This window comes from Mirounga leonina, unplaced genomic scaffold, assembly GCF_011800145.1.
Source record: "Mirounga leonina isolate KUSES-001 unplaced genomic scaffold, KU_Mleo_1.0 Mir_93, whole genome shotgun sequence".
Lineage (NCBI taxonomy): Eukaryota > Metazoa > Chordata > Mammalia > Carnivora > Phocidae > Mirounga > Mirounga leonina.
The window spans coordinates 40,037,005-40,177,623 of record NW_023270854.1 but is presented as its reverse complement, the minus strand read 5'-3'; the positions used below and the strand labels follow the sequence as shown (position 1 = coordinate 40,177,623).

At 37.2% G+C, this 140,619-nt stretch overlaps 3 protein-coding genes across 3 annotated transcripts in view; all 3 read left to right on the top strand.

Annotated features, from left to right (window-relative positions):
• Positions 1 to 35,775: 35,775 nt before the first annotated feature.
• Positions 35,776 to 58,557, top strand: DSG1 (desmoglein 1; the record flags this gene model as incomplete). Its single annotated transcript, XM_034995861.1, is given in 14 exon segments — positions 35,776 to 35,832; positions 36,098 to 36,229; positions 37,627 to 37,782; positions 39,345 to 39,489; positions 41,871 to 42,037; positions 43,765 to 43,899; positions 44,208 to 44,393; positions 46,650 to 46,909; positions 47,949 to 48,088; positions 49,708 to 50,001; positions 51,641 to 51,774; positions 52,107 to 52,179; positions 54,400 to 54,608; positions 57,022 to 58,557. Coding segments are annotated over 14 exon segments (3,120 nt in total), but the record flags the coding sequence as incomplete, so codon positions are not given.
• Positions 58,558 to 58,998: 441 nt separating this feature from the next.
• On the top strand, positions 58,999 to 118,517 carry DSG4 (desmoglein 4). The gene is made up of 16 exons (XM_034996281.1): positions 58,999 to 59,076; positions 90,457 to 90,492; positions 92,071 to 92,202; positions 93,873 to 94,028; positions 94,343 to 94,487; positions 96,405 to 96,571; positions 96,840 to 96,974; positions 98,011 to 98,196; positions 103,461 to 103,732; positions 105,022 to 105,161; positions 107,261 to 107,488; positions 109,568 to 109,873; positions 112,996 to 113,135; positions 113,288 to 113,351; positions 114,660 to 114,868; positions 117,750 to 118,517. The coding sequence occupies exons 1-16, from the start codon at positions 58,999 to 59,001 to the stop codon at positions 118,515 to 118,517; spliced, it is 3,162 nt and encodes a 1,053-aa protein (XP_034852172.1).
• Positions 118,518 to 137,770: 19,253 nt separating this feature from the next.
• Positions 137,771 to 140,619, top strand: part of DSG3 (desmoglein 3) — a 25,785-nt gene continuing 22,936 nt past the window's right edge. Inside the window, exon 1 of the mRNA XM_034995809.1 lies at positions 137,771 to 137,818. Coding sequence (XP_034851700.1) covers positions 137,771 to 137,818 — 48 coding nt within the window. The remainder of the gene's footprint in view (positions 137,819 to 140,619) is intronic.

Here is a 140,619-nt window from a genome sequence, read left to right as displayed (position 1 = left end):
ATAAATAAATAAATAAATAAATAAATAAATAAATAAATAAATAAATAAAAGTAACTATAATCCAATGGTGTTAAAGAACTGAATGTGACCAAAGTTTAGAGCTAATATGAGCTAACCAAGTGCAGCCTTGAGTCTAGCATGACTTTTACCCTGATACCACATTAGCATCATTATCTATCAAAGTTTCTTAAAATGTGGTTTTTTATCTGGTGGACAGATGGGTAGAGTTGATGGCAAGGTTTGTTTCTTGTTTTGTTTTGATGTTTGATGTATTATAGAGCTTGATGCCTTGGCAGCAAAAATGTGATGATACCTGGCTTAAAGTACGTATTAGTCTTCCCTGTTAAGATTTTACAAAAGATCTTTTCAGAGACAGGAGCTAGAGTACAACTTCTTTTACTTCATAGTTAGTTCTGTTCACACCAGAGCCTAGGAGTCAATAGGTCATCCTGGAATCAACCTGGGCTTTATAGTCACTAGGAATTTTATTTGAATACCATCTGCCTCGCTTCATTCAGCAAATATCTCTTAAGTGTCCATTTTATGCCAATTCTCATTTGGATTCTGGGTATAAATAGTTCAAAAAGAACACAAGTTTCCTGTTCTCATAGAGTTTAAACCCTGCAATTTTAACCTCTTTGGTTAAACCTAACAATATTATTGGGAGTTTAACTAAGATATGCTATGTAAAATACTGAAACAACTTATGTCAAGTGTTTAGACAGTACTTCAGTTTCGAGGGAGAATGGTATCCTCCTACCTAACCATGGTTACGCAAAGCATTTCCAATCTGGTATTCCACTCCTTGAGAGTGTCATCAAAGGCTATGTTGATAAAGTATTGATCTTTATGACATCAGCTTCAAAGATTAGGGGCTTACACACAGAGTTGGTTTGCCTGAAAGACCCCTTATTATTAATTTGCTATTAATGAATTTCTTTAAGTGTTTTTTTTCAACAAGCTAAGTGTCTAGCCACACATCAGCTCTTGGAGGTAATTTCTTTTTGAAGTGTTCTATTGTATAATGGGTCAAACACTTGAAAGAGAATAAGCCTGGCACTATCTCAAATTTGGGGGGAGAAAATGGGCCAGTCTTGTCAATTGCCTGGGTCTGCTTCATAGAGAAGATGAGAGAGTATGACTCTGATCTAATGACATCAAAGTTCCCTTATGCTTGCAAGATCTTGTGGTTCTACTTCCTTTAATCTTCTCACACATGCTTTTTAAGTTGCAAAGGATATTCCTCATTTGGAATGCTATGTTCATTCATATATTTTATAAATTTATAATATATTTTTTATTTTTTTAAAGATTTTATTTATTTATTTGACAGAACTAGAGAGCAGGAGAGCACAAGCAGTGGAAGCGGCCTAGGGAGAGGGAGAAGCAGGCCCCCCATGGAACAGGGAGCCTGATGCGGGGCTTGATCCCAGGACCCTGGAATCATGACCTGAGCCGAAGGCAGTCACTTAACCTACTGAGCCACCCAGGTGTCCCTATAATATATTTTTTAAATTGCTTCTCGATAAATGAACAAAAATTTAGAGGCTTCTTTACTTTGGTTTCCTCTTGTCATAATTTCTTCCATTTCTTGTATCTGTGCACATACAGTGTGTATATATGTGTATGGCAGCAAGTATCGGGCCAGTTGAAGCATTTTAGGGGAAATTCGTGTGGGAAAGACACGAGTGGTAAGAGCAAACTATCACTGTTCTTTTTTCTTGTTCCAACTGTGGCCTTGAGGAAAATTTCCATCTCCTGCTATGATGGGTGTCAGTCTACAGACTATAAGATTTCTGACTTTAACCTCCACCTTGAGCTCCTAAACCTAATAGGAAAATTTTGGTTATGATACAAGTCAAACGACCTCAAATAAAACTCAAATTACTGAAGCCAAATTTATTGGCTCATGTAATACTGAAAAATATAGGGGTTGATTTGTCTTGGATCCAGGGACTCCGGTGACATCATCAGTAACTATTCTGTCAACCTCTCTCTTCTCTTTTCTTTCCCTTTTCCTTTTTTCCCCTTCTTATCTCCACCCCCCCCCACATACACCCCACCTCCCCCCACCACCCATTTTCTGTGCTGTCCTTGCTCTTAGCATCATTGTCTGAGCAGGCCCTTCCTATGTTGCCCTGCACTGAACCAGGAGGAAGGGCAGCCCCATCTGAACAGCACGTACAACAACTGGAGAACCAGCAGATGTCTGGAAGAAAAAAAGAAAAACATTCATGATTCTAATTTCCTAAGCCATTTCCCCATATCCTTTTTGAGATGCATTTGATAAGACAAAGCAAAATGTTAACTGAAAAGAGTCATGCCCTACTCCGTAAAGTGATAAATACATCATTTCAGAAAAAAAAAAAATGTATTTCAGCATTTAGCCAAGAATCTATTTTATTCTTTTCTTTTTTTTAGATTTTATTTATTTATCTAACAGAGAGAGAGAGAGCACAAGCAGGGGGAGTGGCAGGCAGAGGGAGAGGGAGAAGCAGGCTCCCCACTGAGCAGGGAACCTGATTCGGGACTTGATCCCAGGACCCTGGGATCATGACCGGAGCTGAAGGCAAACGCTTAACCGACTGAACCACCCAGGCACCCAAAGAATCTATTTTCAATAGGTTTTTCCTCAAAGATTCAGAATTATAAAGCAGAGAAGAAATCTCCCTTTTCTTAAAAAAAAAATCACCATTTCAAATGAAAATGCTTAATCAGATTTTCCTGTCAAATCATCTCAGTCCCAAAATGAAATGTTATAAAAACAAAACAACAACAACAATAACAAAAACAGGCAGGATTTAAAGAATACAGACCTTCAAATTATTATATTTCTTATTTCAGTTGATCAATCAGTCATTGAATATTCATGAGTCCTATTAGCCTGTCTCTCCACTAGGCATTTAGGAAACCTATGTGAATAGAATACAGACCTTGCTTTTATGAGTTAACAGTTTAGCATGGAAACAGGTGGACAGGTAATTACATAACAGAATATGTTAGATATTATAATAGAAATAGGTATTGGAACACTAGTTCTTCCTAGGAAGTCAGGAAAGCCTGCAAAGAGAAGCCATTTGAGATGCATTTTATTTTTAATTTATTTATTTAAATTCAATTTCATTAGCATATAGTGTATTATTAACTTCAGAGGTAAAATTTAGTGATTCATCAGTTGCATGTAACACCCAGTGCTCATTCCATCAAGTGCCCTTCTTAATGACCATCATCCAGTTACCCCCATCCCCCCCAACTCCCCTCCAGCAACCCTCAGTTTGTTTCCTATGGTTAAAGAGTCTCTTGTGGTTTGTCTCCCTCTCTGTTTTCATCTTATTTTTCCTTCCTTCCCCTATGTTCATATTTTGTCTCTTACATTCCACATATGAGTGAAATCATATAATAATTGTCTTTCTCTGGCTGACTTATTTTGCTTAGCATAATACCCTCTAGTTGCATCCACATTGTTGCATCTCTACGGTTTATCAATTTGAGTGCATAACTATAACCTCTGGCTCATTTCTTGGGTGGTTCACTACCTCCTTAGAAAAGCCCCCAAGTAGATCACACTGAAAACCACACCCATTACCCTTTGCGCTTGTTCAGTTCATCATGAACTCAACAATTAGACCAAAGCTCCTCATCAGCTACAGAGACCAAACTTTGGACTTCACTAATGCAGCAACAGCTCTTTATTCTCACACACTGCATCCAGTACAAACTTCCATTTCTCACTGTTGGATTTAGCTCTTAACTGGCCTAAGAGCACTAAGCCATCACCTTGAGTCATAAGGAGTGGAGCATGTTGAGATTCTCATTCAACTGATTCAATCCTTTCCTTACCTCTCCCCCGCAACTTCTTTCACCCCCTTAATGCCCCCCTGCCCTGTCTATCCCTCTATCTTTTCCCTGCCAAGTTTTCAACCGTGCTGTTCTCAGAACCGCATCTCATGCCATGCAAGTGCGAGCATACTTAAACATTTTCTCTCCCTTCTCCCAACCTGCATCCTGTCCTTTCCAGGACCAACATGTCTCATCTCAGCGGAGCTCTCCACCCCTCACAGCCCAACCCAGAGTCTGAGCACAGGTTGCTGCATGCTCTGGGGCTTCTCTACCTCCACCCTGTTATAGCTCTCCACCCACCGCCCCTGTCCTCTGCCCAGTCTACACCTGGAGGCAATTGCCTGCTCTCCCAAGCTACTTAGACCTTTATCTTCACTCCCCAACTGGAGAGCCAGTTTTACTGCTCATTGTTCACCAGAGGGGGAAGAAGCAGAAGAAAACAAAACTGAGGCAGCACTCCGACAGCTTTCAGGAGGCAGCTGCAGGGGAATTCAGATGCTCCAGAATAGTGATTTTCAAAGGGGAACCCCCCTTTTTTGACCGTAACCCATCATGAGAAATGCATTTTACACTCTGACCCAGTGCATACACATACTAACTGAAGAAAAAATAAATTAATACAACACACTAGAACAAAGAACGAGATGTACCAACTACTTAACGCACAGAATTAACTCACGTGAACAAGCACACATTTGCAAAAACTGTAAACTTATATGGCATACATGAACTCTTTATTCTCTTATGTACATTTCTATGTTATAATGATAATAGGTAACACAAATGCAGCACTTGCTCTGTGCGTGGCACATATTTTAAATCACTTAATTCCCCTAACGCTCCAGGTTGGCCCTGTATCAGCCCTATTTTACCAATAGGGAAACTGAGGCACAGAGCGGGGAACTAACTTTCCCAAGGTCATGTGGATAGGAAATGACTGGACCAGAATTTGCATCCAGGCTGCCACACTCTGGCCCAACTACTCTCCTCTGCTACATTTAGACATGTAACTTAAATCACTACATAGGGTTCACAAAACAAAGCATATTGCTATTTATGGGTGATTTAAGGGTCTTTATAGGTTATCATCATCAGTGTGATTCTGCTTCCATTCACTTTCTTTATAATCTTACTCCCTGCAAGATGAAATTAACAGTAAATACATGTGACAGACACATTTTTTTCAAGTTTTGAAGATGGCTATCTTAATGCAATAAATTAATGTTAAGAATTAATATATTTCTACTTAAATATAAAACACTTCTAATAAGTTACATTTCTAGATCTCAGGACAGTTTGATATCATGAACAGAATACAAAAGACTTTCAGTAGTAATTTACTAGTGCATCTTTCTATTTTTCTTTTAAACAAAAAAGGGGAAAATATGTCCATTAATGCTATCACTATAAATTGAATAAAAGCTAGAAAAATGTACTCCTACAAAACCATAACCATGTGCTAGTGACCAAGCAATTTTAAAATCACAGACATTGGAAAACTAAACAAAAACCAAGTCTTTCACTTAAAAGAAAAAATAATACCAAAACTTGGGACCTATATTTCAATTATTGATCTTATTTTTCAATTATTGGCTTAAGTTTCCATTCTTTTTATAACTGTGAAGATAATACAATGCTTTTTGGTTCCTTTAATTCTAGGAATGCCCAGGTAGTGTATATATCTATCATCCTGATTGTCATGTTAGGGTAATTTCAATCTTACATCTGAGTGTTATTTTTTCTGTCAATAAAAATGGCTAAATTTATGAAATCTCACATTGAGAAGCTAAACCAATGTGGAAGAAAGCTCTACAGGATGCAGAAGACCTGAGCTGACTTTAGACAAGCCCTTTTTGCCAGATTTGATTATTCTAAAACACACTGAGTACATACTATATGGTAAATTCTGGGGTATAAAAAGTAGTAATCTGCAATATATTGGATAGAAAAGTTTGCACTACATCAAAAACTAACGATGTACTGTATGGTGACTAACAAAACGTAATAAAATAAAATTTTAAAAAAGAGAAAAGTTTGCTATGCAAAAATCATCGGGGAATTAATTATACATTATGATAAGAACTAATTCTGCAGCTTTATTTAATGCAATTCCAAAGTTTTCTTTCTCTTAAGTTTATAACAAAATGTATTTATTACAAAATAGTTATTTCCCAGAATCACAAACTCTTAGAAGTAGGAGTCTTATTCCACCTACCAGAACATTTCCACTTTGTGGGAAAAAAGCTTTGAGACCCAGAGAGATGGCAACTTAACTCAAGGTAGAATTTACTTAAAAGGATATGGTAAAAAGGCTTTAAAAACATTAACCACAACTTCCCTTGCATATTGCCAAGAAAAAACCATTTTTCATGTTGGAGATTTTAAAACGGTGCTTAAAAAAAATCAGTTGATCTTCTTAATATTTCCATGACTTCGAAGTATTTAAAGTGCTTTGTCTTCAAACTAAGGTCTATGTGAGTCGGTACAGAGAAATAACAGGGCCACTGTGAAGTTACACTAATGGGTCACGCCTACTCAAACACACACACACACACAAACAAGTTTAACAAGTTCTTGCTGAGAACATACATTTACTAGACCTATTAATTTAGTAAAATAATAGTAATATTGTTATAAAGCAACTGTAGTAGGTGGTAAGATAATGAGATAGCAGTGGACATGGGACAATGGTCAAATTTCTCCCGCAATTCACTAGTTAGAGACAACCTATGCATGAATGTGAGGTGACATTTATGGTTTTGTTTCTATCTGGGAAGTATCTCTAAAGGAACAGATATGCCATTAAGCAGTAAAAGTCCATTCAGTTTCTAGGAGTGGCTCTAATTTCAGAATCATTTTGAAATCAAGGGTTTACCCATTAAATCAAATATTCACCTCAACTTAGAGAATCTGGCAACCATAAGTCACCACTTGTCCCCCTCTTGCTTTCAGGGGGTGGATCTGGGGATCTAGGGGATCTGGGAAGGTGGGGATCTGGGAAACTGCAGTATGTACCAACCTCACAATTTATCCACTGTCAAAGTTCAGGAAAGTCATTACCTGGCTAGACTCTGCAAATTCCATCTTGATGTATCAATAGCCCCTAGTAAGCAACCATCCCTTAATTAGGGTATACGCACAGGTAGTTTGAGAAGATGGATAAACTGTCACCGTCTACTCGTCTGTTCCTTGCTGGCAAATATTGGCTGGTTTTAGACATAACCAGGCCCCAGAAGCAGCCATTTATCTTTTAGCAAGTTCTGATAATCTTTAGTTTTAAGGGCCACAACTTCCTGAAATTCAAGGACAATAAACTATATATATAAGATTCTTAAATATAAAGATGTTTCAGAAGATGGTGACTGCTGCATTTCATAGTGTCTGCAAAAGAAATGAATGTTTCATTTAACTTACACTTTAAATTTAGGAGTGAAGGAGGTTTTCAAGGGCTTTCGTTAACTTGGACACTCTTTGGTCTTCTAGCTCTGTTGCAGTAAAATGCATCAGGCTAATAACCACACTACTGGAATTTCTGATTTTATGTTTGCTTTTATTTTTCAGTACTTATTCTGTTAATAAGCCTGAATACAAAACAATACTATAAGGAACTAGTTCTATACATTTATTAATTTTTGAACTTTGGAAAGTTTAAAATTAACAGTTTCACATCAAACAGGTGATATAAGAGGGTTATTCAAGCATCAAGTCAGAGAGCCAATTAGAGGAAAAATCTTTCCAATTTTTGTAGTAAAAAACATTTTTGCTGCATCCATTTTTTCCCTGCATTCATACTTGAAGACCATATTATTTATTGGGATCAATAACATTTTATTTGAAGCATTAAGAACTTTATGTAAAAACTAATGAGAAAAGTAGATTCACTGCACAGAAATAAATTTATCCATATATTTTATTAAATGGTTAATCTCACAAATATTTATCGGGTTTTTATGCAATATTCTGTGGTATATGCAGTATCTAGTTGTAGGTACTCAATAAATCCTAGCGGAATAAATGGAAGAATAATTTTAAATCTCAAAAACTCTTTGGAAAATTCCTTATGGGTGAAAAAAAACAATATTAGCGAATTACTCATTATTTGTTTCAAGATAAATATGTCTTAGGCTAATTCATGTTAATAGTTTAAATGGCTAGTGGTTCTTAGGTGATTTCTATTTTTAAAGTATTGAATTTCCCTTTTAAGTATTTAGGTAGTTTGTATTTATATAAAAACTTTTTACTAGATTATACTACTAGCTTCTACTACTACTAATATCTGTCAAGAAAATACTTAACTAAAGTAACGAATAATTTAATTTATATTTTATTACATTTATTTTATTTTACAAATAGAATCATTTTTATAAACATTTGATAATTTGAATAAATATTTAGAAATATTACTAATTATTTAGTAAACAGAGAATATATAAATTTGGATCTATCAATTAGATGGATAAATGTAAGATATCAGAGGCTCTTTGCAATAATTTCAACCTGCCAAGTTCCTGGCTTGCAGACTAGGCTGCACTGACCAGAGGAAAATAAATAGTACAAATATAAATACAAAATAATACTGTCATTTTCTCCACAAGGGCATCATGCTTTCTAAACTGTGACTTCCTTATGGATATCTTGGATCTCCAACTCCTAACATAGCATTTGACACATACTAAGAACTCAATCCACAATAACTGCATGAACAAAGAAGTTACTGAATTTCACTAATTGTCAGGTTTCTATAAATTCATTCTCCATCACTTTCTCCATCACTTTCTCAGTATTCCACTGACAGGATCTTTTTGTTTTAATAATTGATGGGTATTCTTAAACCAAATGAGTGTTTGCTGGGATCTGAGTGTGGGTGAAGGAGGGGGCATTGTGAGGAGCAAGGGGAATGAATCCCTGCTGCAAGGTGGACCACACCATGGACCGGACCATTCTATGGCCCACACTATGTGGTAGTGCAGCCCTATTTGTACCTCCTGTCTCAAAACAGTGAAGGTCTCTGGGAAATGTTTTCTTTAAAGAGTAATTAACTGCTGAATGTGAAACTGCTTTTCACAAAGAATTCTGGCTGGGAGGAACCCTGGCCCAAGCAGGGCTTTGCATATAATGTGCCAAAGTCAATGCCAAAAAGCCCTCATTTCTAGAATTAGGGAGAAAGGCTCATGGAGATTTTACAGTGGTATATCTAGCCCCAATTCCAAAAGTCTTGATAACAAACAAAAGGCAATGAGAGGACAATCTTTAGTATGCTGTGAGAAGTTTACAGAGAAGACACACACCCGATTCATACACGGGGAACGAACACACACACACATACACACACACACACAGAGGGACTGAGGTCATCCTCCGGAGAGAAGATAAGCAACAGTAATAAATTGCTAGACAAATGTTTGGAAAGGAATACCTAGCATTTAGGAGAGTTGTTTTGGATTCTATTACATACATAAAATGAACACGAAACTTTCCCATCAGGAACCTCATTTTCAGCTATTGAACAAACACCGGGAAAGTAGTACTTGGCCTACAGAAAAGTAATTCTGATGTGAGCTGATGTAAGCAAGCTAGTGATGGTTGCAAAGGCATCTGCTGGGGTGTGTCTTGAAGAAACAATGGAGGAAAGAGAGAATGATAACCCTCTGGCACGACATGCCTGTAAGGCCCTTTGCAACCTACTCAACAGCAGGAAAAGGAAGTTCACTTGTATCTCCTCTTGGATTAAAATACAACATGGCCAATTACAGAAGAGCTAACTCCAAGAACAATCCTGCCAGATCCCACCTCTTTCAACTCTACAGGTTTGGGCTTATTGTGATATTGGTACAATTTCCCTCTAGAACAATGCACTCCCCTTGCCCACATCCTTCTCCATCTCCAGACATTCTCCATATTCCATAAGGTCCATCTCTATGAAGACTCCTCTCACTCTTTTTTTTTTTTTAAGATTTATTTATTTATTTTAGAGAGAGAGAAAAAGAGCATGGAGGGGGTAGAGCAGGGGGAGAGGGAAAGAGTCTCAAGCAGATTCCACGCTGAGCATGGAGGCTGATGCAGGGCTCGATCCCAAGACCCTGAGATCCCGACCTGAGCTGAAACCAAGAGTCGGAAGCTCAACCGATTGTACCACCCAGGTGCCCCAAGACTCCTCTCACTCTTCAAAGCAGATTAGTGTTTTCTCTATAGAATTATTTCTATTTTTTTTAATTTAAATTCAATTTAGTGTATTACCAGTTTCAGAGGTAGAGTTCAGTGATTCATCAGTCTCATATAATACCCAGTGCTCATTATACAAATTTCTATCACAGAAGTTGCAGTGTAACATTTTAATTTTGTTTTTTACCTGCATATAAAAGAAAAACACTGTGTGTTAGTTAACAGCACATATACCTCAGTTATATTCATGTCTTCAAATCCTAGCCCAATGTGTGCTCAATAATTCTTGTTGATGCTTCAGCGCCAGTGAGTGTAACTCTCCCTGACTCCCTGGCAGATTCCACTGAGTTGCCAAGTTGTCACTGATAACCCTTCTTGCAGGAGATTAGCACTACCACTTTGCCCTCCATGTTCTCAAGGAATCTTAAAGCAACATCCCTATCATCTTCTTCAGGATTCTTTTTTTTTTTTTTTTTTTTAATTTATTTATTTGACAGAGAGATAGCGAGAGAGGGAACACAAGCCGGGGGAGTGGGAGAGGGAGAAGCAGGCTTCCCGCGGAGCAGGGAGCCCAATGCGGGCCTCGATCCCAGGACCCCGGGATCATGACCTGAGCCACAGGCAGACGCTTAACAACTGAGCCACCCAGGCGCCCTCTTCTTCAGGATTCTTAGACAGTGAGTCTTGGGTTGAATGGGGCAGAGATGGTTCAGGGAGAGGGAAGAAGAGTTACTTAGGTATCTCTAATAAAATAAAGCCCATGAGACTACATGCTAGGGTTTGAAAAACTATTACACCAGGCTCAAATGACTCCTTACGGCTATGAGACCATTCATAACCTGGCTCCCGCTGATCCCTCTGGTTTTGTCTCTCATACTTCCCTCCTCATACTTCATTGCTATTGAACTACTTGAAGACCCATCAACTCATCATGATTTCTCATGCCCCTCATTTAATTCCCACAAACTGATGCTATTAAACAGATTTCATTATCTCCATTTCTCAAATGAGAAAACTGAAACATGGGCATTGATTGATCCGGCCAAGGTTGGATAGTAGAAGGTCAGGATTTGATCTCAGTTTGTCTGTCCTTGAAGTCAAGCAATTTCTCCTATTTAACAGAAGCATTCAGGTTGTTCTTTTTTGTGGGTAATGTCAGAAACTGGCACTAACAGTTTAAATAACAGAATATAGATCTAGGGACTAACAGATCTAAGGATCACTGGGTCTCTGTAATTTGTGATACACACCAAGATAACTTAGGAATAAAATCAAGGTTTCAAACTTAAGATACATCCAATCCACTTTGGGCACTAACTAAATATATAGTTTTCTGGGCCTTGTACTCTAAAAAATATGTATTTGGTAAATGTAAGATAAGACCTAAGAATTAACAGTAAGACCTTTTTGAAAAATAATTTTCCATATATTTTTATTGTGCAAGGCATTTATTACTATGAAATTTAATACCTCTAAATGGAAGTAAATATGTTTGATGCTAAATACTTATATTAAGATTCTGTAGTTACTCGGTATTAGTCTGAGATGAGTTGATGATATAATATTGACACAAGATTCCTGATAGAATTGGGTGTTTCTCTTATACTTACTTCTCAATCAATATCTCTGAATATACACAGATTTTCCTGGGTGTTCTTCTCACTGACTCTAAATCCACAATTCTGTGACTCACAATATACAAGTCTGACTGCTTGGATGTGCAGTTACAGAAGTTAGTCATCAGCATTTCATAGTAGCTAGTAGATTATATCATGGAATTCTGATGATGTTTGCAGATGCTTGAGCTGAAAAACCCTCCCCAAAACCAGAAACATGTTTTAAAAACCTGTTCCCAGGTTTCTAGTTGTAACTCTGTCATAATTGCCAAAAAATATGCACTGTTCACTGACTGCAGTTACAAATTTATGCTTGAAATCCTCAATAGTAGAACATTAAACAAAAAAAAAAATCACTGCTGAGATCAAGTGATGAGGAAATGGATACAACAAATATTGATTATTTTTCAAGAAGTTGTAATGAAGTAGAATTTACATGGAAGTAACTGTAAGACATCAAGTCTAAAAAATGCTATGAGAATTAAGGTGGCAGAATTTCTGAAAAAAAGGGGCTTTAATTCAGTTTAACTTAATATATTTATTGGGCATATATGGGTTCCCAGGCAACTCTAGGAAAGCAGAGGGCAGACATGATCCCCAGTTTTAAAGAGCCTTTTCTCAGGAAGCGTATATATATAATATCTAGAGTACAATTCATACCATCATAAGCACCAGTTCCTATGGCCACACCTAAGTTCTTATGGCCTCACTCTTTTGCTTCTAATACATATGTCTTTGACCTTAGTAAGATCTCTAGACTCCTAAACCCTGCCTTTCTTCAGAATTAATCACTTAGGGGATCTATTCCTCACTTCCCAGGACATACTCCATAGTCTATCTCTTTGGATACTCTTGACAATATTCACCTTCATGTTATTCACAAATTCACCAGTAACCGTCTATTTCATCAAATCATCAAATTTGTCTACTTCTTAGTTTTTACCATCATCCTTTTAGATCTCCTAACAAAGTTTAAGACACACATTCTTCTTGAAACTCTTTTTTGTTTTCACTCATTTATTAATTAAAAATATTTATTGACCACTATCATGTGCTAGATTCCAGAAACAGTTTTGATGAAAAAGAAAAAAAACCAGCATGGTTCCTGTTCTCATGAACGTAAATTTATAGTGGTGAGGACAGAGAGTCACAATCACACAAACACGTGTAAACTTGTAACTATAACTGCAAAGGAGATATACAAGGTCTTGACTTTTGTTCCCCTTTACCCTAAAAGCCATTAAAAGTTTTTAAAAGAGATTGATATGTTTAGGTTTGCTCTTGGAAATACTTTTTTCCGGCAATAGTGTAGTAAACAGATTAGAAGCTAGCCAGAATGGGATGCAGATCTGTTAGGAAGTTACAACAACAATCCAGGTGAGGCACCATAACTGTTTGGCTAAGATGGTGGTAGAGTCAAGATGGAGAGAAGGAAATGAATTTGAGAGCTATTTTAAGTGTAAAATCAATAGAACTTGGTGATAGATTGGAAATGGAAGGCTAAGAAGAAAATTTGTTGATAATATCTCTCAAGGTTCTGTCTTGCAGAACTAGCTAGATGGTGGTCTTATTGCCTGATTAAAGTGAAGGAACCTTGCAAACTGCTGTAGCCACTGTGGAAAACATTATGGAGGTTCCTCAAAAAAATTAAAAATAGAGCTACCCTATGATGCAGTATTTGCACTACTGGGTATTTATCCAAGAAATACAAAAACACTAATTCAAGAGGACATATGCACCCTTATGTTTATTGCAGCATTATATACAATAGCCAAGTTATGGAAGCAACCCAAGTGTCCATCGATAGATGAATGAATAAAGAGGTGGTGTATATATGTGCATGTACATCTATACACACAAGGGAATTATTCAGCCAAAAAAAAGAATGAAATTTTGTCATTTGCAACATGGATGGATCTAGAGAGTATAATGCTAAGTGAAATAAGACAGTCAGAGAAAGACAAATGCTATATGATCTCACTCATATGTGGAATTTAAGAAACAAAACAAATGATGAAAGGGGGGAAAAAGAGAAAAACCAAAAATCAGACTCTTAACTACAGAAAACAGAGGGTTACCAAGGGGGGGGATGGGTGAAATAGGTAAAGGGGATTAAGAGTACACTTAATGAGCACTGTTTAATATATGGAATTGTTGAATCACTCTATTGTACACCTGAAACTAATATAACACTGTATGTTAACAACTGGAATTAAAACAAATCAAAACAAAAACAAAGTGAAGGGACCCTTTCTGAGAGGGAGAACATGAGTTTTCAACACTTTATCTGTATTTGAACTTTCCAAGAGGAAATGTCAAATAGGCATTTGGATATATAGGTCTAGAGTTGAATAATAAAGGCCTGGACTGAATAAATCCACCCGTAGATTGTTAGTGCATGAAATCAATCTAGGGGAACAGGATACAAGACCAAACTTTATGAAACTGTGCATCAAATGTATGGTTGGAGAAGAATATGCCTGCAAACAAACAGGAAAGCAAGAGTCAGAGAGTTGGGAAATCAATCAGGAGAATGTGCTCCATTTTTCTCTTATCTTCAGGACTTTCTAGAAACTACTCATCTTCAAATTCTTCCTGTGATTTAAATTACATTGGATTGAACCGGTTTGACCACATCTTCACCCTGCCCCCCCCAACAATATTTATTTATGTATTTTAATTTAAATTCAATTAACATATAGTGTATTATTGGTTTCAGAGGTGGAAGTCAGTGATTCATCAGCCTTACATAACACGCAGTGCTCATTACATCACGTGCCCTCCTTAATGTCCATCACCCAGCTACCCCGCCTCCCACCCCATTCCCCTCCAGCAACCCTCAGTTTGTTTTCTATGATTAAGAGTCTCTTATGGTTTGTCTCCCTCTCTGATTTCATCTTGTTTTATTTTTTCGTCTCTTCCCCTATGATCCTGTTTTGTTTCTTAAATTCCACATATGAGTGAAATCACATCTTTAAAACACTGTTTCCATCTCTTTTGCCAACTCTTCTTCTTCCCCTTTACCAAGCAAACGTAAACATGTAAGTTTTCTCTTCAGATATTTTCATGTCTTTCTCTTCAGGCTCTTCCTAGGTGATTCTACCACTTACACAGTTTCGTTGTCATCTTGAAACTGACAACTTTCATGTATATATCTCTAATCCTTATCTCTCCATCTGTCTTTAAATGGACACTTAAGATTATCTCTTCTATTTTTAAAAGGTCAATTACAAAGCTTCAAATATCTTTACTTTTTATTATAATATAAAGGCCTGCTAATAATAAAATCAGAAATGGATCAGAATACAAAGTTAAGCATACAATTTCTCTTCCAATAAACAGATTTTTGTGAACAATCTCAGAAAATTTCCGTGCAGATATAAAAATGTATATACACAACATGTATTTTTGCAGTGTTCTACACCTTGGTTTTTAAATTTACTGTAACTTAGACCTCTTTTCATATCAGAATATTTAGATTTGTCTCATTTTTTTAAAATTCCACTTATAAATGTACCCTAACTCACTTAACAAATTGTGCTCTGAGACATGTGGGTTGTTACCAATTTTTCACTATTACAATAATGCAATGAACATCCTTATATGTGTATTTTTTTATCAGTGTATCTGGGGCTAAATTCTGAGAATAGAAATTGTTGCATCAAAGCGTATGTATAAATTTTTGTCAGTTATTGTCAAATTACCTTTCCAAAACATTCTGCCAACTGCACTTCCACTTTCAGTCAAGAAGATGACTTCCCATTTTTCTACTTCCTCTCCAACAATGGGTATTAGATAATATTTTAGGAAATATGTTATCAAATGTTCATCTGATTGGTGAAATATCTTTCTTTTGTTGTTGTTGTTTTTGTTATGTGTATGTCCAATTCTGAGTAAGGTTGAATATCTTTTTTTCTGCCTATTAACTATTTTATGTTCTTTTAAGTGAAAGGCCTTTTTTTTAATCCTCTGCCTATTTTTCTTTTGAGTTGTCAACTTTTTCTTATAGATGTGCAAAAGCTCATTATATATTACAGGAACTGGACTTTGTTACACATGTAAAAAATCTTTTTTTCTAGCTTGCTACTTTTTTCTTTGCTTATGCTTATTTGCTATATACATGTTTTAATTTTTATGTTACCAAAATTTATCAGTCCTTCACTCTAAAGATTCTGGATTTAGATAGACATTCCCCATTTCAAGGTATTTAAATTTTTACTTAATTCTTTTCTTCTATGAATGGCTTCTCTTTTTTTTTAAGATTTTATTTATTTATTTGCTTGAGAAACAGCGAGAGTGAGAGAGCACAAGCAGGGGGAGCAGCAGAGGGAGAAGAAGCAGACTCCCCACAGAGCACGGAGCCCAATGTGGGCCAATCCCAGGATCCTGGGATCATGACCTGAGCCAAAGGCAGACACTCAACCCAGGCACCCAGGCACCCCTGAATGGCTTCCTTTCAATTTAAATCTTTTCTCCATCTAAAACTTTTTCTGGTATAAGGAGTAGGTTAGTTTTGTTCTAAGTAGATAGTTACCTGCCTCAACACTGTCTTTTGAATTATGTACATTTTTCTCAGTGATTTGAAAAGACATCTATATTTCAGACTAGAGGTCCTTTCTTCATCCATACGTTAAATATATTTCTGGAACCATTAATCTATTTCATTGATCTTTTTATTCATTTTCTGATTCCAAATTATGGTAATCACTGTAGCATGGTGGTTAATACCTTAGCCAGGTTTGACTTCACTCATTACTGTGCTTTTCAAATACTAGAATTTTAATTTCTTTTGATTATTTTTTATCCTACATGAATATGAAATCATTTTGTCAAATTCTACAAAAAAAGAATTTTGGGGGTCTCATTATCATATGGTGTCTTTCTGTAAAAAAAAAAAAAAGGTATGTCTTTCGATTGATTCATGTCTTCCCCATGTTCCTTGGAAATCCTTAAAATTTTTATCATAGGGGAGAGGAGGGAAAACTCAATGGGAAGAAATCAAGGAGGGAGACAAACCATGAGAGACTTTTGACTCCAGGAAACAAATTGAAGGTTGTGGAAAGGGAGGTGAGTGGGGGGATGGGGTAACTGGGTGATGGACATTAAGTAGGGCACATGTTGTGATGAGCATTGGGTGTTATATGCAACTAATGAATCACTGAACACTACATCAAAAACTAATGATGTACTATATGTTGGCTAATTGAATTTAAATAAGAAAAATTTTATCATGCAGTTTCTATACATTTCTCCTCTGCTTCACAATGAGATAGTTTATGTTTATAGTAACTACTATAAACTATTATATTTCTTTCATTATAATCCCTAACTGATATTTATTTAGATTCCTGAATTTTGTTTATTAATTAGGTGCTCATCCAACTTAAATTTTCAAATTGTTTGCAATAATTTTTTAACTGATTTTCTTGGAATGCTCATATAGAAAAATACATGATCCGTGAATAATCATAATTTTAAGTCATTTCCACTATTTTTATTTGACTATTCATTACAGAAAATATTAAGTAATATAACAGTGGGATCTTTTTCCTGAATTTAATAAAAATGTGTTTATCATTTTGACACTGAGTAGAATGGTAGATTTTTGTATGATATACAATTTTTTCCAAGTTAAGGACTGTTCTATTTCTTCATATTCATTCTTTCATTTAAAAATAGATGATGAATTGGGCGCCTGGGTGGCTCAGTTGGTTAAGCAACTGCCTTCGGCTCAGGTCATGATCCTGGAGTCCCGGGATCGAGTCCCGCATCGGGCTCCCTGCTCGGCAGGGAGTCTGCTTCTCCCTCTGACCCTCCCCCCTCTCATGCTCTCTATCTCATTCTCTCTCTCAAATAAATAAATAAAATCTTTAAAAAAAAATAGATGATGAATTAAATCAAGCTTTTTAAAGCATCTTTTTTCTTTTTTTTAGATTTTATTTATTTATTTGAGAGAGAGAGAGAGCACGAGCAGGGGGGGAGGGAGAAGCAGGCTCCTCCCCCCTCCCCCCCGGAGCAGGAGCCCTACGCGGGGCTCGATCCCAGGACCCCGGGATCATGACCTGAGCCAAGGCAGCTGCTTAACCAACTGAGCCACCCAGGTGGCCCTGGAAGTTATTTTTTTAATTTGAGTTATTACAATGGTTAGACACTGCAATAGGTTTTTCTAATTTTGAACTACCTTACATTCCTAGAGAGCCTTTCAACTAGTCATAATGATTTTAATGTGCTCCCCAAAGCCATATGTCAATACACCATTTCAAATGTCAGCAATTATATTAATGCGTGAGATTGTTCCCTTTGGTTTTGTTATTATTGTTGCTTTTTGTTTTTGTTGTCTTTGTCTAGTTTATTTTCAGTATCATATTTTTATAATCTATCAGTGACTAAAATTATAAATGAAAATCTCTTAGTTTTATTTCCCCTGCATTTGTTCCCTTGGAGCATGCTATGCTTTTTTTACTTGATGAAAAATATTCATGACAATTATTGAATATTCATGACAAATATTCTCTGTGATATTTAATTATTATTTTTTTTAAATCTTGCTTCGATTAAACTATTTTTTATTTTGTATACCCTGGTGCTAAAAATCTTTAGAAAAATGGACATTAAAAACATTATATTTTCTAGGGTTAAAATATCCCAAATCAAAATTTTTTAATTGTCCCATAAAAAGTTCTTTATGACTAATCTTCATTGCCATTGAATGTTCTATGATTCAGAACAAAGAATCAAACATTATATGTTTAGTTGTTTTTTTTTTAAGATTTTATTTATTTATTTGACAGAGAGACAGCGAGAGAGGGAATACAAGCAGGGGGAGTGGGAGAGGGAGAAGCAGGCCTCTCGCCAAGTAGGGAGCCCGATGCGGGGCTCGATCCCAGGACCCTGGGATCTTGACCTGAGCCGAAGGCAGACGCTTAACGACTGAGCCACCCAGGTGCCCCATATATGTTTAGTTTTAATGTCTCCGTAGTCTCCTTTAATCTGGTACAGCCCCCCTTTTTATTTTCTATATATAACTGATGTTTTTAAAGGATCCAGGCCATTTTATTATAGAATATTCCCAAATTTATATTTTTCTGATTGTTTTCTCATTTAATGATTCAGGTCAAACATTCTGGGCAAGAACATTATATCAGTGACATTGCATAGTTTTATAGCATCATGCAAGGAGGCATACATTGTCAGTTTGTCCCAGTGCTTAGTCTCATCAGCTGGTGAGATGATGTGATATTTTGAGATCATGGAAATGCCTGATTTCCCAACAAATTTTCATTCAATAGTATTAACACCCATTAATGATCTTTACCTAAATCAGTTATTATTTTGCTGGGGGCACTATTAAAATTATCTAATTCTACTTTTCTCCATATATTTATTAGCTGGCAATCTCTCCTAAAGAAGAGCTTACTCTTCACCTCACTGCCCTTAAATGAGGAATGCTGTGGGCTCATGTATTCTTTTTTATTCTATGTGTCATAACTCATTTGCATCATTATTGTTTTTGATGCTTTTTGCATCAAAGACACAAACCTATGATTATATAGCAGAAGTCTTTGTTATTAGGAGATATATACTGTCATGATATCATATACGTCATGATATGTGCAACTTACTTCCAAATTATTCAAAATATATGAATACACAAATTATACAAAATACAAGAGAGAGCTAATGTGGAAAAGCAATTGCAAATTGTAAATCCGAATGAAGGTTTGAATTTTTTTAAGCAGAACAGGAACTAAACAAAGTACAAACAGATAAAATGTTAAAAACTGCTCAGTTCTTCCACCAAAACCTCAGTTCCTTTTTCTTTCATTGCACCTAATAGGAGAAGGAAGGAAGTGTTTCCCACTAGCCCCCAGCACCTTATTCTTTTGCCTTCCATCCAATCTGCCAGCTGGTAACTGTTTATTTTACTTTTGTCACACTTCTATTTCCTTTTCCTTTCCCACTAAAACCACACTACTTCAGGTTCTTCTCTATGCATTCCAAAGTTTCCATGACAAATTCCCACAGCACAACATTGACTAGGTCCATACCTTGCTCAAAACCCCCAGTGGTTCTTTGTCTGCCATGGAATATCATCCACATTCCTCAAAGGGGCATTTAAAGTCCTCCACATTCTATTAACACATCAGTTCTGGTCCCTCTCACAAATGGTACATAGAGGTCCAATTTGACTCCTTTTGGCCTGAAAAATTCGTATTCTTTTCTACCTTCTTTCTCATCTATATCTCCATTTGTTGAGAATGTAGTCAACCTGAAAATTTCAAGTTCTACCTCTTCCATAAAGAGTTCTCCAATTCCCTTAATGTGGAAGTTATTTCCCTTTTGCAGGGCTCACAAGACACTATAAGTCTTTCCTACAGCACATATCTCAATGTGTCTTATCATAGAGAGAAGCCTCATCATTCCTTTTGAGATCCAGTCAAGGTCATAGCCTTCCTAAAGACAGAAACTTCTATTACCTATTTTCATCTCTCCTGACGACTAGTACAGTCCCCAGTAGGCCTCAAGAAATATTAAATTGAATTTTTAAAACTACAGTCACCAATAGTTTCTGAAAACGACAAAATTTTTACCTGCTCGTAGACTATACATACACCCCTAAATGGAAAATACTCCAGACAGTATATCAGTATCAGTATATTATTCAGAAACCTATTAGTATCATCATCATCAAAAGCAGGGTCTTCAGAAGTGAACAGCAATGGTGGAAAATCTTAAGAATGTGGAGGGTGATTGCATTTTGTTTTCATCAGAGACACTAAATAACCTGGAGACATAAATTTGCTGCTGAAGAGTTCCAACATAAAGTCATGTCGATCTAGGAGGAAATATGAAGTTACTGTGGTTTTGAAATGAGACATGACATAAGGAGGGCAATGTTTCAGAAACGTTATTCTGGAAAATGAATGCAAAATGGATTAAAAGGGCAAGTGCTGAGGTACAATTAGAAATGTGTCACAGCAATGCCAGGTGGAGAGGGTCTGCAGCAGCAGAAATGAAGACAGAAAGGTAATGCGGAGACAAAAGAAGATAGAAATTTGAAAGCACAACACATGAGTTGATTTAGGCAAACTACGAAGAAAAGAAGAAAAAAATCCAGCATTTGAGAATTCAATTTTATTACGTCATACAGCTGTAGTTATAAGATTTCTCCAACGTCACCTCCAACTAAACAGGGCTAAGGGCTCCCAACACACCCCCTGCTTGCTTCTATTTAGCATGTTAGGGGAAAATCTGTTGTCTTTCCCATTCCAGCTAGCCTGGAGCCAGTTGAGGGCAAAGACCATGGTATATTCATCTTTATAGCCCCAGTCCCTAGTATAGTCAAGGCACATAGAAGGCCAAAAAAAAAAAAAAAAAAGGTAATAGAACTGCCCTGATGGTAATTTACTACAAGTAAAAGGAAGGACTGAATTTGCGCATAAAATCTAAATAGTACACAGGGGTGGTAGCTAATAGACAAAGGTGTGTGAGTCTTCCAGAAGGGAGAAGTAATTTTTCTATTACACTATGTTTGCCTACCTCTGTAAGGGCAAAGTTCAAAATTATTTTGAATGTTCCACAATGCCTAGCACAGCAGTTAAAATGTAGTGGATGCTCAATCAGAATTATTTTTAAATTTTTTAAAAGAATCAACAATAATAGCTTAGTTTCTTTGACCACTCTTATTTTATCATAAAATATTTAAGCATTAAGATAGAGCCCCAGGTTCATAAAATAATCTGAGACTTTTCCTTGTTCACAAATATTCTTTTTATATAGAGAAAAATACATTAAGATGTGATGCTATCAAAATCTTATTCTAGAATTCACTAGAGAAAAATAAAATTAAGACTTCCCTTAAATCTGGTTTAAAAGAAAGGCAGAAGAGTTGGGCCGTAGATTATTCTAGTCAGTTAAACAGTCTTTCTGAAAATATAAAACCAAAAATATATTTTGATCATAAAGATGTATCTTTTCCTCAGTGATTAATTGCTTTAATTTTAGTGGTTACTTTAAGTTATCATGATTTCTGTTCCTACACTTTCAATCATTTTGTGGATTCTCCTAAGGTCAACTAATTTGTCAGTGAGTCATATTTTGTATTGTAAATTATAATCTGTTTACCTAGTGCAGGGGTCAGCAAACTTCTGTAAAGAGCCAGATAAGTAGTTATTTTAGGCTTTGCAAGCCACTTTGTCAAAACTATTCAGCTCCACTGTTATAGAGAAAAAGTAGCCATAGACAATACATAAGCAAATGAGCATGGTCATTTTTTAATAAAATAACAGAAAAGGCAGTGGGCCAAATTTGGCCCATGGCTATAATTTGCCAACCCCTACCTTAGAACATTGTTTTAAATTTTATTATGAAAATTTTCAAATATACAGAAAAACAAAGAGGAAACCATATACTATCATTTAGATTTGGCAATTAACCTTTTGCTGTATTTACCTTATCTATGTTACTGCTAAATTACCATAAAGAAAATTTCTGTCACCAGTTTTGCCTCTGCATAATTTAGCATGTATCTTTAAAAATAAAGACATATTGCTACATAGCTTAATAAAATTTATAATAATTCCCCAACAGTCTACATTTAAATTTCACCAAATATCTCCAAAATCATTTCTATAGCTGTTTGGTTCAAATCAGGAATCCAATTAAGGATCAGACATTATATTGGTTGTTAGATATTCAAAGAAAAGTATCCTTTAATCTAAAGCAACAGCCTCCATCCCCCAGACTTTCTTGTGACTCACTAAGAAATAGCCTGATTTTAAACAATGTGAATAAGATCTGGAATCGATATATCTCATAGGAACATTAATATAGAGACAAACACAAAGATTTTTGTTTATATTATCCTCAACATATTTACCTCAATTTTTCTATTTTTAAGATTTATTTTTATCTTTCACCTATTTTTTTAAACAACTTGTAGATCTGATTAGGGTAATTTGACACATATATGCAAGCAGAGTTTCACATATGACATAAAAGCTTATTTCACCAGGTTCTCTGAAATACATGAATTCACGCTATGTATATGAAGCAGGTAGAATGGTCAGGTACTTTAATTAGGCCAAAGAAATTCTAGATCAGGGGGCACTTGGGTGGCTCAGTCGGTTAAGCTTCTGCCTTCGGCTCAGGTGAGGATCTCAGGGTCTTGGGATCGAGCCCCACATCAGGCTCGCTACTCAGTGGGGAGTCTGCTTCTCCCTCTGCCTGCCATTCCCCCTGCTCGTGCTCTCTCACTCTCGCTCTCTCTCTCAAATAAATAAAATCTTTAAAAAAAAAGTAAAATCTAGATGGGTAGAATCCATCACCTTTAGTGAAAGATGCTGATTATTTTGTGTTGTAAGAAGGCGTTACAGTATCACATGCTGTGAACAAATACAGAAATATAGGCACTGGAGATGACATTCTGGAGTTTGCAAGTACCTTATAAGAGAGAGGAAAATCCCTTCCCAGGAGAGTTTTGATCACTGTGAGAAAATCTCTTATCAGGGAAATTCCAAACAGAAAAATTACCCCAAATTTCATAAAATGTCTATGAAATGAGAACTGTTGTTATGTACATGGAGGTCCACACACCAACCGATTTTCAGATAGAAACAGGGTCCAAGAAGCCGACTCGTGCCGCACAGTTACATGACAGTGTGTTATGAAATTACAGATAAGATGGCTGGAAGAAATAATTGAGAAGATGTGAATGTGCAAATGAGAGGAGTTTGTGTTGTTTTAAAGTATCTTAACTCATTGGCATTAGGAAATAGGATCGGGAAGGAGTCAGGAAGAGGGAGTGGGCCAACTCACATAACAAGAGCACATAAAGGAAAGGGAATCAAAAGGTGTTGACTGTAAACTCTGAAAGATAGAGGTCCCTCAGTTGAGAAAAGGAATAGAGTAGATTTAATTAAAGGGACTTGAATTTATAAAGAACAAAAGGAATGAAGGCTTAGAACAAGATAGAAGATAATAAAAGCAAGGCTGTTCTAACCTCTCTGCACTGTGCCGATATGTTAACTACTGGCCACATGTGGTTGTTTAAACTTAAATTCACTAAAATTAAATAAGGTTAAAAATTCAGCTCCTCAGTCATATTAAGCCACATGTCAAATGCTCCGTAGCCACAGATGGTTAGTGGCTACCATACTGGATAGCACAGATAGAGAACATTTCCACATTTCAGGAAGATCTATTGGACAACGCTGTTCTAAGGAGATTAAAATGGTAGTAAAGAGAAAAAGGCAGGGAAAGAAGTGAAGGAGAAGGAATGATGATTCATAAACTCCCTTTCCCCCTTGTGCTCACTGTCACTAGTCCTCATGTGACAGTTAAGATAGGCACTGCTTTACTATATTAAGGTTCTGCCACACCTCCTCTCCAGAGAGGCGCTGGAGAGATCGCTGTCTGACAAATGCTCTAGGTGGTTGGGACTCTTGGAGCAGGGCATTGAGTTAGGGGTGGAGCCAGGGTTGGGATGAGGAAGGACCATTCAATGGCTGAAGAGGGCCTGTGCACAACCTAGCACCACACCCAGAACTCAAGGTGGATAAAACATTCACTTGTCACTGGAAAAGCTGCAAGAGTAGATTCTCTCATCTCTGGTGCTCAGTGAATCTTCAGTCATTCACACTCATACAATCCTACTACTAATAAATTGCTCAGACTAAGTCATAGGTTGATACTCACATTCTATCTTACTCCACTAAGAGAAATTTGGCCTGACCATCTCCTTTTATTTCATTAATTCATACCAACCAATTCTTATCATAAGCATTCTTAGTCACTGAAACTATATATAGGCATCATAGCTCCTTCTCCCTAAGCTCCATGAGGAAGAGCATGAAATTGCAAACCACTGCTGAGTAACCTTCTTTCCCACACATCTGTCATGAAATGACAGCATTTTGTAGAGCCTCTGACCCTCAGAGACATCTTCCCTTTCTGGGACGTGGTTAGGATCTTTTTGACCACAATCCACGTCTTCCACACTGCCATTTCAAGACTTCCCGCCACTCACAATATTTACAATGGATGTAGCCAGATGAAGAGAGGATAACCCAAAATACTTCCAAATGCTGCCCTGTGAGAGTCACTCTTTTCATAATCTCAGGGCTGCATCCAGTCTCCCATTTGCATGTGTGTGGGCAGCCATTTCTTCAGTGCATTGCCCATGTTCTAATTGGCTCACTATCCAGATTCTTGGCTCTGTGCTTGGGGCTCGTCATTGACTTTTCACCCACCTCACCTGCAGAGCAGCTTTCCGTGTTCCCATTAGCATTTCAGACACTGATCTTCATTCGTAAAATGATCAACAAGATTTTAATTGGTGGCTCTGATTTTTACTTTTAATCTGGCTTAGAGATACTTTAAATTTTGTTTTACTACATTTGAAAAGGGCAGAATCTTAAAGAGAGAAAAATAATTGGGGACAGAAGATACTCAGAGAAAAAATAGAGGCTTCCTTGGACTCAGGCTGTCCACTTAAAGGAACTGTGACTTACGCAGGGGACCTTATCATTGTAAGTAGCATAGTTCTGCTTGTTTGAATTAATACTTTTAAAAAAAATTCCCACTCTCAACATCAGTAAATTTTCTGTTTCTTTGATAACAGCTTAGAAAATGACTGAGTATTTCGTAACATCCACTGAAATGGACAGTTTATGACTTTCGATTTTGATCTGAGTGTCTGGCTATGAATATGAACTGGATAATCCTCTTTGAATAATATCAGCATCCAGACTACACTTGCCTTTTTAAGAGAGAAGAAGCGTAACAACCTGTAAATAGAGCATAGGGGGCAAAGCACCTTCAATTGTACGACTCTCCATACCTCTGATCATTTTAAATGCCTGACACTGAAAACCTTCATTAAAGGAGTAAACCTTCCAGCCCCACAGAGAGCTGCCTTTCAGTTGGAAGAAGGGTGTGTCCCTGAGCTTTTACCTGGGAGCAATGATGATCTTGTCAAGCATTTCAGTGAGACCAGCCCAAGTTTTTAGGGTGGGGATCTAGACAGGTTATACGTAGCTTCGTTCTTCTCCCAGAGAAGGCAGAAACACCTCAAAGCCTGCATGTAAGAACATCTACTGAGAAATTATTTTAATCAGACACCAGTTGAGTGGGGGAAAGAAAAAGAACAGAGAAGAACAAACAAAACTCCCTCAGTCTTGGATGTAGGAGAACCCAGCTGCAATGGACTGGCACTCTTTTACAACTGCTGCAGGGCTGTTCATTTTTCTGGTAAGTGGATTCTGTTCAAAACCCTCATAACCATGCTCATTAGAAACAAGGGAGAACTTTTTAGAAAGTGTTATTTAGTGTTATTTCTAACCTAAACCCATTAAAAGTTTATGTTAATGACAAGGTGATTTTATGAACTAGATTTTTAAATAGGGTTTCTCTCTTTAATTGAAGACTCGAGCATATTAATGCATCAGAGTTAACTCATCATATCACATCTCTGACACTGAAGTCAGTGCTAAGTCATGCTGGGAAAATACTGATTTGGGAAAATCTTACCACCACTTGCTAGCGTTTTGTTGTTCAAAGTCTTTTTTGTAGGTGGGCTCTTAAGCTAATATCACAGGTGTGTCCTGATCTTTACCCTAAACATTTTTCCATTCTTTGGGTATCTTTGCTGGCAGATATACTGTAATTTTAAAACACAAAAATAGGATACATATAAATTTAAACCATACATATAAATTTAAACTGGCCTCACAATCCAAATAAACTCATCGGTTCCATATGTGGTTGGGATCCTTATCACTAACATCAAAAGCTCCACACTGCTAAACTGTGATTTTATTTAAAACATTTTTTTTAATCTCAAAAAACATGATGGTATGGGAGATTTATAAGTGATATAATAAGTGAAGGAATAGCTATAATTAAGGTGTAAGTATAATTATGATGATACTGGTTCTTACTACTGGAAAGTCAGTAATGACTGTGATATAAAAATTGTATATTTGATGTTTAGACAAATGTAATGCGATGCTTTATCACTGTCTACCTTACACGTTATTAATTTTCTCTTTTTAGAGATAACTAAGGTGCTGCATTAAATTTCACATAGGTTGGAAATTTTAAAATCATAGTCTTTCTCACAGTAAGGTTAATGTAATCTGAAGAGGCAAGTGCCAGGTAAATCGCCCTCCAATTTGGCGGGATGTAGTGCTGTGGTTCATATTTGTTTCTTTTTTTTTTCTCTTAAGATTTTATTTATTTATTTGACAGAGACCCAGCGAGAGAGGGAACACAAGCAGGGGGTAGTGGGAGAGGGAGAAGCAGGCTTCCCGTTGAGCAGGGAGCCCGATGCGGGGCTCGATCCCAGGACCCTGGGATCATGACCTGAGCCAAAGGCAGATGCTTAACGACTGAGCCACCCAGGTGCCCCTCATATTTGTTTCTACTTGCTTAATTTTTGAACTGGATTGTTGGGTTTATATAATAACAAGTTAGAACTTTGATTCAACTTATGCTGGCTAGTTTGAATTCATTTTATTAAGTAAGAGAGGTTATACCAGTGGATTTGTTACAAATAAGCATCAATAAGCTGGTAGCTTTAGTTCCAAGATGCCTTCAAAGACCAGCCCTATATCATGGACTTTTTAATGGATCTTTAGGACCAGTTATTATCATAATTTGGGATGTGGTAAGGATTAATAAGCACTATACACTATGTTATTTAAATATAGGAACATCTGTATATTGCAAGGTAATCAAATACTTTTATTTTTAATTTCATGTAAATCTGATCCATTGAGGCCTATTATAGCTTCAGTTGATTAGAGTTTATTCAGATGCTTATGTGCTTTCATTAAATGTATAAAATACCTTATTTCTTTATTTTCGTGATTATTCCTAATTAATTTCATCCTATGAAATTCCTTTCAATAGTCACTGTCTAGTTAGTCATTCTTCATAAAATGTACCATTTTATCAAAATCATGTATCCTCATTGACCTTTCTTCTTTATAGAGAGGTTTCTGGACATTTGTACTTTATTGTCAAATTTGGATAGTTTTGGTTTTTTGTTTGTGGACCGTTTGTTTGTTGCCATATTTTACTTTGGAATCAATCACAAGTTTCTCATTCCTCTGATGAAAATTATTTCTCAAAGAACTTACTCTATAATGAATTAAAATGTTTCTTTTTCATACTATTGTAACTTATTTTCTAAAACATTTTACTTTCTAAGGTTTGAAAAATCATCATTTATTTTTACTACCGATTTTACCAGATGATTTGGATAAATGTACTTTGGAGTTATACAATCTATTTTTGCTTTAAATTGTTTTTTTCCCCCGGGGTGCCTGGGTGGCTCAGTCAGTTAAGTGTCTGCCTTTGACTTGGGTCATGATCTCAGGGTCCTGGGATCGAGTCCCTCAACGGGCTCCCTGCTCAGTGTGGAGTCCGCTTCTCTCTCTCTCTCTCTTTGCCCCTACCCCCTGCTCATGCTCTCATGCTCGCTCACTCTCTCTTTCTCTCTCTCTCTCAAATAAACAAACAGAATCTTTAAAAAAATACAATAAAATATTTTTCCCTGAAAATTAACTACCACTATAGCAAGCTCTTCCACTTACCTTTCTGCTAGTCTCACTATGAATGTTTGCTTTTACCAAAAAAAAAAAGAAAGAAAAGAAAAGAAATCTATGTAAAGTCTTTATTCTTCTCTGCTCAAAGTCTGTAATAAGTGAAAATCTACATTAGGGAGCATACTTGGACTATTTTAAAGACCTTTAAGACATTTAAACTGGTAATATCTTTCATGCAAATCCATTTGAGAGCTGAGAAGCCAACTATTTACATGTATGTTGTATAGTCTGCTTAATATACCTGAAAGTTTTAGGCCGTGGTCAGACTAGTGAATTAGATCAGGGAGAATAAAGCAGAAGAATCTGCTCTCAAAACAAGCAAGATGGTCACAGGACTATTTCATTTTTAGACAAGCCTCCTAGAGAGACAAGAGTTTATACCTGTTATAACACTGCAAGCCAAAGAAATGTATTGACCCCTCATTTATTTTCCTTTCTTTTCTGTCTCCATGAAATTAGTGTATTGGGGAGGGGGGATGTGGAATGTATTCTAGACCAGAGAACAATGTCACCTAGGTACCATACACAAGAAATTTCTGTGAATGGTTGTGACAGTGAGATAATGTATGGCCAGGCCATTGTAGGAAAGCAAACAGAAGCAGTAGAATTTTTATAGTTCTAATGATTTCTGAAAATTACTTGCAACTTTGCCAGATTCAATTAGTCAACACAAATCAATACAAACTCAAGTTGTCTTTTTCTTTATAGGTTAACGTCTGCAGCTTATCTTAAAAGAACAAGTAAACCTGTCTTTACTGATTTCCAAGAATAATCCAATTTGTACAGTTTATCATACCAGCTTAGCTTCTGCTCTTTCCATGGTTAATATTTCCTTTCTTTTTTTTTTTAAAGATTTTATTTATTTATTTGACAGAGAGAGACACAGTGAGAGCAGGATCACAAGCTGGGGGAGAGGGAGAGGGAGAAACAGGCTTCCCACGGAGCAGGGAGCCTGATGCGGGGCTCGATCCCAGGACCCTGGGATCATGACCTGAGCCGAAGGCAGACGCTTAACACTGAGCCACCCAGGCGCCCCTAATATTTCCTTTCAAAAGAAAACCTCTGACCACCTGATAAACCAGCTCCACAATTTGACTTAGCTGAAATAATTTAGGATAGAAGCAGGAGGTTTCAAAATATTTCTCAGCATTCAGACTAAAATACACAGAAAAAATACATACTTCATTACATAGTTCACCAACTTACTTGAACCAGACATCTTAAATTCCCATAATCGTGTTCATTGATGGAAGAGAAGCAAGAGGACTAAAAACTAATACAGACCAGCAAAAAAGTAAAAATCAGAGCCACCAATTAAAAGAGAGTCTTTTAGAAGACTAGCAAAAGAGAGGATTTTTTATGCTTTCCTGTGCATGTATTATAGTAATATATATTATAGATAATAGTACGTCAGTAAAATATTTTATAGAAAATGTTACTATTTCTGTTCACCTGTTCCAGCAAAATTTACAATTTGTATTTAAGGAAAATCATTTCCATTACATGTATTCTTAAAAGCTTTATTATTTCACTGAAGATTTAGGATCAGCATCTTCTTGCACCTTTGTGAAAACAGGGACTACAAATTTACCATCATTTAATTGGTTTGAGTTGCCACAGAGTAAAACATTTTGCGATGCCTGATTTAGGTAATAGAAAAACCTAAACCACTGAGAAATGCTGTCTCGATAAATTTGAAGGCTTGGCCCCTAAGGGACAAGATTCACCTATTTAACAAGGCTTATGAGTGTAAAAAAGAAAACACTCTTGTCTATACCCAGAGCCCTTAATTTCAGGTAACTCTTTCTCCACTATACATTCTTTTTTTTTTTTTAATTATTTTTTTTTATTCTTATGTTAATCCCCATACATTACATCATTAGTTTTAGATGAAGTGTTCCATGATTCATTGTTTGTGCATAACACCCAGTGCTCCATGCAGAATGTGCCCTCCTCAATACCCACCACCAGGCTAACCCATCCTCCCACCCTCCTCCCCTCTAGAGCCTTGTTTGTTTTTCAGAGTCCATCGTCTCTCATGGTTCGTCTATCCCTCCGATTTCCCCCACTTCATTCTTCCCCTCCCGCTACCTTCTTCTTCTTTTTTTGTTTCTTAACATATATTGCATTATTTGTTTCAGAGGTACAGATCTGTGATTCAACAGTCTTGCATAATTCACAGCGCTTACCAGAGCACATACCCTCTCCAGTGTCCATCACCCAGTCACCCCATCCCTCCCACCCCACCCCCCACTCCAGCAACCCTCAGTTTGTTTCCTACAATTAAGAATTTCTCCACTATACATTCTTGAAGGACATTGGTGCCTAGTATCCCCATGTCCTAACAGGTATTGCCTAACAAATAAGCAGAAAGCATGCTCAGCATTGCAGTTACTCATTATGCTTCTGTCCATGAGGGAATGCCCTACAGAGTGCTGGGACATGCCACTCTTGCTGGTTATGCTTGCCACGCAAATTCCTTTAAAGGACTTAGGCAGGTCGAAGTAGTTGATCTATATTCTCTATTGGTCTTTGAGAATAGGGTGCAAACTTATACACTTGTCTAATGAAAAGCCACATCTCCACAAATTAATGGCTGCTGGTTGCTCATAAAACTACTTGACTGTAAGTTATTTGAGGACAGATTCTGTGTCTGAATCACTTTTGTATCCTTCGTAGTCCCTTGCACCAGTGCAAGATTGCTCAATAGATGTTTAATCACACAAAGTTGGGGCATCAGAAGGCAATTTGGGGATAGTTTATATTTCTCTTCCCCTACACGTTCCAAAAAATCATCAAGGAATTAAACATAGAAATAATCAGGTTGAATTTCCTTAACACTTATTTTTATGGTGTTTTATTATACTTACTTTACATTTCATCTAAGTTTACCATAGTATTTTTTAGAGCTTAAGCCCTTTAATCTGGTCTTTATTCCACATAATATACATTCAATACATATTTTTGTCAAATAAATAAATAAACCAATGAGCAAATAAGAAAAATCAACCTATCGAGATGTTGTCAACTCCAAACTGATAGTAATACAAAGACAAAAAGGTTTTAAAAAGAAGCAAATTGTTGTATTTTGGCTCGGTCTCAAGTTCATCCTTGTGATGTAAAATACGGTTATCAAATACGTCAGCATTTGATGCTTAACAACCAGCGAGTGGCTATGGAAAACCAACTCCCAATTAGTATATATTAGTATTAGTAGGTTTTCCTCATTGAAATTACTTATTACTTTTAAGACCATTTTATTATTTGCAAAGAAATGTAAACCTCAGTATCAAAGGAAAAAAAAACCTAAAAATGAATATAATTAGAGAATCATTGAAATTAGCATGTGTCTTGTGACTTTTTAAGTTTTTTATATGTGGATTTGCTCTTCAAATAGAAATGAAGGACAGACTCACCGAGGATGCACTTCAAGTGAATTATATCCACTACTTTTTTAGAATTTTTGAATTAGAAAGGGCTTTAGTCTCATGAACAGCCGAGGAAACGGAGGCACAGAGGGACACACCCAGTAGGCAAGAGAGATGAGATATACTCAGCCTAATAATGCCTGTATTCATTTCTAAGTGAATCTCCAGCACGAGCCTCCACAGTACATATTTTCAACTCATTTAGGAATCCAAACTGCTCCCCTGCTTGACAGAAAATAACCTTATCTTTACTCTACAGACAAGGTCTAAATCAATCGAGCGATGTCCTTCAACTACCTCTCACGGCCTATTGATTTTAATCTCCATCCTTCCTCTCTTCCTCACCCTCTGTCTTCAGAGTCTTTTCTTTCTGCCTATTCCCTTCTGCTCTCTCCATCACACTTCCACCAAATACTTTCTTTTTGAACCTCTCTTTCTAATCAAAATCTCCTACTTTCTTCTTTCTTCGCCTTCAAAAATCCATGTCTCCCTCTCCCAGAATATTTCCTTGTATGCCAGATCTCATTCTACCATTCCATCTTTGTTTCCTTTTACAATCAAATTTCCTGGAAAGGTGGCCATCTTTATGTCCTTTCCCCCTCCATTTTATTCACCAATCCCTTTCAGTCAGGATGGACTCATTCCATGGAACTGAAAGGATTCTCCTGAAGGTCACAGGAAACCTCAGGATTCACTCCACTCAAGTATTTTATGTCATCTGACACTTGTTCCCATCCCATCTCTCTTTCAGTTCTCCCTTCCTTTGACATCTGCAATATTGCATTATATTGTCTTCCCATTTCTTTGGCTATTTCTTTTCTCTTTTTCTTTGTTGCTTGTTTCTGTCATTGTTCTTTATTCTATCACTGTAGGAATTCCCCTAGTTTCATGCTCAGCCACAGGCTGTTTCTTTGTTGTATTCCCTACTTTAGGGTTTTCGAATTCTCCCATGATTTAAACTGTTCTACCTGAGCAGATGTCCCTCAAATCTGTGTATGAGGACTGAACTATTGTTCATGGTGCGGAGACATATTTCAAATTGCTAAGTACCTTCACCTGGCCGTTTCTGTAGCATCTCAAAGTCAATGTGTTCTAACCTGCTAAATCTCATCTCTTAGTTTGAAACTGCCATCACTTGAGATTCTTCCTTCTCTTGACTCCCATGTCCTACTTGTTCTCAAGCCCCATCAGTTTCAGTTGTGTGGAATCTCTCCCTTGATCTTCCTGGTCTGTGACCACTACTACTGCTCCCCTTCTTCTCTGCCTTATCTCTGATCTGTTTTGATGTGGAACACTCCACTACTCATGGCCTATAATCCTGCCTCTTCCCACAACCTGTGGTGAGAGTAATCTTGTAAACCCACAATTTTATCATGCCTTTTCCATGATCAAGTAACTTCGATAGTTTCCTACTGCCCACAGGGATTTGGTGTTAGAATTGGAAAGGTAGCTATATATAATTCAGTTTACCCCTGTCATTTTACAAATGAGAAAACTAAGGCTTGAGAACTTAGGAAGTACATTGAAAGCTTTCTGACTCTACCAAATACTTTTTTTATCTCATTATTTTGCCTTTGAAAGTCCAAGAGTGACTTTGTTTCATCGTTTATTCTAGACTCTGAGCAAAAGACAATAAGGCTACGTCAACACAACATATTTTTAAGCAGACTTGGCAGTTTTTTAATTACTAATTCAATTGGGACACTGACACTATGGTGAAACTGACTTGGTCTTCTGCCTAAATTGCCTCTCATGGGAAAAAGAATGACCCAGCTTCATAAAGTTGGAAGGTTTATTAGTCATCTGACATAGTTCTCCACAACAAACAGTAGGCTCTGACACTTCAGTGCAGAAGGGAAGTGCAAGACAGATAACAGATGCCTACACAACTCTGTAGCTATGAAGAGATGGCTTCCAAATAGACAAAGAAGGTATCCCCACACCCCCATTCCACACCCACAAATGAGAGGAGAGAGTGCTCATGAGTTCATAGGTAGCAAGAAGTAACATTATCTTAATTCTGCACCCGAGAGGGACTCAACAATAACATTTCAGTTACTCATCCAAACCATTTGTGCCATCTACTTCTTTTCCCCCTGGAATTCCTATTACTGTTGTTGTTGTTGTTGTTGTTGTTGTTATACATGAACATTCTTAATTGTAAGGCTAATATGAGATGAGATTAAAATCAGAATGGCTTGAATTCTCAAAGTTGTAATGTCAATTCTCCGCTGTATATTTTATTAGTAATTTAGTTGGAATAGGCTATCTTGCATTTCATTGTAAAACCCATACCACAAGCACAAATTTAGGCTGAATTGTATTGGGTAATATTTAGCCATAAATTAGTATTCCAAACTCAATTTCCTCATCTGTAAAATGGAGATAATGAAATTATAATATTGACCACATGTATTTGTGAAGATTGAATGCATGGATTTCTCTAAATACATTGTCTAGTAATTAGTCACTATTCAGTGAATTGTAACAGTGATAATAATAATAAACATTAAATATATACCATGAGTATATAATTCCTATAAAAAAATCTCTTTCCACTACTCTTATTAACCAAAAAATACATATTTTCCTGAATTATCAATTATAACAATTTTTGAAAAATATGTACTTGAAAACCAAAATTTTATTTTTATCTATTGGTGAGATTAAAACTATAAAAAGTAACTTACTATATTTTGAAATTACTCTTATTAGTATTTTTAAAATGCAAGCTAAAATTTCTTCTATCAGTGATACAGAAGAAGTCTGTGATAATTTTCATACATTGCAATTCTGAAAGAATTCAAATAGTTGAAAATTTTGTATTTAGGGATAAATAAAAACTAAGGATTTACACCTTCTTTAATGACTCCAAGTGCAAGTTAAAACTTAATAAATGCAAATTAACCTTCACATCTACACCTAATTTTTTATTTTTTTATTTTTAAAGATTTTATTTATTTATTTGACAGAGAGAAACAGCGAGAGAGGGAACACAAGCAGGGGGAGTGGGAGAGGGAGAAGCAGGCTTCCCGCTGAACAGGGGACCCCGATGCGGGGCTCCACAGGGCTCGATCCCAGAACCCCGGGATCATGACCTGAGCTGAAGGCAGATGCTTAACAACTGAGCCACTCAGGCACCTCTACACCTAATTTTTTAGATAGGTATTTTACTCTGTCTTAAGTATATTGACATATTAAACTTGATATATAGATGTCTGTCTTTTAGAAATGCCTTTGGGTTTTAGAGAAAAGTAATTTAAATTATCCTGATCTTTCACTACAAATCGTATGTAAAGATTGAGGCCAAGTTGAAACAAGGCAGACCTCTGCTTGAGTAGCTCATTTGTTGGGCAAGGAAATTGTTTAACGCTGGAGAAGAGACTAATGGAAGTTGCTTACCCACTAATTGGTCCCTACATGCCTACAATTTCTTCTCCTTACTATGGAACTATAGAAGGATGCATTTATATCTGCAGGAACTCATTTTTACAGAGGAAATTATTTGCTTTTATTTTAGAACTTTTTATTCTCATATTTCAAAGTAAATCTATCATCTTAAGATTTTCAAAAATACTAGAAAATCTTCCATTTAGAATTAGAATATGAAAGAGCAAATATTCTGGAACTTTTCAGATATTTTCCGTTTCATGTCCTTTCTTCACTCCAAAACACTTTTTTTTCTATTTCCGTCGATGGCTAGTCAGATCCTGGAACTATAGTCAGAAGTTTAAGTATCATAACTTACTACTGAATATCACTGAATAACATCAGAGTATCTCTAGCTCCTTAGGCACAAGATTTACAAAGAAAGCCTAAATTTCCAACCCTCACTCCCTCTGGGTTCAATACCCTAGTTCATATCATAACAAGTATCTGCATAGGCAAAGAATGAAAAAGAGGTTAAAAAATAAAAGTGATTAAAAAGAAGGGCATAACTGAAAAGTAAAGACAAAAAGAAAAGGAATCCATAGCATCATCATTAGACCTGAGAGAGAAGCCAGATCCATCTGCTATCCGGACTGATAGAATAATTCTAATTACTCACAAGATTTATTTGACTTTTTAAAATGATTGGATAACATGAATTATAAAGCACTCAATAAAAATTAACTGTTGTTATTATTTTGTTTTTTATAGGTGGTGGTGGAAGTTAACAGTGAATTTCGAATCCAGGTAATATACAGCAAATCTATCTTTTCCAAATTAAAAACAAGGAAAATGGTTTGGGAGTGAGAACACATTTTCCAAAAAAATTCATCCTTATAAGTAAAAATATAATGTTATGCTAAAATTAATAGATTATCAAAATCACCAATTTTCCCAATTGAACATCCTCTCTTTCTGATATTACAATTACCCTCTCCTTCAAAACCTTCAGTGGCATGTGAATTATGAATAAAAGTTAATAGATATCACTATTTTATCGTGCCCATTCAAGGTAAGAGATTACAACACCAAAAATGGCACCATCAAGTGGCATTCAATCAGGAGGCAAAAACGTGAATGGATCAAGTTCGCTGCAGCCTGTCGTGAAGGTGAAGACAATTCAAAGAGGAACCCAATCGCCAAAGTAAGTATCAACACCAAAGTGTAAAATCAAAAATCAGAATGGAGGGGCACCTGGGTGGCTCAGTTGTTAAGCGTCTGCCTTCGGCTCAGGTCATGATCCCAGGGTCCTGGGATCGAGCCCCGCATCGGGCTCCTTGCTCAGCGGGGAGCCTGCTTCTCCCTCTCCCACTCCCCTTGCTTGTGTTCCCTCTCTCGCTGTCTCTCTTTCTCTGTCAAATAAATAAAATCTTAAAAAACCAAAACAGAATGGATGGTGTTAAATATCAAAAGAACCTGTCCCTTAAGTATTTTATGAATATAACTCACTGAGAAGTTATGATACAAAACAGAACTATAGTCACTCAGATTATGAAAACTGAAGCCATGAAAAGGATAAATTAAGAAATTTAGGCACTGGGGTAAACAGTTAAACACTGATGCATCTCATAGGTAAAATAAATACACATGATTATAATTTACCCCAAATTCTAGGTAGATAAATATAGTGATTTAAATAATGAATTTAACAGCACACTCAGAGGGACTATTTTAATCTGTATTCTTTCTGCCTTCACCTACTAGAATTGAATTCCTACTTTTGGCTTTTTTTAATAAGAATTCACAATGTACCCTCTTTCATACTCTTTTCCTTTCATTTCCCTTTGTCTTCCTTTGTACAAACACACACACATACACTCACAAATACATCCCCACACAGAGATATATATACACATACATAGACACATACACAAATATACACACACATTCAGACAGATATACAGAGACTCCCCAGTTAGATTTGCTTAGAGTCATACAATATTTCATTTCAAAGAAAGAATCCCAGCTTCTATAGACCACTTATTTGGGGCAATTTCCTTACTTTTCTGATAATACATCCTCCCCATTTTCAGAATTAAGGGCTTCTACACAGAGTCAGATGACTCTTGCCAACTACATAAATCTACTTAAGATTTTCTTCTAAAACTTTACATTTTAAAAAATTTTTGGATCGGGAGATCAAAGTTATATAATGACAATCCTGGTAAACTCCTTAAGAGGGCAAGGAGTTCCCTACTCTAGCACCAGGGCTAGTACAGAGTAGGAAAATAATACGATCAATTGTAAATGTTGAATGAATGAATAAATGAATGAATGAATGATGACTGCCTAGTCCTGGATTTATTAAAAATAATATTTTTTTCTTATTTGGTAGAAATAGAAATTGAATTTCTTTTATTACATTGCTAGTTATTATGGAAAATACTAGAGTTGTAACTAGAAAAATAACTATTTCCAGCATTTCCCAAAAGATAACAGGTACTTACATTTGACAGTTCTCGAGAAAGGTAGCTGTTGTTAATCACACCTAACAATTTTTATTTGCTCTCCGTAACATTTTCACCTGCGCTCTCTCTGCAGATTCACTCAGATTGTGCTGCAAACCAGCAAGTTACATACCGCATCTCTGGAGTAGGAATTGATCAGCCACCTTATGGAATCTTCATCATTAATCAAAAAACTGGTGAAATTAATATCACATCCATTGTTGATCGAGAGGTCACCCCGTTTTTCATTGTAAGTAGGCTCCATGTCAATATATATATTCAGGCTTACATTATTTTTGGAATACCTTAACTTCGGATCATATCTGATTTGATTTCAGAAATCCCAAAATTATTTTTGGTTGTCTCAATTCATGAGCATCTCATGACCCAACAGAAACGAAGAGATTAGTAGAAATGCCTTGCTGAAATGCCTTAGCAAAAACATTAGCCTCAGTCTGTCCCTGGTGGCAAGCTGGAATATCTGTTTGGAAGGGCAAGGGCCTAACTCTTACTTCTTTTTCCTTAATTCACCTGAGAATATTGGTTCTCTTTAGCTCTCAAGTAATGATTTTTGAGCCACTAAGGGAGCCTCTTCTGAGTAAACATACTTTATTATAAATCCACATTGCTCCAGCTCACCTGAGCTCAGAATGTGCTTTGGAAATACTCTAATCCATCCTTAACTGAATCATACCTCCATACTTGACCGCGGCCATGGTAAAACTTCAAACCTCATTTCCACTTTAAGCAGCTGACATGATGACCAACTTCGTTAAAAAGCCTGAGGCCTTCCATCACACACTCCCACAGTTCTCTCTCCCCTGGTTCAGAAACGTTCTGCCGTAAATCCAAAAACAGGATTAATTTTCTGCTTTTTCCCACAGCTTACCCTCAAGAGGTATCCATTGTTCCATAATCACCCGTTTCTTCAAGAGCCTTATTCTATCAACTTTGTTTTATCATCTCTTTTCTGCTTGCTCCTTGCCTGCTGCCATTTCCATTTATCATCATGGTCAACACTTGTTAATACTTAAAATAAAAGGGAAATACAGAAAACCTTCCTTGATCTTGTAGGCTCTTCAATTAAAACCCCATCCATCCCTATCCCCAAACATGTTCAAATAGGAATGGATGCTTGTGCTTTCAGTCATACTGCCTAAGCTACTTTAATTCCTTAGTCTTCTATTCCAAATCTGTATTCCTGCCTTACCTCTGACAATGTTTAACAACAAACTCTCGAGGTCAGCATGCCAACCTATTAGCTTTTCTGGAAGCACAATGCATTTTTATATGAATATACTACACAGGTAAAACAGCATACATTATACTTATATACACTTCATATATAAATAATAATAACAACAACAACAATAATAATATGAACACCCACATAGTCACCACCTAGCTTATGAATATTACCTTCCTTTGAAGCCCCCATGTGACTCTCCTTTACCCCATCCTCAAAGCCAATAGCCCCCACCCCTAATTTCAAACAATGCAAATCCCTTTGCTTGGAACATCTTGCCAAATTCTCTTTCAAGATCTTTCTCAATCATTACATCCTCCTGTGATGTCATACTATTTTTATTCTTCTTTTAAATAACTTATCATGTTACTTTTTTTCAAATGGTATTTTGAGTTTGTGTTTGCCTCCCCTTATCGATTATAAGTACTTCTGGTACCTACATTCTAGTAGGAAATAATATGTCTTAGTTTTTTTGGTTACCCACAGTGCCTAGCATAGTGCCCAAACAAAGTAAGAACTTAATAAATATCTGGACACCAAATAATTATTCTTATCTTCTCTCCTAGATCTATTGCAGGGCTCTGAATTCACTGGGTCAAGATTTAGAGAGGCCTCTTGAGCTCAGAGTCAGGGTTTTGGATATAAATGACAACCCTCCGCTATTTTCTATGTCTACTTTTGTAGGACAAATAGAAGAAAATTCTAATGCAAGTAAGTAATCCATCTTATTAAGTAAACAAGAATATACTGACTTCCAGATCACTCTTAGCCAAGCAATGAGAGGCCAAACTAAGAAGGCACTACTTCATCATGAATGTAAGAGATTAAGTATAGAAAAGCATTCAGGACAGAAAGGCATGAGAAGTCTCCATAACGGCTTTCCCTTCAACTGTGGTGGCAGCTCTAATCTGGCATACCCATGGAGCAACTCCAAAGAAATGAGAAAGATTTTCTCATGTAACTCACACAGCAGCTCTTTTTTAGATTCCTAAGGAGAAATCCCAAAATACTTTGTACAGTGGTGGCAGGAGTACTGGAAGGAGATTTAGCCTCCCAGCCGGGCTGCTCTGAAGGACAATATCATCCACTTCTGTTCATACTGACTTTTTTTTTATTATTCATTTAAGAGAGAGAGAGAAAGAGTGCAAGAGCGAGAGTGGCAGAGGGGGGGAGAGGCAGAGAGAGAGAATTTTCAAGCAGACTTCCCACTGAGCGTGGAGCCCTTCATGTGGCTCTGTCCCGTGACCCATGAGATCATGACCTGAGCCAAAATCAAGGGCCAGACCCCCAACCGACTGAGCCACCCAGGTGCCCCCCCCACCCTTTTTTTTAAACCTACTTTAAAGTCATTAGTAGAAATCACTTCCAGGCAATCCATTTTGTGACCATAATCTTCAAGAGCTTTTGTTGACAAGAAATGAACACTAAACAAGCATTGTTTTCCCTTTTTATATATGATGAAATAAATACAGGCCTTGCTTGCTTTTTACCCAAGTTACCAATTTTATGTATTTGAAATGTACTATAAACTTAATCCTGTTTGGCCCACCATGCATATTGAAAGCTGATTGTCTAAGTGGAGTTAGTTGAGAGGTACCAGAAAACCTAGAAACTAGATAGACTATTTACCTATAAGAGTTTTGGCAATCTAAAGGTATAGTGTCCTCCTTGTGGATTACTGTAAATGGCAACATTTCAACTGCCAAATATTCAGTCACTTGAGAATTAACTGCCTAGCACACTGGTGAAGATTGTCCTAAATATATTAAAAATAGCAGAGATGATATCTCATTTGAATTCAAAATTTCAACTTACCATAGTTACTTTTAACCTTTGAGTGGTATAATTTCTTATAAATTCCAAAAATCATCACATTTTACTTTTATTCATTAAAATACTAATACTATACCTATATTTTGAATAGGTATCCATTCTAAAATATCATTTTAAAAAATGTTTGTTGTAAAAATTCACACAATATGGAAAGTAAAAATGGAATAAAAATCCATTCTTTGTTTTCCCTAGTACCATTCTTAAGAGGCAAACACCATCATTAGTTACTTAGATACATATGTTTATGATTATATAAACATGCTTTTGGAAACAAATGGGAAGATATTTTATATACAAATCCATAATGTAAATTTTTATTTAAATATATTTTTAACATTTTTCCATATTAGGAAATGAAGATGTCTTCATTCTTTTTAATAGCTGCATTGGATTTTACTATATGAATGTACCATAATTAAATGCCTACTGAAAAAATTTTTAAAAGAATGCTGAAATGAATTACACAAACACACACAGAGATTGAGAGCGAAAATGAGAGGGAGAAGGGAGATACTCTGTTGCATTTTGTGTTTAAAGACAGGACAACTGTGCTTGAAACAGAGTTGAGTGTAGAGATTTCTAGTTTATGAACACTGGCAGCTTTTCCTTCTTCAGTGTCCTTCATCGAAATGGCTTATAAGATTCACAGAAAAGATAAGGGATAAGACAAAGTATGTAGTTAAACAAGCACCTTTTTCAACCTAATAGTTACCTAGCACTTCACTAGGGACCATGCAAAACAGAACAATAATACACATTTATTGAGTATACATCAGTCAATCAGAACTTTCTATGATTTTCTCTCATTAAACTGATCAAGTCTCTCATGAACTCAGTGAGGACAGTACTGTTATCGTCCCCATTTACAGATGTGGAAACTGAAGCCAAAGTCATAGAGCTAGAAAGTTCTATAGTTGTGAAAGAGTTGGTCTGGCTTTAATATCATTTTATTTCACGACAGCCTTAAAAAAAAAAAAAGGATTATACTAGAATAAGAAAAGGAAAGGCAGAGTTAAAACATTTCTTTATTTTCTAACTATCAGTAATGTGTAAGTTCCTGATAAAATGTGGTATTTTTGTCAAGGCAAAGGTATAGAAAGGAGCTAAGCTAATGATATGCTGAAGAAGTAGAAAGGAGAAATCGTAGCGCATACATTATACAGACGAACCAACCCTAATACCTTGTTAGAAAAGCAGTATACTATCCTATAACGAAAATGCAAACTGTCCACTTACAACCAATTTTCCTTGATTTCTAGATACACTGGTGATGAGACTCAATGCTACTGATGCAGATGAACCAAATAATTTGAACTCAAAAATAGCCTTCAAGATCATAAGACAGGAACCTTCTGATTCACCAATGTTTATTATCAACAGAAACACTGGAGAAATTCGAACAATGAATAACTTTCTAGACAGAGAGGTAATTTTCTTTTTCTTTGAGTGGTTTGTTAGTTTCAAAGGAAGTGATTCTAAAAGCAAGAGTACCTAAGAAACAAAGAAAAAGAAAACAATATGTTATAATTATATAACCTTTTCACATAATGGTAATGACATAAGAAATACCTTCAGAATGAAAAAATAGGGATTCCTCAAATACATTTTAAACCGTCATTTTTCATTCAATCCTACTTAATATTTATTTGCCTTAATTTAAGAAAACTATATTCTGAAAGTACACAAGAATATACATAAGGCAGAGGCAAAAGCTCTTTTTCAAAAAAAAAAAAAAGTGTGATCTATATTGAAATAGATTTAAGAAACAATTGTTATTATGTCCCCCATCTTGGCAAGTCACAATGCATGAACATGGTAGAAACTCCAAGAATTCTTACAGGCTAAGAAACTTGCTTCTCTTTCTTTAACCCAGAATACCCTAAGCTCATCTGACAACAGAATTCTTCTTTTTCCTTCCTATATCTCACCTACTGACAGTCCCCTGATTACTTTGGGAAATGTATCACAGAATCAGAATGATGGATAGCAACTGAGTAACATCTAGACCAATCTTTTCATTTACGAATAAGAAAATAATTAGTGATTGTTAACAAGTTAGAATCAGCATGGTTTCTATTAATAACATATGGTCCCATTGAATATAAAAGTACCGACTTTTTCATTTTAAAAATACTGATAGGATTTACCTGATCTGTGTGTATTTTAAGGATATAAATGAAGAAGTTTTACTTTTGAATTTGTACTTAATTAAATTTTATTTTAATTACTATAGTTACTTTGAAATGACAATTCCGCTGTTAATGACTCCTAGGCTTAAAATAAATCAGATGATTTTCACTCTTTAATGATCCAAATCCTATCAGTTCCTAAGTTACCTATATCTCCTTTTGCACTTGTTTGAAAATAACCATCAGAAGAAACTGACTATTAATGTTTTCTCGCTCAAACTTCCTTAAAGGGCCCACTGAGAGTCCTTTAATGTCAAAAGAGGTTTAGTGGCGAAGAGCTCTAGAAATTAAAGGAAGTAAAGTCACTAGCAAGCCACCAAAGCAGATTATTTTTAACCTGGAGTTCATGGAGAAACCTCAAGATGACTCCTAACTATGAATCCTCTAAAATTATACCCACAGTTTTGAATGAGGATGCGTGCATTCATGTGTCTGGGAAAGGCTTCATTGCTTTTGCCAACTTCTAAAAATTTAAGCACCATTGAGTAGAATCAAGAAGATAGATTATCAATAACTCCACTGCTTCAGCCCACTACCCCCACCTCCCAGAAATATAAACCATTCATTATCTCTTTATTTTTCTTGCACATTCCATGGCTGATTATTTACGGCATGGAATTTTCATGTCATAAATACTTGGTAAACCTTAATCTCTCTCCTCCTAAGCATTTTGGTCCACTTTCCCCTTTATAAACTTTTTCAACCTCTGGACATATAATCAGGCATGAGGCCTTTAAATGTGTTCTTTCTTTTAAATGATGCTGGATAAACATTTTAGGAAATAGACGTGGCAACTGCCATATTGATTCAGGTGAGATCTGCGGATTTTCAATATTCTGTGTTACTGCATCTTGAGCATAGATTTAAGTAAATGTTGAGCCAACATTTTAAAAGAACTTTGCATGAGACAGAATAAGGACTGTGTGGATCAACTGTGATACTTTTTTGTAATGTGTGCTTTTAGCAATATAGCCAGTATTCCCTTGCTGTGAGAGGCTCAGACCGAGATGGTGGAGCAGATGGTATGTCAGCAGAGTGTGAGTGCAACATTAAAATCCTCGATGTTAATGATAACATCCCATACATGGAACTGTCTTCCGTAAGTATTTGACCTTGAAATTAATAACTTCAATTCATTACATTCTAAAATTTGTTCAAACAATTCTGTTTACAGAGGTCCATGTTATCTTTAGTCACATACAACCCAAATGTAGACACGTACTTTGTCTTGTGTTTGTTTATATAATACCTAGGAAAAATATATGTATTTGGACAGTGAAGCGTGAGCCTATAAACACAGATTTCATTTCTAAATAATGAATGACTATTAAAATTCTTTGTAAGTCCAGGATAGTTCTTCTCTCATTCACACAATTAGTGTTAAGATTTGTTTGCTTCTCGTTTCAGTATTCCGTTAATGTTCAAGAAAATGCTCTATACTCAGATTTGCTCCAGATTAGAGTAATCGATTTGGATGAAGAGTACTCAGCTAACTGGATGGCAGTAATTTTCTTTATCTCCGGAAATGAGGGAGGTTGGTTTGACATAGAAATGAATGAAAGGACAAATATGGGAATTTTAAAGGTTATTAAGGTATGGTATAATTGTCCTAAATATTTTGTTTTCTCGGTCTCTTTCAAAATGTTAACAATTCACAAAATTGGGGGGGGGGTGAAAGAATAAAAATTACCATGTTTTAAAATGATATATGATTATAGAGTTTTTAAATAGTTTTTCTGCTTATTATCACTTTATGAAAACAGGCATTAAACTTGAAACTCTCTTCTATTAATACACTACTCCTTCACAGATCATATAAATTAAGAGCATTTCTAAAAATGAATCTTATTTTATGCTTAAGGTTTTGTTTTAGATGTTTGAAGAATACTTTTTTATTTTTTTTTAAAGATTTTATTTATTTATTTGAGAATGAGAGAGAGAGCATAAGAGGGGGGAGGGCCAGAGGGAGAAGCAGACTCCCTGCTAAGCAGGGAGCCCGATGTAGGGCTCGATCCCTGGACTCCAGGATCATGACCTGAGTTGAAGGCCGTCGTTTAACCCACTGAGCCACCCAGGCGCCCTTGAAGAATATTTTTTAAGCAGATTTCACATGGCTTTAAAAAATGTGTCTTTGCCAACATTGTACATTAATTATTACGCACTGAGAATATTTCTCATGTAAATTAAAAGTTGTTTAGTCCTCCAGTGTGTTTTTATAAAATTAAAATTAAATTACTGTAATTACAAGATTATCACATTCCCATCTCCCTCCGGCTGCTGACCAGGACTTATTATGAACATAAATATACTAGAGAGTTGGTCCAAGTCAACAGAATTCTCCTATGTCCCCACTATATTAATGATCCACTTCATGTACCAGAGGTAGAATTTCCTCTAAGATTTGAGGGGAAAAAAAATGTGACTCTTAGGGAGCTAATAGTGAAGGTTTGAGCCTGTGTTAGAAGACTCGTGGATTCTTTATGGTAAAATGTAGTCCCTTTTTTTAACTATTTCCTTCCTTCAGAATAGTCCTGGGAAATAGACTTCTAAGGAATTCTGTTCCCAGAAGAATGTGTGATCATTTACCTCAGTTATTCATAAAGTGTCCCCATGCCTATAGCTTCCATTTACTGAGGCAGAATGCAGATGCTTTCATTTATTCCTCACAGCATCCCTGCAAATTAAGTTATATGCCCATACTGTAGATTAATACACTGCAGTTGAGAGAGAGTACATTATCCGTTCAAGTTCTGATAGCTCGTAAGTGGTACAGCTGACATTCAAATGTAGGTTTCTCTAGCTATTAAGTTCATATAGTCATCACTATCCTACCTATGATTCCATGCTGGGGAAACAGTCCTAATCTATTTCACCCCAAACTACTATATTACTTTATTTTTTTTATTTTTATTTTTTACTATGATATTACTTTAAAAAATTAGTCTATTTATCCTCAACATCTCTATCGGTAAAATGGGAGTAATGTTGATTTTTCTCCCAAGCATGACATCATATATTAATTCCTTTGTTATGTGTGTGCGTGTGTGAGGTATGTGTATACATGATTTTATAGCCATTCTTGGAATTACAAATAAAGCCAACATTGGAGCCAAGATTGAAGGTTTTACTAAGTGGAGAGTTTGATGTGTGAATCGAGAGTCATCTAAATTACTCTCATGTGAAAATTTAGAAAAATATATTTGGAACTTATGGGCAAAATGCATAGTTGTTTGTGAATTTCATAAGTAGTAGATAGTGACACCAACTTTCATAATGAAAATGGCTACTTGAAATAATTTTTTTCCAGAATATGTTGAAGAAAATAAGGATTTTTATTATTTTTATACAACTATTACCGGGCTTATTGAAAGAAGTCACATTTACAGGAGTAAAATTTCTACTAAATAGTTCTTTATGGATAAAATCTGTCAAGTGATTGAACCTACTATATATTCGGCCCATACTTTGTAATAAATAGAGCTACTTTGTGAGAAAAAATGGAATGACAGAAGTTAACATAAACTGTCTTTGCACTACAAAATGCATGGATTTGAACATCTATATTATTTTAAGTTTTTAAATTTGTTTTATGGATAATTAAAACTCATGTCATATATTTTCAACTTTTTTGACTAAGGATTTAGGGCAGTTGGATTTTTTTCTTACTATATTTTCATGCATTTTTATTGTGTTAAAGATAAATAAAGAATAGAGAGTGTATTTGTATGTATTTAAATTAAATTAAAGAAAGAGATGTAAGAGTTTTCTTGCCTATTATCAAAGGATCTGTCTTTTTTCCAGAATGTTTTTTTTTTTTAGAGTAAAACTATTTCACTCTGTATTTTCTAGCCCCTAGATTATGAAGATATGAAGAATCTGCAACTTAGTCTTGGTGTCAGAAATAAAGCTGAATTTCACCATTCAATTATGTCTCAATATAAACTCACAGCAACTGCAATCACTGTGACGGTGTTAAATGTAATTGAAGGTTCGGTGTTCCGTCCAGGTTCAAAGACATATGTAGTAACTAGTAACATGGGACAGAATTATAAAGTGGGAGACTTTATAGCTATTGACTTGGACACAGGTAAAGCTTCAACAACTGTTAGGTAAGACTGACATTTTCCAAATAATTTTTACCATATGCTGAACTAAAGTATATATGTTCTTTTTAGAAATTTTAAGTATCTGAACTAAAATATTTTTCACATTTTTGAAACTATCATTCAATCATAAAAAACACTAACTACTGAATTGTTATTTAATTTAGAGCTTTGACCTTAAGAAAACACAAAACAGTTGCGCAAAAAGTAAAATGCAAAAAATGTGAAGATGTAAAATATGGAAAATACTGGACCTTGAAAGTTTGACATTTCTGTATTTATGTATTTTATTGGCCAACTAGCTGATTACCACATATCACGGTTATTCCCCTAGAAGATTTTATGGACTGATTTTCCCATTGCAAACGTGCCCAGATTGAAATCAAATAGAATTAGTTAGCTCATTTCAGTTACTCTCTTCACTTTACTCAGCATTTAATATTGATAAACTCTCTTGTACTCCACAGATGTGAGTTCACGGAGGGCAGACCATCCCACTCTCCACCCCACTCTGCTCCTCTCGAAGTTCTAGTCTTTTGAGTTTAACAAATACATAAATGAGAAGGAAATCCAAAGAAGTCCTATGAAATCATCGTGTATATGGGGAGGGAGAGTGAAAATAGGGAGCGAATGAAGCCCCAAGCTTATGGAGAAGTAACTTCTTTGATAAGAGAACAGTTCAGAATTAGAAGCAGCCCAGGAGGTCCCAGGATCTGGGTCTTCCAGGAGAGTTCTGATGCTACCAAAACCAAATGAAAATGAGACTGCTAGATTCAAAGATTATTCTGACATCCAAGTGGGCATAAGAGATCATTCCGTCAGAAATGGCTGCCAGCAATTCATTTTTCTTAAATTTAAACCTTTTCTATTTCTGAATGTCCTCAAACAGAAGGCACCTGCCCTGAAAAAAAATAAAGTCCCTAATAATTGACAATGATATCCAGAGGTTATAACCACCAACTTGAAACATGTTTTATAATCAAAATTTCTCTGTCTGTCTCTTTTAGAAAGCTAACATTAATTCATACTGTTTCTTCAAATACAGATATGTAATGGGAAATAATCCAACTGACCTACTCAATGTTGACTCAAAAACAGGCATAATTACTTTGAGAAATAGAGTTACCATGGAACAATATAACATGCTTGGGGGAAAATACCAAGGAACAATTTTATCTATAGATGGTAAGAAATCAATTTAACTTTTTCCCTGACTAGAGGAAATTATATATACACTCGGAAATTAAAGTTTCATTTGTTGTATTTTGAGATAACACTTTCCCAACAACAGCAAAAAACCATAGAATCAAATTTTAAATAATATGAGAGACAGTATAACTCAGTGGCCAAGTCCATGAGCTCTGGAGCAAGACTGGATTGGTATCTTGTACCATCACTTAGTAGCTATGGGATTTTAGAGAAATCATTTAACCCATTTATTCCTCAGCCTTTTCTTCTGTAAAATGAGACACTAACATTAGGGATTTAGAGATATTAAAGAAGTTATTACATGTAAAGCACTTAGAAGAGTGCTGGTATTCCATGTTAGTTCTTATTAATGTCAACAAATGAAAATTTTTAATAATATTCTGAAGTTACTTTCAAATAATTAGTCCAGAAGCAAAGTTAACTTAACTTTACATAATTTTTGGAAAGTTGATGTACAACTTTGTGTGAACAATTTGGAAGTAGCATGCTTATATTACTTTTCCAAACCAACAAAAATAAAATTAGGCTGGCCACCAAAGGGATGGGGAAATGGGGAGATGTTGGTCCAAAATACAAACTTCCAGTCACAAGACAATTAAGTTCTGGGGATCTACTGCAGAGCCTTGCCTTGCGATTATTAATGACAGTGCTGTTGCTACATACTTAAAAGTTCCTAAGAGAGTGGATCTTAAATTTTCTCATCCCAAAAAAGAAATGGTAGTCATGTGAGGTGATGGTGATGTTAGCTAACACTACGGTGGAAACCTTATTGCAATATACAAGTATATCAAAATGACACACTGTGTTTATACAATGTTATATGTCATTTATAGTATCTCAATAAAATTGGAAGGGGAAGAGAGCAGGAGAAAAGTTTATCATGGAATTTTTAAAAATTGCTTCAGACACAACTACATATAAATAATTGTAAGTGGGCTACAGAAAAGGATAATGTTCCATCAGCATCATTCCTACACTGTAGTAAAAATTATAATCACCAATGTCCAGCCAGAGTCTCAGAGTTATGACATATTTCTAACCTAATAGCTGTATAGTGGATGCTAGACTTTGGAAATCTTATCTCCGAAGGAGGAAAAAAAAAAAAAAATCACACCTTGAACTTTCAGTATTGTGGGTTTTCTGCACTGAGCAGTTCCTAATCAGAGATTATGGTATATTCAAATCCTACGGGAAGTAGTGCAGATGTGATGAAGGAATCCCTGTCAAGGTAATCTAAGAGAGAATAAAGCAACTAACTACTGCATATAAAATACAAATACAAGTAACTTCCATTCATTTAAATAGTATGTGGAATAGGACTGATTTATTTATCTAAGGTGAATGACAGCACACACAACATGGCATTTACTGTCAATGCTTCTCAGCATACGGGATGATCTCTCAGGAGCACTAATCTTCATCACGGTTTGATTTAAAAACTGAGTCACAAACAAGGGATGATTTGGGAAGTTACTGAATCGATGAAAATAAAGACACTGAAATAAGTTACTGATGCAAAAACAGTGGCTTTGAATTTTCGATGAGTACTGCATTGAATGCATTAAATATTTCTTCCGTTTTGAATCTTGTTGCAGATACTCTTCAAAGAACTTGTACTGGAACAATTAATATTGTTTTTCAAGATTTTGGCTGGGATAAGGAGGGAAACGTTACTGGTGGTGACACCAGTCCTGGAAGCAGTGAGACTACTAGTGGAAGTATCACTGTAATTACGACAGGTACTGACACAAGTGACAAAACGTCCACGGATGATGACCTGGGGACCCAGACAGGGACAACCGGCAATCCACTATCAGTTTTATCAGATAATGTCCATTTTGGTCCTGCCGGCATTGGACTGCTCATCATGGGATTCTTGGTCCTAGGATGTAAGTACTTTTAACAATTCTATTCATATGTGTCCCTCTTCCCCTGAAACTATGGGGAGAAGATAAGCTTTCTGATCCTTTGATAAAATATACTTTACCAAATCTTTTTTTTTTTTTAAAGATTTTATTTATTTATTTGACAGAGAGAGACATAGTGAGAACAGGAACACAAGCAGGGGGAGCGGGAGAGGGAGAAGCAGGCTTCCCACCGACAGGGAGCCCGATGCGGGGCTCGATCCCAGGACCTTGGGATCATGACCTGAGCCGAAGGCAGACGCTTAACGACTGAGCCACCCAGGCGCCCCTACTTTACCAAATCTTATTTTGTGCATTTATCAAGAAATGCCTGTTTGCTGTTGGGTCTATAAGATGAAAAAAAATCAAACTGCTTGACCCCTTAGAGTGCAATGGGGAATAAAAATTTGCATTCAATTTCAGTGCCATGGGAAAGTGCCATAACAGGCTGGTTCGGATTGCTATTTGAGTGAAGAAGACAATCAGAGATGATCCGAACAGTCAGAAACGGCTACATAGAGAAAGCAAACTTGCAGAATATAACATAAAATACATGAGAAGACATCATTCTCTAATTTCACTTTTTTAGCCATATTAATTATTAACCAACATTTTAAGACTTTAGAATTAAGTATTTTATAAAAGTAACTTAATTACCCAGGTGTTGATTATCTCTACTGCAAGTAATATATGACTTTCACTTTGAACTTGTTCTTTGTATTGTTGATTGCCTTTGGGTAGCATAGTTAATAAAGATTTAAAAATTATATATTTAGGGTCAAATACCTCTAATTCAAAGCTTTCTCTAAGCCTAGCAAATCTTCAAGAAAGCAAAATACACAGGATACTTTTCCTCCTTTCTTTCCTTTTTCCCCTCTCTTACCATCCCTCCCTTATTACTATCCTTACTATGTTCCTTCCTCTCTACCTCACTTCCTTCTTGTTTCTTTCCTTCCTTCGTCATATTTTCTACTTACACATCCTTTCCTTCATCCGTCCATTCATTCCAGATCATTTACCAAGATTATATTATATAAAAGGCTCCGTGCTAGAAACATATTTAGGTGAATAAGAAAACCCAACTGATTAACAGAAAGACATTGTTAGGCAGTGTAATGTTCTCTATTTGTGCAGGAGTAATTTCAAGAAAAAAAAATCCATGTAGAGGAAAATAATAGAGGGAATAATCACCCGAAGCATGAGTAAGATTTTACTGCTGAAAGTAAAAAGGCAGGCATGTGTGTAAGGAAAAAAAGTAAAGGCATGCAGGAGTGAACACAAAGACTCAAACATATTGCCTGTCCTCCGCAGCTCTCCTTTTTGTCTCCTTTAATATTTTCCAGAGAAATGACAGTGAAAAGACTAATCTGTTTTAACGGTATAATACTATTTGCCATTTGAATACCATATAACAAATTACAATGGATTGCAGTCTAGTATACTGAAGCTCACATTGATTTTGGTATCTGACCGTTGTTCAGTTTGTTTTCTGAAGCTTTCCTAAGAATTTTGAAGCCAATGCAATGATATTAGGGTTTCAGATTTAATCATAAAAGAGCAAGTTGTTTTATTTTAATGTGGTTCCACTGTTAATATTCCAATATTCCTATCCTTTCACCAACAGTGGTCCCATTTCTGTTGCTGTGCTGTGATTGTGAAGGCGCCCCGGGCGGGGGAGCTGGCTTTGAGCCTGTCCCCGAATGTTCAGATGGAGCAATTCACTCATGGGCAGTGGAAGGCCCACAGCTGCCTCCCGGAGTAAGTGCTAACTTGTAAGAAAGGGCCTTTGGTAGGCCCCGAGACTCAGCCTTATGCACATGAACCAAGATGCTGGCGATCATGCACAGTCTGGCTCTTCTTCATTCTGGGATAGCCCATGGGGAAAATGAAGAGAAGTCAAAGGTGCATCCAAATAAGATGGAAGTAACCAGGAAAGGCTTTCTAAAATGAAGTGTGGGTTTTAAATGGATTTCAGAAGTTTTGTAAATAGTATTCTTTTAGAATCTGCGTCTATTTTGAGAACAAACCCACTGTATAAGGATAGACAGAAAAGAGCCACTACAAATGGGGATATGTTTCTTGTCTTTTAGGATGTGACCACTGTCTGTGTACCACCCATACCTCCTGATAATGCAAATCTAATTGAATGCATTGACACCTCAGGTAAGAAGGTTTTGTTTTGTCTTTTTAATTTTAATAGCTCAAATGACTAAGAAGGAATTCTGCTCTGTCTCTGCATACCTTACTATTTCTCAGTTATCTCATCTTTAAAATTGTTTCTATCATTCATTTTTAAATGACTAATATGCAAATCAAATGGGAAGGGAAAAACCTCCAGGAATTACTATTCTTATATGTTGAATTTTTAAAATCTTCCTCAATCATCAGAGAGTACTTAGGAGATGACTCTATTAGGACCTCTATAAATAGGAGAGAAGAACCACAGGTCAATTCTGGTCCAGGTTTTCTGTCTAATAGAGCAAACATTATTCACCCAAAAAAATACAGTTGACCCTCGAACAGTACAAGTGTTATGGATGCTGATTCCCGTCAATCAAAAATACAAGTATTAGGGGCGCCTGGGTGGCTCAGTTGGTTAAGCATCTGCCTTCAGCTCAGGTCATGATCCCAGGGTCCTGGGATGGAGCCCCGCATCGGGCTCCTTGCTCGGCGGGGAGCCTGCTTCTCCCTCTCCCACTCCCCCTGCTTGTGTTCCCTCTCTCGCTGTGTCTCTCCCTGTCAAATAAATGAAAATCTAAAAAAAAACAAGTATTAACTGTTGACTCCCCCAAAACTTAACTACTACTTAACTACCAGACACCTTACTGTTAACATAAACAGTTAACACAGAGGTTGTATGTTATATATACATATTATATACTATGTTCTTACAATAAAGTAAGTTGGAGAAAAGATATTGTTATTAAGAAAATCATAAGGAAGAGAAAAACATTTCTATTACTGAACTGTATCCATAAAAAAAAAAAAAAATCTGCATTCAAACCCACTCTGACTTTAGCTGCTATCATGACAAAAAAAAAATAAACTTCATCTATTCTCAGCATGAGCATAAAGTTGACCTGAAAAGATTTGTCCTGTTTCTCAAATTGGAAGTAAGCAGATGAAACACTATCAGAATCTTTCCAAGTTCTTGGCTGAGGCCTTGTGCCGGGGGTAGAGTTTCTCCTTGCACAGGGTTAACCAAGACTCTAACGACAACATGCCTTAAAACAGGGGTCTAGACCAGTTCACAGGCAGAAACAAGGGAACAATTCGAATTTCACAGCAAGGGAATAGCTACCACGCTAATAAAAAAATTTCTTTTAAACTTTTCAGATCTTTGAAATCAGTTGCCTTTTCTCGGAGTAAAAAAGTTAGTGATTCTCTTCTTTTTCTCTCAGTCTTTTTCAAACTTGTCATTACTTTCTTACTTTGAACTCTTTAAAATAGGAGAGACGTAGGAATGCTTGTAGGACTGCACCTTACTTAAAGCACTAGACACACTGGCCTCTAAACCTATTTCTCTTCCGGATGTTTCCATTTGTGTTAATGACATCAACATCCTCTCACCTCAAAAGCAGCAGCCCCAGTTGACTCTTCTATCTCCCTATTCTTGACACCCAATCCGTTCTCAAGCCTTGTCAAATCATCAAATCCATCAGGATTTACTTATGCATTTATCCCCTCATTACATCTACCAGCCTTTACACAAACCTGGAACAAAGCACGAGCGCCACCAGAGTCCTAAAAGGATGAAGAACACACTGTCCCTAAAAACCAAGATCTTTAAAATATTAAAGCCATGGGGCACCTATCCCACTGTCAACACTTTCCCTATTCATGGCTCTTGCGTAGTCTGAGCCATCATTTGGTCTAACTTGCCTCGAATATGGTAACAGGCTTCTAATCACCCATCACATCCAAGTGAAAACCCAAGAGTCTCCGTGCAAATCTTTCCCCTCACCACAGCCATGGCTCCTCCTCTGAAAGCCAGTGGTTCTCGGGTCTTCCTCTGAATGTCCTATGCTTCTGTGCCCTGTGTTGGGGGGTATTCTTATGCTATTTAACTTTGAGAATTTGGGTATTTCCCCCCAAACTCCCTCAATTTGAAATCAAACCCACTAACGCATAGGTTTTTATAACGCCTATGCAGCCCCCCCCTTCCAGCATGACACATAATTAGCAACAAATAATTAACATCAAACAACTAACAAATTAACAAACTGTTTAATAATATTATTTCAAACTCAATATTGTATTTGTAGCCCTGTATGTATTGTCTTTATTTTACTTCAGTGAAGAAACTGTACATTATAGAAAGTTATTCGTTTTTGGTCTACAATACACTATAGAAAGTAAACTTCATTTTATCAACACTTCTAGGGGTTTACACAAATGAGTATGGTGGCAGAGAAATGCAAGATCTGGGAGGGGGAGAAAGAGCAACAGGATTTGAACTAACAGAAGGAGTTAAAACGTCAGGAGTACCTGAGATATGCCAAGAATATTCTGGAACATTAAGAAGAAATTCTATGAGAGAATGTAGAGAAGGAGGTCTGAATATGAACTTCATGGAAAGCTACTTCTGTCAGGTAAGGTCTCAAGCGCCATGCCTTCCTCACCATCCTGTGCTTCTGGCTCTACTCCAGGCTGCCACTATTTCTCAACCAGCTTTGGCGGACAATTATACTGCTGCTGGATAAAATTTCTTTAATTCTGAACTGATCACTCTACTCCTCTACTTAAAAACAGCCAATGGCTCCCAGCTCATTTGTCCAAGGCAGTGAAGTCCAAACTCCTTAACACGACAATTAAGATTATTCATAAAATGACCCCTTCCCTCAACTTCAGTTACTCCTTACCACCAACCCCACATACCAAGTGCCTTTGCCTCATTCACACCATGCCTTTGGCTATGCTGTGCCCCTCCCAGGATGCTTTTATCCATCATCTCTTTCATAAACTCCTATTCAACCTTTAAGACTCAGTTCAAATATCACTGCCTCTCTGAAGCTTTTACTGGTAACCCTCACATCCCAAACAGAATTGATGTTTCTTTATCTGTATTTCTGTAGTGCTCTGTGTATAGACTTTATAGAACCTACCATTGCTAAAATATGTTTGTATGTCTACCATGGTTTTTAGTGCTTTGTCCACATGTTCTCTACATCATGTTGCCAGTACCTAGCTCAGTTCCAGGCACATAATAAACATTCAGTAAGTATGGGTTCAAGAGCCATAGCACACTTCCAGAATATTCTAAGAACCAGCAAGAATTAATTTTGCCATCCTCAGGTAGAGACAGAATTGTCTGTGGCTACACACCATCTGATACTTAAGCCTTCAGGGATTTCTTATCTCTGAAACTGTCTCTGATAGATCTACGTCCTTCTACATCCTGGCCTAAAATACCTTCTTTAACTCTATTGGTTTAGAGGGTGGCTGATATCTTGAAATAAAACAGTGATAAAAGCCTTTCAGATGGCAGTAGATAATAATAAGAAACTTGTTGCTGAATCCACAGGAATGCTTCCTATCCATGTCCCTACAAATGCATGTTATTTTCATGAAAAGTACAATTCTGCCTCAAAACTCTTGCACTTTGCAACTCCTTCTGCACAGGACATTCTATGTGCTTTCCTCACCCCGCTGCCTTATTCTAACCTCTGATCGAACATCACTTTATGAGATGCTGCCCTTGGCCACTCTATCCCTTCATCCTGAGTTTACCACCTCCCGACAAATATGTTTATGTATTGTCTGTCTCATCCTACTAAAAGGTAAGCCATATGAGAGAGAGACTTCATCTGCTTTTGTTCACTACTGCATTGCCAAGTTCCTAGTTGAGTGTCTGGCAAATAGTAAGGACTCAAAAATACTTTTGAATGAAATGCCAAAATGACTTGGTTTGCTAATAAAGATATTTCTGATACTTAACCTGAAAGTTTACAATCCAGTATTATAAACGACAAAAACGAAATAAAAGTGCACGTTTGGGGCACCTGGCTGGCACAGTTGTTTGAGCGTCCAACTCTTGGTTTCAGCTCAGGTTCAGGGTTGTCAGATGGATCCCCACATCGGGCTCTGTGCTCAGCGGGGAATCTGCTTGAGATTCTCTCTCCCTCTGCCCCCTCCTGCTCGTGCTCTCTCTGAAATAAATAAATAAATCCTAAAGAAGAAGAAGTGCACATGTCTGTAGGCTTTACCTTTGAATCGAAGGAGGTCCTATTTTTAAGAACTTCCAGTTCTGAATCCCAAAATGGCATAGACCCAGAGTCAAATGTTCTGTTGTTTTGCTGAAAAAGCAAATCCTCACAGAACCACCAAATTCACTCCACTGGAGGAAGGAAAGTGCAATCCTGAATGAACCCAAATCAACTATGAGCTACCTTTTTTATACAAACAAAAAAAAAAAGAAGAAAAGAAAACCCCCCACAATTTGGTGTACTTCATGTTCAGTACTTCTAGTACCTCCTTCTAAATTGGTTACAAAGTAATTCATGTGATTTTTTGCATGTGCTTTTGTATCCAAAGTGCACTATGATGAGGGAAGTCCATTTAAATAAAATTTAAAAGTCAAAATGTATTAATAGGATTATAGTTAAAACAATTTCTAACCAAATTCTTTCAAGAAATTATATAATGAGGGGCACCTGGGTGGCTCAGTCGTTAAGCGTCTGCCTTCGGCTCAGGTCATGATCCCAGGGTCCTGGGATCGAGCCCCGCATCGGGCTCCCTGCTACGCAGGAAGCCTGCTTCTCCCTCTCCCACTCCCCCTGCTTGTGTTCCCTCTCTCGCTGTCACTCTCTCTGTGTCAAATAAATAAAATCTTAAAAAAAAAAAGAAATTATGTAATGATTTTTAATGCATCTCTAGGAGAGGTTAGAATTTTGTCTAATATATTCTTCTTTGGTAATGCCCCCGAAGAAAAAAGAATGATAAAGACTTCTATTATTGTTAAATATGTATCCATAATCTCATTTTCTCTCTCCTCTACAAATCCAGAAAGCATATGCTTATGCAGATGAAGACGAAGGACGCCCGTCCAATGACTGTTTGCTCATATATGACATTGAAGGTGTAGGTTCCCCCGCTGGCTCGGTGGGTTGTTGTAGCTTCATTGGAGAAGACTTGGATGACAGCTTTTTGGACACACTGGGGCCTAAATTTAAGAAGTTGGCAGATATCAGCCTGGGAAAAGAAATTGAAGCATATCCAGACCCTGATCCCTCTTGGCCACCTGAGAGCACCGAACTGATTTGCCCTCAGCAGGGAACAGAGCCCATCACTGGTGGACACCCACCCATCTCCCCACGTTTCGGCACCACCACAGTCATTTCTGAGAGTTCCTACCCCTCAGGACCTGGTGTACAGCAGCCTATGCCTATTCCTGATCCTCTGGGCTATGGTAATGTCACTGTGACCGAGTCTTACACCACCTCGGGCACTCTGAAGCCCTCTGTCCATGTTCATGATAATCGACACACATCAAACGTAGTGGTGACCGAGAGGGTGGTCGGCCCAATCTCTGGCACTGATTTGCATGGAATGTTAGAGATGCCTGACTTGAGAGATGGGTCAAATGTTATAGTGACAGAAAGGGTAATAGCACCAAGTTCAAGTCTACCCACCTCTTTGACCATGCCTGATCCTAGAGAGTCATCAAATGTGGTCGTGACAGAAAGGGTAATCCGACCAGCTTCTGGCATGATGGGCAATCTAAGTATACACCCTGAGCTATCAAATGCCCAAAATGTGATTGTGACAGAGAGGGTTGTTTCTGGCTCTGGCATAAACGGAATTAGTGGCCCAGCTGGGATGAGCGGAGGCAGTGCAGCTGGACTAAGTGGTGGTGGCATTGGGCTGAGTAGCCTGGGAGGAGGTGGGGGCCTGAGTAGCAGCATGGGGGGCACAGCCACCATTGGCCACATGAGGAGCTCCTCTGACCATCACTTTAGCCAGACCCTCGGATCTGCCTCCCCTAGTACAGCCCGAAGTCGAATCACAAAGTACAGTACAGTACAATATACGAAGTAGCCAGGATCCCAGCACACTTGTTCTCAGTAGTGGTGATTTAGATTCAACTCCCACCACCAAAAAACTAACAATGTGATTTATGATGCACAACTCGGTGCTAAGTAACTGTGGAGTGAGGTGAGAAACCACAATGAGAAAAATAGATGGAAACAGTGCTGTTGGACAAGAGCTCTCCTTGGCATATGTAAACTTCTTTCTTACATTAATACTAATGGAACCATGACAGTGAACTAAAACTTGAGACAGGATCTTCTCTGTGCCTGTATGCCCTGTAGGGTCTTCTTTGCTTCTGTGTGGCCTGTCTGGTATCTCCAGCATATGGAATAAATTAAACTCAGTCACACAAAAGCACTGGCCTTAGGATGGCTATTGGCACAATTCTCCTCACTCTGTTTTGATTTGCCATGTAGCTCAGGCATTATTCAGAAAGGACTAACCGTGTACTATGAGCTCATGTATGCAGGAAGAATTTGAAATATGTGCCAAGCACCTGGTCCATTTCACAGATAATAGAAATAAAAATCCAACCATATATTCAGACCATGATTAACCAGTAAAGAAAACAAATCTGGCTACACAACCCAGCTCATAAGCCACCAAACTGGACTACCCTAATAATTGCACTAGATAAAATAAACCTCAAATTAGGAAATGTTTCCTGGGAGGAAATTTCCATAAGAGAATGGCAATAGGGTGAGATTCGTTTGGGGAAAATTGGCAATGTCTGAACCTGAATCTTAAGATGGGCTTCAGCTAAAATTCCCATGGAGCCAAGGAGTTTTCTGATTCTAGTTTGTGTTTAGTAGTAGATGCAGTGTTTATGAATATTGCATACTGGCGAGGGTGCAGGATATCCACTCACTTTTCTCCTTATCACTGTGGCTCTGACCTAATAGTGTAAATTTGCCAAGTGTACTTCTCTGACTGAAGCAAGTAACATCTGACATGGTTGTCATCCCTAATGGTAAATTACCTTCCAAGGAAGCAGATGGAAACCACATCGTATTTTCAGATGTGTGTTTAGTAAGTGTTACTCATCTATATCCAGCTCTTTATTATACATCTCTTAAGTTAAAATAATTTACTTAAGCTGAGCTGTGAAAAAAAGCCTGCAGTATGGTTAAGCTTTGGGGGAATTTTTTTTAAGGGGGTCTAAAAAAAGTTTTTAGAACATGTAAAATGTTTAATGGGAAAAGTTAGAATTGTTCTGTAAAGTAATACTGTATTATTAGTTTTAATTGAGTTTAGTACTTTTTAAAACAACCCTCTGCTGCTATTTTAAAGGGGTCAACTAAAAACTTTTAACAGAGTTGATGGTATTGTGTTAACACAAATGAAATTGCACTAGACAACCCCATATCCTTACTTTATCTCACTCCCTAACTAAATTTTCTCACTAGAATAAATCTTGCATTCCTGATTTGATTTGTCAATAAGCTCTTGGCTTACATAATGCTCCAATTTATAGATAATTCCCAAATTATATAGTATGATATATTTTTCTAGCTTCAAAATTTAATAATGTATTATTTATGATATGTCATTTACGTTTTGCTATATAGTATTACCTGGTTTAAAAAATCTCTAAATAGAATCAAAGCATTTTTAGATGGGGTAAATTTACTCTAGCAAAGTAAACGAATTTTTTTCTCTTTTCTAAATTCAGTGTTAATATGAGCTCACTAAAGTGAAACTGGATATGACAAAATCTCTTAAGGATTATTCCCTGCCAATTACTCAAATTCCCCAGGGTGTTACAAGATAAAAGAATAGTCATTCAACTTCCAACACTTGTCAAAGGGGGCTAGGGAGTGAACTATTTTATTAGAGCTATTTTGCTCTATCTTATAGCAGATGATGTCAATATTTTCAAAGCCACAATATACATCTTATTTTATGTCTGTAGACTATGTGAAATTTTGATAGTCTGTAGCATGCCAAAATGCAGAGGTATAAATAAAATCATTCACAGGGACTCTTTCTTTTATTTCTTTCTCTCCCATTTGGGAGGGGGGGTTCCATTAATGATGGATAATCTTTCCAGAAATAAAGTCAAAATGTATTTGTTGAAATATACTTGAGTATGCGGGACCCAGGAGTTTGAAGGAATAAAAGTAATTATTAGTTAATTAATTAAAGGGAATGGTATCTGACCACAAGTAGCTTATGTGTCACTTTGATTTATCATCAGAAGTGTTTGTTAAAGACTCCTGATATCTTCCAAAAAAGTCTTTTAGGTTGTCTAACAAAAGCTAGAGTGACCATCTTCAGTAACTCTTGTTATTAAGATCCATTAGTAAAAAACCATGGAAGATATAAGAAGTGACAATATTAGTTGTCAATCCTTCTAGGAAGATACTTTCAAATAAATTTTTTGTCAGGATTACACACTGATGGTCTAACTCTTTATTCTCAAATTTTAAAATTATCTTTTTAAGATACAATTCTAACAATCACTTAAAGGCCTGTCATTTTTTTCAATAAACAACCTTTGGGCAGAAATCGGTTCTTCTCTGTAGATCCTTTACTCCAACTCATGGACCTTATAGGTCATTCTACAGACCTAAGATAGGGAAATTATTTTATAAGTAAATAGTTATAATTCAAATCTATATTGCAAGCTGAATCTTAGATCAACATGCTCTTAACAAAAGGAAGGAAGAAATAGTAATTTAAATGTTATGTGTATATAGTTTGAAAACAAAAAGTTTAATGTTTATAAAACATCTGACTTTCTAAAGAGGTGGCCCTTAGGGTCAAAAATTAGTATATCGTAAATACTTTATAATTTAATATCAACCAAAATACCATCTTGAGCTAATTTTGACATTGAATTCCAGATACATCTGCTACATCTTATTAGCCTCTATGTATATTGCCTGATGTAACTGTATGTGCACTAAAAATCTGCAGAAAGATTATCTACCTGGGGATATATATAGGCCTTCATCTGGACCTCTCTTCTACACTGGTGTATAGTTTTTATCCTTATAATCTCCATTCAATGTAATTTCCTGACATAATTTTAATTATATAGCTTCAAAAATTACATATTCGTTCTAACTAGACGTTTTTAGTTATATACACAATTCATTTCTGAATTTATACCAACATCTGAAGGTCAACCAGGGTGTAACACATATGATACCCTTTGGCTAGAGTAGGAACTAAAAGGTTTTATAATCATTGGCTAAAATAGCCAATTTAGGAAACCCAAAACGAACTTCTAAAAGTATTTGCCACATTTTCCCATGCCTAAATTCCCATGCCTATTTAATAAATTCCAACCTTTGGTAGGATTTCCGGTATTTTTAAGACTTACTTCCCTTTGCACTGCAATATACCAGTCCACATACATTACTAGTCCCCATGAAATAGAATCTGCCTCCCAGTTCTAGATGGTTCAATTTATGTTGGGACAAAAGCATGAATGGATCAACCAAATAACCATCAAAAATTTTTAAAACAAGGAATAATCTATTGTTTAGCTGTCTGTATTCTTTCCATTTAGTTATATCTGAATTACTGAACACTTCATCATCAAGCAGTACCTAGTCTAACTTATTTTTCTTTTGCTATTTTACAAGTATTTTTAAGCTCTAATATTCATCTCGGTGATGTTTAAAACAGGGTGTTTTTTTTCAGGTTTCAATATAAAAGTTCTTGGCTTATTTGGGTGCTAGTTCCTTGCTTGGTCCTCCCTTGGCTATTTTAAGTCGGTTTGTAATTTCCAAAGGCTTATGTTTATAGCAATAAAATGATTGGTATGCTTCCATTATCTTTTCTGAATGGTAAAGGTGGGGAGGTTTAGACTGTAAGGAATAATTAGAGATGGTAAAACTTATTTTCGTTTTCCATTTTCTACCTCTTTTTTTTTTTTTTCAACGTTTACTGAGGAGCCTCCTCTCTAAGAGTGCTTCCCAGCAGTGTCTGGGTGCAGGCATGAGCAGCCTGGGTATGTCATTTATAACACATAAATGACAAATAGGATTTTAAACATCCGTTGGATGCTTTTAGCATCTTTATGCTTTCATCTTTCTCTCTTTCATACCCTAATGTTTATTTTTGTTTACACTAGCATTATATTTCTTTTAAAATGGATTTTCCTGGGGCATCCTGGGTGGCTCAGTCGTTAAGCGTCTACCCTTGGCTCGGGTCATGGTCCCAGGGTCCTGGGATCGAGTCCCGCATCGGGCTCCCTGCTCGGCGGGAAGCCTGCTTCTCCCTCTCCCACTCCCCCTGCTTGTGTTCCCTCTCTCGCTGTGTCTCTCTCTGTCAAATAAATAAATAATCTTTAAAAATAAAAAAAAATAAAATGGATTTTCTTATTTGCCTTTCAAATCCCACCCTTTCATCTTTATTGGGCGTACATCTCCTTTTTTGCTCTCCAATACCACTTTCAGAACATGATCACCTTCATCTTATACAAAACCTTACCCTTTTCAGACTCCTGTGATCTGCTTGTCTCCCTGTCTTCTGCTTGTGTCATTCCCTGACCTCCCAACAAGGTCCTCACTTTTACTGAAGACTCAGCCAGGACCACAGTTCGCTGTGACCTTTCCAACTCCCGAGAGCATTCACAGGAACTCAACTGACCCCATGGGCGAGGCAGCCGACACCTGGAATTCTCAATTCTCCAACCTCCATTCTCCCCATCCCACCCCAGGAGGGCAGTCTTCTGGATGCCTGTTTCAGTCTTCCCAGCCTCTGACCACTTCCTCCTTCTCCTTCCAGCTCACTTGTTCATGGATTCTGATTGCACACCTCCTCTGCTTCATCGAAGCTTCCTTGTTTTGACTCCTCCCACTTTCCACTATCCACCACCCCACTTGCCTCCATGTCTAATCAAGCTTCATGAGTTCAAATACGCTATCTCTTGGTGAATGCCTTCGAACTCCTTGCTTTGCTCTCCCCTTTTGTATCCCAACTCTTTCACCCTCCATCTCTGTCCTCACACAAACAGCTAAACAAGTGATTCAAGGCAATTGATTTTTTGTTTTTCATTTTGAATACTCACTCTCAAATCTCAGATTAATAGAAAATGCTTTCCCACAATCCTACCTACCTCTCCGATAGACCTCCCATCTCATTGTACTAGGTCACTATTCCATACCTTCTCTGTCCTCAAAACTCCCACACCTCTTCTTTCCTCCTCACTCTTAGTTGACGACCTAATCTTATTGTTCACCAGACTTACACAGCCACCTGTACTTGCACTCTCTCCCTCCGTCTTATTACAATGGAGTTAGTGTCCTGTTTATATAAAAAGACAATCCCCTATTTGTGCTCAAGGACTTTACTCTTTCCCTAATAGTCCTTTTTTGAAACCATCTCTCTCTCTCTCTCCCCCTCTGTTTCTTTCAGAGCATGTTCATCAGCACCCCTTCCTGGAGCTACTGCTTCATTTTTTGTTTGTTTCATCAAACTTCTTTTTTTTTTTTTTAAGATTTTATTTATTTATTTGAGAGAGAGAATGAGATAGAGAGAGCACATGAGAGGGGAGAGGGTCAGAGGGAGAAGCAGACTCCTCGCTGAGCAAGGAGCCCGATGCGGGACTCGATCCTGGGACTCCAGGATCATGACCTGAGCCGAAGGCAGTCGCTTAACCAACTGAGCCACCCAGGCGCCCTGTTTCATCAAACTTCTTAAGACTCAAATACACATGCCTTCTTTACTTTCCCATGTCCTATCAAACTTCAACCCATCCCATCAATCTGCCAGAATGGCCCTTGTCAAGTTTGTCTAAGACTTATAGATTGCCAAACACAAGATCCATTTTTCTGTCCTCATCTTTCTTAACTTCTGGGAGGAATCTGAAAAAAGTAACTATTCTTTCTTCCCTGTAACACTTTTCTTGGCTTTTATACCATCTTTTCAAGATAAAGCTTACATTTCATTGGCCACTCTCTCTCTTATTTTTTTTGTTTGTTTCCCATCTACCCAATTATTAAATGGTGATGTTCCCCCTAAAGATGCCCTCTGCTCTTAACACTCTACACTGTCTCTATGAGACCTCATCAAAGCCCCTTTTAAAATGTTTAAAATTAAACACACTTGTATCCCCAATACCCCCCAATAAATATGACCCCACAGATCCATTGCTCAAGACAGAAACTAAGCACTCCTCCTTGATTTCATCCCTTCCCTCACATCCCCCGCCTTCATTTCATCCATTAGTAAATGCTAATGACTTTGACTGATTCTATAACCAAAATATAGCTCAGGCCATCCAATAGTTTCCATCCCCATCTGCCATCACCCTACTAGAACTGTCTCTTAAGTAGTCTCTCTACTTCCATACTGGCCTTCTTCAAACAATTTTCTACAGATGAGCCTATGTGGCCTTCTAAAACATAAATTAGATTAAGCCAATCCTCTATTTTAAGAATTTTAATGGATTTCCATTACATTAAGTTCAAATTTCATTATGAAGTGTCTTGAAAAAACTCAAGCATAATAAACACAAGTGTAGCATATTAAATTGGTCCAAAAGTTTGAAAATGAGCCAATTTCTGGGTATGTACTTAGTGACTGAGTTCAAATAAGACAAATTCTAGCTGACCCTTACTTTTCCTAATTTTACAAACAAAACTTAATTATGAGAAACTTGGTATATCCCCGTCTGTGCCTATGTGCTAGTCATCCCTTCTTATATAAAACCAAAGAAATCTACAGATTTAATGTAATCCCTATCAAAATACCAACAGTATTTTTCACAGAACTGGAACAAATAATCCTAAAATTTGTGTGGAATCACAAAAGACCCCAAATGACCAAAGCAATCTTGAGAAAGAAAAACAAAGCCAGAGGTATCACAATCCCAGATTTCAAGATACACTACAAAGCTGGAGTAATCAAACAGTATGGTACTGGCACAAAAACAAACACATAGATCAGTGGAACAGAGAGCCCAGAAATAAACCCACAATTATATGGTCAGTTAAACTTTGACAAAGGAGGCAAGAAAGTGGGAAAAAGACAGTCTTTTCAACATAAATGTTGGAAAAAACTGGACAGCTACGTGCAAAAGAATGAGACTGGACCACTTTCTTACACCATACACAAAAATAAATTCAAAATGAATTAAAGACCTAAATGTGAGACCTAAAAGCATTAAAAATCCTAGAAGAGAAGACAGGCAGTAATTTCCCTGACATTGGCCATAGCAACATTTTTCTGGATATGTCTCCTGAGGCAAGGAAAACAAAAGCAAAAATAAACTATTGGGACTACATCAAAATAAAAAGCTTCTGCACAGCAAAGGAAACAATCAAATAAACAAAAAGACAACCTACTGAATGGGAGAAGATGTCATTTGCAAATGACATATCTGATAAAGGGTTAGTATCCAAAATATATAAAGAATTTATACTACTCAACACCAAAAAACCCCACAAATAACACAATTTAACAATGGGCAGAAGACCTGAACAGACATTTCTGCAAAGGATACATACAGATGGCCAAAAGACCATGAAAAGATGCTCAACATCACTTATCATCAGGGAAATGCAAATCAAAGCCACAATGAGATATCACCTCACATCTATCAGAACAGCTAAAATAAAAAAAAAAAAAAACATAAGAAACAACAAGTATTGGTGAGGATGTGGAGAAAAAGGAACCCTTGTGCACTGTTGGTGGGAATGCAAATTGGTGCAGCCACTCTAGAATACAGTATGGAGGTTCTTCAAAAAATTAAAAATAGAATTACTATATAATCCAGTAATTCCACTACTGGGTGTTTACCCAAAGAATACAAAAACACTAATTTGAAAAGATATATTCACCTCTATGTTTACTGCAGCATTATTTACAATAACCAAACTATGAAACCAAACTATGAAAGCAGCCCAAGTGTCCAATGATAGATGAATGGATAAAGAAGATGTGATATATATATATCTGTATATATATATATATACAGGAATATTACTCAGCCATAAGAAAGAATGAAATCTTGCCATTTGCAACAACATGGGTGGACCTAGAGGGTAAAATGCTAAGTGTAATAAGTCAATCAAAGAAAGACAAATGTCATATGATTTCACTCATACGTGGAATTTAAGAAACAAAACAAACAAAGAAAAAAAGAGACAAACAAGAAAACAGACTCAAGATATTATAAAATATAAAGAACAAACTGGTGGTTGCCAAAGGGGAGGATGGGGGATGAGTGAAATAGGTGAAGAGATTAAGAGTACCTTTGTCATGATGAGCACCACATAATGTATAAAATTGTTGAATCATTATATTGCATGCCTGAAACTAATATAACACTGTATGTTAGTTATACTGGAATTAAAATAAAATAAAAATAAATAAATAAAATAAAACCTTGCCTCAAGAACTTTCCCATAACTACTCAAAATGTCAGACTCTAATTCTTGTCAAAGGTCACATCTGGGGGTGCTTGGGTGACTTAGTTGGTTAAGCATCTAACTCTTGATTTCAGCTGAGGTCACAATCTGAGGGTCATGAGATTGAACCCCGTGTTGGGCTCTGCACTCAGTGAGTGGGGAGTCTGCTTCTCTCCCTCTGCTCCTCCCCCTCCTCATGCACACACGCCCGCACGCTCTCTCTCAAATAAATAAATAAATGTTTTAAAAAAACTGTCATATCTGGTTGGGCCCAGAATGTAATTTGTCACATTTTTCAGTGGAAAATACTTAGCTGTGTTCAAATTAATAGTTATTTTTTTCAAAATATATGCCAGTTTCTACTTGACAAATTACTGACCTGGGCTTCTCGATTTGTTTTGATCACATCTGAGGTTGGGTTTACCCAGAATTAGACCCTGAGAAACAGGATTTGTGGGCAACCTGAGGGGGAAGGGGATGGATGTAAAGGAACACTGTTAAGTAAATGAGAAATAAAATAGAGAAGGGAAAAGAGCCAATAGAGACCAGTCACCCCCACGGGCAACTAAAGCTCAGCCCTCCTGGGGAAAATGTTGGAAGTCAGTGTGGTGCACACACCGCAGAGTTAAACCATCCCAGAAATGAGGATTTCACAGGCCTGTCCTCCACATTCCACTGTAAATAAGAATGGATTGTAAGTTAACATACTGATAAACTGGATAACAAAACCCGGTGGTGTAAAATAGGAAAGTCTTCAAGTCCCCCTTGTCATTAATTTGTACCTTTATGATATTATATGATTCATGTTAATTAGATGCCTGTCCCTGTAAAGTGTTTAGACATGTAATCATTCTCCCCTAAGAGATGACTTAGCTTTACTGTTATAAACTTAGGAGTGACCTTGATAGATAATTGGTTTAGATGTTTGTTTACTGCTAGAAAGAAGGGTCATGAGTCCATTAAAGTCATCATTTTTTGTATAGGCAGCCCAACATTTTAAAAGCTTATTTCCAATAACATCATGTTATTTCACTCAGTTTCTAAGACATGTTCTTCACCTGGCTTATTTAAAAAGGTACACCAAAAATTGTATTGCCATTCTTTGGATGTGGAAGTGATTAAATAATAAACTTTGAAATTATGTGTGATACACAGAGGTCAGCACAGCAACAAACAACAACCCAATAATTATTTGTTGAATACATACATAAATGCAATCCATTCACTCCTCGACTTTTCTAAAATCCATCCTTGCATTGACAGTCTATATAAGAACTGAGCCCCCAGATTACACTATACTGCTTGTCAAATTCCACCATTCCCAATAGGACTTCTCCTTCTAAATTATTCTTTGGCCTGATGATTCCTCTTTAAAATGAGGAACAATATAATTTAATTTTGTTAGATTGTAAAATACATTTTGACCAATGGTCTTAAATGTGCTTTGGAGAAAGATTAGATATATAAAAATTTAGATCTTACTAGGATGTAGTTGGAATTAAAGGTAAACTAAAAAGTAGTTTATTTTCAAATACAACTAAACATTTTTCAAGTGGAAAATATTTGGAAAATAGAGTCCAAAAAAACTTGGGATGAGAAGGTGGCTTTCTTCATATGACAGAGGTCATGGTGGCAGTCGAAAAAGCATTCCCAGAACTCTGTGAGATTGATAAATCAACAAGCAGAAACTCAATAATTATTTGTTGGATACATAAATAAATGCAATCCATTCACTTACTCAATTTTTCTAAAATATATCACCTGATAAATTAAATCAAATCTTTGTAGAAGTTCAGGCCTTTCCATATGCTGTTCCCTGAGAGAATAAATAAAGGTATTTCCTCTCCTGGTAAAAGAATATCTTACTAGATACGCCTTCAGCTTAGATGAAAGGCATGTCAAAATAACTATTCATCTTTGCTTTCCATTCATGATCAATAAACAATTTTCGAGCTAGTACCTTGATTGCTAGGGTAAGTGGAGGGCATTTAGAGAGAGAATATAAACTTTATAGTTATCCCGCAATGGAAAAATCTCCTCATGGCAAATTAATAAATTAGTATTTTACTTCATAAATCATCTTCTATAAACATGATTATTGAACACCAATCACCAAGAAAACTAATCTACTTTCAATATAAAGATGAAAATAATCTGAGGCTAGAAAGCTTGAATGTAAAGCTTGCCAGCCACCCAGGCGCCCCTAATGAACCAAATTTTTAAAAAGATATATAATGTATTTTGGGGCACCTGGTTGGCTCAGTCAGTTAAGCAGCTGCCTTCTGCTCAGGTCATGATCCCAGGGTTCTGGGGTTGAGCCCCACAACAGGCTCCCTGCTCAGCGGGGAGTCCGCTTCTCCCTCTGCCTCTGCCCCTCCCCCTGCTTGTGCTCTTTCACGCGCTCTCTTTCTCTGTCAAATAAATAAATAAAATCTAAAAAAATAAATAAATAAAAATAAACTTTTTAAAAAAAGATATATAATGTATTTTAAAAATCATTAAAACCAAAATGAAGATCAAAAACCAATTAAATAGAATAAAATTTCAAACACAGGTACAAAACTGTCAGAAATTAATGTGCTATAAACTAGAGGAGCAAGCAATAAGGAAAACTATATTTATTGACTGTCACTACAAATTAAATATTAGTATATGGAAAAATAGCATATCTTTTTTTCTAAGATTTTATTTATTTATTTGACAGAGAGAGGCACAGCGAGAGAGGGAACACAAGCAGCGGGAGTGGGAGACGGAGAAGCAGGCTTCCCACCGAGCAGAGAGCCCGATGAGGGGCTCGATCCCAGGACCCTGGGACCATGACCTGAGCCGAAGGCAGATGCCTAACGACTGAGCCACCCAGGAGCCCCCCAAAAATAGCATATCTATATCTAATGCCATAGGCTTTAATAAATGGCAAGTCTGTTACAGACATACACACTCTAGAAATGATGAAGAAAGAATACTAGTCAGAGAGTGGACTATGTGCTAGTTTCTCTGTATAAATGTATCTAATTTGACTCCCAAAATCTGCCCGGGAAGGAAATAGATGAGGTAATTGCAATTTACAGAGATAAATTAACTCACTCATAGAAACAAACCAAGTTAGTGAAATTTCTGGAATTTGAACCAGATCTGCATCTTTATCCTTTTCAATCTGCTACACTAGCATTACACATTTACCTTAGCTCTAAATAGATAATTCTATGAGCATCACAAACTAGAAGTTATAATTAGAGATAAACTACATAAATAAAATTAAATTCTACACGACAAAAGCTAACAGATGTGATAATAACACATTCTTTCAAGATCTAGTGATGTAAGCAAGCTATAGAATCATCAGAAACCATTCTTCGAGGAACCAGTTCCACCTCAGTGTTCAGCAGGGGAGTTGAAGCTGAAAGGCAGACTCCTTAAAAATACCACCTTTCTTTTCTTTTTTTTTTTTTTAAAGATTTTATTTATTTATTTGACAGAAGAGCACAAGCAGAGGGAGTGGCAGAGGGAGAGGGAGAAGCAGGCTCTGCACTGAGCAGGGAACCCGATGCGGGACTCGATCCCAGGACCCTGAGATCATGACCTGAGCCGAAGGCAGACGCTTAACCATCTGAGCCCCCCAGGCGCCCCACCTTTATTTTCTGTCACTAAGCTTCTTCCCCCATAGAGATTTTTGGGTATGAGGCAGGATGGAAAGGCACAAAGAGAGAGAGAGAACACAATAGCACGTTCAACGTAACTCAGAAACCAATCCCAGCTAGATTTAATGAGTAAAAACCAGCAGAAACAAGGGAAAGCAGAAAAATACCTAAAAAGACTTCAGATACGAAAATCATCAGGCATATACTATCAAACAAATAGAAATCTAGTAAAATTTATATACCTAGTGAGGCTGATCAAAACAAAAAGAGAATGTACAAATAAAAAATATCAATAGTTCTTTAAAATAGGACCTGATTGTAGATTCCACAGACATTAAAGAAACAAGAGGAGATTATAAATAACTGTTGCAGATTTAGATGAAGTGGACAAATTCAGAGTAAAAAGTACAATTTACCCAAACTTTCAAGAGCCAAACACTCAAGAAAGAAATAATTTCAATCTTATACAACTCTTCTACATAAGAGAATAAGACCTTACAATCCTCAACTCATTTTATAAGGCTAGCATAACTTTTTGACAAGTTCGACAAGATCAGCATAAGAAAGGAAAGTTATATGTTAATTTCATACATGAACATGGATGGAAAATTCTGTTTAGGGGAGTGGGAGGTACAGGCTTCCGGTTACGAATGAATAAATCACAGGGATGAAATGTACAGCATAGGAAATAGAGTCAATGGTATTGCAATAGCATTGTATGGTGACAGATGGTAGCCACACTCGCGGTGAGCCCAACACAACATATAGGGTTGTTGAATCACTGTATTATATTTGAAACTAATGTAACATTGTGTGTTAACTATATGTGAAGGAAGGAAGGAAGGAAGAGAAAGTTTAGTAAAATTGCTGGATATCACAATCAAAAGGCCAAAATCAATTGTATTTCTTTTTTTTTAAGATTTTATTTATTTATTTATTTGAGATAGGGACAGAGAGAGCACAAGTGGAGGGAAGGGTAGAGGGAGAGGGACAAGCAGACTCCCCACTGAGCCCGGAGTGGGGCTCAATGCGGGGCTTGATCCCAGGACCCTGAGATCATGACCTGAGCGGAAGGCAGACGCTTTACTGAGTGAGCCACCCAGGAGCCCCAAATGTATTTCTGTATGTAAGAAAATAAATGTTAGAAACTGTAATTAAAGAAAATAAATCATTTATACTAGTAAGATAATGAATTTTTGTTGTTTTTAGTCACTAAGTTTGTGATAATTTATTACCACAGCAACAGGAAGCTAATAGACAGGACTATTTATAACAGTCTATTCCAAATAAAAACATAATCATTTTCAAATGCAGAAAAAAGGAAAGAAAAATCACAACAAACTCAAAAGAGAAAAAAAGCAAAAAACAGTTTCAACGTATTTGACAGAAGTTGATTTCCCTTATATATGACGAGTATTTACAAATCCACAGTAAATGCATCAGTAATACTGATGGGGGGGAAGGAAGTAAATTTTTCAAAGAAACACAAATAGCCAATACCAACCCCTCATGAAGAGATGCTAATCTCATCATATTAGAAAAATATGTTTACCAGCTGCCGTTTCTGCCTACGCCAACCTAGGCTTCATTACCCTGACTCGGTAGTTCTTAAAACTTCAGCCTGCACCCCCAGAATTATGTGAAGAGCATGTTAAGAATAAATAATTTTGGTCCCATCTTCAGACATGCTGATTCAGTAAGTCTGGGGCCAAGAAATCTGTATGTCCTATATACTGGACCATATGATTTTTGGCACAAGTGGTCCAAGAAACAGTTTCAAAAACCACTGCTTAGCTTTTGACCTTCCTACTCCTGAATTTCTTCCTAGACAGCCTAAGCCCACATCCCACTTCAGAGTGTGCTAGATGCATAACTAACAGCATAAAGGGTAACCTATAAACACAATACAACTTTGCCAAAGAGGGGGGGTCACCGCCAGAGCCACTGAAGCAGCCTGCATGACACTTAAGTAATTACCATAGTGCAGAAGGTGCGGCCACTGACATCATGACCAGGAGTCAGGGGACAGACAAAGATGATATTTTTGTGGGATAAGGATGCAGCAAGTATGTAATAAGCATCTAAGTGCACACTTTAATTAATACAGAGCAAGAAGCCACACTAGTCTTTCTGCACTGACTGAGAAGACATCCCACACCAAGGACAGGACATCACAGAGAGAGTCAACAAGGCCCCTCTGTCAGGGGGTGAGTATGATTTTAGGGTGTAAACTGACATCATCCTTATGGTATTAACGTAACTCTTTAGGAAACTGACATTTAATCTCTGTGATTTCCAACACCTCCTAAATAACCTGGTTTGCAGGAACCACAGTTGCCATATATAAATTGGCTTTAACGAGGAGACAGGTTGTTTACCTTCAGTGCCATTAACTCAAGGTGGACAGTCAGAGGTGTATTCACAGCACGGCTCTAGGTCAAAACCAAGACAAGCTTTGTTTACATTTTTGTTCATGCCCCTAGGCCCATGCTAATGAAAACCCTTTTGCGTGAGTCAACTCTAGAACCTACTTGCCTACTGCATTTGACAAACATAGTTTAGGACCATAAATATTTTTTAAATTTCCTTTCTTCTAACACCTGCTATCAAGAAATAGAGCTGCCCTTGGATACTTAAATAATACCCACCGGTAACCCTACACTGATAACTTGATGGCAAATGCTGCCTTAACATCATGTTCACAATATTTGGCCTAAATAGATTACATTTCTTTTTTTCAAAAAGAATTTGTACTGGCATGCATTCAATTACCCTTCTTTGACGGCATTACTTTTAAAAATACGTAAGTGTTAAGATACTTACTCTTTTAGATGGACATGAGGTATGGAATGAGAAATGTCCCACTACTTTAAAATGTCCCAGTACGAGACAATATTACAGAAGCACAGAACAATGCTTAAATATCAAGAGCATCCCTGAAATTCTACGTAGGAGCAAATGAGATGCTACTGGTTTGATATTGAACATTAATAAGAGGACAAACTTACTTTTAGAATTTGCTTGCAGTGCCAGCTATTAAACTTAATAGTTTGGTAAACTCTAAACTCTGTAGAGAGTTTTTGTAAAAGATAATAGCATTTAGCCGTCAACTCTTTTTTATTTTGTTTTCACATATCCAGCCAACACTGAATAGTGGTTTGGTGTTTATATAAATTGACTATAATCAGGAGGTAGAATTCTTGCCCTACTTTGGCACGAATAAACTGTACAGCCTCTCAGGGTTATACCTGTAACATGGATCGGAGAGAAGGAAGAGAGGAGAGATTGCATTAGATCATCTCTAGGGTATTTTTAAGCATTAATATTTTAATGTTCTGTTTTTATGATGGCTGGTACCCCAAAAGAGAAAGAAAAGTAGCTGCTCTTTATCTACCTAAACTCAGAATCATGACCTAAGTTTTGCCCAGAAAAGGATTTCAGTTAGTAACTAGCCACAAACTGAAATCCTTTCAGGATTCTACTCTGAGATCACTTCCACAACTGTCCCAAGGAGTAAATACAAATGAGGTGATGGGGCATCAAGTGTCCACTTCTCATTTACTGCACAACCTTTTAAATTTGGCTATAATCATAATCACCAGATTCAAATTCTGAATCACTGAGTACTGGAGTTACAAATGGGGAAATCTGGAGGAATCACCTAAAAGATCTAGTACCTATTTCTATTGTTTGCTGTTTCTTTTCTTTTTTCCTTTTTTTGAAACTCACCTTATGAATAAATAGCAAGTTGGGTAAGTAGAAAATTTTATATTTCAGGAGAAATCAACCAATCACGATACAAACAAAGGGTGGAAACCCTTGCAAATACCTCCATCAGACATAGCCAGGAAAGAGTATAATTTTTCCCCTTGTGAAAAACAATAACACAGAGAGATCTAGATCTGTTTCATTAATCCTCTTAAGCAAATGAAATTATTCTAATTCAATATTAACTAAATATTGAACTGAACTATTAAATAAAACAAAAATGAATTTCTTTAGCTGGCTACACAATAATCAACTTGCCCTACAATGCCTATTAATGTAATGCACTATTATATGTTGACTCAGAGCCAACATACAGTGGTGGAAATAAAACCATCATAACAGTCCCTGACTTCTCCCTGAACTTTTAGTTCCTTCTTAAGCTCTGACTGACCCATTGTTTATAATCATAAATCTGCTAAAGGATCCTTACTGGCTTCTCCCATTCTCCACTGTTTTGCAGTTAGTCCCATTGCAATAGAAAGGTCTCCCAGATTCATCTCTGCTTGATGGCCAGGAGCATCATACTGAAAATACTGAAGCTATACATTCTCTTCTATGCCTTCATATTTTCCTTTGGATACAGACACCAAAGGAAATTTTATGTACAGAGGCCACAGTCAACTGGGTGGCACATAGAAAGAAGATGTCAGCCATTTATTTTTTAAAGCCTAAAATTCCATTTATTTGAGACACTTTATATTCTCCTCTTATATTTCTATAATTCAAATCTGAAGCAGCCTTGCACACTGAATTTCCACAAGACACAAACCATCTCCATAGCTGTTTTTGGTGCGTTTCTAGAGATAAAAATGCACACCGTTAGCCAAGGACTAGCCCTACTCACTGATACAGCGCAAATTCTCATCATCCTTCCTTCTTTATTCCAAAATAATTCGAGCGCTTTGTGCAAAAATTAAAAAAAAAACAAAGCCACAACACAGTCTTAGCCAATGAAAAGGTCTTTGGTAGGCTGGATTGGAGAGAACCACTCCACACCACCCTGTCTCTTGGAAATCATTTTAAGCAAAAACACCCTTTGTATTTCTCACATATAGAGAAACACAGGGAAAATGCCACTGTGTCCCCAAAGCCCAAAGCTCACTAGCACTATTGATAGAGGTTATATTTCTTTTTTTTTTTTTAAGATTTTATTTATTTATTTGAGAGAGAGCATGAGAGAGAGAGCACATGAGAGGGGGGAGGGTCAGAGGGAGAAGCAGACTCCCTGCTGAGCAGGGAGCCCGATGCGGGACTCGATCCTGGGACTCCAGGATCATGACCTGAGCCGAAGGCAGTCGCTTAACCAACTGAGCCACCCAGGCACCCGATAGAGGTTATATTTCAAGAATAAAAATATTTAATTTAATGCTGCCCTAACCTTTCTATAAAAGAAAATTTTTCCAAGGTAGATAAAATTGTCACATTTCAAACCTCTGAACAATTCATGAAAACAAAGGATGAAAGCTCAGTTGTGTGTAAAAGAGTTGTAAAAGAATTTTCTTAAAGCTTATTTACTCAAGCATAGCTTTCCATAACTCTTGGTTTAAGGACTTATCTAACACACAATGAAAGAGTAAATTAATATCTGGAGGACTACCTGATGTACTTTAAAACTTGATATCATACGCATGCTTTATCAGGTCAGATTATATATTTTTTAATTAGGTAGGTATCTTCAAATATTAGATTTGCCTGGGGCAGATGTATCCAAATACCACCTTTTTGTAACAATTTACTTTTCCCATTGTTTAAAGATAATTTCCTGCTCTCTTTCTTATAAATCTTTTCAACATATAATTCATTTATCTTCATTTTAGGATACTATACCAGCCCTTTATTGCCCTCTCCTATGCTCCCCAAAATGCCAAACTAAGATTCTCAAAGACTAAGTGTTATTTAGAATACTTTCCACTACCAGCGATAGAGCCCATCTTGTTTCTTAATTGCAGCAATGGGGTAGTGAAGACAAGAGGCAGTCTCCAACCAACATGTATTAGCAGTTAGAGAATTGTATCAAATTCTCCAACCAACATGTATTAACAGTTAAAGAACATTCAGCTACATTTTCTTTTTATGTTTGTTGATGATGCTTGCCAACTTGCAATTTTTTCATAGGGAAACTATACCTATTCTAAACTCACTAACAAAGGGTTAGAGAGAAATGAAAAAAGGGAAATGATTTTCAGGAACATCCAGCCGCTGCTCTGGTCTTTTCCCCCTAAATTCTCAGGTTCTCAATTTCAGCTTTCTCTTAATAAATATTTATGAGGGATTCAAATGTGTTCCTCACCCATGTTATGTACTTTTTTTACCAGTGGAAATGCCATGAAGAATGAGCAAACTCTGTCTTGCGGTTACCTTAAAACACTTTAGTTAATTAATACTATATATAACAGGTTCAACAGTATATTGAGGAAAGAAGTTGCGAAAATGTGGGAACAAACATACTAGTGAAATCAGAGTATCTTTATCCTAACCTTATTTTTTTCAGAACATCTTTAAAGTTGAGTAATGCAGTTTGACCATAGGACTCCTTAAGGAGGGAAGCAGGAATCACCTGAATTAAGAGATGAGAGTTTCATTATTCTATCTCTCTCCCTACACCATCCTTTGGGCCTGATACCTTTTCACAGTGTCCTCTGCTCAAAGTGTCACCCTTGAAGTTGGTTCTGTAGTGGACCTGTGTGTGTGTGTTGTCAGTATATATAATTTTGCTTTTACGATGCTGGCAGAAGAAGCAGCCTACTAATTTTATTCAGCATGATGATAGGCCCTAACATTTTAATTATTTTTCATGTTGTGAGTAATTTATTATTCACTGGGTATCTTCCCTGTAAATCTTGTCCTCACTCTATAAGATTTTTCTTTGGTGTCCAACAAAGGGTTTCATTGCAATAAGAATCAAGGTGTGTCTATGTTCTTACCCAGAGCTCAAACAGTGCCAACCTTCCAGACCAGCCCAAGGGTTTGGGGTGGGGAAACAGAGTCATTATAGAACATCTTCAATGCTCTGCGCAGACAGCACCAGAGTTCTCACCCATGCCCTCCTAAAAGGGCATCTTGAAGCCCATCTTGCTGCAGAGCCGAATTCAGAACCCAGAGGACTAGGACTAAAATCAAATCTCACTGGGGTTCGTGTGCAAGAGAGACTCAAAGGAATGGATTGGCTCCTTTTCAGGAACATTTGCCTTTTGATCGTTTTCATGGTAAGTAGAATTTAAAGGCCTGGAAAGCAAATGCAGCCTTATCTCCTCTGCCGGTTTTCAGACTTTCCACGTGGGATTTATTCCTTTCTAAACCTGTTCCTATAAAGAGAGTCCTGTGAGTTCAGCCAGTGGTGACTTGAAAGTACTCTCCATGCTTGAGGGACCAAATGCCATAGAAAAGCAGGGGGAGAATCTGACTAAATTAGAATTCAGTGGCATCACAGACATAATCTAATTCAGATTCAATATCAGAACAATTCTAAAATTTATAGTCAGAAACAAAATTATTTTTCTCTCTTCTTTTATTTATGCTTAAACCAAACAGATTGCTGTCAAAATTCCCAGTGCAAATGGATTCTACATGTGTAGGGAAGTAAAGTTGGTCAAGGCCATTTCTTTTAAACAGTTATTTCCCTGTGAGTTTGTTTCAAGGTGAAGGAATGGTAGCTATGTCAAAATTACATTGTGAATAACTATGAAATATTTAAGTCATATGAGAATTTTTTCCTATCAGAAATGGCTAAAGAAAATGAAGAAAACCAAGCCATCAGGACAAACCCTTTCTGGCATTATTAAAGCATTCCTACAGTCCAGGAAGGAACCATTTAGATGATATATTTCTTTAAAATAAACATGGCATTTTGGATATTGTACTACTTTCCTCCAACCCTTGGTTGCTCAAGGCATGAAGTACTTTCCAGATAGGTATCATGCATAGTAAGTGTCCTATCCTTGAAAAAGGTAAGGCAGCTCCTAATGCCAGGGCCCTAGAGAACAAAGATCAGGTTGGTCAGTTCACCAATTTTCAATTAGAAAAATCTATTTTAAAAATTCAATTAAGGGGTACCTGGATGGCTTAGTCAGTTAAGCATCCGAATCAAGTTAAGCTTGATTTTGGCTCAGGTCATCTCATGATTGTGGGATCAAGCCCCGAGATGGGCTCTGCACTCAGCAACGAGTCTGCTTGAGATTCTCTCCCTCTCTCTGCCCCTCCCCCCACTCATGTTCTCTCTCTTTCATAAAGAAATCTTTGAAAAAAATGAATTAAACTACGTTAGATTACATTAGACATAAGTCTATTGATGTTCAGAACAATTCAATCAACACAGTTAAGAAAAATTAAAGGGAATGATAAGAGGAGGGGATCATTGAAATTGTACATATTTTTTTTCAAAGCAAATAAATGCAAATACCCTATTGCTGGCCTCACCTCAGTCTCCCAGGAATGTCCACAGTGATGCTATGATATTAGCTTGGAAAATGATTCTCACCATATTCAGGCAACTGGCATTATATGGGACTCATCTGTACATCAGTTCTAAAAAGCAGAGGACAGCTGGGCTAGGGAGATATGGGAACACATGGCCATCCAGTTGGCCCAGCAGGTGCCATTCTTCAGGGCTTCACAGTTACCACGAGCTTCAAAAGCAGTGCAGGAGCCTAACACTGCCAAAGGGCACACAGCCCAAGCTTGGAAAGGAACAGTGGTAGAACATTCCATTCTCTGAGTTTGGGAGACAGATTATTAAATAAGATCATTTTTGAAAAATATTTGTAAACTGAAAAACTCCAAAAAGAAGTGTAATGCTCTGTTATAATGATCATTTTTATTTATGTTACTAAAGGAAAAGGAAAGAATCTGACTTAATTTTTAATAGAAATTAAGAATCATCCATATAGGGGCACCTGGGTGGCTCAGTCAGTTAAGCATCTGCCTTTGGCTCAGGTCATGATCTCAGGGTCCTAGGATCGAGCCCTGCGTCGGGCTCCCTGCTCAGCGTGGAATCTGCTTCTCCCTCTCTCTCTGTACCCCGCCACTCATGCTAGCTCTCTCATTCTCTCTCTCTCAAGTAAATAAAATCCTTATTAAAAAAGTATTTCAAAAAAAGGGAATCATCAGTGTAGACCTCTTGTTATACTTCTGTGGGTTATCTCCATGATTTTAAACTCAGATAAATCTTTTGTTTTTGTAAGGAAATCTGACTGCATGCATCTAGATTTTAAAGGCTACTTCTGAGCACTAAATTTTGCCTCCTGTTCTCTGCACAGGCATGTTTTATGACAATATTATTTAATTGAAGAGTTAATTTTTCTTCTCCTTGATCTTGAAAAAGTATTATATTTCAGATTCTCAGCATCTCTTTTTGGTAGTATTGCTTTATTACTCTTACTAATTTTCATGTTTCTGATGCTTAATTTCTCCCTACTCCCCACTGATACTACAGTATTTGTGTTTTACATTTCTTGGTAATTGTGATAGATTTAAGGTCTTTTCTAATAGATTTCTAATAGAGCTTTTAACATATCAAATAATAACATCTGTAATTAGAAGTAGAAACTTCTAGCATGTATCAAGATTGGAATAAGTTAGGGAAAAATCAGTATAATATTATGGATGTTGTGGAAAATAGGCACACCTACTTGCCTTTCACTTCTTGAACATGAACACTGCCCTTTTTTCATTAACTAAATCAAAGGCTATCTGGGCATCACAGCAGCAGCTTATGCTAATGAGGGTGGGGCAGCTTCTCAGAGATGGGTACTTTGTGTCATCTGTATCTCAACCACAAAGAGTACTTTAAACAAGATTTTGACTGACATGATCTATAAATGGTACCCAAAACTCTAAGCTACAATAGGGTGTCTCATTTTATCACGAGAGCCCTTTGGCATCGTCCTCCTAAGGACGTTCACCACGTTTTGCTTAAAATGGGTTGGGGTGGTCAGGTACAGTCAAAACTGAACTGGGACTCAGCAGCCTCAAGGGTGAGTCACAGCTTCCCCTCAAAGAGGCTGGGTAACTTTGGTCAAAGTACCCAACCTTTCAGGGCCTCATTGTGCCCCGTGTCAGGACACACTGTTAGACATGATGTCATGAAGCTTCTGCCAATGCAGAAACTGAGATCCTTTAATGACCTATATTGAAGAGTCGGGTAGTAGAAGTTCATCTCTGGCTCCCAAATATTATTTTCATAACTTTAGTCAAAGAATCTAAAGATTTAGGTCATGCTGTGGATTGTATAAGTTTTACTAGGAAAGAATCACTTAAGACAGAACAGTTATTAGCTGTGAGAGACCTATATTTTATCAAGTTGATACCATAAAAAAAAACCCAGCCAAGTAGCTCTTATCAGATAAGAATTTTTGTGCATATATGGTGATCATTCCTGCTACATATGAGATGTAAACATTTCAACTAAGTCTTCTCCTTCTTGGAAAGTAAAGAAGGTAGATGGCTAAAGCATATAAATATTATCTCACTGTAAATTGAAAACAGACATCAGAATTTAAAAACATATTTAGAACTAACCGAGCCACTTACCAATTTAGTTCTCACATAAAACAATGTGATTCTGCCATATAGAACAGAAATTTGTTTTATTTTATTGTCAGGCAAATCTCTAGGAGTATAGACTTATGGGGACACCAACAACAACAACAAAAAAACACCTTATCTGATTTTGTTTTTCACTTGTGCTAACCAGAATGCCCTAGATAATATTAAATGACTGGTTTTAGTACTGCTTGTCACAGAAACACTGATGTCCCAATTGGGCCAGTGCTGTATCCCTTCCATGCTTCTTTTATATTGTCTATTACATTCCAATATCTTTTCTCAGTTACTGACTTTCCTCCTTCTTTCAACACGTAACACCAAAGGTCACATGGAAGCAAATCCCACCTCTATTATTTTTGTTGTTGTAAATATAAGGAAATATAATATATATTTTAATCCCAGTTGGCAAATTTATATTTTTGCCTTCAGATTCCTGAAGACTATATGTTGGACCAAAAAAAAAAAAAAAAAAGTTATATCCCAAGAGATATCTCGTATTATCATCATAACATGACCCATAATTTTACTATAGTCTTCTCAAGAATATCTATCTGTAGAGCTGTAGGATAAAAATCCTGCTCTAAAAATACTTCATGCCTCTTGAGATTCTATGATGTTTCCCCTTTTTCAAAGATATTTCTCTTTTTAAGAGAACTCTTCAATCCTGATTACGTAGTCTTCTGACTCCTTGTTAGTCCCTAAGTATCCAGGCAGGAGTTCCTTACAAAGTAATGAAACTATTGTTTGAGCTGCCGGGACATTTCCTTCCCTTTCCCAAGTGGGAGCACAGTTGGAATATTTCATGCACAGGGAGCACCTCTGATGAGAGGGTTTGTGGAGGGAGTGATTGGAGTGAAACCTTCAGATATTACCTGCATGAGAAGTATTTGCCTTTCCTTTCTACATGGAAAATTACACGGCTTACAAACTAAAATGCCACTACTCGATATACCTTCAATTATAAACAAAAGTGGTATAATTAGGCTTGTACTTGGCATCTCTAACAGACCTCTGTGTGGATACCAATGGTTTTACACAATTATTTTTATAAGTATTATTCAGGAGAGAACTGCTTATTAATAAGTTAGTCCTAGGTGTGCAAGTGACTTCAAAAACTGACTTCAAAAAGGTAAGTCACAAAAATGAAAAATAGCCTTGTTCAGTAGCTACTGCTTTAAATCACTCAGTATGTAAAAGAATCATGTGTAGTCTAATATTGCAGGAAGCACACATAATGACTTAGATTCAAATATCTTGTATAAAAATCATCCTATTCTCTCTAGGAGAAAGTACTGACAAAGAAAAATAGGCCCAGGAAAACTTCAGCAATTTGCCAAAAGTTAGATGGCTACAGAATATTGTCTATCCTTTTATTCTCCCTAGAACGGGTACATCATTATAGGTTGGAACTCCCACACAAAGGATAGTACTTGTTGCATAATATTTTATCAGTGAAAATTTTTAAATAATGAATGGGTTTCATTTCTAATTTATCTTTCTTACCAAGTCACTTCACCATATGTCCCACCTATATGCTAATGGGCCACTTTAATGTGGCTAGTGAGCTTGAAGGTTTAAAATTGAGACAACCGGGGTGCCTGGGTGGCTCAGTCGTTAAGCGTCTGCCTTCGGCTCAGGTCATGATCCCAGGGTCCTGGGATCGAGCCCCGCATCGGGCTCCCTGCTCGGTGAGAAGCCTGCTTCTCCTTCTCCCACTCCCCCTGCTTGTGTTCCCTCTCTCGCTGTGTCTCTCTCTGTCAAATAAATAAAATCTTTTTAAAAAATAATAATAAAATAAAATAAAATTGAGACAACCATGGAGCTGGATCTTGGGGATTTGGTCTGCCACTGCATTCCCATTTTACTGTCTTACACTAACAAAGCACTTTACAGTTAACAAAGTCATTTCACACACATAAAAGAAGTCCTCAAGGATAAAGAGAAGTATCCTTGTTTTACAAATAAAGAAATTTTCAGGGCATAAATAATTCATAAATGTACCATAAGTGGTACAGTCATCAATACCACATGTCCAAAACTTTATCCACTGTTCCAGCACTGACTCCTTCCCATACCTGGGCGGATGCTCTATCCTATCCATGCTTCTTCGATAGTGCCTATAAGATGCCCATCTCTTTTTATACATCTCTGCTTTCCTCCTTCTTTGAATGTGGGAACCCCTTCTGGGCAGATACTCCGTCTTAGTCTTCATCACATTCTTGGAGAGTAGGTAGCACAGGCACATACGTTTTAGCTTCTGAGTTCTTATATTGCCAGAAAAAGTCCTTTTCATGTTACTTCCGCTGATGCAATTTATGGTAAAGACATCCAAAGGAAAAAGGAAGATGGGAAACCCTCTCATCAAACTAGGCCACAGAGAGCATAGCATACCAAACATCTCTCTGGGTTATTTCTGCTCCCTCAACTGCACGTGCCCCTAACACCCTTTTTCCTGTATTCTGCCATTATGGCAACTGGTTCAAACCTCTCCATTCTGTGTGATGTCTTTTAGCCAGGCTCTCAGGCCAAACCACACCTTAGCATGATGTGTGACCTACATAGACTCCAAAAAGGCGACTTTTATAGACAGGGAATTTCTGCAATTAGCCAGGAACCCATAACTATCCTGCACAGTTTAATTGAGGTTCATGCAGGTAGGCTACTACATGCAATTTAGAAAGATGATGTCATTTCACGTTTCTTCCAAAACACCTATTCACAGGTATTTCCTGGAAAGTGAGGAGTCTCCTGACAGGGCTCATGATTTTGTAGGGCTTAAGAATAAAACCCACAGTTCGTTCAGTAACACCTGCCCATAAAGGGACAGGATTTGGAGAGTATGGCTATTAGGACTCTCATCAGTAGAGCCAGCTGAGCAGAAAACAGAAATACCAGAAGTGTACCATCCCAGTCAGGCACAACGTAAGTTCTCCTAGATAAGAACCCTAGGATCTAACACTGCAACTTCCCCAAACTAAAAAAAAAAAAAGTCAGAGACATTTACACCTTACACTCGCAGACTCATAGGGCAACCATGGATCGTTGCTACTCTTCAACTGAGTTGGATTCTGTAGAGAGGACAAGAGCAAATAAAATAAATTCAAAACATTGCCTTTATCCCTTTAAACTGAGGACTAATCGGGTTGATGTGGCTAATTTCAAGTCTTTAAAAATGAATGACTAGTACTTTTATATGATAGGGTGTGCTGTGAACATACCCTCTAAAGCACAGAAGGAAACTCTTCTTTCACTCTTCTTCCTCTTTATAAATATACTGAGCATTTACTGTGCCTATCACTTCCACACTTTTATTCTTTTTTAGATCAGAACCTGAATCAGAGAGAGGCTAGGAAATTTATCCAAGATCACACAGCTGGTAAACAAAGTCAAGACTCAGACTCAGTTCTTCTGCGTCCAATGTGTCTAAACCACATTGCTTTTTATGAAGCTAAATTATAATTTAGGGCTATTTATCTTTGAGATATAAATTATTTGACTTAGATACAGACTTAAGAAACTTGATACCACCTTAATTGCTGCTATAACAATAATCTTCATTTGGGGCACCGATATCTCTGATGTACATGATCACTTCAGAGGGTACAAGTGTACAGATAGTCCTAAGTGAATCATTTACTAGATCTTCAGCTCTCATATATATATATATTCTTTCCTTAAGTCAATCTTATGATCATGCACCTGAACTTGAGGTATCAAGCTAGTTGTCCTCTCCCAAATCTCTCTTTAAAAAAAGTCACACCTCTCAACAAATATTATTATGTTGCACTGCAATGGATTATAAAAGTATCTGGGGGCACTGAACCAAGGGATAATTCAAAGTATCTATGTCAGTATTGAGAAAAAAATGACTCTAAAACTCATGAAGTGTCTTCTTGCAAGTCATACGATTCTCAATTATTTATTTTCAACAATATTAAAAGAGGACCCAATAGAATTGTCAGCATATAGGTCATTTTAAAAATCATTTTTAATGATAGATGAAATATTATTAAACATTCTCAAGAATGTAAATTCTATAAAAATGTTTCTTTTCATGGCAATGTTAGTGTTTAAAATTATCTGCAGGATCACTTATAAGAATATGAAATCCAAAGATTTATTTTGGAAATATAAAGAAAGAAGATACAAGTAAAATTTTGTTCTCTTAAATTTTACACCTGTATTCTATTTCTTAAAATATTTTTAAACACTAAATGCCTCTGTCAGATTCATTATTAGCAATAAATTCCAAATAGTCACTCAGCAAAAATAAAATACCTATTTTGTCCTACTTTTAGATCAGAATAAGACTTTCACTTACAACACATACCTCCATGTATACTTCCCATAAATGCACAACTTGAAGCACAATAAATCTCCATAATCATTGATGTTATATTTTCATCTAAAGTCTGTATATATAGTAGAACTAATTTTATGAAGACCAAGCAGTTGGATAAGAGGCAGGGGAAGAACAGTACTAAATTACAAATATTATTTTGTCTTCTTTTTTTTAAACCCCCACTTTTTCTGAAAGGTCTACATTTCACCCAACTATTTACAAAGTAAATACAGATTATAAACAAAGCCAACTTCTAGATTTCAAACCAAGTTTATATATTCCATTTTTCTTAAACAGAGTTTTGTGACAAAGATCAAGTCTAATAAGACTTTAATCATCCCACAGAGCCATCACATGGCCCTGTAGAAGGCAGTCCCCTCTAGCTATTTTATCACAGTGCCAATGTATATGTAAGGAGTAGAGTTCACTTCACTGCTACCCAACTGGTTTTCTAATCTATCATCTATCCATTTGTACAAAACCATAATTTAGTCACATTGACACTAAAAGTCCTATGGTACAAATGCATGATATATGAGTTTAGTCATGCCTTCAGATATTGCTAATCAAATAGTTATTTTCTCATGTGCGTTTATCATAATTAGATTAATGCTTTACAGATAAGGTAAAAAGTTGAAAAGAAATCTCAGAAAATTACCATTTAAGGTACATGGGAAGTCTAAGAAATCATTTAAATTTGGAGAGAGAAAATTCTCCACAAGGTAGAAGTGTGTCTGAGTGGACATGGAATGCAGCCCACTCATTCCAAGGTTGCTCCAAGTTCAATGCTTAATCAAGAGTAGGGATAGTGAGTGATCACATGCATATCATGAACTAAAAGAAAAGGATATCAAAAGCCACTGTAAAACAATTTCTTTCAAAGAATTATGTGGATTATTTCATACATCTATGTATCTGTGTATATTTTTCCTTTTATATCTTCTACATTTTCTAATAATGCCACACTCAATTTTTGCAAGGCTTAGTATCTTTATCATTTTTATAGTGATTGTCCATTCGTTTCTACAACAAATATTTACTGCATGCCTAGACACTGGGCATTCTGATAGGGGAGAGAGTAAGAACATGATCCCCAAAGTCCCAGCTTTCTTGGAACATGTATAGTAATGGACAGGTACAGATAATAGAGAAGTAAATGGATAGCTTTTCAAAATAACATCGGACACTGAAAAATGCTAGGAAGACTCCTACAGAGGAAGATGTAACAATGATGGATTTGACAACCATTAACAGAGTGGTGGTCATGGATGCTGAATGAGCATGGAGGTCGGGAAGTCAGGGATGTCTTACTAAGAAGGGGACTGAGCCAGTGCTTTGAAAATCAAAGCTTGAGCTTTCCAGGCAGTGACTCAGTAACCTGAGACAAGGGAGCACTTGGGTCCTGGAAGAACAGAGAGCGGAAGAGACAGAGATAAGGGATAGAGTTGAGAGATCGGCAGAGCCAAATCAGATAGAGCTTCTTTGCTATGAAGGCAGTGTAAATTCCATTCTAATGGCCCTGGGAAGTTGCCTTGAGAGTTTTAAGCAAGGGAGTGACTTAATCCAATTTGTGCTTTAAAAAGCCTGCCTTAGCTATTAAATCATTTTTATTTGGCCCTTGCAAAAGATCTATGATGTAGCCCATATATATATAATATCAGATTTAAATAAGGACTTTGTATTTGGTAACTTTTTCAATCTTAAGAGAATTGGGGATAACCAGTTAGGAAAGAATCTTAATGAGAAAAGATTTGGTACTCCTAAGGAACATATATAAAAGCTATACATTATACTCCACAATAAATATGTTTGTACAATATTTTTCTTTTTTCTTTTTTTTTAAAGATTTTATTTATTTATTTGAGAGAGAGAGAGAGAAACAGCATGAGAGGGGAGAGGGTCAGAGGGAGAAGCAGGCTCCCCGCTGAGCCGGGAGCCCGATGCGGGACTCGATCCCAGGACTCCGGGACCCTGACCTGAGCTGAAGGCAGTCGCTTAACCAACTGAGCCACCCAGACCCCCTGTACAATAGTTTTCAATGGAGGTACAATTCATTAGTTAAAAATAAAAAAGCTTCTATGCAAGCAAGAAAGATTTTCCAACCGTCCTTTAAAATTAGCACAACACAAATGCAATGACATGATTGTCTATGTAGAAAATTGAAAAGAATTGACAAAACAACTCCTGGAACTAATAAGCAATTACAACAAGGTTGCAGGATACAAGATTAATATACAAAAGCCAAATGCTTTTCAATATACCATCAATGAACAAATGGAATTTGAAATTTAAAACACAGTATCATTTAAATATCCCAAAATTAAAATTTTATATATAAATCTAACAAAATATATACAAAGGTATACATGAGAAAATCTACCAAATTTCGATGAAAGAAATGAAAGAAGAATTAGAGAGATATTCCATGTGTGAGAAAGAGAGAAGACAGTGCAGGAAAGGGAGAAAATAGAGACTAGTGGGAAGCTGAAGATGAGGAACAAGAACCTCTAACAGTGGGCTCTGCGCCAAGTTCACCAACCTTCTGGCATCCATCAAGGAAGGCCATGCTTCTAGTTACATTAACCTCCCACTGGAAGACAGTGCCTGACAGTCTCATGTCAGATTTAGTCTGTAGCACTAACTAGTCAGTTCTCTGTTACCCTGATAACCCAAAGACCTGAATGGAAGACACCTGTTAGAGTGATACATTAGGCAACCTTCACAATGTATGATGTCTCTATGTATTCATTGATGTGGAACTTTACCACAGTGATCATTGAGTGCAAAAAACATATTACCAAATGGCATATTATAACTCCTTCTGGTTAAAAAAAAAATATTACAACTTGTATATGTATGTGTTTGGGGAAGAAGAAGAAAAAAAGCCTGAAAAATTTTTCCAAATATTAACAGTGGTAATCTCCAAGTAGTAGGATTTAGTGTGATTTTTACTTTTCCTCATACCTTCCAGAATCATCTAATTTTCTAACAACAAAAAAACACCTAAGCCCCAACAGGCATTATTTATTATGAAATAAAACATCCTTTGCAATCAAATAAAACCAGCTTCCATTAAATACTGAACTTTTGGGACCCTTGGGTGGCTCAGTCGGTTAAGCGTCTGCCTTCAGCTCAGGTCATGATCCCAGGGTCCTGGGATTGAGTCCCATATCGGCTCCTTGCTCAGCAGGGAGCCTGCTTCTCCCTCTGCCTGCTGCTCCCCCTGTTTGTGCCCTCTTTCTCTCTCTCTGACCAATTAAAAAAAAAATCTTAAAAAAATCAATAAAAACTGAAGTTTTTTTCCAGGTCTAGATCTTTTGTTAATGTCTAATAAAAGTACATGTTAGGGAGAAAGTGAATTAAGAGGAAACACTATGCCCCACTGCCAAATTTCTAATCTGTGTTTTTCCCCTTTCTGGACTCAGGTGCCATTCCAAATCCCCACCAGAGCCCCACTCCCTCTTATACCCCCCCACACACCTGCAGACCTGCTCTGCATCCTCTCCCAGTCAGTCTCTCTCCAGTCTCTCCCTGATTTCACTCTGCTCCCTGACTCACTGGAGTTCACCTTAGTACCTTATCACCTCTCTGAATCTCCCATCTGCCTTGGTAACAATCCCCAGCTAAAGGATAGCCCTCACATTCCTTCTCTTCCTGCTCCCAGGCTGCCAGGTTCTATTAGAAAAAGGACAAAACAGATGGGCTGCACATCATATTCTTGCTTCCTCATCTCAACTAGTCTTCAAACTCTTCAACAACTATGGACTAAGAGTTGGTTTCCTCTGCTTCTAACTTTTGGTGCTCAAGTGTTCCTAACTTGAGAATGCTAGGTGGAACTACTGCTCCTGATTTGAGGCATTCGTTGGCTTCCCGTCACTTTCGCTCACCTCTCCCCATTCTTGCTCATTCCAACTCCACAAAACGGTGGTATGATTTTTCTCCAGTTATATCTCAAAATGATTTTCTCCCTTTATTCTTCTATTTCAAAGGAAGAAATAGTCTACCTCATTACCCAATCTCTTTTACTCACAGTTTTGATCCAGCCATTCATATCGTCTTTTAGTCACAGTTGTAACTGTTCCTTGATGTGTTCCTCCTGCTCCCCTCCCTTTATCCTCTTCCTCTTATCACTCTTTCTCCACAAACCCCTTTTCCTCTCCCTTTAAACTGTATATTTGGTCATGATTTCCCAACATAAAAAATACGTCTTGATCTAATTAACTCCTCAAACTGCTCCTAACTTGAAAATGTAATCTCTGCTTGCTATTTCCACTTTTTCAGTAACTCGTCCCTTGACTCTAATTTGGCTTATGCCACCAGCAGAAGTTAGCAATGACTGCTTGCTTTAAGATCCCACAACCTTCTCAGTTCCCATTCACCTTGACCTTGCTATGCACATAAATCATTAAATATTACCTCTTTGTCTAACTTCTTATCACCTCACTCCACTTATTCTGCTTCTTTTCTTGCTACTTTTCCACCTACTTATCCAATCTCTCCTTTCTGAAGTCAGTTTCCTCACCGACCCACCACAACCACCACAATCGCTGCCATTTCTTAGCATTCTGACACTGACAGAATGTGCTGTGCACCCACAACCCTGGTGCCTTGATCTCTCTATTCCCCTAGTCTCTCAGAGCCCTTGGCTTTTAGACTTCTTCCTTCCATACACTGCACAAATGTCAGCATCTCCCATAAGATTCTTTTCCCTGCCTACTTCATTTACTTTAAACCATTTCATGTAATATCCTCATTTCCTTTAACTTTAAATAGCACTCTCCTTTGGAAAATTCGACTTCTTTAGCTTTGATATCTATCCCAAAGTTTAGAATCACATTAAAAATAAATAAAACAAACATCAGTCACCCTCTCACTGCAGTGACACTCTCCTGCTGAATTTTCTGTTTCTATTGTCCCTGAAAGCCAAGCTTACACCACCAGAACCATCTGACCCTTCCTCCCCTGGCACCCATGGTCCATAAGCCCTATCTGTCCTTTGGGAATGTCTCTGTCCTCTCTCCATTCCAGTGCCACTTCAGCATAGTTAGACTAGTTGTTGTTCTATGCCCTACCTAAGCAATTGCTAATTACTAAGTGTCTCGACTTCAAGTGTTTTTCCTTTAAAATCTACCTTTTGTATCAATGCCATGTTTTACACACACTGCTTCGGTCACTCCTAGTCTCTTATCCAATAAAGTCCAAACTCCTTGATCTGGTATATAAAGCACTTCATGATCTGTCTCCAAACTGACATTCCAAACCTTGTTTCCCATGTCTCCTTAATACTTCTTCTATCTTCCAGCTAATATATTAGTTATCATTTCTGGAATATCCTTGACACCTGTGCTCATGTTTTACTCTGGCTGAAACTTTCTTTTTCATCAATTCCTCTTATCAAAGCAGCTTCATCCAGAACCCCTTTAGTCCCTACTTTCCTACGAGGCCTTACCAAAATTCACTTTGAACACTTGAGTTGTCCGCTATACCCTTCCACTGAGCCCATGGGTGACTCTGCTGAAGCATGTATCCTAACCTGCCTTGCTGTAATTAAGCGTCTTTCTTCCCTAAAAGTTTAAAAGCCTTTGGAGTGCAAAAAGTCTATTATTTATTTTGTATTACCCATGTTTATTCCATATTATGAACAAAATGCATATTTAAGAAATGAATTAATAAAAGAACATTGTCAATGGTTTTATGATACTGCTTCCTTTAATTATGCAAATTTTTGCTAACGTTGTACCTTCTGTAACAGGTGCTGCTGGAAGTAAACAGCAAATTTATCATTGAGGTAATGTATAATAAAACTATTTTCTCAATTTAAAATTGAAAGAAAAATGGAATTTTGTAATGCATCATCTATCAAATATCAGAATATTTGAAATCATAATCATCTAGATAAAAGGTAAGAGAAAGAACCTCTGCCAAATTGAAATAGCAATGGTAAAACCCATACTCCCAAATATCCATGTTTTCAGGCATAGTTTGTGACAGCTCAATGTCATAGTAACTCCTACTTTTCAAACTATATTAGTAGTTTATCCATACATTTCCCAACTTAAAGCAAAACAAAAGAAGCGCAATAACACATTAGGATGGGAAGAGGTTTTTTAGACAGTTACATCATCAAGAAAGACAACTGGTGATCTATCAATGAGGGAAAGATAGAAAAGTAAAAAAAATATGTAATCATAACTAAGTAGAACAACAGAGAATCTGGTGCCAGTTAGAGTGGGGCTCAGGAAATAAAGCAACCATCCTCGATCTCTGGGAGGGCTTTACTTTATTACAGTAGTTAAACTTTCATTATGATAGTCCCAAATCATTGAAGAAAACAAAATTTCTTTTCTAATCTCTGTTGACAAAATAGAGAATATGTGGTACATTTCAGGAAGTTGTATCAAAATGGGAGGAAAATGTACATGCTTTGGCTCTTGAAAGGATAAGCTCCATTCACAGGGAACATTTCCTTCCCACAAAGTGCTAATTAAATGAAGCCTTAGCTTAAACAAACCTACAACCATCTGTGTCTCAAATAAGTACCTTAGGAGTTACTTAAAAATTTATATATATACATATATTTATACATATAAATATATGCATACATTTATACATGTATACAAATGCTTATGCATGTAGTAACATTTCTAAACTCTTGAATACTATAAAATTCTTAGACATCCTCCAACGAAAGCAACATAAGACTATAAAGAGAAAAACATAGCTAGCAGAGATACAAATGGACAACATTGAGAAGTCACATATTTGTCCATGGGATTATTACAAGTACCATCAATTCAGTTAAAATACATATTTTTCTAATCCTACAATAATATATCTGGATGCTTAGCCAGAGTGGTGTCCTTACCAACAGAAAAGAAAAATCCCTTCCCTCTTTTAGGTGAACATACTCACCAGCACAACTTTCCTTTTGCATAGGACGTACTCACTGGAACGCTAGTAGTCTTTTAAACTCAGGAGACCAGAAAGCCTGGTCAGAGTTCAATAAAGGGTGACGTAGGCAAGGCCTCTACGTTTTGAGGACAGAATGAAAAAAGAAAAATCGTAACATATTATCCAATATAAGACATTGTGAGCACCACACATAGCTAATGAAATTTGTTTCACTAGAATCATATATTTAGAAGTGAGATGGATTCCAAAAGGCAGGTGACTGGCTATACCTATCTAGAGTCATGAAGTGTTTACTAAAAACACTTTCTGTGTTCCTCAAATTCAATACCATTGCTTCTTCTGGGTGCACCTTGTAATGTTGAATAAATATCCTTCCTAAGTAAATGTTGAATAAATATCCTTCCTAAGTAAAACTGTACTAACACTGTACAAAATGTGAACTATTTTGCATAAGGTGAAAGAATTAGACATTGAAAATGGCACTACAAAATGGCAGACCGTCAGAAGACAAAAGCGGGAGTGGATCAAGTTTGCTGCTGCCTGTCGAGAAGGAGAGGACAACTCCAAGAGGAATCCGATTGCCAGAGTAAGTGGTGAAATAAACAGGAGCATGCTGTGCTGATAACAAATGATTTTGCAGGGCAGGAAAGCCCAGACGTTTTGGAGATTGGCAGCCTTCACTACTCCATAGTGATTTAGGAAGATGAGTGACATGTATTCAGTCATCTGCTCATGTTGCTGAGGCACTGTTCTGAATATCACCTTTGGGGAACTGATACAGAGCAGAGAGTCTTTGAGTAATCCTAGAAGAGACACCTGGATCTCCAGCACAACTGGGCTTTATCTATTCATTTGTGTTCTGCTTATCTGTCTTATGTACATGTTATAGGAAAGGTAGGCATGTAGTAATAATCTTCTGACTATCCCTCCCCCAAATCAAAGGTTTACAGTATTGATTAATTCTCTCCAAGAAAAAAAGAAAGTGTCAAAAGTTCCCACTAGATTCCTATATCCAGAAATTAGGAGAGACTTAAAAAGTATTCCAAATAATGGTAATTAATAAGGAAGGAGAGTTAAGAAAGTGTAGTAAATTGATCCATGAAGAATGGGATCCACATTGGCAGTATCACTAGCTCTTTCTGGGCATCTAGGCCTTGCCCCACTAGTGAAATCAGCAGAGCGATCAACCAGAATTCTCTCCTGAAAGCTTTACATTTAAACATTGTTTAAATGTATATATAAAGTTTTACATAAATATAGTAAGCATCAGCAGTGATGTGACAAATACAGTCTCAGCTCAAGAAGAGATTATATATTTTCTCTCGGAAGTTTTCAGAATTTGGGAAATTTTTGGAAAGCTTTAAATAATTATTGTTTCCTTTCGACTCACAGTTATAGCTTTATGTTCCTTCACTCTCACTGCACAGCATATTCTTTTCTTTTTATTGCATTTGGAGGATTTCCTGGATTTTCATCTATATAAATAAAATCTCTGGATTAGAGTGGAGCTAATCCAAGTTGTATTTCCAGTTGTCTTCATTTAGTTGTGGATATTTGGGTCACAAATCTTAGTATTTTACTGAATGTTCTCATCTTCAGTATACAGGTGAGATTTCAAAATTTAAACTATTTTTGTTTAAAATTATGAGCAATAGATATAAAACTATTAAGACAAAACCTATATGGCAGAATATTTGCTATAAAATCGATTTGGTAGATGAATGAAAGATATGGTAGGTTTCAATTCAAAAAATTATTGCCTGTATCTCTAAACACTGTGTTTCTCTTCTGGTTTTCTTAAGTTATCTAGAATTTTGATTACATCTGCAACTAAAATCTAGTCAAGGTACATATCAAAATGACTCAATCTTTTAACAAATACTAAAGATGGTGATTTCTTCTGTCAAACTCTTTATATGCAAAGAAAATCAGAGAATTGAACAATGTGTTGTTAATAATAACAAATCCAGCATCAAGCATGTATGTGCCTTATGCCAGGCATTGGGGTGGGGTGTATGCATGTTACCTCATACAATCCCCACAACAAAATTAGGATGTAGGTGGGATTATCTCATTATACACTGATACGTGGCAAATTTAAGTGAACTTTCCATGGTCACACAGGCCTAAATCATGGTGCCAGGTTTCAACCCAAAGCCCATCTGTCTACAAAGCTATTCCCTTCTCATTCTATTATCCTCTGCAGTTCATGATCTGCTTTCAATAAGATCACAGTCCTAGCCATTTTCTTTATAGATTCGATCAGACTGTGAAGCGAACCAGAAGATTACATACCGCATCTCTGGGGTAGGAATTGATCGACCACCTTACGGAGTGTTCACCATTAATCCTCGGACTGGGGAAATTAACATCACTTCCGTGGTGGACAGAGAGATAACTCCACTTTTCTTGGTAAGTCACAGCAGTGTGTTTTAATTTATGCATTTTATTTTTCTTCCCCTTTTAAAACACAGTAAAGCTGAAACCAGATAAAGGGATCAAAGAGATGAAAAGAGTATGAAAACATAAGTTTATAGTTCAAGAGTGTCTGGCGTGTTGCATTGGTATGCCATCAAATGTCTTGATAATGTTTAAATTAATAAACTGTAATATAGTCTGAATTCACTAAGTAAATTGTTTCTTTGCATATTTCCTGAAATATTTTTGAGCATGTTACTTAATTTCCTTTGATGGAAAAAGACAATTTTTTCCCCAACTCTCCACAGATCTATTGCCGGGCTCTGAATTCACGGGGTGAAGATTTAGAAAGACCTCTTGAGCTCAGGGTCAAGGTTATGGACATAAATGATAACCCTCCAGTTTTTACACAAAATGTGTACACAGCCAACATTGAAGAAAACAGTGATGCAAGTAAGTAGATGACAATCCTCTACATTATACCACATTGATTTCTCTTGGCCAAAAGCTGTAGGAAATTGACATCCAGGTAATTTAAAGATCAGAAAAAGTCAAACTTGTATTTTGAACAAACCCTACAAATTCTAACTTAAAACTTACCTAGAAAAAAAAATTGTATCTAAAATGTTAAATATCCCCTTATTTGTGGAGGATCCTTATACATGTGATTTAGCAGGAGCTCTAGCTCCTTCCTTAAAGATTGTTACTGGCTCATGATTAACTTAATCGAAATGAGTAAACTGAAGAAGAAACCACGGATGTGGAAAAGGGCTCTATGTTGGCCTATTCCTCAAACTCTGGACTGAAGCACACCAGAGAGTCATGAAGGGTGCATCTCTGACAGTACCCATTGGGTTGGTCCCAGAGGATAATCACTGGTTCTTCCCAGTCTACACAGCAAGCTACATTACATTCTCTCATTTTTTTTCACTTTTTCTATCCTGCTTAACACTTTTCTCCCTCTATCAGTTCTCCTGAACGTCTTTCCTTTCTGTTGCTATTTTCTTCTGTTCTCCCCTTTTTCCTTCTGCCTCTTTCTTTTCCCAATCCTCTAATATTCCTTTTCCTTTCATATCTATGTCTGCATGTATACCTCTAAATTAGATTTGGAGAAAAGAATAGAAAAAGAAATTTCAGAAGAAAGGCAGATAGAAAGCAAACTAGAGATACTGATGGAGGGTCAAAGAAAGAAGGATGGAGAAGTCTAGAGGAAAAGAGACAAAAGGCAAGAAATGCTGGAGGAGAGAAGGAAAAGGTAAAAAGGCAGGAGTCGAGAGGGGGTGTCTGCAGAACTCCTTCTTCAGAGACCCTAAAAACGGTGATGTTGAAAATAAGAAACACAAAATGTTTTATAACAAAGGATGGGAAGACATACAGAAGTAAAACAAAAGTTTTGTCCAAGAGAGGCCAAACAGAGAGAAGGTCTCCAAAGCCCATTATTGTTTCCTCACTAATATACTCCAGCACAACCTGATGAAGGGAAAGAAGGTGAAACCCACACGCAAACCCACACCCAAGTCCACGTCCACCTCTGCTTGGTTGCTGGTTAGCAGTCTTGTTAACACTCCCTCATGTGAGAAGAGTGAACCACAGGGCCAGGGCATGTTTTCATAAACTGTGAACTCCATGAAAACTGGCTTTTTCTATTGAAAGGGTCCCTGGTTCTCTGTGTTAGGGTTTTTCACTTTGAAACTGGGCTAGGAAGGAGAAAAACATCAGGGACAAGCCAGGTCTGGAAAATCTGCCCTGTGGGCTGATGTCCTAGAGGACTGCCTAAGATGCTTATTCTTTGTCCCTACGAATAAGTAAGAACTTTTTCTATTCCTGTGGACAAGTCTTCTTTTCAACAGTTATATGTTTTTGATGAATCAATAAAGTACTATCATCCACCAAGGCAACCAACAGTAATTCTCTACTTTCTGGATGAATGAAAATAAAGAATATAGGTGCTCAATAAATAATCTTAAAATTGAATTTAATTAAGCTATAATCTTTCTTACTTAAGCATTTTAAAGTAATGTCACATGACCACAGCAAAAACAAATTGATAAAATCCGTTTTTCAGCTTTTTGATAAAGGCTATGGAACTTTTCATACATTAATGATTACCCTAGTTTGCTCTTAATTTACCATTTAATCACTTAAAGAGTGCAAGTACTTTATAAACCGTAAAGGATTTTATAGAAGCAAACCACCATTATTTTTGCAATCAAGGGTGTAGCTGAAAGTTATGATACTATATTCTCATGGGAACTAAAACAAAAGAAAATTCAGGGGAAGGCCAACCACTCTTTCCTCCTATGCCTGATGATTTGCTGAACTGATTCTAACAGAACCCCAAACATTCTCCACCTCCATCTTCATTTCTAGACACACTGGTTGTAAAGTTAAGGGCCACAGATGCAGATGAAGACAATCATCTGAATTCTAAAATAGCCTATAAGATCATCTCTCAGGAGCCAGCAGGTGCACCAATGTTCATCCTGAACAGGTACACTGGAGAAGTTCGCACGATGTCCAGTTTCCTTGACAGAGAGGTAAAGCCTTCTATGAATGAATGATAAGAAATAAAGAATTCCATTTTCAAAAGACAAAGATAAAATGACCTATGTATGCCCTTCCTCCAATGTAAAGGAGGGAAGGAAAAATAATCCAACCATGACTTTTCAATGAAAATTTTAAGAAGAAAAAATTATATTAGAGTCTTACATACAATTATAAAAGGAAATTGGAAGAACAACATCAGAATGTGTTGGATTTCATTCAAAATGAGATCTAAGTCTTACAATTCTTTTTCATCTTAAGCAACACAGTATGTATAACCTCCTCGTGAGGGGCTCAGATAGAGACGGAGCTGCAGATGGACTGTCTTCTGAGTGTGACTGTAGAATCAAGGTTTTAGACGTCAACGATAATTTCCCCACCTTGGAGAAAACTTCTGTAAGTTGTTACTCTTATAATCCTTTTTTCCTAAGTGTCAATAATTGATTTGCTTTCTTGGCAGTTTGTGAGCCTGGTTGTGTTATATGTATGGATGGACTCAGCTTTGCTGCATAAACCTCGGAACTTCTTTTGTATGATAATAATAGACCTCATATAATCAATAATGTTGTACTAACTCTGTATGGTGACAGATGGTAACTAGACCTACTATGGTGATCATTTCACACTGTATATAAACATCGAATTACTACATTGTACATCAAACTAAAATGATAGTGTATTTCAGTTGTATTTCATTAAAAAATAATAATATGCCTTACTAGTCATGTTTACCTCTGAGTCACTATTCTGTGCAACTCACATCTATGAAAGCAGCAGACCATCTCCTCTGTACTCTCTACTTATAGAAATGCAGGATTTTATTAATATAAATCTGCGAATCATGTAACATTATTGATCTATCTTTATGGGTCTGATAATTTGCTGAATTAATTCTACAAGAGTCCCAGACATTCTCAACTTTCATCTTCATCTTTAGGCATAAAGAAGCATAAAAATGAAAATAGCAAGGCCAAATCTGGCTCAAAAAAAAAAATGTTGGTTAAAAAAAATGTTTTATTGGACCACAACTTGACTCATTCCTTTATATGTTGTCTGTGGTCCTTTGATCCTACAGCAGCAGAGAAAACTAGTTACAACATGAACTCTCTGGGTCACAAAGCCTAAAATATTACTATCTGACCCTTCATAGTAAAAGGAGGGAGTAACTCAAGGAAAATTAAAAATAAGCAAGAAAAATGAAACAAAGTGACAGTTTGACCTTGATTTCACATACAGCACCAAAACAATCAGTTTTATTATCTTATAATCATTTTATTCTTATATTTCTGATTGGAATGTATGGCATTTAATAATGGTGCAAAAATTATTGATGGAGTTTGTTGTTAGTATCTTAAATGACAGTTATGCATTAGTAAATATCTTTCCTCTTTTGAAACTTTATTGATTAGAAAATTGATCTATGTCATTTCAGTATTCAGCAAGTATTGAAGAGAATTGTCTAAGTTCAGAACTGATACGATTACAAGCAATTGATCTTGATGAAGAAGGCACCGATAATTGGTTGGCAAAATTTTTAATTCTCTCTGGAAATGATGGGAATTGGTTTGATATTCAAACAGACCCACAAACCAATGAGGGCATTTTGAAAGTCGTCAAGGTACAGTATGGGATCTACAATACTTCTAAAGTTTTAAAATACTCTTACAGACAGAATCTGCCTCCAGAAAACACTCTATAACCTCAAATACTACTTATGTGGACGAGTGCAGTAACTTAGCTCACTATGTCAGTCTGAGACTTGCAGCTCAGCAACACACTCTTTATTACCAAGAGCAATAAGAAGTAAGGAGGGTGTTTTGTTCTCACAGTGCCCAGTATCTAGTTGAGAAGACAAGGCATGCACTCCTGAATTAGATAGTGAGTTAAAAACAAAGAAGTAGCTGTATAGATGTTATAATGTTAAACATAATTAATGGCCAGATGGGTGAAATATAAAATAATTACTAAGAGGTGAGATCTTTCTGAGCTGGATTTGTCTGGAAAGATTTCGTGCAGAGAATACAGCTTAAGTAAGACCTTACAACTGAGATTGCTAATGTGAGAACTGAAATGAGCAAACTCACTCAGGTGAGGAAAGGTAAACCATGTTCAGGGTACTGTGAGGAATTCTTTGAGGCCGCAGCAGAGTGTTCATGAAAGGAAACAAAGATGCAAGAACAAAGATGTTGAGTTAGAGTCGGTCTACTGGTTTGACTTTTTCCTGTAAATTAATTTTTCTTAAACTACTTTACGATTTTTACCTTATGGACAGCAATCAAATCTAAAAATACAAATTAGAAACAACTAAAACTGTGAACCAGTAAGATTCAAATTAACTTTAATGTAATAAGGGAAATTAATTTTTTTCTCAAACGAAATTACTACTAACAACATAAGCGGAACTTACAGTTATGAAAATATATACTAATAGACAAATGCACACATTTAATTTGGTACACAGGGTGAACTGTAATTATTACATTCTGTTACTACTTTTCTTTATCCCAATTGCTATATATCAGGAAGCCATTTGGCCTTTATCTAATGCAAACATATCATTTCTATAGAGTCTTTCTCCGTTCTTTTTGCAGTTGTCTGGAGCAGTTAAAGTATTACTACTTTACCACAAAACACAATCAACAGCACTGAAATCATGCACTGCATTAATTTATGAGGTGGTCACCAAAATTATGGAAAATATCTATGTATACCTTCTAAGATTGTCATTCAAATGAACACACAAAATTTCAAAATTCCTGGACAGAACACAAGGACTCTAAGAACATACCAGAGCCTTCCTGTTTGAGAAATACTGCTTTAGGCCATAGGTCAGCAAATTATAGTCCAAAGGCCAAATATGCCTGCCACCTTTTTGCACATAACATTTTACTGAAACACAGCCACACTCATTCATTATTTTCTATGTCCATTTCTACCTTCCAATGGCTGAACTGAATGTTTAAGACAAAAACTGTATATGACCTCCAAAGCCTAAAATATTTACTATCTGCTCTTACCCAAACAATTTTACTAATCCCTACTTCTAGATGAAGAAAACTTGGGGATATTAAAAAAAAAAAATTGCAGTCACATTATGAGCTCAACTCCGGAAAGATTAAAGAAAATAATTACATACTGTAAAGCAAGTCCTGAAGTGCTAAGAACCTGATCTAAGGCAATAGCAATACAAATGGAAATGAGGGAATAAGAATAACAGCCACTGGCAAATTAACATAGGTAAGGAAGAGACAAGAAATCACCTACCATCCTATCAAACTCTGAATATTTAGTCAACTTTGTTTCCAGGGATCAGAATTTGTTCAACCTTGTATCTCAGTTAAAAACCAAGATCTAGACATGTCATATAATTCTTACCCATCTTCTTACCATCTTCATCATTGACTTAGATTGTTATCTCATAACATGTAACTGTTCTTTGCTTTGGTTTGCCTCCGAACCTACTAAAAAACATAGTAAGAACTTTGCATATAAACAACTCGATCTAAAATATCATTCCACTCTTAGCACCTGGCCCAGTGTCCAGAAGATAGTAGAAACTCACAAAAGTTTGAGGATGGTGTGGCTTTCACCCAAATGGGTGTCACCAGGCTTGATTGCATATTTCATATTTCCTAAAAAATTATAAAAATGAGAAAGAACACATGTTTATAATGCAGGCAATACACTATAACTTGCATGATGTGTCTTCTGTGAGAGCTAAAAAGTGTTTTGCTTTTTTTTTTTTAACAGACTTAGCTCATCACAAAGAAAAACTATGGGAAATTCAGTTTCATGAAAAATTGGTCAAGGTAGTGTTAGATGTTATGTAGACAGAGTGTCTCTCTTTCTTTCCTGGATGATAACTTCTCAAGTCTATTAAAGAAAGCAGGAAAAATATGCTTAAGAATATCAAAATAATATGGAAAGGCTAATTAAAATAAATATAAAACCTTAGTATGCATGTCAGGACACAGCCAGAGGAATTATGTATTTAGAGAACATATGTGTAATTTCCTGAATTTGGCATTTGGAATGAGGTCACTAATGCCCTCCTGCATCTTCTCCATTTTCACCCAAGCTGCCATTTAACCTTGTGGAAACTTGCCCCTCAATCATGGGTTTTGACTAAGCTTTCCATAAGTCTTTTCTTAGTCTAAGGATATAACCCTTTTCTTAGTCAAAGGATATTACAGATGATTCAATTCAACTCAGATGTATTGAGAACTGCGAGGTGCTAGAGATATGAAGGTGAATGAGACATGGTTCTTGTTCTCAAGGAACTTGTAGTGTAACAAGAGAAAACCTTTAAGAAGGTAAAAGATCTCTCTGTCATTAATAACTTCCTTCCGGTATTTATTGATAAATGTGTATGGAAATACTAACAAACAATATAAATGTGCGTGTGTGTACACACATTCATTTCAGCACTGAGAAGAAAAGCAAAATGTTATCCAATTGGAATTCTAACAAAGAAATGTTGGTTCTCTGTTTTTATAATAATTCTAATTAGCATTTACTAAGCAGCCACAAAATACCAGCTAGTCAGTCATATGCATTATAGAGGTTTTATGCATACTATCTAATCATCCCAACTCTGGGAAGAAAATACTCTGATTCCTTTTTTTATAGAAAGTGAAACAAAACCGAAGAGGAAAACTAACTTTTCTTAAGTTCACCCAGGTGGTCAATGACAAAGACGGGATCCAACCCGAGCTCTCTGTTTCCAAAGCCTTACTGAAATGCCACCTCCGTGCCTCACGGTGGAAGGTGGGGCCAGGAAAACAAGTCCGGCTCAAGAACTCGTGCCTTGAGACATTTCCCTCTGTTCACAGTCACCGACTGTGTGTGCCTGCTGCTGTCTTCCAGACCCATTTACAGCAGAAAATGTCAATTCCTGCAAAGCAGAACATACACACCCACACCCACATAACCACTTCCTCAGTCCCCGGCCACAGAAACACTGCCGTTTGGTGTACAGACTGCTAACCTCCTCCCTTTCTCCATCCTTAATTCTGAAATGAGCCAGCATCCCCCTGAGAAATAGCAGGGTCCTATTAGACCCAAAGCAAAAACAAACAAAATTGCACGGGAGACTCTAACAGCTAAGCTTCTATGTTAAAATGTAACATAGCAAAAAACTCCCCAGAGGCCAAATCTTTTTCTGAAGGGGTCATCTTTATCCTGAGCCCTTCCTGAGCCTCCTGTAGACTCTCTAACATTCGCTCCACCCATTCTGACACAGATCTGCGTATTCCTTGTGAGTATTCTTCAGTCAGCCTTACGGTGCAGAAACCGAGTTGTTCTAGCCACTCCATTCTAACTCCAAGCAGAGACTCATAGTTGTTTTTATTGCTCTTCGCACAATCCCAACTTCTGCGCACAAGCGCAAAACTCTTGATAAAAAGACCCACTTGCATAGGATATGAGAGAGTCTCTGCTATTGGAGGGAAGATTAGCCCCCAACCAATTTCCTGTCACTATATTCTGTGAATGTCTATAATTGACACGATGTTATATACATATTAATATATTTTTCACATCTATCCAAAAGGGAGAGAACTATTCTGACAAACAAAAAGCACACACGTGTGTCTCCAAGAGATTTCTCTACCAGAAGAGAGGATCTCAGATCTTTCATTTGTTTAAAAGACAGCATGGAATTCTAGAAAATAAAAGCTGAGTTATAGAAGAGGGGTTTCTTCTGATAGAAAATCTATTTTTGAGTATACCATTCATAGTCGGCTCTGTGCAAGGCATCCTGTAGACCAGGGAGGAGAAGAGATGTGCAAAAGAATCAAAACCCCAAACCTGAAGGGGCTGAGCTGAAATCTAAGAAAATCATGTGATCACAATTGAATTCCTGTGAATACTTCTTTGTTATTAGCTCTTGTGAAGAAATTAACTAAAATTTACTGAGAAAATATTTATGATGTCATAGAATTTCTTTGAGAAGCAGAGATTTACCTCAGGGTCTTGCTGATGGGGCTGCTATCTTGACTTCTGTTGTTGGTAAATGTGGTGCAAGTGATGCTTACATTAGCTTCCAGAACACTTCTAAACAGACTTTGTCCAGGACTCCCTTTTTCACAACTGCTTTCTCACTTGTTGTGCAAGAGGGAAATCTCTTCCAACTGAAAATCCATTTTTTAGTACACAATTCAGTCAGCTCTGTGCTGAATTGTTGGTGGTGACTTTTCATGTCACCACATCAATCATTCTGGATCAAAAGATTCCATTCACCTTTCAAAGAACCCATTTCAAAGGTGGCTTTTCTCTGGGAAAGGTATTTATTTATTTGAATGTGCCCTGTGAAGAAACCTTCTTGTCCACCACCAGATCCAGCACTATGAAATTATAGTTTAGGGCTGCATTTAATAATCATGAATTTTCTTTTAGAAGTTGTTTGCATCATTTTTTTTTAAATTACATGTTCATTTACATCATATATATTGGCTCCTTTATTCTGCTGATTTCAAGAGATTCTCAGATGTGGATTCTACAAAGAAAACCTGGGTCCTATTTATTCATTCACCAGGTGTAAACCCCTTTTATTTCATGCTAAGTTTATTTTTTATGTTTCTCATTTGGAAAGACATCGTTTTTGACTTCAGGGTTTTTATAAAGAAGTTTAAAACTCTAGGATTTGAGTCCAACTTAAGTCACAGGTCAAAATGACCTACATACCTGATTATGCCGAGAGATAAAGGGAATAATATGTCTGAAATATCTGATGCAGTAATTAGGAAAGTTTTATCCATTAAAAATCTGAATTACATAGCTCCTGGACTTCACTCTCGTGTTTGCTTTCTTATCATGGCTACTTATTCTATCAAAAGAGAGTCCTTTTGCTGTTTTGGAATTTTTTACTTTCCATCATTTCAGATGCTGGATTATGAACAAATGCCTAATATTCATCTTGGTATTGGAGTGAAAAACCAAGCTGAATTTCACCACTCAATTGCCTCTCGATTCCAAATGCACTCAACCCCTGTGAGAATTCAGGTTGTTAATGTGAGAGAAGGACCCACATTTCATCCAAACTCTATGACCTTCAGTATACGAGAAGGAATAAGAGGGACTTCCTTATTGAATTATGTGCTTGGCACCTATACGGCTACAGATGTGGACACGGGAAATCCTGCCACCAATGTCAGGTACCACAAATACTGTGTTCATGTCAAAGTGATAAAATGTGGTTTTGTCCAGTGTTAGCTCACACAGAATGTGCTAGATTATGTGGGTTGAAGTGCTTTTTGAGTTTTGCTTTGCTTCTCTTGTTCATTTCGTTGTTTTAGAACGCTTTTGTAGCACTGACATTTTTCCAAGATTTAATAGTATTTTAGGGGCAATATGGCCTCCAACTGGTTAGAAAGGTAATTGTGCCCAGGGAGAAACTATGAGGTCAAAGGGCTACCTAAGAGACTTTGTGAGTCTCTCTAATCTTCTGTGGCCAGTTGCTACCACCCTGGCCCCAGGCTGATTAAGCCATATTGTAAACTATGAGACATCATAAAAGATGAAGCACTGCTTGTTTCCTTAAAACCCATGTTACTTAATGACTTTGGGGCTAATCTCAACCCCCAGTTTAATTTAAAAGGAAGAAAAAAGAACAGGAGAAGCTGAAACACAGGCGTTTCAGAAATTTGATGAGTATAAAGAAAGTCAGAATTGGAGAAATAGAAAGGTAAGTATTTGAGGCACTAGGTACACAGATTATATACATGAATTACATTATATTACAAGATATCCTAGAAAATGACTCTAGTGAAATATTTAAGTATTCTTTCCTTATCTCTCTTCTTTTCTCTGAACAGTTTATTGACTTGTAAATTACTTTGATATTAACAGTTTTGATTACTTAATGACTAACAAATTGACAGACAACAAAAATTATGAAGTCTATCAATATGGGATAGAGGAAAGGGTGTGTCAGATAAGTGCTTTGGACCCTTGAAATTGTGCTTGGTACAGAGATCTTCTTCCACTAAGGTCAAGCACTTTGAATCCATTATTATATTATAGTATAGTATAGTATATTAATATAATACCACAATCCCTAACAAGCCAACAGTGAGGTACCCTAAAACAAATACGCCTTAAAATCTAGGAAAAACAAAGTACATCACATGTGAAAATGAATAAAGGATATTCCCTCAGTAGATATTGCTATAATAAATAAATCTGAAAGAGACTCATACATTTTACTAACAATTATAGTAAGAGCTAGAAGAGTGAGAATCATGAAATTTTAAAACTCTGTTGTGAACCTGTGTATTAATAAGTTCAACACTAAAATTTTATTGATATATATATATTTTATAAACCAAGGCAATTATCACCATAAACCATACAAACACCATATTTATGTTTAACACATTGTATGTGACTTAAAATTATTAACTTTCATATGAGCAAATGATGAACTTATTTGTTTAAAAAACAGGTATATCATAGGACATGATGCAGGCAGCTGGTTAAAAGTAGATTCAAGGACTGGTGAGATAAAATTTTCTAGGGAATTTGATAAGAAGTCAAAATATATTACCAATGGGATGTACACGGCAGAGATCCTCGCCATAGACGGTAAGAAAATTTCTTCTCAATATTTTAATAAAATTATTATTATTCCATTAAATATAAATGTAATTCTAATATTGATATTAGATTGACTCAAATAAAATATATCATTTAATGTGTCTGTCTACAAGACTTAATAGAGAGTTCTAAATACCTTAGACTAAGAACTGAACTCAGTACACTCATAACCATAATTTACATTTAAATCATAATTTATTTTATCTACTTCCAAAAAAGAACTGTATGTGACTTACAGCAGAAAGCATAAAAGTTTAAGTCTATAAGTAAAATTCAGTTTCTGCTTATGGCCTCATTTCTTGAAATGGTTAATCCAACTTTCAGAGTATGTTAGGAATGTTTACATAAGGTAAATGCTACAAGGTGTACACAAAGTTCATTTGGGGATGACCTATGGGAAAGGCAGTGTCCCAAAGAGTATAGTTTTTTTAAGGATTTTTTTGTTTATTTATGAGAGATTGTGCACACACATGCGAGCAGGGGTGGGGGTTGAGAGGGAGAACAGAGGGAGAAGGACAAGCAGACTCCACACTAAGCGTGGAGTCCGAGGTGGAGCTCCATCTCAGGACTCTGAGATCATGACCTGAGCAGAAAACAAGAGTCAGATACTTAACCAACTGAGCCACCCAGGTGCCCCAAGAGTATAGTTATTTTAGAATCACTAAAACTGAGCTACAGTGAGAAGCCTGTGTAAATGCACCTTAAGTGGACATGTTGTAAAGCACAAAGTAAAGCACAAGATTATTCCAAATATAAGAGCCAAATTAAAAGTCATAACTGCAGACACACTGAACTTCTAACTGAGCTGCTTCTCATGTGGGAAAATCTATTAAGCATTCTTCCTGGTGACTACAACAGGAATTTATTTATCAATAATCATTCTCTAAACAGTGCCTAGGAAACCAGCTACTACAGAACAAAACAAAAGAAGGTCAATAACCAGGAAAGAAGAGTGAAAACAGGTGTTCCAGACATATACCTAATATAAGATAGATACTACGGGTTTGTATTGTCTATCTGAGCTTTACAGTGGCCAAAGACAAAGATAAAGAGGCAGTATAAGATTTAAAAAGAAACCATGATAATACCCAAGTAACTGTGGTCCATAATTCTGGTCTTCATCCTGTGAGTGTCACTTTTAACACCTGGGTCAGTTATCAAAATATTGTAGTTTGATTTATTATCAGTATTCTGGAAAACCTATTCCTATAAAGGATTCTAACCATGTTGATCACGGCCTATGTTTGCACACTGGTCATATGTGAATGTCTTCAAAAACTAGAATAAAAATTAGTCATTGAGTGAATAGAGGGAGGAAAAAACTATCAAAATGTACAACAGAAAACTAAAACCAAGGGCTATTGTTATGTACCTAAGCAGAGTATCTGCACAGACACAAGCCAACCAGATGAAAAAGTGAACTAAAAGCCCAGATTCCTATTTCTTGGTCCTCTGCCCTTTCTAATAAACTATATTAACCCAAAATTTGTTCCAAGTAGGTTAGGAAAAAAATTTAATAGATTTATGTTTGTTTTCAGAAGTGTCATTTCAAAGAGAAATAGCATCTAAGGGATGGCATTAAAATAAACAGCAAAACAGAAAGAAAAAATATACAAACAATTATTGCATTTGAATTTTGGGTATTTTCCTGCAAACACAGAACTCAATAAGCATCCTGAATGGAAGGCTATAGGCTGGACTGGGAGTTTTGTTCACGGGGACAGGGTAGGAACAGAAAGTTGTGAGCCTTTTCTGAGGGACATTTACTTTTGTATCTTGGGATATGTAGGAGTTGGCTGAATGAAATTGAGATGAAAACATTTTGGGAAGAATGAATAGAATGCACAAGAGTCTTGGGTTAGGAAGTAACTTGTTCCAAGAACTAAAAAGAAGCTAGTGTGGCTGGAAGGTAGTGAGCAAAGGCAAGGGTGGCTTCGGGTCATTGAAATAAGCAGAAACCCATCAGGCACCACCTCAAAGAGTCATTCATGTTATTCCTCTAAGCTGCAGCATCATCATGGAATATAAGAAAGAATTTTCTCCCTCACACCATTTACCCCAACACCCATGATCCTCTGCTGTTTCAGATGGCTCTGGGAAAACGGCAACAGGGACCATATGTATCGAAGTTCCTGATGTCAATGATTACTGTCCAGTTGTTTTGGCTGAAAGTGATTACATATGCATTGCCTCTCCATCGATCCTTATTTCTGCAAGAGATGTTGGTGATCATTCTTATGGGTCTCCCTATACCTTCTGTGTGGTTGATCAGCCACCAGGGACAGCTGACTTGTGGGATATCAGATCAATAAATGGTAAGTGGAATGCAAACTTGCTCATCTTTAAGACCAAAGCAAAAACAGTGACTAAATAGTTAGGCAAGACGTGTAATAACACTTTCTATCTCTGATTCTATGATTCTTGGCTATATTCATAATAAGTAAGAAAATCTTTCATATTCACACTTAGGATATTTGGAAAATTTTTAAACTGAAATAAAAGTAAAAATGTTTTATCAATACTGCAATTACAAATAGTAGTATGTAAATATCAGTTTATCCACCATTTTGTCTACATGGGGTGCTACACCAATATTTGATCAGTTTGAAATAAACAGAACCCTTGACTAACTCAGCATATGTCACAATTGCCTATTTTGAATTATTTCAATCAAATCACTTAAAAGTTTCTGAAACTCAAGTATCACATAAATACATCTATGTATTTGGTACTCAGGTACATAAGATCAATGAAATTCTTTTTAGAAAGAGTGATAAGCTCAGACTTTTTGTAAAGGTAAAAATTTAAATCCAAAATGCTCAATATGGGAAGAATGGTTAGGCAAACAGTAGAACATATTATTGGGATGTAGTATGAACAACATTAAAATTAGAATTATGTGAAGCATTTAGATACAGAGAAACACATAAACCAAAGTATTTAAAGAGTAAAGATCTCCAAGTAGTTAAGTGTATTGTGCTAAGTGTTGCTATGTAAAAACGAATGCCTGAAGGTACTGAGAGTGAATTTCAGATGACATAACATTTTATATACTTAGGTTCTAGTTCCTTGAGATGTTAAATGTATCATAGAAAATGAAATGCTGTAAGAGAACCTCATTTGGGTTACAATAGCTCTCTAATTTCATATTCATTTGAGGCAAAACTAAAAGATGTTTAGGGGGTGATGGGATGGGGGTCAGACCTCAGAGCCCAGAGTGAGAGGAAATATTTCCCACCTCTCTGAAGCTGCTAAGCTTCTCCATTCAGAGAATGGAGAAACCCTAAAAGGATGCCAGAAAAAAATGCCACCCGTAAGGACTTAGTCAAAAGAGGAAATTAAGCAACTTGTTTTCATAATAAAACTTTTTGGCTCTTTTCCACAAAACCGCTTTAATATTTTAAAAAGCTAGGGACATTAAAGTAACCCCATTAAAATCAAGACAACTTTGAATTCACCCTTCCTATAAAGCCCAATATCCCATTCTTAAATAACAACTGCTAACCATGTTTTCCTCATTAAGATCCTAGATATTATGAGTAAAATCGTTTTAAAAAAAAGGTTCAATGTGGAGGTTCATAAAGGTATTCAAATTATATTATAGATTTGCCAATAAAAAATATAATCGCATTGGAGACAATATTCCTAGAGTCCTATTTCGATGTTGGTGTTAAAGAACAGAATAAACTTTCACCTAATGTGCTATAGCATTGCACGTTATTCAGCTCTTGCCTTGTGCACAGGTTACATTTTGGTAGACATAGCTGGCTTATCATATAGCTAAATGAAATTAAGAAACCATAATATTTATAATTATTGCATGTTATGGATCAATTAATTAACATTCGTGATTTAAGTGTAAATTTAATCATCTCTAAACCCTCCCTGGGCTAATAAATAAATTTCAACCTATGTTTTAAGCAATAATTTCCATGCAAATTGATAGGCAATGGTAGCAAAAAGATTTAGGAAAATAATAGTTACTGGAATCACTTAAATTTAAATGATAGAACAGCGTCTTTGAATAAGAGATCAACAACAGTCTTAAGGAGGGTATTTGCAAACCATAATCCTAAATAGAAGACTTTTAATATTTCCTTTCTGCTCGATAGTCTTCATTCATTGGACAAATATTTATCAAATATTTATATAATACGCCAAATATTGTTGCTCTGGAAAATAAGCAACAGGGTCCTAGCCTGCTTCAGAGAAATACCAATTCAGCAGGAAGAAGTATTCAACAATTCATTATAAATATTAAAAAAAAAAAAGTAGAGGGTGCTGTATGACTAAGGGAACATGATAAAAATCAGGCCCTAGGTGAGTCTTGGGTATTAAGAAGGGTTACCCCAAGGAATTTCAGTTTATTTTCTCTTTCCTCTCTTCCTTTTCAGCCACCTCTGCAATCCTGATGGCTGAGCAGCCTTTAAATCCCATAGTTTACCAAATCCCAATCATAGTGAAGGACAGCTATAACCGAGCATGCGAATTGCCACAGATTGTGGCATTAGAGGCCTGTGATTGTGACAACAACCACATGTGCTTGTACTTTAGTACCACGGGCATCAACATAGAGGACGGCAGCTCAGCTACCAGTGACGTATATGGGACTGTCACTGATGAACAAGCTGGGGGTTCAAATGTTGGTCTCGGACCGACAGGGATTGGCATGATCGCTATGGGACTCCTACTACTACTTTGTAAGTACTGGATCGAATCCCCCTTTTCAGCAATTTTTCAAAATAAGAATGTAACCAGGCTCACTGCGGTGGCTAGGTTCATTTGGCCATGTCCTTTTGGTATCTGTAGCAATTCTCAGGGGAATTTGGAAGAAAACAGTGGGACTAATAAGGGCATGTACTTGTTCAGTAATGATAACTAGAATTAGTGAGGGTCATAGAGATGAAAAACACAAGCAAATTTCTAAGTATAATACAGCAAAACATAGAGTAAATCCCATCATGAAAATTTCAGCAACGTGCTTTAAGAGAGGTAAGAAGCAATTCAAGTCCAAGTGGGAAAGGTTGGGAGTCTTTATGGAGAAAGTGGCTTTGACCCAGACCCTACACGCTGAAGACTTTCTTATAAGGAGGATGGCATTTGAGGGAAATCTGAAAGGAACAACACAAACATAAACAAGGAGAAGGATCAAAGGCATTGAACACTCAGGAAATGGACAGGCTAAAAGGCAGGCTGGGAGTCATCACGCAAGAATGTTCATGATAAGGGGCGCCTGGGTGGCTCAGTCGTTAAGCGTCTGCCTTCGGCTCGGGTCATGGTCCCAGGGTCCTGGGATCGAGCCCCGCATCGGGCTCTCTGCTCTGCGGGAAGCCTGCTTCTCCCTCTCCCACTCCCCCTGCTTGTGTTCCCTCTCTCTCTGTCTCTCTCTCTCTCTCTGTCAAATAAAAAAAATTAAAAAAAAAAAGAATGTTCATGATAAGCCAAACATTCTGGGCTTCAGTCCACAGGCAATGAGAAATCAGTGAGGATGTGTGAGATCAGGTGACCTGTTCATGCTGGCATAATAAGAAGCAGGCAGAAGAGCCTAGAAGAGAAAATGAGCCTCTGGACTCTTGATAGGAGTGTCTGCAAGTAGGACATAGAATGGTGAGGTCCCTAAGCAAACATCGCAAAAAGGGTCCTCCTCTGCCTATACCATTTTTTAAAACATGTAGATCCTCAGAGGAGTAATACATTTTAGGCTGCGCCTGCAATACTTTAGATTTTGTGGACATCAAAAACTGGATTCTAAAATTAAAGCGGACTAAATCCTTCAAACTATAATATGAATATGTTTCAATGGAAAAGTACACACTGAAACTTTACCATTTTGAGGAATGAAAAAATAACAGATGACTTTTGGGCAGACTTTCTTTCTTAAACTAATATGAACTTTCAAGATTATACCAAGATCATGAGTGATCATCGTAACGGTATTAGAGATATTTTCCCAGAACACGACAATAGCAAATGAGTCGAGGTGTCAGCTTGCCTTTAAGCCAGCAAGTCTCCGTCTCAGCTGCACATCAGAATCATTGGCAATCTTTAAAATTAATCCTTTTCAAGCAGGAGTAATCAAGATGAGACCCCAGGTGTGGCATGTGTAAGCCCTCTGCTGAGGCTAATGTGCAGTTCAGGGATAAAAACTCAGGATCAGCCGCATTCCCAGTGGACTAGCACTCAAAATTTCACACCTCTTCCTTAATTAGGCCAAGGAAACATAAGAGTTGTGAAGTCGGTTGTAGAAGTGGCATACCCTTTTGGAAAAAGTTATTTGTTCTCAACGGAAAAGCCCAGGCTGTGGTCTGGTGGGGGAGGAGCAGTGTGATGGAGAGAGGAGGGGTCACCGCCCAAAACATCTTCTCAAAGGGCCTTCATTTAAGACTTTTGATGTTTGCTCCGAGTGAGATTAACTATTTCAACGAAATCAATAAAAGCCCTGATTTAGCAGCTTTGATATTTTCATCCGTACCTCTAATTAACTCAGTGGAATGCATGTTATACTAGGGAATTAGGAAAGTATAAAAAAAAAAACTAGAGTGGACCCAAAGAACTAAACTGAGTGTATACTAGAATCTTAGAAAAGTTAAGAAATGTCGATATTTAGGGGCGCCTGGGTGACTCAGTCATTAAGCATCTGCCTTCGGCTCAGGTCATGATCTCGGAGTCCCGGGATCGAGTCCAGGATCGAGCCCCACATCGGGCTCCCTGCTCAGCAGGGACCCTGTTTCTCCCTCTCCCACTCCCCCTGCTTGTGTTCCCTATCTTGCTGTCTCTCTCTCTGTCAAATAAATAAAATATTTAAAAAAAAAAGAAATGTTGATATTTATGGATTAAAGTGTAGAATTGAGGTAAATTTTTCATCACAGTTTGTAGACAAAAGTCTTAAAATAGGGGCGCCTGGGTGGCTCAGCCGTTAAGCGTCTGCCTTCGGCTCAGGTCATGATCCTAGGGTCCAGCCTGCTTCTCCCTCTCCCACTCCCCCTGCTTGTGTTCCCTCGCTCGCTGTGTCTCTCTCTGTCAAATAAATAAATAAAATCTTAAAAAAAAAAAATCTTAAAATAATAAATGTAAATAGCTCAATTAAGTTTAGTGGGTGATATTTGATTGATTCAAAGTATAAGGGTTGAAGAGGAGACCTATTTCTAGGTCCTATACTGAAATTTGTATTCAATCCTTCTGATAGCATATATTGATTATGTATTTAACTTATACGTATGTACATGATGTTTGGCTACATAGGTTTGTATATATTGGTTTTTATATGGATATGCAAATATATATATACATATCCACAGAGACAGTCTATGTGTATGTTTATACATACCCAGGTACCTGTGCATCTACACATGCTTATGGAGATAAGTACATATTTATTCATATGTATATATAGCTAGCAAATACATATACATACACAGACAATTATACGTGTGTACAGGAGGGACTAGGAATCAGAAAATTGGATTTGAATCCTGGATCTGCCAGCAACCAGCTGGGAGTGCTAGAGCAGAGGGAAGAAAGACCCTTACTTTCCTAATCTATCAGTAAGAACCCTGGTTACATGATCCCAAATTCCCTTCAGTCTAGCTTCAAAAGTCTATGTGATTTGGTGGTTTGGTGTTTATAAACATGGATAGGTATATTCAATCCTTTAGGGAAATCCTTTAGGGGAATCCTTTAGCATTCAATCCTGATGCTTTCTTACACTTGCATTTAACCCTTTGGTTCTCAATATAATGCCACGTTTTTCAAAAAAGGAGACATTCAGTGACTTCCCAAATTGGGCAATATGTGCGAACTCTCTTTCCACTTTCTTGGGTAGTGTCACCACTCTTGCTGCTCATGTGTTGTTGCAAAAGAAGACAGCCCGAAGGCCTGGGGACGAGGTTTGCTCCTGTGCCAGAAGGGGGAGATGGAGTGATGCAGTCTTGGAGGATAGAAGGCGCCCATCCCGAGGACAGGGTGAGTGCACTGACGTGTTCCAGGGAAGTGTGGGGTTTCAATGGAATTGAGCATGTCTTGACAACTATACAAGACACAAAAATAAAAATATGTCAGTGTTTATATGTTTAACATAAAGCATGCATTTTAAAAATATTTTTCTTTCTTTTCAGGATGTGTTGAATATATGTGTACCCATGACAGCCTCCAATACTCAGGATCGTATAGATTCTTCCGGTCAGTGGACAACAAATTCTGTTGTTCTTTTTTTTTTAATTTACAAAATTATTCCACCAGATAAATTTCATGTATAAGTAATTTTAAAGAAAACAGTATGTCTGCCAATCTCTTTGGATGACAGCATAAAGGCAGGGAAAGTTACGTGTTTGAGGTTAGCACTCTCTTTTTCTTAAACTACAGGCAGCGGATTATGGTGTAGCAATTTAAAAGGCAAACTCTAGAACTAGAATGTTTGAGTTTGATACCCAGCTATGTCTTTGCGCAGCACTTAACCTCTCTGGGCCTCAATTTCCTTATCTTTGAAATTGAGTTTGTGATAATATCTACTTCAAAGTGTCACTGTAAAGAATGACACATACACAGACATATACACATACGTATGATATATATTGTATGTATTAGATATTATATAAGTTAGATATTACATATGTATATGTGTGGTTTGTGAATATATATCACAAAATATACACATATACGTATACATACAAAATTTATATATATATATATATATATATATCACAAAATACACATTAGAACAGTGCCTTGCACAGAGTGGTATTATAGCCATTATCTGTAATGCAAGCTGTTCAAAAAAAAAATAAGAGAACAGAAAAAGCAGCAAATATGCTCTTCTAATATACACTGAAGCACTTTTCTTAACTCCACACGTGCATTTGCCTCACCAGTTATATTCTCCTAATTTACCAGCTCCATGTACACCTAGCAATACTGTAAAATACCCAGCTAGTGGGCAACGACTGAACAAAGAGGAGAGGTTGCCCGATTCGAGAGCAGACAGGAGATTTCTCAGTGGTGGTTCCTTAGTATCCCAAACCAGACTCTGGAGGGCTGAACACGCCTCTGGAAGCCAGCTGTTCCTCCAGCACTGGGGTGAACGAGGACTGTTTCCGTTTCTGCCGGCCTTGCTGTGGAGGGCTCCTGGGTGGGGTGCAAGCCCTCTCTGACAGCCGGGGCAGCTTGCCAGATGCAGTGATGGAGAGCCCCGGGCGGAAGCGGAGGTCCTGCTCCTTCTTGGCGAGCTCTCCACCTGTGAGTCTAGGGGAGAAGCTTGTGCAAATGTGAGGCCGAAGTCTGAAAGCTGACTCCCTCTGTACCATTTACTTTTATTTCATCAGCCAGCCCGAGACTGGGTAGAATTCGAATGGCCCCTTGCCTTGCTTTCCAGGACCTATTCGTGCGGGTAGATGTGGTATGTAACACGGCACACAGTGGCCAGCAGTGTTTCCCATGGATGAACAGGGCAGACCATTCAAGCACTGTCACCTGAACACTCTCTCCTTTCAGAAATCTACACTAACACCTACGCGGGCGGAGGAACGGTGGAAGGGGGTGTGTCAGGAGTGGAACTCAACACAGGTCTGGGGACAGTCGCTGGCCTGGCCGCGGGAGACCCAGCAGGAGCCCGACGGAGAACGAGTTCCACAATAGGGACCCAGTGGGAATATGCAGACACAGGTCTGAACATGGCTTTCCTGGACAGCTATTTCTCTGAGGTAATCCCCCTGCACACGGTTACTCAAAATAGTCTGGAGACTGAATGATAACAACAATGGCAGTAGGTTCTTCTGAAATACGTTCAGTTATTCTCAACTCTATCCCAGTCCTGAAAAAAAGAAAGTATTTCATTTCTCCTTAAGATACAGAAAGCCAATTCGCCAAACGCATTTCATATTCAATTGACCTACATCCATTTTTTGTTTGTTTGTTTTCTGTTTCCTTCCGGTTTTCCTGCTTTGTTTCCCATATCAGCAGCAAAACAGGAGGATCCTGATCAAGAAAAAAAAAATGTGTATCCGTGTCCCTGTCTTTATGGTGTCCTTCCCGCTCTGCAGGTATCTCCAATAGAAAGGAGAGAAAAATAGATTAAAGGCTAGGACGGGGAAAGGAAGAGAATGGTAACTCAGGAACAGAGCATCACCATGACTTGATGACAGATCAGGGCCTAGAACCCCTGTCTCCTATTCTGTATCCAGTACCCTAACCCAAGGATACCTGTCCCTCACTAAGAGAAGGGATCATGGGTCTATGAGCATTCTAAAGAAGAAAGCTCCATAGGCATTAGATTGGCCTAACAGAGTAGCACAAAGGATAAATAAATCCCCTTGTGAATCCTTACTAAGTATGCTTATTTCATTTAATTAGCAATCCATTTCATATCACATTTCAACTGGTTTGTTTTACCCCCTATATGGTAATACATGAATTTCACCACTGATCTTAACAACAACAACAAAAAAATGCTAAGGGTGTTGTGGTAATTCTAAGCTCTTTCCTAAAATTGGTGGTTACAAATACTATCACAGACTATGCATGAATAGCATCGACTATTTAAATGAGTGATCAAGGGGCGCCCGGGTGGCTCAGTCGTTAAGTGTCTGCCTTCAGCTCAGGTCATGATCCCAGGGTCCTGGGATCAAGCCCCGCATCAGGCTCCCTGCTCAGCAGGAAGCCTGCTTCCCCCTCTCCCACTCCCCCTGCTTGTGTTCCCTCTCTCGCTGTCTCTCTCTCTGTCAAATAAATAAATAAATAAGTGATCAATATCACTAAGTATACTCAATAAATGGGCACAAATTATATACGTATCATAGAAATGTCATAGAAATTATATTTAACGAATCATTCATAAAAATCACACTCATTTTAAAAGAGCTTTACCATTAATGTCAAAATTGCACTGGGCATTCTGATACGTCAAATAAAATCAAAATGTGTTCTCCTTCTCTGTGTGCACTGAGGTCATCCTTCCCCAAATATTTCAGCTCTACACTTAAAAATTGGCACTACATTTCAGAGGTGGTGAGGCACAGACTCTCCCTCTACTAGGTGGAACCTGCAGGACGGTGAAGTGCTTCCTTCCTGCCACGTTTTACACCACCACCCTCCACCCCTACAGCCAACATGTGCCCCATGCAGGAGGGGATTATCCTCTTACAGAGGTGTCACTTCAAAATATTAAACGGCAGAGCGCCCGGGTGGCTCGGTCAGTTAAGCGTCTGCCTTCAGCTCAGGTCATGATCCCAGGGTCCTTGGATCGAGTCCCACGTCAGGCTCCCTGCTCAGCGGGGAGTCTGCTTGTCCCTCTCCCCCTGCCATTCCCCCACAACTTGCACTCTCTCTCTCTCAAATAAATAAAAAATAATAATTAAAAAAATATTAAACAGCAAAGTTTTAAGGTAATACCAAACTCATGAAGAACTGATTTCAAGACTTAAAACCATTTATTTCCAATGGTAGAATTTAGAGTCTAGTACGTAGTACAGACCGGAGGGTAGGGAGCACGATATAGTGTAAAAAGGATAGTTGGACTTGAGGTAGCATTCTACAATTATTTGAGTCTTGGGCACACCATTCACGCTCTCTGGGCCTTCGGTTACCTTATTTATAAAATAGAGAGGCAGTAAGATTATGTCAGGTCCTGCGGGATTTCATGGAACCCAACAGGGCCACAGCAGCTGAGCGAAAGCGAGGAGAGAACTAGCAGCCACCCCACCCTCTTCAAACAGAGAAGTTCCCTTTCATCTGTTCTACATAGAGGGCTTCTACCTAGGATTTCATTTAAAGGGGCTGTCATTAAAAATAATTTGAAAGTCACAGTAGGTAACCTCTTATTGTCTTTTCCTGTTAACCTAACTCCAAAGACATCTTGGGTCTCTTTGCTTAGGTCACATAAAACCACTGAACATTTGGACATAAGCCTCTGAAACTTAAAGATATTGACATCTTTATACATGCTTTTATTCCAAGTTGATCAACTACCTCTCCTTAAGTAAATAACATGTTGAACATAACTAAATATATTTTGTTATTTCTAGATCACCTCAGAAACAAAAGACTATAAATCCAAAACACTAAAACCTTGCCTTTGACAAATCTGGATTGTCAAAATCTGAATAAAATGTAGAAATTATTATTTGTTGGGCGCCTGGGTGGCTCAGTTGGTTAGGCGACTGCCTTCAGCTCAGGTCATGATCCCGGGGTCCTGGGATCGAGTCCCGCATCGGGCTCCCTGCTCTGCGGGGAGCCTGCTTCTCCCTCTCCCACTCCCCCTGCTTGTGTTCCCTCTCTCGCTGTGTCTCTCTCTGTCAAATAAATAAATAAAATCTTTAAAAAAAAAAAAAGAAATTATTATTTGTTAGCTTTCAAATAAGAACAATTCACATTTATTCAAATTCTATGCACCATTAATACAGACTGATCTCCTTTAAAAATTCCATTTAGAATTTCAGCAAAAACTCATCAGTGTTTTTGGTTTTTTTTTTTTTCAGTTCATTCCACTAAAATCTCAAATCAGACACCTTTAAAGCACTGTTGTTATTCTTTGGTTACTTTAAGGAAAAAGAAACTTCTAATTTCCTGTTTTTCTTCTAATTTTAGAAAGCGTATGCTTATGCAGATGAAGACGAAGGTCAGCCGGCAAACGACTGCTTGCTCATTTACGACCACGAGGGAGTGGGGTCTCCCGTTGGCTCCATTGGTTGCTGCAGTTGGATTGTGGATGATTTAGATGAAAGCTGCATGGACACTTTCGATCCAAAATTCAGGACTCTGGCTGAAATCTGCTTAGATACAGAAATTGAGCCATTTCCTTCACAGCAGGCCTGCATACCTATCAGTACCGACCTGCCTTTGCTGGGGCCTAATTATTTTGTTAATGACTCCTCAGGAATGACTCTCTCAGAGGCTGAATTCCAGGAAGAAATGGCAATACCTGAACCCATGATCCATGGGGATATTGTAGTGACCGAGACTTACACAACGGCTGACCAATGTATGCAACCCACTACAATTGTTTTCGATCCTCAGCTCGTACCTAATGTTGTAGTGACCGAAACGGTAATGGCACCTGTCTATGATGTTCAAGGGAATATCTGTGTACCTGCTGAGTTGGCTAACACACACAATGTAATCTACACTGAGAGAGTGCTGTCTAGTCCTAGTAGGCCTGACATGAGCAGTGGTAGCATGACTGATGGCTGTGTGGGACCTGTAATGAGCGGCGGTGTTTTGGTAGGGCCCGAAATTCAAGTGACACAAATGGTGAGTCCCAACATTCACAGAAGCCAAACCACTGGTTCCACATCCCCAATGACATCTCAACACCGAGTAACACGGTATAGTAACATACATTACTCCCAACAGTAAGTGTTTTGGGGTCAGTATTCTACAGGGAGACCTTGCACCTTGTAATCACCAACATATCCATCAAAGATGTATAATGTACTATATTTAACATTTTAACAGCCAACAAATATTCAAATATCCTAAGGTCAATGGCACTCTTTGAATATATCTTTTGGGGGGTGGTATGTCTAAGCACTTTAGATATAAGCCTTTTATAATTCTTTCTGGTTTTAAAAAATGTGCCAAAAACTTAAAGAAAATGTGTTCTGTCCTTTGATACTGTCTAATAAATTGCACATAACTCATAAGGCGAATCTTAGAGGTCTTCAGGCCTATAGGACTGGTCGTGTAAGCCAAGACGCCCTTGTTCTTGGAGGCTGCAAAAGAAGTCTTGCCTGCATTTACCAGTCGTATTTATCTTTTGAGAAATATTTGTTAAAATTTTTTAATTGAAAAAGTGAACAAAGTGTACATTTCTGAAAGGAGATTGAAAAGGAAAATAGAGCATCTCATTAGCGATCTGAAATCATTTGTCCCTTCAAACAGTTTCTCAAGATATGCAATATTTCGGGCATGATTAATATAATACAGGGAAAGAGTTTGCCAGCTGAGTGCATCACTGAAAAATGGTTCACTGAAAAGAATTACATATGTATAGATATGCATATATACATAAATCAATATGGATGAATTTTTATCGCACTTTATTGATTTATATCAGTAACTTTAAATGAATTTAGGATAGTAAAAAGAATTATGACAACAGTAGGGTACAAATAGTTCTTAGGGAAAACATTAGAGTATTTCCTTCTTACAGAGAATGTTTTTTCTATTCTTGCTAATTGTGTCAGAAAACCATATGAATATGGTTTATTCCATTTTGTTGACCCAAATCATAGAGCTTTGATTTGGTGATCAGATACTCTCCAAAGCACCTGGTAGTTATGCATGTATTCAACAATATTTACTTAGAAGCTACTATGTATTGAGTGCCGGTCTTATCTCTATGAATAAATAGATGAAGAAGACAAACATGATTTCTGTCTTCCTAGAAGTTCTAATTCATTTCTCGACTTAAAACTCTGGGGATACAGCTTTGAGTTCCTACCAAGAATAATTAACAAAATATTTAAGTCCATTACCAAGTTGTGTTTCTCTTTTTAACACTGCTACTTATGTAATGAATGAATGAAATGGAAACACATGCACAGATTGCTTGCTTTTAGTAGGTATAAAGCAGGCTTGAGAAAAACAAGTTCTAGCAAGACCATTTTATTTAATTCTGTAAAATATGTAAACTATATAGTAGTAACTATAATGTGACGCGTAAAATAATGTAAATGAAATAAACTTATTTTCAGGGCGTATTCCTTTTGGAAGGAAGTATCTGTAGTGTTTCTTGCTTAATTTGTTCCTTTATAAATAAAACTACTATCGAATTTGGAGCATCTCCCATAATCTCTTGCCCAATTCTCTCATTTTACGGAAGAGGAATTTAGAACCTGAGAGGTAAAATGACCACAACCTGCTAGTTGTGGTACAGAACTCTGAAGCCATTGCTTGGGTACTCTGGCCCGGGTTTCCATACTATAACTTCATCAGACATGGAGAGGATCAAGTTTGGCCTGTTGCATGGTCTTTGCTATTTCCTAATTGGAAGAAGAAGTATCTCAAAAAAAGACAATAGGTTTTGTGAAGTTTAAGTGCAGAATGTCTAACACAGTATAATGCCAGAAGGTTATTTACATGTTTTCTCATTTTTTCCAAATTACATGTACTACCAGTTGTTATAGTCATTCCTTACTGTAGTTACTCACAACCAAGATCCCGCTACATTTCATAGCTCTATAATTTGATGAATCCATATGGTAGCCAACAAGCATTAGTACCATGGTCATTTTAACAGTCAACAACCAGCGATGCAACACCTTGCATGCATTCAGTGCCATGGCATATCCTGAAGAGGATAGTTCTCTCTTGAAGTCTGCATTCTACTGGGCCAACAATTTTTAAAATTATGAAAAAACTAGTGAATAATTAAATGTAAGGTGCTAATGGGTTTAAAACTGAAAACACTATAAGATTTGAGAAATGACAAAGAAAATAGTACTAAGCACTTAACTGAAACCACTTGTGAGAAGGCTAAGAAAATTTCTCTATGAACTTTTTTATCAATACACAAAGATTTAAGGGTGCTTCCAAAAGAGGAAATCTACCTCTAGTGGATGTTTTCACTTATTCTGTTCATGGAAACAAGACCAGAACCAATTTATTTTCTCTCTCAACATTATCAGTGAGGAGGAACTCCTCCATTATTTCTAAAATGGTCCGTATCACTCACATATGATAAGCCTCTGAAGTTGGAATATTATTAAAATATCATACCAAACAAAATAGAAAGCATAAAGTAAGATTTCCCCTTCACTGCTGAAGAGTTAGGGTATTGATTTATCTAGGATATAAAGATGATATAGCATTGATAGCACTGATGTTAAGGTTTGAAAATGGACCCAGAAATCCAAGAAATGAGATTTAATCAATAAATATAATAACATACAGTTTGAGTCATATCTCTTGCCACATGCAATTACCTGAAGGGAAGGCATTATCAAATGCATAAATGGGTTCTCTTAGAAAAGACTTATTAGGTGAAGGGAAAGGAAGACATTAAGAACACAGAGTATTTATAGGGGTGCCTGGGTGGCTCAGTCAGTTAAGCATCTGCCTTTGGTTCAGGTCAAGACCCTAGGCACCTGGGATATGATCCCAGCCTAGGCTCCCTGCCTAGTGGGAAATCTGCTTCTCCCTCTCTCTCTGCCTCTCTCCCTGCTCATGCTCTCTCTCTCTATATATATATCTATCTATCTATCTCAAATAAATAAATAAAATATTTTTTTAAAAAAGAGTATTTATAAACTTTTCAGAAAAAAATGATTTGAAAAAATTTCTTCTTTTGGATTAGATATTTCTGATTGCAATATATTACTGAATGTAATAATGTTTTATATATTTCTTCTATCACATATATAAAAAATATGTGATAAAGAAAGAAATGTTTTATTTTCTCTTTGGCACATGTAGGGTTCTAAACACAAACACGCATCCAGAAAACCTTTCCCCATTGTGTTGCTAGGTGATTATCACGTCTATCATGATAGGTATAATACAGGAGAATGGATTTACTTGTAAATTGAAATTCAGAATAATTTATTTACTCATCAATGGTAAAATTTCTCAGTAAAATCATTTTCTTAGTAAATGCTCACTATAAACAAGTCAACTGAATAAATTCCAGAAATTGTTCTAGACATTGTATAAATTACAGAATTAAATATCCTCTTTTTCCCCCATGGATTTAAATTCAATAAAATTATCATTATTGTTCCTCTACCAGAGCCACTAATTTCTGTTGAAATAAGAAAATGATGAATTTTCGTAAGGGGAATTGAGGAAGACTTCTTGAAAATGGTGAGATCTGAGCTGGGCCAAGCAGAATTGCTTTAGTTTTTAGGTATAAAAACTAAAAACATAGGATATATTCCAAGAATACTAAGTGGTCAAATTAAATATAATAAAAAAATGTCTAAAGCAAAATAGGCATGATAAAATTATTACATGGTCAGCCATTTGATATGATGCTTACTGTACTAATTACTCAGAATATATTGTCCTACTGAATTCGTAAAACACCACTATGGTATGACTGATACCCATGTCATCCATGAAGACACTAAAGCATTGTTATTTTTATGTTAGAGCTTACGTGAGTAGCAGAGTTAAAATTCAAACCTAGGATGGCCTACTCTTAACCTTCAAATTCTTTTGACTTAATTCTGGAAGGATATGTGAGAAAGGCAAATGGTAAAGAAACTTGAATCCCATTAGGGGTTTGGTTTTAACTTGGTATAAAATGGGAAATAAGCGAAATTTTGTGTGCTGGTGAATGGCCAGCTCTCATTTTAGGAGATGACACTGGGGCAACCATCAGGGTCCTCATGAAGCTGCTGTGCTGTTGATCACAGAGACACCCCCGAGACCAGAGAGCCAAGGACCCTCCAAAAACTCAGCATTCCAAGGTGAGATTGCTGGCCCCAAAGCCCCAGCGATCCTCTTGGACCACCACTGTGATGAGCAGGTATATGTTGGGCCGTCTGAAGTGACTCCAATCAATCAATCAAAGTTTTTCTACAGTGAATGCCCTTGACCTTCTTTTTTTCCCCCCACTTCAAGTGAGGTGTATGGACTATTTGCAGTTCCTGGAATAGGGCATGCTTTCTCATACGTCTGTCACTCTGCCCCTCCCTGGTTCCTTAACCTGGAACCTTCTTCACTCTCCTCATCTACTTAGCTTTTCCTACTTACCCTTCAACACTCAATTCAAGCATTGCCACTTCTTGAGAGCATTTCCTGGTATCTCTTTCACTGACCCCAAGCTGCTGGCTTAGCTAGCTCTCCTCTACACCCCAATAACACACGATTTTAGCCTATGCCTGCTGGTCTGTGAGCACCTTGGGGAAAAGGGTCCTGCTTTTCTCCAGTGTTAATAGAGTATCTAGCATATAACATGCACTCATTAATTTGAGAAGTGAAGAATATAGTCCAATTCTTTCAGGCACCTAAAAGGAATTGTCTACCATCTAACAACATTGCCTCTAGATAGCAGCCCTTTGAATGATCTTTGAAAAGCTTGTATAAATGCCATCCTTGGCAAGAAAATATAAGTATATAACTCACAAAGACAATTAATTTCAGGAGAAATTTACCTTTTGCAGAAAAAGTAATAAAGCTATTGAAAACCTCATGTGCTTTTCAAAATTATGTTACAGCTGAGTAAAGTAAATTTTAAAATGTTACAGAGAAAGTGACTTTACGTTCAGGATTTACAGGATAATACATCAGAAGAAAGTTAAAATTTCTGAGAATTTGAGAGACAATAAAGGAGAGAATTTGAGAGATAATAATAAGATTACCTTGCATTACAGCCATTGATTGTGGGTTTTTTCTCTTTCAAAACCATTTCTTCTATATAAGGTCGGTGACAAAATGTGTGTGTTTGTGTGTGTATCAGAGAGCATCACAGCCAGGAAAAATAGAGTTCCCAATACTAAGATAAACATTCTTTACTTTTTATGAAAACCAAATAAATGAACCCTAAAAATTATACTTATATATTACATGGAAAAAATTCCCAGAAAGCCAACACTTATTGTCACTACATATGGTATAATTTCTTGAATGTTACAATATTTAAATGGTTGTTACAATATCTTAAACATGGACTAATTATTAAATACAGGCAATGAAAACTAATTTGCTAAGACAACTTCTTTAAATTCTATTTCAGCTTGTTTAAGGGGTCCCGTGGCTCCATTGGTTGAGCCTCCAACTCTCAGTTTCACCTCAGGTCATGATCTCAGGGTTAGAAGATGGAGCCCCGTGTGGGGCTCAGCACTCAGTGCAGAGTCTGCTTGGAATTCTCACTGGGTCTCCCTCTGCCCCTCCCCCACCTCTCTCTCTTTCTCTTTTTCTCTTTCTCGCTCTCAAAATAAAATAAAATAAATCATAAGTAAGTAAGTAAAGAAATAAGTACATTCTACTTCAGCTTATTTGAAATAACGGTAAGACTGAAGAAATGGAGTTCACACCAGGAAGGAATCCTTGATGGGGTTTGCCAGCGCTTTTGTGGATTGCTAAGAAAGTGAATAAACAAAAGAATGTGAGGTATCTTATCATTTTAAAAAATAAAAAAGGAAAAGGCAATAAAACCCTTCTCATAATTACACAAATAAATTCTCTTTTACAGATAAAGATAGCAATTGTCTGGAACTCAGGCATCATGTGCTAACACAAAGTGCTTGTGCATTAGCTCATATGCACGTGGGATTGTGCATAGACAGGCAATGTAAGGAAGGGTAGATAAAGTGCGTTGAATAAAAGTGGAACAAATGAAAATTGAAAATTGTATTTATTGTTGTTGGTATAAAAGATCAACTCTCAGCATTGAAAAAATTTTCTTAAAAAGAGGTTGGGTTAGATATCCATAGAGCTGAGTTTCTCTGTGATTAGCAAGATGACTAAGTTAAAGGCAAGAGACTTTAGGCTGACTATGTGTTTAATAGGGAGGCAGTAAATATGCATGGTGAGTGATGCTGAGGTGTTGGTACAAAAGTCACAGTGCACACATGTGATCATCATAAATACTGGTTGACTGGGAAGTCTTCATTATGTATTAAACACACAGGAGGTACTGACTGGGTGGGGACTTTGGCATCAGTGAGACATGAGCCACCAGGTGTGGGGAACATGAGAGAAGGTGTTGTAAAGAAAGAAGAATAAAAAAGAATAAAAAACCAAATATTTATTTATTATTATATGTAAAGGATTACACTAATTGCTTTTCAAACATATTCTCATTAATTCACTTATGATCTGTCTTTCTATATGGAGAAAATTGAGAAAAAGAAAACTTATGGGAACTACCATGACCTAGTTTCAAAGCTTATTCATTCATTCTTTAAATGTTTTCCGATCATTTCACTATTTACCCGTGAGCTAATTGCTAGGAGTAGAGAGGTAAACTAGGGTCCTTGCCATCAAGGGCTTCACAGTCCAATGCAGAAAGAAGTAAAGAGTTAAAATGTAGTTTGACAAGTGTTACCCAAGAGAATAAATAAGAGAGCTATGGGAAAAGACTGGGAGCATCCAGCCAAGTGGGAAAGGCTTCCCAGAAGAAATGATCTTTTAGCAGAGACTGGAAGAACCCATGAGAAAAAGCCAGATGAAGAAATGGGAAGGGGACTCAAAACTAGAAAGAATGGGAGAGAAGCAGAGAAACCGAGGACATGGAAAAAGAGATTAGCCCCTCTGAAAACTGGAAGGAGTTTGGTAAGGTTGGGGAATGAAGGAAGATGATTCTAGTAGAGACAAGAAGTCAGAAGCCTAAATATGTATGGCATGCTAAGGAATTCTTATTTTAATCTGAAAGTTAAAGAGAACCATTGAAATATTTAAAGAATAGTGAATTTGAAATCACTTGTGAAGTTTGCTCTGGTACAGATAGAAGGGGCACAAAGCTATTGATAAGGAGATCAGCGAGGAAGCTGTATCAATGAACCAAAGCAGTGAGGGAATGATTTGAGTTTCATCTACCCGTCATAATCTTTGAGATAATGGACCAATTAACTGCCCATATCACAAAATCATAGTATGAGTGTGTATTTCATGGGGCACCTGGGTGGCTCAGTAGGTTAAGCGCCCAACTCTTGGTTTCAGCTCAGGTCATGATCTCAGGGTCGTGGGATCAAGCCCCACATCAGGCTCCATGCTCAGTGGGTAGTTTGCTGGAGAGTCTCTCTCTTTCTCTGCCTCTGCCCCTCCTCACGCTCTCTCTCTAAAATAAATAAATCTTAAAAAAATAATTGTGTATTGCACATCACTAAATGGTGGCAACCAGTTATACCAGCCATGTCCCAAAGATGGCACTGTAACCTAAAGCCACCAAGCCCAGTAAATGCCCTTGAAATAGTAGGGCTCTCCCTGGAGGACTATCTGCTAAAGGAGCAGAATATAGATACTAAGACCCAAACTTTCACTTCAAGAATCATATGTTTTCTACATTTATAAAGGAGAGAAATGAAAAATTTTGAAACAGGTCAGTGTTAAGATTTTAAGGGTTTTTTGTTTTTGGTTTTGTTTTTTTGCTATTCGTACAGCTTTCATTATTTTCCTAGTACAAAATTAGTGTGTAATTGTAGAAAATTTCGAAAATATAAAAAGGTAATGGCTGGCAATCATATACCATCACCCAGAGATAACTACTGCTAACACCATGATAGTTTTCCTTTCAGTTAACCCTTTCCTAGCTCTACCCTTCGGCTGACAGATTAACGCCCAAGAAATCCAAATTCGTGACTGTTAAACTTTGTTTCTACATCCTTTCTCCACACCCTTATTTGTTGCATCTCACTTTAAAGTTGCAATTATTATATATAAAAGTTCGTGCCTATTTTATATTTAAAATTATTTTATTTATTTATTTTAGGGGGGCAGACGGAGAGGAAGTCTTTTTTTTTTTTAAGATTTTTTTAAAAATTTTTATTTATCAGAGAGAAAGAGAGAGACAGCACAAGCAGGGGGAACAGCAGACAGAGAGAGAAGCAGGCTCCCCACTGAGCAAGGAGCCCAATGTGAGACTCGATCCCAGGACTCTGAGATCATGACCTGAGCCGAAGGCAGACGCTTAACTAACTGAGCCACCCAGGCGTCCTGAGTCTTTTTTTTTTCTTTTAAGATTTTATTTATTTATTTTAGAGAGAGAGAGCAGGGAGGGAGGGGCAGAGGGAGAGGGAGAGGGAGGGAGAGAATCTCAAGCAGACTCCTTGCTGAGCAAGGAGGCTGACACAGGGCTCCATCTTACAACCCTGAGATCATGACCTGAGCCAAAACCAAGAGTTGGATGCTTAACCCACTGTACCACTCAAGTGCCCCTATTTAAAATTCTTTATAAAAGTGTTTTAAGGGATATTCATGCCGTGAATGAACACTGAGGTTTCTTTCATTCCTTTTATATTGTAAATAATGATGTGGGACTTTACATGCACTTTACATTATTTCCATTGGAATTGAAATTTCTGCATTTATTAAAGAATTTGTACACATTACATTTATGCATTTATTAAAGAATTTGTATACATTATTAACAAGATAGTCCTGGATATTCCTGAAAACACCTTATACACTGAAGTACAATAATCACAGCAATAGTATATATTTTTTGATTTCTGGAGTTCCAGTTTCCCTTCCAATACTCTGATGGAGACCATGAATCTAATAGATGTATCATATAGTTATGAAGCTTATATTCGTTTGTAAGGATGCCAACATTATAGAGGAATATTTGGATAGATATGCCTTGCTATCAAGGCTTAAATTATCTGAGGTGAGGGGCGCCTGGGTGGCTCAGTCAGTTAAGCATCTGACTCTTGATTTCAGCTCAGGTCTTGATCTCAGGGTCATGAGTTCACACCCTGCATTGGGCTCCACATTGGGCATGAAGCCTACTTAAAAAAAAAAAAAAAAAAAAAGATCCCAGGTTATTTTTGATAGCCTTAAAACCTACTCATTTTTCTCAAGTGAAGACAATATATCTATGTGTTCAGCCCTGATCAATGTATAGTATAATCCTAGAACCAAAGTTATAGCCTATAATTTTCTAAGAAAGTACCAAATATCATCTAACAATTTGAACCATGAAAAAAAATCTCTCCCCCCCAAAAAGTATGAGAAAACCTAATCCACAATGCCACACTGGCATCTCCCAAGTACTGCCTATAGGCTGGTTGATAGAACCAGGTTCACCATCCACCAAGAAAGATTCTTAGATTTGGGTACATGCTTAGAGGAAAAGACCTATGCCCAGCAAAGATAGAACATAATCTGATATGATGACTGTAGATCCCATCCTGATGGGAGATTGAGATTTTTACACTGTCCAGAATACATTAAACTATGACTAATATTCCACAATGTGTGGCTTTCAAGTACTAGCCTATTCCTGATGTTTTCCATTTCCACAGTTTCAAACCAACGTTTCTCATCTGCCTCCCTTAACTTGGGAATTTGCATTCTCTGTTTCACCGGCACTGAGATTTTGTCAGGAGAGAAGTTACGATGACAAACGATGTTAAAAAATCACCATAAAATGTTTTGTTTTACCCTTGAACAGCGAGGATAGAAGACCTGGACACTTGAGGGAACATCTGGCTTATTCAGTAACCACTTTCAAAACAAGTACAAGCAAACTTTCCCCAAACAACGACCACAAGCTAGTAAGATTCATTAACTCTTGCTGATGGGTGTCATCTATTCAACAGCAGCGTACTCTTCACAGAGTGGCTAAAGCCAAGAGCTTCCACCAATTGCTGAAATCAAGCAGTTACTTAGGACCATATCTCACAGCAAACTCCACAAAAAGTCAACTGGCACCTTAACACTTTTTTCACCCACCCCAATTTCATAAAATGCGTCAGTGAAAAATAATTATCTAAAGAAATGAAAAGGGAAATCCATTACCATATTCTGGTAACTGACTACTTTAAGTACTTAGTGCCTTCCTCCCTCAATCTTCAGATTTTCTGGTTGGGAGACCCCGGGTAGCCTTGCTTTCTGTTGGGAGGAAGCAAGCAGGAGAATCTGAAAGAGGGAGCAGTGCTTTAGTAGAACAAGAAGGAACAGGACACCCACCCTCCTGTAATTCAATCCTCTCCCAGTCTCTCACCAAGTCAATTGTGCCTTTCTGCCCTACACCACAGGCTATTTCAGAAAGGAAAACTCAGCGGGTCAAGAAGACAGCACACTCCTCCCAGATTCCTCTCTCCCCTAGAGAGCAAAAGAAAGGGAGGGGAGAAAAGACTACAGAAAATCCCACTGGTTTAGGAATTATGGTTTCTGTGGCACCGAAAAGGGTGTCCTTTCTCTGAAATAAGGGTGTGTTCAGTTCATTGCATGTTTTGGCAGAGTACTTGTTAAGTGCTCTCAGCTAAGACAGGAAAGCATGTAGCTCAACAGGAAAAAGGCTAAGAAGTGAAATCTGAAGATGGAACCACTAAGCCCCATGATAGTCAGACTGATTAGCAGTGAATACATAAAAGAGAAAACATCCATCACTTTGTCAACTGGAAAATCCGGACAAAATAAAAAAATGCTTTATGATGAGTTTTGAAATTTGGAGCAATTGGTGATTCTTAGGGTTGGATGCATAATTGATAGTAACCTTATTTCCTGGATTTCCAGGACAGGTTCACAACGATCACCATCTCTTTCACCATCCCTTAACTTAAAATCATCTACCTGTTATCCATTACCTCCTCATTCTTGTTAGACAAGTTGAGTTTTAGAAAATGCAGTCACCACTGAAGGCATTCATTAATTATTTGTCAATTTCTCAGGCCAAGTTAGTCATGTAAAATCCTTCACAGCATGAATCGGTCACTTTCTTTCTATGCAAATGGGCACACCCTGATCTAAGATTCTAACACTATGTCATTCATCTTTGTATCTCTAGGCCCAAACTGTACCTCGTATATATAGAGACTCAGTAAATGCCAGTGGAATGAGTACTTGTTGATTGAATTACCCTTCTTCGACCAATTCTTAATATTGTTTTAAAAATTATCTCTTCTACTAGCTGTAGATTATAGGAGAATCTATCTTTCTAAAAGAGAAATCATAAAGAGATATTAATAATTTACCGGGAGGTAAAAATGATTAGATATTCACCTTCCACCTCTCAAGGCTTGCAGCTCTGCATAACCAGACTGAGGATTCTATTCATATTTGGGACCAATTCTTGGATGAGTCACTTAAAGCTGTTCACCTTACTTTATTTGTAAAACTAGAGAATTGGATTATACCAGTGTCTTTCACACTGTGGGTCATACTCCTTAATAATAGGTCTTTAAGTCAATTTAGTATACCTGGCTCGATGAACATTTTTAATGGAATTAAACCGAATATAAAAGAAAAAGAAATAGCAGAGTACATCACACATAGTAAGAGTATGTGTTTGTGTCTGTGTGCACTGGTTGGTGACAAACTATGTTTTTGACTATGGTTAAAAGAAGTTTGAAAACCACTAGACTAGATCACCTTAAATTTCCTCAGGTTCTCAAATGCTTGAATTTTTTAATAAGTTGAAAGAGAAATAAGAAGGGTTTTAGTGCTGGAAATGGGAAGCCCCAAAAGAGGGCAATGCCTCTTGGAGCAGAGCAAAAGCAGTTCAGATGAGAGATATCTTAGTGCCCTTAATATTATTCACATCACATGAAAATAAGCACTAGTCAGATCTCTTATATAGAATACCTTTTCCTGGGAAGCACTGGGAAAACAAGAAAGTTATCAATCCCTGGAATACTAAGGAAGAATTTGTAAAATGAGCACTCAGTGATCCTCACCTACCATAGACCTATTATGATTGTAACTAAGGAAAGATAGTTCATCTACATGGAGAAAAGCCAGTGGGTTGTAGGTGCATCATATCTTCGTTTACACTGAACCTAGCAAACCCCACTTTTGACAATCTTTGCTTTGATCTTCAACTTTTAGAGTATGAAATAGGTGGCACTTTGTAGATGCTGAGGCATGTACCCATGATCCCTGCTCAGTGGCAATTTGTCATTCTAACCTGGCCACAGGATGGGATTCTCACTTATGCCATACCACTGATGAGACATGCAATGGTAGGCAAGTCCCTTACCTCTCCGGACTTCTCCGTTACCATCTTCCAAATGTAAGTTTCTGGAACAACATATGTCCCTGGGTATGGAACTGTATGAACTGCTCCTGCTTAACAAGATAATCCCTATTACACATGAAGTCTTTCCTAAAATGAAAGTGACCTGAGGCATTCCAGGCATTTTGTTCAGGAAGAAACCAGTTGTGGAGGATCCTCTGTGAGTAAAACTCCAGGTATGTAATCCCCAGGATGTTTTATGGTCAAGTGAGAAAGTTGGGGATGAAGCCTTTTGGAGAGCAGTGAACTATTGTTCCCTGAGCAACAAGTCTTCCTACAGAACCTCCAGAATTCCTTGAGATTTTTGTTTCCCTTTTCCTGTGCTGCCCTTCTTCATGGGCAGGGGGCTTCGGGGGCTAAGTTCAGTGCCTCCACTGCCCCCACCCTCACCAGACATACAAGCTCTAGCAGAGTGGGTTTTAATTAAATTTAAATGAACAGTAAGCAAAGGATCTTTGCTTTATTAGTTGGATCTTTTTGTTTGTTTGTTTAGTTGGATCTTCTTTTAAGAGTAAGAAAACAGTGGGGGGATTTATGTTTTCTAGTGAAAAAAGGAAACATAAAATTTCCCTTGATAAACAGACTAATACAAATTTCAGATCTACATTCCACCCAGAGGTCATATAGAAGAGGGAAAAGAAAGAAGGGGACAGTAATAGAAAAGAAAGAATGGATGGAGGGGTTACCTGAAGAAGCAGGAAGAAGGATAAAAGGGAAGAAGAGGAACAGGAATGGAGAGAGTGGGCTGCACCCAGAAAGACAGGCTGGAGGGCTGGAGGAGAGACGTATCCAGAAAGAGGGTTCAGAGCCTCTACTGGGCTCACAAGCCTGAAGATGCCCGCTGCACTCTGGAACAAGCCACACCTGCCCAACCTGATCTCTGACCTCACCAGGAAGCCCGCACAAGGCAGAGCAGAAATAGTTCTTGTTCTAGGATAGACAGTCATTTCCTGGTTTGGAGCTGGGTGAACGAGTTAGTTGCCTGTTGTGCTTCTTATTCTTAATTTGTACTCCATTCCCGTTGTTGTTGTTCTCAGGCTAATCCTAAATGCCAAACTCAACTTTTATTCAGACTGCTTCTCCCTCATACCGGACTTAGAGTTCTGACTGCTAACATAACAAGAACGTTTTCAGACACTGAAACTTGTCTGCAACCTACAGGGTGACTTGGAATCTCTGAACCTGATCTCAGGAACCACTCCCCCACCACCACCCCACCCCTGCAAGGGCTCTCTGATGCATTTTTTCAATGTAACATTCAGATGCATGATTCCCAGCCCACATTTTGCTGACTTCCAATCCACTGATTTCATTTTATTTCAACAAATATTTATTGAGTATCTGCCATGAACAGACAAGGCACTGGGGCTACAAAGAGGAATAAGACACAGTTCGACCCATGGGGACGTTACTGAATAGTAAGAGGGATCAACTCTTAAGCAAATACTTCAGTATAATCTTTAAGAAAGCTCTACCCAAGTGCTATGTGTGGGCACGCAGACACAGAGCCCCAGCTAGTCTGGGAGATCAGAGATGGTACCTGAAGTACATAGGATGGATTCTGGACAAAAATGTCTGATTTATCATCAAAAGGAAGATTAAAATGTATAAATAAAGGGATCCATCACCATAGCAACAGAGTATAGTAAATTACTATTTGACTGCATGTTTGTTTTCTCGTATCTTTTCCTATCCCATCATCATATCACCTGAAATGGTGAAAAGACCAGGATGATGTTAGATCCAGGAAGGATGCCAGGTCCTTAGGATCTAACCAAGATCCGGAACTTACTTAGCTCTCGGTCCAATACCTTAGATTGCTATGCTCGGAATCTTAACTTTATTTTAATATATTAGAATCTAATAAATTATTAGCATTTAAATAAACAACATTTAAATCTTTTCTTTAAAAGATTTTATTTATTTATTTTAGAAAGAGAGAGAGAGAGCACAAGCAGGGAGAGCGGCAGGCAGAGGGAGAAGCAGGTTCCCCACTGAGCAAGTAGTCCGATGCAGGACTTGATCCTAGGACCCTGGGATCATGACCTGAGCCAAAGGCAGACGTTTAACCCCCTGAACCACCCAAGTGTCCCACAACATTTAAATCTCTTAACAGAACTAAAAATTTTTTTTTCATAAGGGTACTGTTTTCTCATAAAAGAAGCAGAAAAGATTTATCTGTGACAAACATCATACCTGGCAGGGAGGAAGGACTGGCATTTTCTTACACTATCCCCAGGAGTGCAAATTGGTATAGCCTTTTGGATGATGATCTATTAAGACTTTGAACTGGATGTGTCCTTTGTTCTAGCAGATAATACTTGCACAAAATTTTTAAAGATATATTCATTTGTTCACCCTGCGAAGTCCTGGGAATATGCTATTAAATGAAACAGATGTGATTCCTCCCTGATAGAGCTCACAGTTAAGTGGTGGAGAAAGGCAACATAAGCAATCTGACTAAGAAAAAGCAGCTAACACATGGTCCTAAGCCTGATAGGCAAAGCAAATTGGGATGACTGATAAAAAAGATAATAAGGAAAAGAGTGCCCAAGTATGGGGAGTCGGAAGGAGAGACCTCACTGAGAAGGTCGAAGAAGCTACCACCTGATGAGTGAGAAGAAGCCAGGCAGGAGAGAAAGAAACTGAGTGAAGGTCTAAGGCAGAAAAAGAGCTGAGGGTTTCTGGAGAACAAAAGAAGACACATGTGAGAGGGATGGAGTGTGGGATATGGTTGGAAAGGAAAGCAGAGTTGATCAGGCAGTTCCTTGTAGGCCTTGCCAGGCAGTGCTGCTTCTGTTCCAAGTATGCTGGAAGCCACAATCCTTTTACAGGTAGCAGTCAGGGTGCCGAGTGAGGGGTGGACTGGGCAAGAGAAGAGAAAGGAGCAAGAGCTCAGGCATCGTCCCATTGCCTGGTCTACATGAGAGATGTTAGGAATCTGGCTAGTGCAGAAGCCCATAGAAGATAAGAACCTGATGGATTCCGAATACATTTTGCAAATAGATCCCACCTATTCACTTCGATCTCCAGCAAACCACAAGAACCAAATCAAAGCTATTCCTAAAGAATGTTGGAGTGAGCATGATGTGCATTTGAAAAATTCCTCCTTCATGCTTATTACCTGACAAAAATACTCCCAGAAAGAAGCAATTGCCTAATCAGATTAAATCGAAGCAAAAAGATGTTGACCCTAGTCTGCAGCTTATATAAAATTTTTTTAGATATGCAGTCACCTATAATCACCCTTCTGAAGTTTGGGCTTCAATCAATATATGATAAAAACTACACAAATCTTTTTAAAGAAATAATTCCAGGAATTACAGAAACATAGTGAATCATGTTACACACCATCTAATAGAAAATCGGATTAACAGCTCTATTTTCACTAATTATTAAAGTGCAGACTCTTCTCTGCTGATGTACAATTATTACATTCTCTGACATTTCTGCATGCCTTCAGGTATGATTGTAATGGAAGAAGTCTGATTTCCATGACCTTGAACAACCAAGGGTGATGGGTCACAACTTTTGCAGGCCACTTCAAGATATACGTATAATTCTGTTAATGCATGATTTGTGGAACTAGTATCTTAATTCATGGATTTTGGATATTCAAGAACGATTAAATACAAGAAAGTAGTAATGTCTGACATATAAAATATATTACATACATGTTTCCAGTCAAAACAAACAAAAACCAGTGAAGGCAAAGTCTCATTAACATACTCTACTTGGTGAATAATAGAATTGTTATAGATAATAAGGGTTTAGAAATCACAGAAACCTCAGAAGCTACCGCCCACTTGAATAAATATTCATTCTTATTGCTTCACTCCTTATGCCGTGGTTCAATTTTTAGCAAACTAAGGAATGGTTTCTTTAGCTTTATAACCTGTGATGTGTCCTACTGTCCAACTGTTATATTTTCAATATGGTGCATCAGTTGAACCACAATATACGCATACAACGGAGCTCCCTTCTAATGATTATGATTATTATTGTTATGATCCTCATTTCTATTTCAGCCTCTGGAGTGAGAGCCAATTTTAAGTTGGGTTTAGGTTTCCAAAGCCATTATTCAGAGAGTAATAACATAACCACTCAACAGAAACCACTGGAAAATGCTCCCTTCTTTCCTTTTCACAAACAAATGAAATGGCAAGTGAAAACGCTGCTTAGTCCAAAGGCATTATGCAAATGCTCTCCCTTGCAGAAGTAACCTCCACTACCTTCTCATCACCATGTAAATCAGGCCCCAACAACATGTTTTATTACCTTACTGAAGTCTCAAATCCTCCAAACAAAAGGAAGTGTTGGCTTAAAGTATTGTCAAGAGCACATGGAAGATCAGAGAGCACTGCCTGCCTGTAGAATGCACAGTGGGATTTGTTGTGGATTTCTACAATCCTCCCTGACTGGGACAAGTAGATGGAGCCAGGTTGCAACAGGCCAAGTCGGGTATATTTCTTCCTACAAGGATGCCCACAGTTTTTACATACCACCTGATCAATAATCTGGAACTGGTATTTTAAAATACAAAAGTAAAATATTTCCTTACCTGTGTTCAGGTAGGGAAGGAGTGGAAGCCCCTAATTAATTAAAGTTGTCAAAGAACTGGAATTTTAGAACAGGTAAATCAGAACAAAGTAAACCATGTCTAGAATCTAGATTCAATGCAACTTATGGGTATGACTAGGAATATCATAATTCACTGTTATCATCTTTTTAATCTCTTTTGTCTTTATTTTTTTAAGATTTATTTATTTGAGAGACAGAGAGAGACAGCATGAGCAGTGGGGAGGAGGCAGAGGGAGAGGGAAAAGCAGACTCCCCACTGGGGGGGGGGGTCAATCCCAGGACCCTAAGATCATGACCTGAGCCAAAGGCTAGCTGATTGAGCCACCCAGGCACCCCTCTCTTTTGTCTTTAGTACAATATTTTGAAGAATTCCAAGATATTAAAGTATGGGAAAGAAAAGAATTCATTAAATTTTTCTCTTCTTTCCTGCCCCAAAGTTTACAATGTTATTCATAAAAGGCTCTGCACAACTCTTCATTGTACCACAAAAGCAGTCATTCGTAACACATAAACAAATGGGCATGTCTATGTTCCAATAAAACTTTATTTACAAAAACTTTATTACAAAAACACAACATTTTTCTGGAGATGGATCTTGGTGATGATTGCACGGCAATGTGAGTATACCATTAATTCCACTCAGCTTTACACTTAAAAATGGTTAAAATAATCAATTTTGTTATGCATATTTTACCACAATTTAAGAAAAACAAGAGTTTGCCCACAAGCTGTTTTTTTCCCTAACCTTTAGACTAGAAATAATTTCTGTCTAAAATACTCTGTGATTCATCAAAAACTAATGATGTACTATGTGTTGGCTAATTGAATTTAAATTTTAAAAAATTAAAAATAAAATAAAATACTCTGTGATTAAATGGTTTCCCTGAAATTAAAACGTTTCCAAAACCTGATGCACAAATACTTACAAAGATAAAATTGTTCTTCTACCAAAACTTTCTTTAAATATTCTGGAATATTTAGGGGCACCTGGGTGGCTCAGTCATTAAGCGTCTGCCTTTGGCTCAGGTCATGATCCTAGGGTCCTGGGATCGAGCCCCATATCGGGCTCCCTGCTCAGTGGGGAGCCTGCTTCTCCCTCTCCCACTTCCCCTACTTGTATTCCCTCTCTCACTGTCTCTGTCAAATAAATAAATAAAATCTCAAAAAAAAATGTTTTGGGGCACCTGGGTGGCTCAGTCATTAAGCGTCTGCCTTCAGCACAGGTCATGATCTCAGGGTCCTGGGATCGAGCCCCGCATCAGGCTCCCTGCTCTGCGGGAAGCCTGCTTCTCCCTCTCCCACTCCCTTGTGTTCCCTCTCTCGCTGTGTCTCTCTCTGTCAAATAAATAAATAAAATCTTTAAAATAAAATAAAATAAAATAAATATTCTGGAATGTTTAAAAGCGTTTTTAACTCTAGTGTTATAAGCAAACTAAAGTGGTGTTAGTAGATTTTCGCCTATCCCCTAACTTAGGTTGGCGTCCACATATTTAGAAGTGCATAAATATATGGCAGCAAGAGGGTTTACTGCTCTGGAGGAAATGTTTTGAGTAATTAAAAGTGCACAAAGATAACCTTCACTAGGCAACGTACCGTTTAATTTATAAATTTATAAATGAAAAGGAATACAAGGGGAAAGATGTCATCTGATTATTATCAGGGATCTGGTTTTGCAATGCATTATTTATATATTTCAAATATCCAAGGCTCCATGTAACTGTTTACTCCAATGTTATTCCTACTTATCTTCAGTTATTTCTAATTATTTTTTTGATTGTTTTTCAATTATTTCTATTTTTTTTCCAAAACCTGTATTAAGAATTGCTTAATGCGATGGTTTTCTTCTTCGAATTTGTATGACTTTCAATAAAGTATATTATTACTTCACACTGACATTTCGCTTAACTTTCAATCTGCCCACATATATTCAGACTAAAAACAAATGATCTTCCACAAGTTAGGTTTTGGGGGATTTTTGTATGTTTTGTTTTGCTTCTCAGTTTTAATTGTAACCCCGAAGAAAAGCCAACTAGATTCTTTTTCAGTGTAGTCAGGACTAGCTTTGCACTTCCACACCATGATTAATTTATTATTCATCTGGGACCTTCAAGACAAGTATACCTTGTCTTCAGCCTGTGCACTTCTTTCAGCTTCCAACAAAGGATTTCATTGCTTTTGGAATTGAGGTGTGTCTAAGTTTTTACCTGGGAGCAAAAATGATGCAAGCGTTTCTGGTGAGACCAATCTTTGGTTTAGGGTGGGGAAGAGCTGCATAACAGACTATCTGTACACTCCAGGAAGCAGAGACGCTACCAAAGGGCTTTTCTTAGACATCATATGCAGACAGTTGGAAGGACTGAAGCAGCAGCTTCCTTGGATTTGTCCACCAGGGAAATCAGAGAAAATGACTTGGCTCCTTTTCAGAACATCAGGGGCTCTGGCTATTTTAATGGTAAGTCCAATTTTTTTTCAAATAATTGCAACTTTCCCTGTCTCCTTCCTTGTTTGATAATACTCTCTTTGATTGCTGAATCCCTCTTATAAATTCTAAAAGGAGTGAAGTGGAAATAAACATTTTGGAATAAAATCATAAAGATTACCAATTTCCTCCTTTGGGTGGTTTTTATTTTTTTTTTAAAGATTTTATTTATTTATTTGACAGAGAGAGACAGCGAGAGAGGGAACACAAGCAGGGGAAGTGGGAGAGGGAGAAGCAGGCTTCCCGCCTAGCAGGGAGCCGGATGTGGGGCTCATCCCAAAACCCTGGGATCATGACCTGAGCCAAAGGCAGACGCTTAACGACCGAGCCACCCAGGTGCCCCTTGGGTGGTTTTTAAATGTTGTATTTTACATTGAAAAATAAATCAGAGAGAAATAGAATTTGAAAGTAGACATTTAGCATTTCTTTAGTTAATGAATTAAATAATCCTGATCTTAGATCTATTTTCCACAACACCTTCACTTTCTTCAAAGTAATGCTTTTACTCATCTTTCCAATACACAAACTAAAACACATGAAAGAGAACCAGGTCTGTTTTCCAAGGTTACATATCTCTTAAGCATATGCTAAGAACTGTACGTGCCTGGTCTTGATACCTGACATGCTTTTAAAATAGACAGACTGTTGAATTAAAATCAAAGCAATGTTTGACTCTAGAGAAGTTGAAAGTTATTAAGAAAACTATGTTTAGCCATTATGTGCAAAAAATATCCCAACTTTGGGGGGAAAAAGACATACAACATTTTAGAAGCCATTTTTTTTTTATTCAGGAGAATAATACTTCTGTTGGTTGAGAAAGATTTATATAATGTTATCTAAAAGAGAAGTGGGACCTGAAGAGCTAAGCACTAGCCAGAATGTTACAGACTAGTTTGTTCCTTAACTATGCTGTTTCAGTGAAGGGGAAAAAAAAAAAAAAAAGCCACAATTTTATCAGTTACATTAGGATATCAAAATAGTGACATATACCATAAATGAATATTAAAAAAAATTCCTAATACTAATTCCCACATCATAATAACTGAGTTGGCCTAGGCACCAGTTTCCCTCACCTCCTCAACTAAAAAAATTGAGATGATAATTGGATTTCAAGAAGTTTCAGGGAGATAGATCTTTAGAAAGAACTTTCTAAAAATTAAAGGTGTCTAAAATTAGAATAGGCTGCCTTATGAGCCAGAGTTTCCCAGCTTCCCCTCTCAGGACAATGTCCAAACAGAAAATTGTTATCTTCCCTTCTACTAGAGTCTATTTTTATTAAACAATGTAACAAATTGCTTTGGTTATCTAATGAGTTTATTTGACCCAAGAATGTTGTCAAGAGAAATGAGATAGTTGTATGATGTTCCCAACTTCCCAGATGGTCATTTCCAGACTAAACCTCAAGTAGCCTGATAATCCACATGTCCAAGCCAATGACCAACTCAGGAAAGGTGGCAGAGGGTGTCAGAAGGTGTCGTAAGAGCACAGAATTGGAAGACCACAAGCGTAGGGGAGCTCTTTTCCCTGCTTTGACATAGACCATTCTCAAGTACCCCTCAGGTTCTACTAAGGGCTGTTTAAGTTAAGATCGTTATACTAAGGGCTGTTTCATTCATCTTTATATCCCTAGTGCCTCCTATAATATCTCTCTTACAGTGGGCACACAGTTGTTTGAAAAATAAATAGATGAACAATTAAACAAGGCCTCTCTAAACTCTAACTTCCCACAGTGCCTTTATAATGCTGGTCATGAAGGAAATTATGAAAAGTGAGACATCTTCTTCCCCTTAGAAAAATTTTACACACACACACACAAGCTATTTAAACAACAATATAACTTCATAGATAACTATTAAGCTGAATGGTCCAGACGTGCTCTGTCCAATATGGCAGCCACTGGCCACATGTGGCTAATAACCACTTAAAATGTGGTTGGTCTGAACTGAGATGTGTTGTTAAGTATAAAATATACATCATATTTTTGAAGACTTTGTATGAAAAAAAGAATGTAAAATGTCAACTTTTATGCTGACTACAATTAAAATTACAGTATTTTGGATATATTGGATAAAAAATATATTGTTGAAATTAATTTCACCTTTTTAAGCTTTTTAAATATATGAATATTAGGGGACGCCTGGGTGGCTCAGTCAGTTAAGCATCTGCCTTCGGCTCAAGTCATGATCCCAGGGTACTGGGATCTAGTCCTGCATTGGGCTCCTTGCTCAGTGAGGAGCCTGCTTCTCCCTCGGCCTAAAGCTTCCCCTGCTTATGCTCTCTCTCTTTCTCTGACAAATAAATAAAATCTTTAAATACATAAATATATATATAAATATTAGAACATTTAAAATTATATATTTGGCTTGCATTTGTGGTTCTCATTATATTTCTATTGAACAGTGCTTGTCTATTATTAATGCTGTTAGTGGAATGCAGTATCAGTCAAGAGTGAGGTCAGAAAACAAGGCTCCATGGACTAGGTGAGATTTGAGCTGTTTTTTGATTAGTATAGATGGGCCAAAGGGGGATAACCTATATCCTCAGTTGTCAGACCAGCACGAGCAAAGGAAAGCACAATTACGGCATTTACCTAGGGGCAATGGACATACTGGTTTTGCTAGAATGACAGTTTGCATTGGACATGAGTTGGAAAGGTAGGTGAGGGTCAGATTGAAAAGCATACTCCATGAAGGCTAATGGAATCCTTTTAGAAGCAAGGAGCCACCCCGAGTTTTGAAATAGTGTGGTAAGGGAAAAAAAAAAAAAAAGTTTTT

What these genes read in the sequence shown, in the direction of transcription:
- DSG4 (XM_034996281.1), top strand. Translation starts at nt 58,999, where the DNA reads ATGGTTGTCATCCCTAATGGTAAATTACCTTCCAAGGAAGCAGATGGA. An exon ending in ACAGCAAATTTATCATTGAG is followed by an intron (nt 90,493 to 92,070) that starts GTAATGTATAAT and finishes ATTTTGCATAAG; the next exon opens with GTGAAAGAATTAGACATTGA. An exon ending in TGAAGAAAACAGTGATGCAA is followed by an intron (nt 94,488 to 96,404) that starts GTAAGTAGATGA and finishes CTTCATTTCTAG; the next exon opens with ACACACTGGTTGTAAAGTTA.